At 43.2% G+C, this 137,922-nt stretch overlaps 4 protein-coding genes across 6 annotated transcripts; 2 read left to right on the top strand and 2 right to left on the bottom strand.

Moving 5' to 3' along the window:
• Positions 1-40,911: 40,911 nt before the first annotated feature.
• Positions 40,912-65,988, bottom strand: mkrn1 (makorin, ring finger protein, 1). Of its 2 annotated transcripts, XM_084038529.1 has the most exons (8): positions 65,850-65,988; positions 65,017-65,148; positions 58,050-58,231; positions 53,660-53,883; positions 52,194-52,408; positions 48,949-49,059; positions 48,538-48,682; positions 40,912-41,267 (listed from the first exon to the last, which is right to left on the bottom strand). In XM_084038529.1, the coding sequence occupies exons 1-8, from the start codon at positions 65,921-65,923 to the stop codon at positions 41,055-41,057; spliced, it is 1,296 nt and encodes a 431-aa protein (XP_083894655.1). In that variant the 5' UTR covers positions 65,924-65,988; the 3' UTR covers positions 40,912-41,054. The 2 variants fall into 2 exon arrangements, with proteins under 2 accessions (XP_083894655.1, XP_083894656.1); XM_084038530.1 differs by lacking the exon at positions 65,017-65,148 and having other exon boundaries at positions 65,850-65,949.
• A 4,049-nt stretch (positions 65,989-70,037) lies between these two features.
• On the top strand, positions 70,038-72,799 carry tmem121b (transmembrane protein 121B). Its single transcript, XM_084038585.1, has one exon. It carries the CDS (start codon positions 70,304-70,306, stop codon positions 71,477-71,479), a length of 1,176 nt encoding a protein of 391 aa, XP_083894711.1. The 5' UTR covers positions 70,038-70,303; the 3' UTR covers positions 71,480-72,799.
• A 3,163-nt stretch (positions 72,800-75,962) lies between these two features.
• Positions 75,963-86,960, bottom strand: il17ra1a (interleukin 17 receptor A1a). Of its 2 annotated transcripts, none has more exons than XM_084038672.1 (11): positions 86,737-86,960; positions 85,452-85,476; positions 84,778-84,924; positions 84,517-84,638; positions 84,255-84,381; positions 83,795-83,842; positions 83,553-83,713; positions 82,468-82,542; positions 82,270-82,351; positions 79,480-79,590; positions 75,963-79,333 (listed from the first exon to the last, which is right to left on the bottom strand). In XM_084038672.1, exons 1-11 carry the CDS (start codon positions 86,830-86,832, stop codon positions 77,880-77,882), a joined length of 2,448 nt encoding a protein of 815 aa, XP_083894798.1. In that variant the 5' UTR covers positions 86,833-86,960; the 3' UTR covers positions 75,963-77,879. The 2 variants fall into 2 exon arrangements, with proteins under 2 accessions (XP_083894798.1, XP_083894799.1); XM_084038673.1 differs by having other exon boundaries at positions 82,282-82,351.
• A 17,733-nt stretch (positions 86,961-104,693) lies between these two features.
• Positions 104,694-137,413, top strand: cnot4b (CCR4-NOT transcription complex, subunit 4b). Its single transcript, XM_084038502.1, has 13 exons — positions 104,694-104,907; positions 117,136-117,360; positions 119,020-119,217; positions 122,421-122,507; positions 122,997-123,098; positions 123,190-123,315; positions 124,896-124,969; positions 125,636-125,815; positions 126,742-126,799; positions 130,182-130,422; positions 130,704-131,225; positions 131,848-132,048; positions 137,062-137,413. Exons 2-13 carry the CDS (start codon positions 117,187-117,189, stop codon positions 137,343-137,345), a joined length of 2,247 nt encoding a protein of 748 aa, XP_083894628.1. The 5' UTR covers positions 104,694-104,907; positions 117,136-117,186; the 3' UTR covers positions 137,346-137,413.
• The last annotated feature ends 509 nt before the right edge of the window (positions 137,414-137,922 follow it).

Raw genomic sequence — 137,922 nt, 5'->3', positions numbered from 1 at the left:
TATTGGTACATGGCTAATCTAATAAAAACATGCCAACGCGTTTCAGCCTAAAAGGCCTTCATCAGGGCAAGGGCAAAGTGTTTGTCAGTCAGCTCTGCTCATCATTAAATAGGTGATCAGAAACAGCTGCTCAGTGTGAGCAGGTAGGTGGTCACATGACCAGGATGGCCTGCTAATGACAGAAAAAAAAAGGGTCAAAGATATTGCAGACTGCACAGTCAAAAGGAAATCTGCACCACACAGTTAAACATCATTGATTCACCTAATAATCAAAAAACATACATATTATATACATTCAGGTAATACATATTGAGCATGTTAGAAGACTGAGAAATTACTTATTTATCCCTCCAATTACCTGTCTAAGAGACAACAAGAACTATCAAAAGAAAGAATTACAAAAAGGGAGAAAAATCCAGTTCGCCATTCAAGCCTGGGTAATATATAGCTTTCAATGTATAGATCCAAAATGACTCTCTTTGCAGAAGTTTTTTGAGCCTGTCTCCACCCCTGATTGAGTTTTCAATATGTTCTATACCGGATATCTTTAAAGAATTACAACTGCCATGATTGACTTCTTTATAATGAACAGCCATGGGATATTGGGGATTGCCAGTTCTTATTGCAGACCAAATCAGATGCTATTATCTTTTCCGTGATCCCAGGGTGGTGCCCCGTTTATTCATGATTATATCATGATAATATATTAAATATAATCATTAATATCGATAATCATATTGACATTAATAATTAACTGTTGATAACCAAATCTGCTCCTGCTACAACCCCAACAAGTACCATCAATTTTTTTTTCACCTTCAAAAAAAATACGCACAGTGCGTACAGGATTCCAGCTGGCAGCGCCACTGGGTGTTGTTATATATTCACATTGAAATTCTGGCATTAATTTGAGCCCCACCGCCGTATGAGTTAGCCCCACCGTAGTTGAACCAGAAAAAATACTCTGGCGCCGCCACTGATTGTAGGTTTTGAGTTTGTCCCGGAATATTTCGTGATGAACTGTTAATTTTGACTGCCTCCCTTTTCTTTCAGCGCTCCTGCAATTTCTTTTCAGTTATTTTATTTCAGTCTTTATCCAAGGTGGTGTAGGTTTGGTTGATATTGTTTTTGTGGAAAATGGAGCCACTGAATCTAGGGCTGACCTGAGTTTACTGTTAAAATTGTCAACAATAAAATCGCAGGGTGCAGGTAAAATGTCAGCAGTGCTATTCTATAAAATTTCAATAAAATTTGCAGCCATTTCAGGAGTAAGGTCGCGCTTCCTCACTGTTCTCACTGGGGCCTCCTTTTGGATAAAACTGGAGATATTAAAAAACACACAATAATGGTCCGACACAGCCAGGTCGACAACAGAGGACACACCTGTGGACAGGCCATGTGTTATGACCAGGTCCAGGGTGTGTCCTCTCTTGTGAGTGGGCTGCGTGATGTGCTGCTTAAAATCCAGGTCGTTTAAAAGATTTAAAAATTCAGTCGCAGTGGGATCTGAATTATCCGTGTGTATGTTAAAATCACCAGTTATTAAAACCCTGTTGAGTGTAAAATTGATAAAAGTTCGTAAAACTCACTAATAAAAGAGGGGTGGTGCTTGGGTGGTCTATAAATATAATCAGAGGACTGCTAAAAACAAAGGCATGGTGTTCAAATGATGAATAGTTGTTAAAAGAAATGACCTTTGTTATGATAGAGCTTGAAATGATTGTTGCAGTCCCACCACCTCTCCTACCACTCCTGTTGGAAAATAAAAAAACAAAATTTGGTGGGGAAGCCTCAGTGAGAACAGCTGGTGCATCAGTGCTCAGCCATGTTTCAGTTAAAAATAAACAGTCAAGTTTGTTCTCTAAAATCAGGTCATTAATGATAAAAGACTTATTCGACAGGGAGCAAACATTAAAAAGTGCCATGTGGAGGGCTGCATGTGGGCTGGTTGAACGTGAGACCTTGTTGATCGTGATATGTTTAAGGTTATGACGGGAGGGACAGGGAGGTGCAATGGGACGGTGGATGTGTAGTGGTCTGTTGTTTGTAATGACTGGGATGTGTGTAGGATGTGATGTGGGGATGGAGATTGTGGTGGCGGAGCTTCTTCGGCGCAGAGCTTCCGCGCGGCCTGCACCACCCCCACCTCCACAAGGACGGCAGAATTATCTTCTGTCTCCACAGCCTGATAAAAGTTCAGTACGTTCAGTTAATTGTGTGCAAAATACAGCAAGCTCTAACTGATATGTGCTGGGCTCAGGCTACAGGACGGATCACCCTCATGACTTTTTCCAGGATAAGTCAGGGCCCTATACGCTGGTAGCTTCCTCAGTTCCGGTCTTGATAAGAAATCGAAAAAGGCTAAGCAAGAAGCACCCAACCTATTCTGCAAATGTATCAAATCTAGCATCCATTCCTCATCAACCACAGCCAGTCCCAAAACACTGGGAAGATAATGATTTGAACACACTAAAGCTAGCTTTATTAAATGTCAGGTCTCTGGCAGGAAAAACATTTTTAATGAATGATTTTATTACCAAGCACAATCTTGATTGTTTGTTCTTAACTGAAACCTGGTTAGCTAGATCTAAGGAAGAAAGGAGGGGGAGTGGCTGTTTTGTTTAACGATTCCCTCCAATGCAAGCAGATATCTTATGGAAACTTTGCATCCTTTGAATACGTGGCTCTTCAGTTGAATTCTTCTTCCCGAGTTATGTTCCTAAATGTTTACAGGCCACCTAAATACTGTGCAACCTTTTTTGATGATTTTTCTGAACTACTGTCTATAATCTGTATTGACTTTGACTGTGTGGTTATTGTTGGTGATTTTAACTTTCATGTTGACAAACTCCATGACAGGGGGACTAAAGAACTGTGTTGTGTCATTGATAACTATGGACTGATTCAGCATGTGACAGAGCCCACTCATAACAAAGGTCACACCCTGGACTTGATCATGTCCAAGGGTGTTAGCATTTCTAAGGTTGTTGTGACTGACGTTGCCCTTTCTGATCATTCCTGTGTTCTTTGAGAGTGCTATCTCTGTGCAGACAAATGTTCAAAGAAAAGTAATCAAAAAACGGTATGTCACAGAAAACACATGTGAAACATTTATCCAGGTGTTCTCCTCCACACCCTCCCTCCCTTGGGTCTCAGTTAATGAGCTTGTTGACAATTTCAATGTGAAAATCACAACTATTATAGATGCCATTGCGCCCACTAAGCTGAAACTGGTCCCTGGCAAAAAAAAGGTCTCCATGGAGAAATACCACGTTAGTAAGAACAGAAAAAAGATGAACGTAGGTGGCGTAAAACAAATCTCCAGGATCACTATGATATCTATAAAGAAAGACTTAGAATCTACAACCTGGAACTGAGAAATGCAAGACAATCCCTCTTCTCTGACATCATTGCCAAAAACAACAATAACACACGGACCTTGTTTGCTACTGTCGACAGGCTAACAAACTCCTGTGTCAGTAGCCCCTGAACTGCTTTCCACCAGGGCCTGCAATGACTTTGCCTCCTTCTTCACAGAAAAAATCCAGAAAATTAGACAAGCAGTCAGCGCCTCCACATCAGGTGCAGGACATGTGTTGTCCATGTTTCCACTCAAGGTCAATTGAGAAACCATGGCACAATTTCATGTGATTAACCATAAAACCTTGGAGGACATCATACAACATCTGAAATCCTCCTCCTGCTGCCTTGATATTCTGCCAACAGGCCTTTTCAAAAATGTATCAAACTGCATGACCCCAGATCTTTTACAGATTGTAAACACGTCTCTTCTGTTAGGTGTCTTCCCACAGGCCTTGAAAACTGCTGTTATCAAGCCTCTCTTAAAAAAGAACAATTTAGACACTTCACTAATGAACAATTATAGACCAATATCAAAATCATAGAAAAAGCAGTTTTTAAGCAGCTGAACGACTTCATGGTAATGAACAACTGTTTTGATGTCTTCCAGTCAGGATTAAGACCACACCACAGCACCGAGACAGCTCTTGTTAAGGTCTTCAATGACATCCACTCCATTCTGGGCCCTCTTCTGTTCAATATCTACATGCTTCCACTGGCTCAGATCATGAAAAACAACAAAATATGTTACCATAACTACACAGACGATACACAAGTTTACATAACAATATCACCAGGGGACTATAGTCCAATTCCAGTACTGATTAGATGCATTGAGCAAATCAATAATTGGATGGAGCAGAATTTTCTCAAATTAAACAAAGACAAAACTGAAATCATTGTTTTTGGAGCCAAGGAAGAACGGTCAAAAGTAAGCACCCAGCTTCAAGCGGTAATGCTAAAAACCACAAACAAAGCCAGAAACTTAGGTGTAGTCATGGACTCAGACCTGAACTTCAACAGCCACATTAAATCAGTTACAAAGTCAGCCTACTATCACCTCAGTGTTGCCAGGTGAGAAATGTAGGATTATCGTACCAGAGACATAAAATGATCGTATTTTTAGGGAAATTATCGTACACCCGTCATAACCAAAATAACAAGTCTAGTGATGCGCTGTAGTCACTCTAGTGTTGAATAGCGTCTAACATGTTCACTCATTTTCAGCGCTTCTTCTTCATTTCTTTTTTCTTTTTCTTTTCCTCACTCATGGGGCGGGCGCAGCGGACTATTCAGCCAATCATGGCCGTTGTTCTGAGGCAAACGCATACACGTCACTCGTAGCTCACATTTAGAAAAGCACGATTGGCTGGAAATTCCAGCCAATCGTGAAACAGATGCCTTCAGATTCACAAAAAAACTCCGACAGACAGTTGCGACAGGCTGATTACAATCAATTACAACCACACATTCACGGAATGCTCAAATTATTGTATATTTGGTCTTTTTTGGGATTATTGATCGTACATCGTACAGAGGGCAAAATTGTCGTACAAATACGATAATTATCGTACACCTGGCAACACTGTATCACCTAAAGAATATATCAAGGATTAAAGGACTAATGCCTCAGCAGGATTTGGAAAAACTTGTCCATGCATTTATCTTCAGCAGGCTTGACTACTGTAACAGTGTCTTCACAGGTCTCCCTAAAAAGTCCATCAGACAGCTGCAGTTAATTCAGAACGCTGCTGCTCGAGTCCTCACTAAGACCAAAAAAGTTGATCACATTACTCCGGTTCTCAGATCTTTACAATGGCTTCCTGTCTGTCAAAGAATTTACTTTAAAATACTACTGCTGGTTTACAAAGCACCTCTCAGATCATCTGGGACAGGTCTGCTCTGTGTCCCCAGAGTCAGAACCAAACATGGAGAGGCAGCCTTCAGTTTTTATGCACCACATATCTGGAACAAACTCCCAGAAAGCTGCAGGTCTGCTGCAAATCTCAGCTGTTTTAAATCAAGACTAAAGACTTATCTGTTTGCCGCTGCCTTTCAGTAATCAATACTATCTGTGAACTTCTTATGCTGCACTGTATTTTCTATTCCTTGATATTCTTGTTTTTTAATGATTTATTTTAATTTTATTATTATTACATTTTAAACATTATTTTATTATTGGCTGGTTTTAATTAGGGTTTTTCTATGCATTTTAATTTTGCCTTTATTTTCTTTTAATCCTTCTATTTTTTTTTCACTTTATTGTATGACATTTTTATAATGTGAAGCACTTTGAGACTGCCTTGTGTATGTAATGTGCTATACAACTAAAGTTGCCTTGCCTTGTTTGATACAATCAATTCTATTTTAAATCCATCTTCCACTGTGTCCCTTGTCCCCTCAACAGAACTGTGTGAGAAGTTAACATTTTTTCATTGAACAGATTGATTTGATCAGAGCTAACATCTCTCCTCCAGTATCTGCTCTTCTGGAGATGCACTTTCCTTCATATAGCCACCTCCAATATTCACTCCAGTCTCATTCTCCCTGCTGTTTGAAGTAGCGGCAAAAATGAAGGCAACATGTTTTCCCTCTGATATCATTCCCTCATGCATTTCAAAGATGTCTTTCCTGCAATCAGCAATTAGCCATGGTAAATTGCTCCTTGTCAAATGGCACTGTCCCCTTCTCTTTCAAGCACACCATTGTACAACCCCTTCTTAAGAAGCCCAGCCTTGATCCAATTGCTCATTAAAACAATAGGCCTATCTCCAAATTACCTTTTGTCTCTAAAATCATGGAAAAAATTGTCTCTTTGCAACTATCCACCTACCTGAACATAGCATCTTTGGGCATTTTCAGTCCGGTTTTAGAGCCTTGCATGGCACAGAATCAGCCCTGCTGAAAGTTCTCAATGACATCTTGCTCTGTGTTGACTCTGGCTCTTGTGCTATTTTAGTCCTGCTTGATCTCAGTGCAGCGGTCCACACGATCGACCGCAGCATCCTTTTACAACGCCTCAGGGATATAGTAGGCCTGCAAGGCCCTGTGTTAGACTGGTTCTCATCCTATCTGTCAGATAGAACCTTTTCAGTTCAGCTGGGAAATAGCTCCTCTTCATCTTCTACCATGAACTGTGGTGTCCCACAAGGTTCCATCTTAGGCCCTCTGTTATTTTCATTGTAATGCTTTCCCTGAGTTCAATTTTAGATAAGCACATTCATTACCACTGTTATGCAGATAACTCATAACTGTACCTCCCTATTTCACCCACGAGCAGTTGCACAATGGATAAACTGTTTGGGGGAAATCAAATCTTGAATGTCTAAAAACTTTGCAATTAAACAACAGCAGTATCCTGTTTGGAGCACCAAGTGCCATTTCAGGATGAGGCAAAGCACTTGGCCCTCAGGCTGCCAACCTACTTCTGGTTGTAAAAAAAACCTGGGGGTTTGGCTGGACAGCTCTCTAAATTTTAACAAACAGGTCATCAGTGTTGTGAGTTTTTATCATCTGAGAAATGTTGCCAAGGTAAAATCAGTTTAATCACACAGCGATCTAGAGAAAGTCATCCATTCAATTCAATTCAATTTTATTTATAGTGTCAAATCACAACAGAAGTCATCTCAGGACACTTAACACATTGAGCAGGACTAGAATACGCTCAAAATTTCAAGAGTCAACACAATTTAAAAGTCCCAACAACACCCAGGGGCAAGCGTTACAGTGACAATGGCAAGAAAAAACTGCCTTAATAGGCTTTTAGGCAGAAATCTCGCGCAGCCCAGGCCCTTGGGCCAACTGCATTTGGTGTTGGTAGTATGGTAGTAGTAGCATTAACAGTAGTGGTGGTATTAACAGAAGCAATAGTATCAACAGTAGTAGTCCATGGCAGCAGGCACAGCCACGCCGAGATGGATCCATCCCAACCACGTCGCCGTAGACCAAAAAGCAGGAGTAGTTGAGCAGTCACACAGCGGGCAGGTGGAGCTACAATGAGGTGTTTCCAGCGTCAGGCCAGTTAGCAGTCTGCATCAGTCAGGACCTCAGTGGACTCTGCTGGACCAGAAAGCATAGCCAGACTCCCGGGACTGATCCCGGAACTACAAGTAACCCTTTATTCTGAGAGCATAGTGCTCTAGGAGGACAGTAGGGTTCAATGAGCTCTTTAAGATATGATGGTGCCTGTCCATTAAGAGCCTTGTAAGTGAGAAGAAGGATTTTAAATTCTATTCTGGATTTTACTGGGAGCCAGTGCAGAGAAGCTAATACAGGAGAAATGTGATCCCTTCTTCTGGTTTTAGTCAGAACACGAGCTGCAGCATTCTGGACCAGCTGGAGAGATTTGAGAGATTTATTAGAGCAGCCTGATAATAAAGAATTACAGTAGTCAATAGTCCAGCCTTGAGGTAACAAATGCATGGATGAGTTTTTCTGCATCTTTTTGAGACAGCATTGGCCTAATTTTAGTAATGTTACGCAGGTGAAAGTAGGCTGTCCTCGTAGTTTGTTTAATATGCGAGTCAAAGGACAGGTCCTGATCAAAGATAACTCCAAGGTTTCTTACAGTAGCATTTGAGGCGATGGCAATCCCATCAATAGTCGCTATATCTTTAGACAGCGAGCTTCGGAGGAGTTTAGGCCCAAGTACAATAACTTCCGTTTTATCAGAGTTTAACATCAGGAAATTGCAGGTCATCCAGGATTTGATGTCATCAACACATGCCTGGAGTTTAACTAGCTGATTGGTTTCTTCAGGCTAGATCGATAGATATAACTGAGTATCATCAGCATAACAATGGAAATTTATAGAGTGTCCTCTAATAATGTTGCCTAAAGGAAGCATATGTAAGTTGAAAAGAATTGGTCCGAGCACAGAACCTTGAGGAACACCGTATTTAACTTCAGTGTGCCTGGAGGATTTTTCATTGACATGCACAAACTGAGATCGATTGGATAAATAGGACTTAAACCAGCTTAATCCGGTTTTCCAGTCTACATATTAGAATCTCATGGTTAATGGTGTCAAATGCAGCACTAAGATCTAGCAGAACAAGTACAGAAACCAGTCCTTTGTCAGAAGCAATAAGAAGGTCATTTGTAATTTTCACCAGAGCTGTCTCTGTACTATGATGTACTCTAAATCCTAACTGGTAGACTGTTATTGTTGAGAAAGTCACACAGCTGATTGGCGACTACTTTCTCAAGGATCTTAGAGAGAAAAGGAAGATTTGATATTGGTCTGTAGTTTGATAAAACCCCTGGATCTAGAGTAGGCTTCTTAAGAAGAGGTTTAATTACAGCTACTTTAAATGACTGTGGCACATAGCCTGTTAATAACGACACATTGATCATATCCAATAGCGACGCGCTAACTAAGGGTAAGACTTCTTTCAGTAGCCTGGTTGGTATCGGGTCTAGGAGACAGGTTGAAGGTTTAGAAGAAGAGATCATTGACGTTAGTTGGTTTAGGTTGATTGGAGAAAAGCAGTCTAAATATATATCAGGTCTTAATGCTAGTTCTAAAACTCCTGAGTTTGAGGGTAACGCGGTTCCAATTGAAGGCAAGATGCAAGTAATTTTGTCGTGGATTGCTAGAATTTTATCATTAAAAAAGTTCATAAAGTCGTTACTACTAAGATCTCTAGGAATGCATGGCTCAGTAGAGCTGTGACTCCTTGTCAGCCTGGCTACAGTACTGAAAAGAAATCTAGGGTTGTTTTTATTTTCCTCTATTAAAGATGAGTAGTAGGCTGCTCTGGCATTACAGAGAGCCTTCTTATACGTTTTAAGACAGTCCTGCCAAACTAGGCGAGATTCTTCCAGTTTGATGGAGTGCCAGATGGTTTCAAGTTTACGTAATTTTTGTTTTAATTTACGAGTTTGGGAGTTATACCAGGGAGCTAACTTCCTATGCTTTATAGTTTTCTGTTTTAGCGGAGCAACAGAGTCGAGAGTCGTTCGCAGTAGGCTTCCAGATTCATCTATAAGAGAATCGATCTGGGAGGGACTAAGATTAACATAGAAGTCCTCCGTTTCATTAAGACATGGAGGTGAACTCAAGACTGGCGGAATTACTTCCTTAAACTTAGCTTCTGCTCTATCGGATAGACACCGAGAGTAGTAGCTTTTTCCTAGAGGAGCGAAGTCCAGCAGCAATAAGTCAAAGGTTATCAAGTAATGGTCAGATAAAGAAGAATTTTGAGGAAAGATTATTAAGTTTTCGATTTCAACGCCATAAGATAAGATAAGGTCGAGAGTGTGGCTATGACAGTGAATTGGTTTCTGTACACTGACTGAAGCCAATAGAATCTATTAAGGAAGTAAATGCTACACTAAGGCTGTCATTTACAACGTCCACATGGACATTAAAATCCCCCACAATAATTACTTTATCTGATTTAAGGACTAAACTTGATAGCAACTCAGAGAATTCCGATAGGAATTCAGAGTATGGACCAGGAGCACGATACACAACAAACAGAATTGGCTGCATTGTTTTCCAGTTTGGGTGCGAAAGGCTGAGAATCAGACTCTCAAATTAGTTATAATTTAGTTTTGGTTTCGGATTGATTGACAGGCCTGAATCAAAAATGGCTGCAACTCCTCCTCCAAGTCTGCTGCCTCGAGTATTAATATGGCTGGGAGGACTAGCTTCGTTTAAGCAAACATAGTCTTCATCACGCAGCCAGCAGTCAGGCAGAATAAATCAATATGATTATCTGATATTAAGTCATTGACCAATACTGCTTTAGATGAGAGAGATCTAATGTTTAAGAGTCCACATTTAATTCTCTTATTTTGTTTTACTACAGCGGAAGTGCACATTTTTATTAGGTTTTCATGTGAAATCTCTCTTCTGTTTGACCAAATTAATTTGGTTGGTCGGGGGGACAGACACCGTTCTTATGTGGTTTTGGTTTTGGGTGGGTGACTGCTCTAAAGGAGGCGCAGAGAAGTGTGTAAGACTGCAACTCTGCTTCCTGGTCTCAACACTGGTTTGTCATGTTTTAGGACTACCAATGAGATCAGCGATGTTTCTAGATAGGAGAGCAGCTCCATCCAAAGTGGGGTGGATGCCATCTCTCCTGATCAGACCAAGTTTTCCCCAGAAAGGCTGCCAATTATTAACGAAGCCCACATCGTTATCTGGACACCACCTCGACAGCCAGCTAGTAAAGTTTGGCAGGGGAACAGAGAAAACTACGGAGTCCGACATCGTTTTTGCATATTCGCACACCGAGCCAACAGTAATTTTAGTGACCCTCTGATTGGCGTAATCGGGTGTCATTAACGCCGACGTGAATAACAATCTTACTGTATTTACGTTTCTCCTTAGCCAGCAGTTTCAATTGAGCTTTGATGTCGCCCGCTCTGGCCCCTCGGACACATTTGACTATGGTCGCTGGTGTCGCTATTTTCACGTGTCTCACTATGGAGCTGCCAATGACCAGAGTTGGCTTCTCAGCGGGTGTGTCGCTGAGTGGGGGAAAACGATTAGACACGTGAACATGGTGGTTAACCGTGGGCTTCGGTTTAGAACTATGCCTCCTTCGGACATTCACCCAGCCTCCCGGCTGCTCGGGGTTTGCCGAGCAGCAGGCACAGCCACGTTTGGGGACGGCTAGCTGCTACACTATGTCGGTCCGCACCGTGTACAGCTAGCGTCAGCTGGCTGGTTACAGCGGCAGCCGACGGAGGATTGTTGGTGCGAAGCCGCGCTTCCAAATCATTTATCCTCGCCTCCAAAGCAAAAAGTGAACTACATTTATTACATGTACCGTTATCAGTAAAGGAGGCAGAGTAGTAGCTGAACATCAGACACACCAGGCAGGAGAGAAGAGGAGGACAGGGAAAGAGAGAAGCCATCGTAGCCGCTAGGCTAGCTGTAGCTAGCAGAGATAGCGCGTAAACAACAGCAAATTTAGCGAGGCAACTCAGAGAGTGAGCGATGTGTCTGCTGAAGCAGGGATAGCGTGTGCTTAGTTAAAACTTGGCGGTAGTAAGCCGCTGAACAGGGAAACTACGGTAAATTAACAGAGTTAGGCTAGAGAGAAAAACACAGCCTGTAGCGACTATCACGGAGAAACAGGAAATGACGCAAAGCGCTTACCATCAGAGAAGTGCTTACCGTCAAAGACCCTCCATGCATTTATCACCTCTAGGCTAGACCATTGTCATTCTCCATACTCGGTTTTAACACAATCCAGACAAAAGGTGACAGAGCGTTCTCTGTCATTGCTGCCAGCCTCTGGAATAACCTCCCTTTTGCATTTCTAATTCCCCTTTTTTTCTATTTTTACTATTGATCTTAATTGTGAGGCTTTTGAGTCTTTGTATTTTTGTATTCCGCCAAATTATTTAATACTGGAAAGCACTTCGGGGAAACTGCTGCTGTTGTAGTTGTTGTTGTTGTTGTTAAGTGTGCTATATAAATAAAAGTGACTTGACTTGACATGAGTCAGAAAAAACTTTCAGCACTCTCTTTGATGAGCTTGTGAAGAAGCTGAATTTTGAGGACCTGATCACAGACTTTGCAAAGAAAAAGTCGAGAAAGAACTTATAAAGGTAAGAAACAATTTTATTATGCTGTCTGTGAGTGTGCATTGAGTATTATTGTTATCTCTTGTGATTGACTTAATCTCTGTTTTTTCTGTGGATTACTTTGTCTGATGTTGTTTGCATAAGCATAACATGTGTATTGCATCACTGTGGTGGGATGCCAATATAGTTCTATGTGTTGGACTTGGTTTCTGAAGTTCATTATATTGTGGCTTTTTGCAGTTCTGTGTGGAGTTGCATAGCGCACTAAGTGAGCCTTATTTTGAAACCTTCAAAATATACCCCCTGGGTACTAATCCGGCCTTGGCCACGGAAGAAGAAAGGGTTTTAAAGGGATAGTTCGGAATTTTGGACATAAGACCTATTTTCCAAGTCAGCCGGTGTGTTCGAGACGTCTGGAGACGTTTTCAAGACATTTCATTCAGTTCTTCTAGTTGCCGAGTTCGCTTGTGCTATGGCTAGCTCAAGTAAGCATGGCATTAAAAACAGTCTTGCCCACTCCACAGTGCACCCGAGGCAAATCAATTAAAACACTAGACTGTCGATGTACATATCTCTGTTGATAGAATAATATTTGAAACAAAACTAACCTTGCATCGCATGAATCATCCATTTTTTGAGGGACTAGTTTCTCAGCAGCAGCGGAATTTTAATTTCAAAACTCAAACTATCCCTTTAAGTATTAAGTAGACACTCATCATCATGAATTGATGCTTAACTAATGCCCAGTTCATCCTGAGTGAATGTAGAACTCATGTAAGACTCATGGAGGACTCGGCCATGAAGGAATGGTTACTCCATCAGTAACTAATCAAAAGTCGGTCTTAATTACCAACGGAGTCATTCATGAGAATCTATAACCTAATTCATACTCCATATATTAATTCAGACATGTTGCTTAAAATGTGTTCACACTATGAATTAATTAATGAATTTTCCTAACTAATGTCAGCAACCTCCATTCCACAGTACTATTTGAACTGGTATCTGTTTATTAACGTAGCTAAAGTCCTGTTTTGGGGATAGGAACATTTCTGCAGGATCTTTGCAGCCCAGGATTCACTTTTACCATGAACTTGTAGGTGAGGGACTGAACATGTTGGTTTCTGCTGGCAGTAATGCACCAAGTAAACAAGTGAAAAAGAGTACTGTACTGCTTAGTTGTAACTATTCTGTCCCTCAGTTTTGTGTTATTATTTTATTCCTTTTCTGGAGGTTTATTTTCTAACAGATTCAAGCTATTTTAGTCTACAGCTAATCTGGTTACTGTGCCTTTAAGAGAACCTAGTGATTTGAGTTTGTTGTTGATCTTACACTGCCATCTAGTGGCGCATGTTGGAAGCAGGAAGTGCAGCAGAGCACAAAAACGTTTCGCTCCTGGGTCGAGTCTGGCTACTTCCTCAACTTTTGCGCTTGTCAAAGGCATAATCTGTGAGTTAAATCAAATATGCTTAATTAGGAATGTTCGTGTTATTGAAGGCGGTACGCCATTCACTCAGTATGAGTGACATTATCATTTAGCATTGTGGTTGCTATTGAAAATACAATGTATTTGCTAACGTTAAGACCTCAGGTTGTTTATTCTACACACAGAGATAAGTGTGAATGTATGTCTTTACATGGAAACTGAAAGTTGTGTATTGTGATTATTTTCTTACAGTTTTACAAAGTAAAATGGATCAGTAAACTGAAGAATGCTTCACGAGTGGTTACTGAAGCCATATGTTTAGCTCGCTGCATAGGCTAAAGCTCTTAGCTGAGGGCAGATGAGTAAAAAGATTGTCTACACATCACGTGCATCGTCGGGGGCCTGAGACTCTCCACGCCAGTGAAAGCAGACATGTCTAAGCACGGAGACACCCCACCGCTCTCCCAGCTAGAAGTCAGATCAAAGTGCAGCTCAGCTTCATCACGCCGGTCATCAGCCAGCCTTGCTGCAGCAAAAGCACGAGCCGACACTGAAGCCGCCAGCACCAGAGCAGAGTACGCCAAGCGCCAAATAGACATGGAAGTCGAAACGGCACGCATCGAGATGGAAAAGACTCGGCTGGTAGCTACTATGAACGCCCTGAAGCAAGAGGGAGAGGCTAAAGCAGCGCTCGCAGCAGCAAGGGTCCTCGAGGCTGCAGTTTTGGACCAAACAGAGTTGGAAGAGCCACCAGTTCCTGCTACAATAGCCATGGCTGCCAGCCGCACTCAAGAATATGTAAACACTCACTTTTATAATGATGCTAATATGGAAGATGAGACAAAGCCTAATAAAGAACAAAAGTGGGACATAAACAACACCATCAATGTCGAGCCAAGCGGGCCAACAGCTACGACACATGCATGTGAGTACACCCCCAGCTATCAACCTATCAGACAACACAAGCCACCGCCATTTCATTCCCCCAACTACATTGGAGCATGTAACGTCCCATCTCCATCTTTGCGCCAACAAACTGATGTATCAGACCTCGCTGTGCTCCTCTCACGTCGCGACCTCTTGACCACAGGACTCACAGTGTTTGATAACAGGCCAGAGACCTATGTAGCATGGAAATCTATGTTTCACAACGCCACTGGAGATTTGAACTTGAAATGCTGCGAAGAGCTTGATCTACTTACCAAATGGCTGAGCGGTGAGTCCCTCCAGCATGCTCTGAGGATTAGAGCCGTCCACGTTAGCAACCCCGAAGCAGGTCTTGAACGTTTATGGCAAAGGCTCGACAGAAATTATGGCTCACCAGAAGCCATCGAGGCTTCGCTGTTCGGTCGCTTGGAAAGCTTTCCCAAAGTTGGCTATAAAGACAGTCACCTCCTGCAAGAGCTTGCAGACCTCCTCCAAGAGCTCGAGGCTGCGAAAGATGAAGGGTATCTACCAGGCCTCAGCTTTCTCGACACTTCAAGAGGAATAAACCCACTTGTGGAAAAGCTCCCTGGTGGCCTGCAGGAGGCGTGGGTCAAAGAAGGGTCAAGATATAAAAAAGACCACAAAGCTCACTACCCACCTTTCTCCTATTTCGTCCAGTTTGTCAACTACCACGCTGAAATGAGAACAGACCCCAGCTTCATCCTGCAAAACTGCGGCCATGCACACATGAAAGAAGAAAGGACACTAGTGAGACAAACACGGTTCAAAGTTCCCTTCACAACGAACAAAACACAGGTCGGTGCAGCCAACAACGAACCAAAGGCTCCCCCTCTCGACCCCAATAAACAGTGTCCAATACACAAGAAACCACATTCTCTCGCCAAATGTAGAGGATTCAGAATGAAGACATTGGATGAGAGGAGAGGTCTGCTTAAGGAGCTGTCAATCAGCTACAAGTGTCTCTCATCAACAGAACACAGGGCAAAAAACTGTAAAGCTGTCATTCGCTGTGTGGAGTGCAACAGTGATTCACACACTTCCGCCATGCACGCTGGGCCACCCCCATGGACAGATACAGGCCCTGACACCCTACCATTGGCCCATGGCGGGGAGTCAGATACCCCAAGCCCCACAGTGACCACATCTAGCTGTACTGAGGTATGTGGACAAGGACTACAGGGAAAGTCATGTTCTAAAATTTGCTTGGTGAATGTATACCCTTGCTCAGCCCCAAATGAGAAAAGGAAAATGTACGCGATCTTAGATGATCAGAGTAATGTGTCATTAGCTCGGTCCCCCTTTTTTGACATGTTCAACCTGCATGGGGAAGCCCTCCCATACACAATGAAAACATGCTCAGGAACAGTGAACACACAAGGGCGCAGTGCTCATGGCTTTGCCATCGAGGGCATAAACAGAAAAGTGTCAATAACACTACCCATACTCACTGAATGTAACCAGATCCCAAACAACAGAAGTGAGATACCCACCCTTGAAGCTGCAGCCGCACATCCTCACCTCTCTCATGTAGCCACACAATTACCGCCACTTGATCCATCAGCTGACATTCTTCTCCTGCTGGGCAGAGATGTGATTCAGGCTCACAAGGTCCGTCGACAGATAAACGGCCCAAACGAAGCTCCTTATGCCCAACAACTTGATCTCGGGTGGGTAATTATTGGGGATGTCTGCCTCTCCTACAAGACAAACATACTTGATAACGGCCGCCCCAGTTTCCTCTCTCCCTGTGAAAACAGAATCTACACAAAGGTAAAGTTCACAGAAGACAATCCCCTTTTTGAGAACATGCAACCCAAGGATGAGCTGAGCAAACACATCTTTAAACAAACAGCAGATGACGACAAACTAGCACTCTCTGCAGAAGAAGAGTCATTCCTGAATGTTATGCACCATGGGTTTGTTAAAGATGAGGCAAATAACTGGGTGGCTCCCCTCCCTTTTCGTCATCCCCGACTCCGCTTGCCTAACAATAGAGAGCAGGCGCTCACCCGCCTCATGTCTCTACGCAAGACACTAAAGAGAAAGCCGGAAATGAAAGAGCATTTCGTGGAGTTTATGAAAAAGACATTCAGCAAAGGACACGCAGAAAGGGCCCCTCCTCTTAAACCCCACCAAGAATTTTGGTATCTCCCAAGCTTTGGCATTTACCACCCACAAAAGCCAGGTAAAATCAGAATTGTATTTGATTCAAGCGCTCAGTGTGGAAATGTGTCTCTTAATCAAGTGCTGCTTAAAGGCCCAGATCTTGACAACAGTCTTGTAGGCGTGCTTCTCCGTTTCAGAGGTGAACCATACGCTGTGATGGCTGATGTGGAGCAGATGTTTCACAACTTTATGGTCAGTAAGGACCATCGTGATTACCTGCGCTTTCTCTGGTTCCGAGATCACGACTTGGATGGAGAAGTGGAAGAGTTTCGAATGACAGTCCACGTGTTTGGAAACTGTCCATCTCCCTCAGTCGCCATTTATGGACTCAAGAGAACCGCTGTGGAGGGAGAGAGTGAGTACGGCAGTGATGTGAGGAAATTCATTGAGCGCCATTTTTATGTAGATGACGGGCTAAAGTCATTCGCTTCTGAGGACGAAGCAATCGACATCCTCATCAGAGCACAAAAAATGCTGGCTCAGTCCAACATCCGTCTCCACAAGATATCGTCCAACAGTCCTGTAGTCACCAGTGCCTTCCCGGGTGAGGATCTCGCCACAGGTCTGCAGGGACTTGAGCTCGGACAGCATGCCCCGCCCTTGCAACACAGCCTCGGACTGGGCTGGGACTTGTCCACGGATCAGTTCTCATTTCGAGTGGAGATGAACGACAAGCCCTTCACCAAGCGTGGCGTGTTATCAGTCATCAACAGTTTGTACGACCCGCTTGGGTTCGCCGTGCCAGTCAGCGTGGAAGGACGCTCCATCTTGAGAGAGATCTCCAAAGACGTCAGTGAATGGGATACTCCACTGCCTAAGGAGCAGCAGGACAAGTGGCAGAAATGGAAAGACTCTCTAAAGCACCTGGGACAGCTCAAGAGCTCCCGTATGTATACATCCATCCCACTGTCCAAAGCACAGAGAAAGGAAATGCATGTGTTTTGTGACGCATCCACAAAAGCGGTTGGGGCTGTCGCCTACCTGAAACTCACCGCTGCTGATGGACACAGCGACGGGGGCTTTCTCCTCGGCAAAGCCAGGCTAGCTCCAAAACCAGACATCACCATTCCCAGGTTAGAGCTGTGTGCCGCAGTGCTGGCTGTCGAAGTAGCAGACATGGTCCAGGAAGAGCTTGACTTTACATTTGATGAAGTAAACTTCTACACAGATTCTAAAGTAGTACTGGGCTACATTTTCAATGACAAGAGACGCTTTTATGTGTATGTACACAATCATGTAGAACGCATCAGGCGCTCCACTCAGGCTCACCAATGGTATTATGTGCCCACACATTTAAACCCAGCTGACCACGCCACACGTGGACTAGCTGCTGAGCATCTCTCCCACTCTACATGGCTCAGTGGGCCTCCCTTCCTTACTGATTCAAGTCAAGGTCAAACACAGGAAGTGCCCTTTGACCTCATTAACCCTGAACACGACACTGAACTGCGTCCAGAGGTTGTATCCTGTGCTACCTCTCTGTCAAAAGGCACGCTCGGAGCTGCAAGGTTTGAAAGATTCTCCAGCTGGAGTCGTCTGTTAAAGACCAACGCCAGGCTGCTCCATATCGTCACATGTTTCAAGGCTGCCACTGAGAGCAGATGCCATGGATGGCATAAGTGTGACAAGAACATCACTGAAGAACAGCTCCAGCAGACCAAAGCTATCATCATTCGTGCAGTGCAAAGTGCGGTGTATGCAGATGACATCAGGCACGTGGAACGTGGTGAGTCTGTCCCCAAGCAAAGCCCACTTAGCAAACTGAATCCAGTCATGGACACTAGCAGGGTCCTCCGAGTTGGAGGTCGGCTGACAAAGGGTCCACTCACAGCAGACGAAACACACCCCATACTCCTCCCCAGTAAACACCATGTCACTCAGCTCATAATCAGACACTTTCATTCACAAGTACGCCACCAGGGCAGACACTTCACTGAAGGTGCTATCAGAGCTGCGGGTTTCTGGATAGTGGGCGGGAAAAGAGCCGTCAGCAGTGTCATCTTTAACTGCGTTACATGTCGCAGATTGAGAGGCAAACAACAAGAACAGATCATGTCAGACCTGCCAGAAGACAGAATGTGCACAGACCCTCCTTTTACATGTGTCGGCCTAGATGTTTTTGGCCCTTGGCCCGTCACAGTCAGGAAAACACGTGCAGGTCAGGCAGAAGCTAAGAGATGGGCGGTAATCTTCACCTGCATGAGCACTCGTGCCATCCACATTGAAGTAATAGAGTCAATGGACACTTCGTCATTCATTAATGCACTGCGACGTTTCTTCGCCATCAGAGGCGCTGCCAAGCTGCTCAGATCAGACTGTGGTACAAATTTTGTGAGTGCTTGCAGAGAACTTCACGTTGACAAAAAGGGCTGTCACAATGACAAAATCAATACCTACCTTGGAAACAGTGGCTGTGAGTGGCATTTGAATCCCCCACACGCCTCCCACATGGCTGGATCATGGGAGCGCATGATCGGCGTCAGTCGGCGGATTCTAGATGCAATGCTGCTGCAGCACGGAAAGGCCAAGCTCACACATGAGGTGCTGGTGACGTTCATGTCGGAAGTGACTGCTATTGTTAATGCAAGGCCGCTTACAGCAGTTTCCACTGACCCGGAGCATCCTGAGATTCTCACTCCTGCCATGCTGCTTACACAAAAAGCGGCCACGCCCCCAGTCATCCCAGGCCACTTTGATGACCGCGACCTGTTCAGAGCACAATGGAGACGTGTACAGTATATGGCCAATGTCTTCTGGGGACAATGGAAGAGGGAATTCCTCAGTGGACTACAACCTCGTCGCAAATGGAGAACACCTAAACCCAACCTACAAGTAGGAGATGTCGTCCTGCTAAAAGATGGGCAAGAGCACAGGAACGACTGGCCTCTTGCTGTTGTCGCAAGGACCTTTCCTAGCCAGGATGAAAGGGTAAGGAAGATCCAGGTACAGATAACTCGCAACGGCGAACAGAGACTGTACTTGAGACCCATCAGTGAAGTCATCCTGCTGGTTCCGAGGAACAACACCTGAAAGACTCCTCATATCCTTTGAAAGCAGTGGGTGTGGGTTAGTATGACATCCTGCTGATGTCAGACGGGGAGTATTCTGTCCCTCAGTTTTGTGTTATTATTTTATTCCTTTTCTGGAGGTTTATTTTCTAACAGATTCAAGCTATTTTAGTCTACAGCTAATCTGGTTACTGTGCCTTTAAGAGAACCTAGTGATTTGAGTTTGTTGTTGATCTTACACTGCCATCTAGTGGCGCATGTTGGAAGCAGGAAGTGCAGCAGAGCACAAAAACGTTTCGCTCCTGGGTCGAGTCTGGCTACTTCCTCAACTTTTGCGCTTGTCAAAGGCATAATCTGTGAGTTAAATCAAATATGCTTAATTAGGAATGTTTACCAGCGCTTTCATTTTGCATTTCGTGTTATTGAAGGCGGTACGCCATTCACTCAGTATGAGTGACATTATCATTTAGCATTGTGGTTGCTATTGAAAATACAATGTATTTGCTAACGTTAAGACCTCAGGTTGTTTATTCTACACACAGAGATAAGTGTGAATGTATGTCTTTACATGGAAACTGAAAGTTGTGTATTGTGATTATTTTCTTACAGTTTTACAAAGTAAAATGGATCAGTAAACTGAAGAATGCTTCACGAGTGGTTACTGAAGCCATATGTTTAGCTCGCTGCATAGGCTAAAGCTTTTAGCTGAGGGCAGAAGAGTAACGTCCAAGAGTATCGCTATTTTTCTTTAGCACGACAGTAACATATTAATGTTAAAAGCCAAGACAACCCATACATAAAGCTAGCTAGTTAGCCAACAAGCTAAAGATCTTACCAAGCCGTGTCCGCATCATCCAGAACTCCAACAGGCCTCCTCTTCAAATACTTGTGCGTTACCGACATGCTCCTGTGACACATTTTACACGTGACTTTATTCCTTGGTGGTCCAGAGTGAAACGTACGTAGACGTATTAGCCGCAGCCATGTCGCACTGAGGTTTACCAGCCGTCACTAGGCACATGCGACTCCCAGCAGAGATAGGTAGAAAGACAGATTTTTCACTCCGTATAAAAAGTAACTGACAATTATTGACAATTAAATTCGTCGGTGACTAATTGCGTCATCGTTGTTGTAGTATGGCAGTGCTGGGCTCGGTATGGCAGAGCTCCCACAGGATCTCAGTCAGAGCGAGCCCCGTTTCTGGGTGCTGGTCACATTTTATCTTCTTGGGCTGGGACTGCCCCGTACAGAGGTTGGACAGAAATGCAATATAAGCAGGAAGCAGGGAGCTCGTTCCACCATTGTGGTGCCAAAACAGAGAAGAGTTGTGACTTTGTTGTGTGCTTGCTGTGATAACCGCTCTACCGCCACCTGTCTGCCGCTGGCGGCCTCACTGCTATTACTAGCTGGCTGAGTGACGAAAGTTGTACGAATCTTTTAAACGAGTCCTCGCAGACCAAATATGAGCAACTAGATTGGAAATTTCTCACCTCAACTTTGATCAGAAAACCGATTTTATTGACTGTTGAGGTGAAATAACTGAATATTCACAAGCATTTGGAGCAAGGACTCGGTCGTTGCTAGAGGATCCTGTTGTTGGGACCTCAGGGTTTGTGTCTATGAAACAATTCATGGATGCAGATTGAATTGTTTCTGAACATTCAGATTGGAACGTCCTCTGTGTGGAAACACAGCCACGCACCTCCACAGAGGGTCTTCCCCCCTCCCTCATCTGCCTGCAGGCCTGTGTCACTGAAAGTGTCACGTACCTGTGAACTCCAGATTCCATTCTGAATCAACTGCAGTGGACGTTGGCTTCCTACCAAGCTGACCAAGTTGGAATCTCTCTCTTTCTACTGGGACCTCAACATAAACAGAGGTTAAATCTGCACAGGGGCGGATCTACAGGGGGGAAAGGGGGGGCAGCTGCCCCCCTGCTGTAGAGCCTTGCCCCCCCAGCTGCCCCCCTAAATTTTGGGTTCTTAAAACTGTACTTGTAAAAACAAACCGCCACTATGTCCACAAGCTTTTCAAAGCATTGAAACAAAGAATTAATTGGCCAAAAGTGAATAATTGTAAATATAATCTTAGGCCCCTGCCCCACTTAGCTACGGCCCTGCATCAAACGTGCGGAGCGGCGTTCGCAGTCCGGTGTTGTGCCAGTGTAGGTATCCCCGACAGAAATTGTTTCCCCTGGCTGCGGGAGCGCACATTCATTCAGGCGAAGCAATAGCGTTACGCTTGCTTTCGCCCAAGTAAATCAAAACTAACAGCAATTGCTTTGTTTAATTCAATGTTCTGATGTTGTAATTATCTACGAGGTTTTGTAACATGGCCCACCCATCAAAATAAATGATTCTATTCTTTTGTACGTCGTAAAGTCGTACTAGTACTGAACGGCAAAACGAAGGTAATCATTTCCTCATGTGATTTGACATATAACACGCTGTAATTCAAGTCCTGGTATGGAATTTGTCGAACTAAATAAACGTCAATATCCAAAATCAAGACCACTGTGATTGTTTTCTGGCTTCAATTACGTCTATTTAAGCTACTTCACTCGAAATGTACTATAGTAGAAAGATGAAGTCTGAGCATCAAATGATTTATTTTGTGTGTTCTTTAGATACTACTCTATAACCTCTGTGATTATGAGCAAGTTTCTTCTCTTATACACAAAGTTATGGGGGGGAAACAGATTATTTCAGACGTTTACCTGTCTGCCAGAATTTGTATCCCCCCCTCAAAATAGACAGAGGAAGTCTGACCATCAAATGATTTATTTTGTGTGTTCTTTAGATACTACTCTATAACCTCTGTGATTATGAGCAAGTTTCTTCTCTTATACACAAAGTTATGGGGGGGAAACAGATTATTTCAGACTGTTTACAACCTGTCTGTCAGAACTGATGGATGATGCATAACACAAAGGGTTATTGTACTTTATTTATATAAAAAGATATGAAGATATTATAATTAAATTACAAATATGTACATTATATATAATATAGTTGAAATTAATAAAAACACACACCTTTTTAAATAACAAATAAAATTAAATGAGGATGGATGATGTACACTAACTGAAACTGAACAGGATTGAAAACAAAAATAAATAAATAAATGAAAAAAGTCATGGAAAAATACAAGACTATAATAACTGACACACCACTTATCAGTATACAAACACTACTAATCAATGTCATACAATGGAAGGAGAATGAACAAAACAGGGAGAGAACAAACTCTTTCTGAAGTTGCAGCCAGGTTGGATTCACTCGGGGAGGATTTGGAGAGATGAGAACTGGAGATGGTGGAGGCCATTATGAACATCGCAGATATGGACTAATGTAGATGCTCCACTGTCTTCACTACAGAATGGAGAGATATAGAAGATCTTTTGTACCCACAGGCTTCACGCTTAAAGTTTTCGATTAATGGAAAATGGGCTGTCTGAGAATTGAATTTCCTTTCAGGGATAAATTAAGTTATAAATGTGATATAACACACACACACACACACAAACACACACACACACACACACACACACACACACTACTAAATATGTATACATAGTATATATATGTACACACAAACACACACACACTACTATACTATGTAATACATAGTCTATACATAGAATCACCAGACCTCATCCGTCCATTTTGAGGCAGGGATACAAATTCTGGCAGACAGGTTGTTAACAGTCTGAAACAATATGTTCCTCCCACCATAACTTTGTCTATAACAGAAGAAACGTTCTCATAATCACCGAGGTTATAGAGTATTATCTAAAGAACACACTAAAATAAATCATTTGATGGTCAGACTTCATCTGTCTGCTATAGTACGTTTCGAGTGAAGTAGCTTAAATAGACGTAATTGAAGCCAGAAAACAATCACAGTGGTCTTGATTTTGGATATTGACGTTTATTTAGTTTGACAAATTCCATACCAGGACTTGAATTACAGCGTGTTATATGTCAAATCACATGAGGAAATGATTACCTTCGTTTTTCCGTTCAGTACTAGTACGACGTTACGACGTACAAAAGAATAAAATCATTTATTTTGATGGGTGGGCCATGTTACAAAACCTCGTAGATAATTACAACATCAGAACATTGAATTAAACAAAGCAATTGCTGTTAGTTTTGATTTACTTGGGCGAAAGCAAGCGTAACGCTATTGCTTCGCCTTCAGGCTTCCGCCTGAATGAATGCGCGCTCCCGCAGCCAGGGGAAACAATTTCTGTCGGGGATACCTACACTGGCACAACACCTGTTCACACAGCGAGTCTGCTGCGGTGGAAAGAGTGGAGCGACTGCGCTGCCCCCGAGCATCTGAAGGTGAAGTTAGTTTCCCCTGCTGAAGTTTTAACACGCCAATTTAACCTAAAGTTACATTTGTAATGAATGTCATGTATGCTAAAGGTGATTCAGCAATAGCAATAACTGTGTGCGTTATTTAGCCACAACGTAAAATCGCTCGCTCGTGATTTGTGAGAGTATGTTGCCCTTTGATTAGTTTTGGTTTCAGTAAAGACAAAAACAGCTTCATACAAAATATTAAAACCTGTCATGTTTCAATCCATAACGTTTACAGAGGGTTGCCGTTTCGCGGGCGTTACGTTACAACACACTACATAGTTCTAGCGAGGAGATCGATAATTTTGATTTGATTAGGTAATCAGTAGCCTACTATAAAACCACTTACTGTCACATATCACAGCAATGACGCTGCACAGTAAAACTGGGAAAATAACAAATACAGTAGCAGTAATTAGTCCAAACATAACTGTTGTGTGCGTGTGATAAATCTTTTCTGATTTTATATTTGTTATACTTATTAGCTACATGGCCCTACAGTGTAACATAATATAAGGATAACCAGAGCTTTTCCCATATTGACTATTGCAGGCAAGAGTAGCTGGAGAGAGCAGAACGATGAAAAGGAAAGCAAAAGTGGGGATATTGACAGGTTTTTTAGAAAAATAAAGGAGAAGGTAGAGAACTGGAGAGACCAGGGGTGTCAGAGCAGGAGAAGGCCACAGAAGGAGATGAAGAAATAATTGAAGGAGAAGAGGATGTGAGTGATGAAGAGGAGGCTGCTGTAGCTTCAGAAAGTGGGACGGAGGCAGGGAGTGACCACCAGGCAGATGAAGATGACAGGGAGGGTCCTAGGCCTACAGCAATTCCCCCTGGACCACATGGTATGTTTTTATTCTCCTTCCATATAAATTGCAGTAAAATAACATGTTTTCAGTTATTGGCTATTTTCTGTAGCATATGTTATAGGGTTAGATATTAAAAAGATTTACTATTACTATACTATAAGTATTTTTGTGTTTGTTTTGTTAAATCCATTTACATTTGGGGACTCTTGCATTCCGTCCTCCCATGCCACCTTGCCAAGACCTCTTGCCACCGCTTTGCCATCCCATGTAGAATTTTCTAGATCCACCACTGAATCTGCAGGATAACAATAACAGGAAAGACAGTCAGCAATATGCCACATAGCGCTTTATTAATTTATTTTTTTATCACACAACAGGTAGCAGATTCAGATCCATTTAGAAATGATGAACGACCTGTCAACGAACAGACATTTTAACAGCTGCCTCTATGTCGAACAAAAATGATAACTGTTAACTAAAATGATAACTAAATACTAGGCTATTCAAGTGTCACAGGCCTAAATTCCCTTTACCATCGTCCACTACTTACATTTACTCTTCAAAGTAATGATTGAATCGTAGCAGAAGAAGATTTTCGAATCGTCTGTCCGAAAGTCGATTTCTCCTGGGAGTAAGAACGAGACTCCCGAGGCTGAAAAGCCTCTCCACGGGTGCGCTGGAGGGTGGTGGGGTGTTGAAGCGCAGAAATGCTGTCTTGATCCTAGGGAACTTGTTTAATATATCGATCTCGATGCCTGACTTGTTAAGATACCCAACAATTTCAGTGTCCACCAACTGTGAGACCTGTCTGTCTCCTCCGCTGACAGGTGCAGGTGGCAGTTCCTCAGGCAGTGGATGCCCTACACTCTTAGAAATAAAAGTGCTAAGTAGAACCATATAAGGTTCTTCGGCTTGACCTCATAGGAGAACCCTTTTTGGCTCCAGGTAGAACCTTTTATAAAGGTTCCACCTGGAACCCTTTTGGAAGGTTCTACTGATAACCCCACATAAAGGGTTATACCTAGAACTGTGTGTGTAAGGTTCCACCCAGTACCCCCCATGAGAGGTTCTACAAAGAACCCACGCAGGGAGTTCCACTAAGAACCCTTTCATATTTCAAGGGTTTCATCTAGAACCTGCACAGGGAGTTCCACTAAGAACCCTTTCATTTTTCAAGGGTAACGTCTAGAACCCACACAGGGAGTTCCACTAAGAACCCTTTCATATTTCAAGGGTTTCATCTAGAACCTGCACAGGGAGTTCCACTAAGAACCCTTTCATTTTTCAAGGGTTACGTCTAGAACCCACACAGGGAGTTGCACTAAGAACCCTTTCATATTTCAAGGGTTTCATCTAGAACCTGCACAGGGAGTTCCACTAAGAACCCTTTCATATTTCAAGGGTTTCATCTAGAACCCACACAGGGAGTTCCACTAAGAACCCTTTCGTTTTTCAAGGGTTTCATCTAGAACCTACAAAAGGAGTTCCACCAAGAACCCTTTCATGTTTCAAGGGTTTCATCTAGAACCCACACAGGGAGTTCCACTAAGAACCCTTTCATTTTTCAAGGGTTTCATCTAGAACCCACACAAGGAGTTCCACTAAGAACCCTTTCATTTTTCAAGGGTTTCATCTAGAACCCACACAAGGAGTTCCACTAAGAACCCTTTCATATTTCAAGGGTTTCATCTAGAACCCACACAGGGAGTTCCACTAAGAACCCTTTCGTTTTTCAAGGGTTTCATCTAGAACCTACAAAAGGAGTTCCACCAAGAACCCTTTCATGTTTCAAGTGTTTCATCTAGACCTCACACAGGGGGTTCTAAAAACATCCCTTTTCAAAGGTTTTCACAAATAACCCTCTTGTCTTCTGAGGGTTCTATAAAGAACCATATTGTATTCTACAGATCAGTTTAGTTCATATTATATTGTGGTCATTTATCATGTTGACATTGAACAAACATTCAAAACATTTTAATGACAAAAACATTTATTTAAAGATAGTCCAACAGAACAGGCTGTGTAGGTCTCAGGGGAGAACAGGTCAAAGCATAGGTCCAGTGGAATCAGCAACATGACAGGCCAGACACATCATGCTGTCCTCAGTCGTGGATTTGTGTAATCTCCAGCAACGGTGACATGGCAGAAAGGGGAGACAAAAAAGAGTTTGAGTTCCATCAATCCAAGGTGCACTTACTTCGCCTTATTGTAAGCTATCTACAAACAATAAAATAATGCATGGTCCAATGAAAGGAATCAGAGTACATACTGTACGTACTAATTGTGACAGTGGAACACAATCATGAGAAAGTGAGGGAACCCCACAAAGTTTTCACATTGATTTAAATAATGTTAAAATACTTTTCAGTGTTATGTAACAAGTACTCAAAATGTTACGTATTATAACAATAATGGAAATTCAGCAAAACCCTCTTTTTCAAGCCAATGGCACGCTTTCGTCCAAGCTGTGTAAGTCATTTCTACAAGAAAACAAACAAGCAAGCAAACGGCCAAAACATAACAAGAAACAAATGCTTAGTCCACCTTTCACCATAAAAGTCCTCAGCTAGGGTCAAGCATGCTGAAATAAGATATTATATTTAGCTTACCTTGATTCTCTGAAGTTTCTTCTGTTCTCTCTCTCTTCTGTTCTTCTTTGTTCTTTTCTGTTCACAGTAATCACTATTGTTATGTCACACCTGGTTTGTAGAGGGTGAAGACCAGACTATATGGTGCAATCCATGGGGCAACCGGCTCTTAACTCACACATGACAGCCACCATTGGGCCAGCTCACAGGCCCAACACACCAAACCTCTCCCTTTCCCCTGGGAGATCAAGGTTCAATTCCCGGCATCAACAAACCCTGATTTAGTAGCCCCAAAGTCAGCATTACAATATGAGCATGATGGCTCATGCTGCAGAATTAAAAGATCGCAGGAATGACTGAAGAGTCACCGTTTCTAAGGGCACTTATAATGCAGTTGAATTTACATACAGATCTGACATCCTGCAGCCCCCCTTCTCCATGTGTCCCAGGATGTTGTCTTTGATCAAAGGGTCATTGTCTTATCCTGCATCAAAGGGCTCGTTTGGTGACGCCCCTGGTGGCAAATGGTCCTGCAATACGCATTAAGGAGAAACAGCCATTTGCCCACAGAGATAAATGATTAAATAGGAATTTCCCTCACACCACACATCACCTCAGTAGGCATTAACATGGTCACTCTGCATCAACCAGGCCTTGACTCACAACTTCAAACTGTATCTCTAGATCACCTGACTTGTAACAAACTTTCAAAAGCGTTTGTCCAGTGAATAGTATAGCTGACTTAAATGCCCCAGAAAGAGGGGTTATATCCTTGCTGTAGGGACCCAGGGTTCAATTCCCCTCGCTGCTTCTTTGCTGAGTGTCATTCCCTCCTAAAGAAGGGAGTAGTGTAACTAAACTTTTAAAAAATAAACACAATTATAGCTGCTGCGCATCAATGGGTCGGGTCCAGACTATTTTTGGCAACTTTAGGCAATTCTGAGCAACAAACAGGAGAATAGGAAGACAAGACAGTTGACATTGTAATGTTGCACATTTTGCACCAGTTGAGGCTGAAATCCACAATTTCTGGAACCAAAGACCATTGTCTATTGCACTGAGCTAGTGGCAACTCAACTGTGGCTTCACAAATTGACTAAGCCATTCACAGTCAAAAATCAGTGTTTGAGGTAAAATTCTGATATGTTTTTGTCAAACATCATCTACCATGACTCTAAAATGTTGTACATTTGTTTCACAAAGACTACCAGGTATTTTGATGTATTACCATTATCACCCTTGCTGGGGCTTGAACCCACATTGTCTGGCACCAAGAACCAGCTCCTAGCCAACTGAGCTAATTGTCTGGAAGTGCAATCAGCAAGGCATGATATCTGTCAACATGGGAATTGATACTGTGACCTAAAAGCAGAAGTCACAGTTTGTTCAAACAGAGCTAAACAGACACATGATCAGCTCCCTCTGTCTGACCACTGACATGAAGGAGCTGTCAACCTGGCTGTGTGAGTGAGTGTGGTGAGTCAGAGGAGGCCCTGATCTACACGTTCTGTTGGATAGCTCAGTGGGTAATGGTACAGACTTTAGATTTGGAGGGTGGGGGTTAAAATCCCAGTCACAGCTAATCTTTGCCTGGATCAACAAGATTTGCTGATTTACATTTACATTTACATTTAGGTCATTTAGCAGACGCTTTTGTCCAAAGCGACTTACAATAAGTACATTTGTCAAAAGAAGGAAACAAAGAAACCACGACGTATCATTGCCGATGCAGTAAGAGCTAAAAATAGAACAAGTGTTAGGTCCTCATCTGAGTAAAGTAGTACTTCAAGAGTAACAGTGCTACGATCCGAGTTTTTTTTTTTTTTTTTTTTTTTTTGCGGGGGGGGGGGGGGGGGGGGGGGGGTCGAGGGAGGGTGTTAGTGGGTCATGCTATGTAGAGTCGAGGTGAAGTCTGAACAGGTGAGTCTTGAGCCTTTTTCGGAAGATGGCAAATGACTCTGCTGTCCTGACATTGGTCGGGAGTTCGTTCCACCACTGAGGCGCCAGAACAGAGAAGAGTCTGGACTTTGCTGAGCGACATTTGTTTGAATTCAGCGATGGTGGTACCAGCCGGCCAGCTGAAGTAGAGGAGCGGAGTGCTCGCTTCGGGGCATGAGGTTTGACCAGTGTTTGAAGGTAGGCAGGTGCCGTTCCATTGATGGCCCTGAAGGCCAGTGTCATCGTCTTGAATTGGATGCGTGCTGCAACAGGGAGCCAGTGGAGGTCACGGAGGAGGGGGGTCACGTGGGAGAATTTGGGTAGATTGAAGATAAGGCGTGCTGCAGCGTTCTGGATACGCTGCAATGGTTTAATCGCATAGGCCGGGAGTCCGGCCAGGAGAGAGTTGCAGTAGTCAAGGCGGGAGATGACCAGTGCTTGGACCAAGAGCTGCGTTGCATCCTTTGTGAGGAAGGTCCGAATCCTGCGGATATTGTAGAGGGCAAATCTGCAGGATCGGGCCACAGCAGTGATGTTGGGGGTGCAGGATAGTTGGTCATCGAGGATTACACCCAGGTTCCTCGCCGTTGAGGAAGGAAATACTGTGATGCCCTCAACAGTGACCGACAGGTCCATGCGAGGGCAGTCTTTCCCTGGGATGAAGAGGAGTTCGGTTTTATTCAGGTTAAGCTTGAGGTGATGTGCAGTTGTCCAGACAGAGATGTCAGCCAGACAGTCCGAGATGCGAGTTGCAATGTGAGCGTCAGAGGACGGGGGAAAAGAGAGGAACAGCTGGGTGTCATCAGCGTAGCAATGGTAGGAGAATCCATGCGATGTGATAACAGAACCTAGTGATCTGGTGTATAGTGAGAACAGAAGCGGTCCTAATACTGAGCCTTGAGGGACACCCGTGTCCAGAGAGCAGGGTTTGGACATAGAGCCATTCCATGTGACCTGAAAGGTGCGGTTTGTCAGGTATGATGTAAACCAGGTGAGAGCAGAGTCGGTTATGCCAAGTTCAGCCAGAGTGGAGAGGAGAATTTGGTGGTTGACTGTGTCGAATGCAGCAGATAGGTCAAGGAGAATGAGAACGGAGGAGTTGGATGATGTTTTGGCGTCTCGCAGGGACTCGGTCACAGTGAGGAGGGCCGTCTCAGTGGAGTGGGCAGTCCTGAATCCTGATTGGTTAGGGTCTAGGAGGTTCTTCCGCAAGAGATAGGATGACAGTTGGTTGTAGGCAGCACGTTCCAAGGTTTTAGAGAGGAATGAAAGAAGAGATACAGGTCTGTAGCTTTGGATGCTGATGAAGGTCTTGCTTTCTTATAATTAATGGTTGTGAAAATAAATTGGTAACAGAACATTTCAGTTTCATTATTTGTATGTCTGATCAGAATGTGTAAGGTAATAGACTAGTATGGTGGATCTGATGATACCACCCAGCTAGCAGGTTAGCTCAGTCACTACTGCCAGTGACTTTAGACTGGGTGGCAGGTGTTCAAATCCCAAGATCGGCAATTATGTTGCAGTTTTATCAACAGGATCTGGAGAAGAAGAAAAAAACAAATAAACAAAAAATGGATATGAAAAGTATTTGTATCAGTAGTCACAAGGAATTGTATTTTGCACCATTATTGGTAAGTGTTCTCAGGAAGTATGTCCCTGGTGACACAGGATCTTATACCCATGCTTTCAACAATCCCTGAAGAACTCTTTCTTCCAAAAACGGTTCTCTGGATCAAAATAGTTCTTACTGGAACCCTCAGCGTTACCAAGAACCCTTTTAAAACCCTTTATTCAGGAAAGGGGTTTTAAAGGGTTCTCTCGATCAAAATGGTTCTTACTGGAACCATTAGTGTTACCAAGAACCCTTGAAAAACCCTTTCTTCGGGAAAGGGTTTTTCAGAAGCAAATGGTTCCAGGTAGAACCTCAGCCCTTGTAGAAGAACCCTATTGGAGCCCTTATTTCTAAGAGTGTAGCGCACGGCACTCGGCAGCAAGCAGCACCTTGGCAGCGTCTTTTTTGGTCTCATCCTTTACCCAGCGTAGTTTGAATTTGCAGCCAGCAGGGCCTCCTTGCTGTCCAGCGTGGATGCAAAGTGTGTCTTTATGGCCTGCAAGATACAGGCATATTGAAATTAAATTAAAACCTGCAGTGTAAATCTTATCAATGTTTTTAGTAAAGCTTGTTACGATATGAACCATAAAAGCAGTTCTCCTCCCATCCATCCATTTTCTACCGCTTATCCTGTATTCAGGGTCGCGGGGGGGCTGGAGCCAATCCCAGCTATCATTGGGCAAAGGAAGGGTACACCCTGGACAGGTAACCAGTCTATCACAGGGCCAACATGTAGAGACAAACAACCATTCACGCTCACATTCACACCTACGGGCAATTTAGAGTCATCAATGAACCTATCCCCATCCTGCATGTCTTTGGACGGTGGGAGGAAGCCAGAGAACCCGGAGAGAACCCACGCTTACACGGGGAGAACATGCAAACTCCACACAGAAGGAACCCGGGCCGACCCAGGAATCGAACCCGGGAGCCTCTTGCTGTGAAGCAACAGTGCTACACACTACACCACCGTGCAGACACCAGTTCTCCTCCCCTTGAAGAATATCCAGGGCCATCCACAGGTTTGCATAACATTACACACAATGTCTGCTTCGCCCTTTTTGCAAAACATTACACACAGGGATTTGTAAAACTTTTCACACCTTAGACACAGATAAGGATTGTGAGGTTACTTCCTTGTCATTACAAAGCCCCGGATTGCCAATGACCACACTAATGAACACATTGGATAATCACATCCACCAAGTGTGGAAGCACACATGTGCTTATTTGAAAACGCAGCACTCAGGTGTGCTATAAAAGGCAGCAGGTGAGTTCACCTGTCTTCAACAAAAATGGAAGGAGCTAGAAGAAGAAGAAGAAGAAGAAGAAGAAGAAGAGTGAGAATGAGAGGGGGAGCTCAAAGAGGAGATGAAGGAGGTAGAGGAGAAGGAGGTAGAGGATGAGGCCCAGGTAGAGGAAGAGGAGAAGAAGGAGATAGAGGAAGAGGCCTAGGAAGAGGAGAAGGAGGTAGAGGAAGAGGTAGAGAAGGACGTGAAGAGTTGATAGAACCTGAACAAAGAAGACGAGGACCAAATTTGACTCAAGAAATCCGTGCAACACTTATTGACCATGTTATCAACCATGGACTGACACTGATGGAAGCCTCTACAAAGAGTTCAACCAAATCTCAGCAGAAATACTGTTGCGTCAGTAAAAATGTTGCTTCTAAATTATCCCTTACATAATGTCTGGCCAAAAATCTAGCACATGCTATTTCCTAAAATTAGTTTTTTATTTATCACAGCAGTGTGAAACTGGCTGCAATAGTGTCTGATCATTGAGGACTGTGTTGGTTAAATGAAAACTAATAGCATTTTCAAAAATATGTGTATATGTTTTGACTGAAGTATGTATGTTTTGACTGAAGTGTGTATGTTTTGACTGAAGTGTGTCATTTTGCAAACAATCTAGGAATTATGCAAATTGAGTCTGGTGTTTGGATAATTGTGATTATATTTTGAAAAAAAGAGCCCGGTTTTCAAAATTGCGTGTAAACAATTGAAAAAAACTGTAATAAACTGGTACTCCCTGTCAGTGATGCACCTGATGCCCAGTTGGGTGCATAAGTTATGCAGGTCAGCGATGGGGATGTCTATGACCCTGCACAAAGCCTCATAAAAAGAGTTCCATCTGGTCATCGTGGGAACCAGCAGCTTTCTCCTGCTGAATTTTTCCAGAGTTTCTGATGCTAATATTGATCTGCTCGCTTCGTCCAGAGTGCCGAACATTTAGCGATGGCACTCCTGTATACTGCTCTTGTGTCACTGTTGGAAGACAGCCATTTTTCTATGTTAGTGGTGGATATCCGATTCAGAGTGTGAGACACGCATCTGTGGTGTGGAGGGAGACTGATCATGCCATCACCATCAGAGCTGGACAGTACATTGTTTATATCCTCGAAAGTGACACTTTCACTCAGATCTTCCTCCTCCTCTGTTTCTGAGTCTGAGGCCGTTTTGTGAAACACCTGGAACGCCTTGACAAAATTAGATCCATTGTCAGTGACCGTGGCTCACAGGTAACGTAGGTCAGCACAGCAGCAGGGCACAGACTGCACCTCCGCTGACACATCTGCAGGTGGCACAGTACTGTCTGACAAAAAGCAATTCTTAAAATAACAGATTACTTTTTAAAACAAAATAACGTTACTGATTACTGAAGTTACTGATTGCTTGACGCACGAAATTAACGCGTTACGTTACACGAAAAAAGTAATTAGAGTACTCTAACGCGTTACTTTTGTTACCCATAAAACTGTTAATTATTGGCATTTGAGTACAAACCCCTTTCATTGAGACTGATTACAGGTTCGGTTATCTTTTCCCTGATTTCAGGGTGGTGCCCTGTTTTATTAATTATCTTAATCACCCAGAGAGTGTCTGGGGGTCAAACTTCACACAGTGGTGACACCAGGGGTCCGTTTCACAAAGCAGGTTTAGTGAAAACCTTGAGTTAGTTAACCCTGAGATGAGGGAAACTCTGGTTTTTCGGTTTCACAAAGCCAGATCAGCATAAATCTGAGTCAGTTACCCGGGTAACATACTCCGTGAACCTAACCTGCTCGCTAGCAGGTTAGGTTCAACAAACCGTGAGTTTCTCCCTACATGTCTCCGTCTTTTTCCGGAATCTGAACCAACTCTGAAAAAATTCCAATCACATAAGATATTATCGAAACAATATTCTCCGACATTTTCAACATTTCATATCGCGGACATAATCCGCAACCAGATTCTTTGCGGAGGTCGTGTTTTTGCGAACGGGAGATTTATGAAATGTTTAAGTACATTTCTGTGTTGAAATACCTGCTTATATTTACTGTTTAATATGTGAAATATGATTAAAATCATATGCCTTAGTAAACGTATTTGCGCAATATTCTTATGCTTAATTTTCAACTGACGCCACTTTCTTTCTGTGCCTGGGGGGCTTACGCCCAATGAAAATGATAATTTAATTAATGCGCTACTTTGTGAACCATGGGAGTTGTCGCCTGCACCATAGGCAGCGTTGCTAACCGTTACACCACAGAGTCGCTCTGCAAGGCTGAAAATAAAGACTTATTACCTTTAGATCAATCGACTGTTTCATTCAGTTATACACATTAGATCGGGCAGTAATTGTCTGCCACGCTAACTATCGCTACTTTGCTGCAGTTACGTTGCTCCACTTTCTCAGGATGAGCTCATTTTCTACATAAACACTCAGTAATATCTAATGACGCTCTCCCCGTTGCCATGGTGAATCGCAGTATCGGAGCTCCATTGATGATGACTTTGTAGAGTCGGCAGGCACACGCGTAACTCAGAGTTTACATACTCAGAGTTGATTGAACTAATTCAAAACCGCTGTTCTGAAACTGAAAACTCAGAGTTGCCCATCTCAGAGTTGGTCAACTCAGAGTTCAGGGTTAGGTTCAGAGTTTGTTGAACCTGCTTTCTGAAACGGGCCCCAGATAATCTATTCCATATTAATATCAATATCACAAAATCTTACTATAACCACATTAATATCCATATCACACATTCATACTATATACCATATTGATATCAATATCCCCACTTTATAATCATAAGATATCAGTATTAGATATCAATATTAATAATTATAGTTATTATATAATATAAAGCAGCATGCATAGCACTCTTATCTGTTGGGAGAGAAGTCCATCCATCCATCCATCCATCGTCTACCGCTTATCCTGTATTCAGGGTCGCGGGGGGGCTGGAGCCAATCCCAGCTGTCATTGGGCGAAGGCAGGGTTGAGAGAGAAGTCAATATTAATAATAATTATACAATTATACTGATTAATTTTGATTTAGTTATCTCTAATATACACATACACACACATATACACACCCTTAAATTATAATTGGTTTCTACACATTTCATTGTATCCATTAGACAGATGCTGTTTTAGTTATAATTTAAATCGGGTTTTACTGTTTACCTGTGTGATGTGTCTGGGGAGTGAATTCCACTCATACATAGTTCTGTACATGACTGTTCTTTTGATAGCATTTGTCTTTACTTTCGGTAGAGTAAAATTACCTGAAGTAGAGTGTCTAGTTATGTAGTTATGTTTGTCCGTACTGAAAGGTAAATTCTGATACAGAATTAACAGATTTTTCGTGACAGAGACATTTCTAATAAATACTAACAGTGAATATGGTCATTTTCAGTGGGGGTCTCTTGTAGCTGGTGTTGAGGGGGGGCAGTCTGATTTCTCCATTGTGTTGTGCTGTGGATACTGTCTCCACCTTACATTTAGCCATATCGGTTCCGACACATAAACGTGGGGCCTGTCTGGCTGCTGTTAAGAGCTGGTTTTCAGCAAATGTCCTGCTCCTTAACTCAGACAAGACTGAAATGCTAGTTATTGGACCAGCAAGGCTGGGTTATCTTTAAAATACTTTGACTTTGTCTTTGGATGACTGTGTTATTCATTGTAGAGTCAGAGTTAAGAACCTAGGTGGTGGGTTTTTTTGATGAGACACTTTCTTTTGACCTTCATATTAAAGAGGTCACCAGTTGCCTTTTTTTTTCTCCTGAGAAATATTGTGAAGCTCAGACCTGCCTTGTTATTTAAAGATGCTGAGATCCTAATCCATGCATTTGTGACATCCCAAATAGATTATCGTAATGCCCTCTTATCCGGTTTGCCAAAAAACGAGTACACAACGTATACAATGTCCAAAATGCAGCAGCTTGCGTTTTGACCGGAGCAAGTAAATGTGAACCCATTACTCCAGTGCTGGCCTCTCCTCATTGGCTTCCGCTTCAGGTCAGAGCTGATTTTAAGGTGTTGCTCCTCATCTTTACAGTAGTCAATAGCGTAGCCTTCATATTTATCTGTCTTGGTGAAGCCGTGCGTGCCTGCACGTTCACTGCGCTCCCAGAGGTCTGATCTTCTGTGCGTCTCCACGGTCCGGAAAGAGACTGTTGGTGAGCAGGCTTTTTTTCTTCATGCTCCAACTGTGTGGAACATTCTGCCACTCGACATCAGGCGTGTTCTCTACATTTAAAACCAGACCCAATTGTCTACTGCTACATGAGTCCTGCGTTGTGTTGCTGTGTTTTATTTTATTTATATATCTTATTTTGTTTATCATTATTTTACTGTGAATTGTACAGCACTTTGATGGTAAGCGCTTTCTAAGTAACTGTTTTATTATTATTAAATGTATTTTTACTCAGGATGGACTTCTCTTTGGTTTTACTTATAAACACTTCTCTGAACTGCATTTCTGGGAAACTGATCAACTTTTATCGGACAAGAAGCTGCTGACTGATGACAGATTGTAGGACTGTTGCTATGACAACCATGAAAGGCTGAGATGTTCCTATCAGATTAATGCTGTCAGTGTTGTCTTATTATTTCCGCTCGATGTTTCAACATCAGCAGTCTTTCAGAGGAGACTGGATTACAGCTTATATTAACTGTTGATGGATCTATCGAATGTGTTTCCAAGTAATCAATCATTGAGTCTATAAAACTCCAGTAAACGTTATAAAATGTGCAGTCTGTCAGAATCAGAGGGGAAGTCTTTAAAGGTCCCATATTATGAAAAACAGGTCTTCTCTGGTCTCTACACATATAAACTGGTCCTCCCTGAGCCTGTCAACTCCCAGAATGAGGAAAACAAGCGACCCCTGCATGGTCTCTGCAGCCCCCCCACTGGTACAACGGGGCTACTACAGGCTGTTCAGATTCAGCTCCCGTTGTTACGTAATGAAGGGAGTCATTTGCATAGGCCGAACTCTTCTGATGACAGGAGATATCCGAGAGGGGGTGTTTCGCAACACAGCTCAGAGAGCGCAGCCCAACAGCGGGGAGAGCGCAGCCCGACAGTGCTGACGGAGACCGCTGATGGAGAGCGCAGACCGACAGTGCGGATGGAGAGCGCGGACCGACAGCGCTCCGAAGAGCGCAGCTCAATTTACCAGTTGTGGCGCTGGGTGATCCGACTGGTGCTCCGTGAAGAAATCCCAGTGCAGTTGCAGCTGAAGAAAATCCTCTCTCTGTCTCACGCGCTCTGGTGCGTCTTCACTGCTGCGTCTTCACTGCTGCCTCTGGTCGGATGGAACCCGGGGGCGCGTGTCCGACAGAGCGCTGTGTGCGACGGTCCGGGTCTGGTCTCCTGCGTTTCATTTTTAACACACATGAGGAAGCTCCAAGCTGTCCATTCCTGTTGGATTCCTTCTAACTTCTGAATTCAAACATCGTCCCTCAAACTCGTAGCAGGAAAATGATGATGAGAAACGGTGCAGGATGATATTTTAGTGTTTCAGTGTGACGTCTCCTTGTTGACTGCAGTCTGTGTGTAACTGCTGCTGTAACTGACTGTGTCTCAGTCAGTTCACTGAACATCACCTGGGGCCCGTTTCACAAAGCAGGTTCAACAAACTGAACCTAACCCTGAACTCTGAGTTGACCAACTCTGAGATGGGCAACTCTGAGTTTTCGGTTTCAGAACAGCGGTTTTGAATTAGTTCAGTCAACTCTGAGTATGTAAACTCTGAGTTACGCGCGTGCCTGCCGACTCTACAAAGCCATCATCAATGGAGCTCCGATACTGCGATTCACCATGGCAACAGGGAGAGCTTTATTAGATATTACTGAGTGTTTATGTAGAAAATGAGCTCATCCTGAGAAATCGGATCAACGTAACTGCAGCAAAGTAGCGATAGTTGGCGTGGCGGACATTTACGGCCCAACTTAATGTGTATAACTGAATGAAACAGTCGATTGATCTAAAGGTAATAAGTCTTTATTTTCAGCCTTGCAGAGCGACACTGTGGTGTAATGGTAAAAATGAAGCATAAGAATATTGCGCAAATACGTTGACTAAGGCATATGATTTTAATCATATTTCACATATTAAACAGTAAATATAAGCAGGTATTTCAACACAGAAATATACTCAAACATTTCATAAATCTCCCGTTTGCAAAAACGCTAGCTCCGCAAAGAATCTGGTTGCGGATTATGTCCGCAATATGAAATGTTGAAAATGTCAGAGAATATTGTTTCGATAATATCTTATGTGATTGGAATTTTTTCAGAGTTGGTTCAGATTCCGGAAAAAGGTAGAGACATGTAGGGAGAAACTCACGGTTTGTTGAAGCAAACCTGCTAGCAAGCAGGTTAGGTTCACGGAGTATGTTACCCGGGTAACTGACTCAGATTTATGCTGAACTGGCTTTGTGAAACCGAAAAAACAAAGTTTCCCTCATCTCAGGGTTAACTAACTCAAGGTTTTCACTAAACCTGCTTTGTGAAACGGACCCCAGATATTGATACTAATATGGTATATAGTATGATTGAGTAGTATTGATATCAATATGGAATAGATTATGATAATATAATATATGGTATGATTGTGCGATATTGATATCAATAGGGAATAGATTATGATTGTGTGATATTAATGTGATATATAGTATGATTGTGTGATATTGATGTGATAGTATGATTATGTAATATTGATATTAATATAATATATAGTATGATTGTGTGATATTGACATCAATATGGAATAGATTATGATTGTGATATTGATATGAATATATTGTATGATTGTGTAATATTGATATTACACAATCCATTTATATAATTTACATGACGACAAGAACTACTGTCTGTGCAGTGTGTTTTGATTTACAGTGATGTTTTTTTTGTTTCGTTTTGATTTGTTTTTATGTTTTAATTTAATTTTAATTAATTTTTATTTAATTTTTTGTTATGATGCATTATTATAATTGTATGCATGTGTCGGACCCCAGGAAGAATAGCGGCAGCATTTGCTGCAGCTAATGGGGATCCTAATAAACTAAACTAAACTAAACTAAACTCCTTCCAGAGGAGACTTGGACGAGGAGAGCCAAGGAAAACTCACTCTTTGACTTCTCTGTCTGCTGCAGTGAAAATGACCATATCACCATGTTTACTTGGTCTAGTTGGATTAATTATATAATAACAATCTTAACAACACACACAGAGGGAAAGTCTTCTCTCTCTGCTCAGGTAGACATTACTACACTGTAGCACTGTACATAGACTATAGTTAACCATAGTTAAGTGGTGTATATTGCTACTTTATCCATCAAAATGCATTCAGGTTCAGATTTGATCGGGTTTATTCCCGATCTGTCTGCTGTTTGCTGTTGTAGTTGTTCTTACTCTGTAAATTAAACAGACAAAACAAATGCAAGTAGTTATACTCCACACAGTACATAGATTGATAATAAACTTTAATTTCAAGTTAAGATGGATGGCTGTGGAACATAGAAAACACACATTTCATTATAAACATATGCATTCCGAAGGAGTTGAACTGGTTGAGAGCAGCTAACATGAGTCTGTGGATGAAAGCAACAGAGCAGTGAAGCTACACTTCAGCTGCTGTTGTGGGGATTTAAGTCTCTCACTTCCATGATTCTTTACACTGCTGAAGAGTTGAAGTGTCGACTCTTTGTCCCTTTTGGTACCACAGGTGTTCCTTGATGCTAAGATTCTGGATGATGGAATAACCATTTCAAATAAAGATCTTCATTTTGTCTATTTCACTTATGGCTAGAGCCAATTGGACCAAAGAAAAACAAAAGTATTTGGAAAACATGACATAACATTTAATTTAAATTGTACAATAAATTCATTATTCAAATGCAGACCTTTTCCCCAGACTACTTTGGTGAACATGTGTGTGGGGGGGATGGATCCGGGCTAGACTGCTGTCATACAATGTATCAGGGTTCACAAACGCACAGTCTCTGATCAGAACATAACATAACATGTGTTACCATTGAATGCAGTGCTGCCACTGGTGGCTGGAAGATATGTCATGGGGAGTACCTTTGTTCAGTAGTATAGTTGTAATATAACTTCCGGGCACCAGTGGCAGCACTGAGCAGCACTCTGTGCACTCAAATTAATGTGCCTGTTGAGACATTTCAGTTGTCAACATGACAAGTCAGAGTTGAGATATTTCTAAAAAAAAATATTCTGAAACTAATTTCATGAGCTGCTCCGTCACTGAAATATCTCGGTCACAAAGACGGCGAACCAGGATCATACACAAACCTCACTAGAGCTTCATGGTTTGGGCTTTGATGGACACTTTGTTTCACTATGATCTTAATGCCTCATGAAAGACTTTGCAACCCTGAACAAAGGGGACACAGTAAATACTTTTCAGTACAAGGTGAACATGATTATGGTAAATGTATTCAACATCAGAGATTATGGTAAATGTATTAAACATCAGCACAATATAGTGGCTATCTGCAGCTTTAATGAAGAAAAAAAGTTCAAAACCCATACGTAAAACCTCACAACATGAGCATCACATTTACAGTAAATGGTGCAGAGTAAGTAAGAGTGCATCCTCAGAGTCTCAGAAGTACATATTAACAGCTGGGTAGATGATAAACAAGTCAAACCCACACCCACAAATAAACTTGACAATGTTTATTAGCAATATTTGAAGAAAGTTGTCATTTTTGTTAAATCTTATATAGTTCTTTTTGTCATTTTATTATTTTTCCTTTTCACATGAACTGCACAAGATAGACCCACAAGGAAAGATGTCTAGAAAATGTTTAGCACGAGCGCACTGACTTGTTGGATTGTTTTTTAAATCTTTTATGAGTTCATTTATTTATTGGCCTGCTTAAAAGCACTGCCACAATACAGGGGGTGGGGAAAGCTACTGTCCATCACTCGCACAAGACAGTCCATTCTAGTGTCCAGTATACATGGGAGGGGGGGTTGTGGGCAGGGCTGCTATAGGTAAATCTCATAGAAATCGTCCAGCTCCTCGTGAAACAAGTCCCATTCATCCTCTGAGTCCGTCACCTCGTCGTCGGTTCCTGCAGCGAGGAGCATGAGAAGCATTTCACTCAGCTCAAATGTCACCATCTCCTCGTCCTCGTTGTCGAAAGAGTCAGTGCTTTCCCGCTCGTCAAAGATGTCCCACAGCGGCGTTCGCCTCGAGTTCTGGGAGGAAAAGAGTTTTGTTGTCAGACAAGAACGCATTCTGGGACAATAACTTCATCTGAAGTGACACTTAGAAAGAGTGGTGTACATATGAAAGCCCAGTTCTGCCAGAAATGCTGACAAAGATAAAAAATGATACTTACAGTCAAAATTATGATACAAATGTGAATCTTAAATGCACAATGTGGCATTGGGCCGTTAGGCTGCAGATTGCAACCAACTCAACAGCCCTGCCTCCCTCCTCCCTGACCAAGGCTGTGTTGATATGAGCTGCCCGCTGCAATACCTTTGAAACGCCGTTCACCTCGCTCAGAGGCCTTCTTATTGCAACGCTACTGCGGGAGCAACTCAAGTCAGACAACAACTGGTGGAACCACCGTTTTGCACTTCCTTGCATTTGAACAAACGTGTCATCTACGGCGGTTTCAGGTCACGTAAAGACGTGAAAAGCGTTCTCTTTTGTCCGTTCTGGGCCACTGTAGAAAGATGGTGGTGCAACACAGCAGACTCTGTGAAGAGCACCTGCAACCTATGTAGATAAGAAGGGCTGGATGGTTTCAGTTGATTATACACAGATGAAACATAGTTATGATTATAAGAGGATTCAATAAGTATTCTATTCAATTCCTGCCCACCTAAATCCTACACATTAGCCCTTTAATAATAAACATTTATGACACGAGTCAGCGAGTTGTGTGGGAGTGCAACATGACGAAGCATAAACTGGACAAAGCAGATGGAACTTGGTCTCCATGGCATAGAAAAAGAAAAAGGCATCCAGCTGTATCAGCCTCAACCAGAGAGAACTCCTCAAGATGTTGCACCGACCGGGCAGTTAGCCTACATACTCTCTAAGCTGAGGTCAGTGCAAGCAGCACGGATGTCTTCAACAGCAACACCTTGAGGAGCAGCAGCCCAGAGGCTCACTGGGACTCTTCCCCAAGGCCTCAAGTACCAATGGCACTGCAGGGAGGAAGCACACACCCTCACAAGAGGGAGACGGCTCTCTCTCCAAATCCCTCTTGGCAAAAAGAATGGCTGCTGCATACACATGAACAGTGGCATGAGCCACACCACTATACACCAAACACTGCAAAAAGGAGAGAATAGACCCAACTGCACACGACAGGGGATCTAACCTCTTTTCCTCACACCAGTGCTGGAACCCTGACCACTTGTCTTGTAATAAGCAATGGTGCATCCCGCTCGAGCAGCCTCCCTCAGCCTGACCCTCTCAGGAGCCAAGCCTGGAGAGGGTGGCCCTGAGTGGGCAGCCTGCCTAGTGTCCCCATCTCCTGAGACATTTACATTTACATTTAGGTCATTTAGCAGACGCTTTTGTCCAAAGCGACTTACAATAAGTACATTTGTCAAAAGAAGGAAACAAAGAAACCACAACGTATCATTGCCGATAAAGTAAGAGCTAAAAATAGAACAAGTGTTAGGAATAGAACAAGTAGTACCTTAAGAGCAACAGTGCTATGATATGTTAGTGGGTCATGCTATGTAGAGTCGAGGTGAAGTCTGAACAGGTGAGTCTTGAGCCTTTTTCGGAAGATGGCAAGTGACTCTGCTGTCCTGACATTGGTCGGGAGTTCGTTCCACCACTGAGGCGCCAGAACAGAGAAGAGTCTGGACTTTGCTGAGCGACATTTGGTTGATTTCAGCGATGGTGGTACCAGCCGGCCAGCTGAAGTAGAGGAGCGAAGTGCTCGCTTCGGGGCATGAGGTTTGACCAGTGTTTGAAGGTAGATGGGTGCCGTTCCATTGATGGCCCTGAAGGCCAGTGTCATCGTCTTGAATTGGATGTGTGCTGCAACAGGGAGCCAGTGGAGGTCACGGAGGAGGGGTTCACATGGGAGAATTTGGGTAGATTGAAGATAAGGCGTGCTGCAGCGTTCTGGATACGCTGCAATGGTTTAATCGCAGAGGCCAGGAGAGAGTTATTAATAATAATAATAATAATAATGGATTGGATTTGTATGGCGCTTTTTTCCAGGAGACTCAAAGCGCTCTGACAGGGTACCAGGTTCCATTCATTCACACACAGTCATACCGGTGGTGGTAAACTACCACAGTAGCCACAGCTGCCCTGGGGCAGACTGACAGAAGCGTGGCTGCCATTCAGCGCCTACGGCCCCTCCGACCCCCACCTCAAACATACAGCAGTCATACACATTCACACAAGGCAAGCTGGGTGAAGTGTCTTGCCCAAGGACACAACGACCATGACACAGTGACAGGGCGGGGATCGAACCGCCGACCCTCCGAACATTGGCCAACCCGCTCTACCAACTGAGCCACAGTCGCCCCCGAAGTTGCAGTAGTCAAGGCGGGAGATGACCAGTGCTTGGACCAGGAGTTGCGTTGCATCCTTTGTGAGGAAGGTCCGAATCCTGCGGATATTGTAGAGGGCAAATCTGCAGGATCGGGCCACAGCAGTGATGTTGGGGGTGCAGGATAGTTGGTCATCAAGGATTACACCCAGGTTCCTCGCAGTTGACGACGGCAATACTGTGATGCCCTCGACAGTGACCGACAGGTCCATGCAAGGGCAGTCTTTCCCTGGGATGAAGAGGAGTTCGGTTTTATTCAGGTTAAGCTTGAGGTGATGTGCAGTTGTCCAGACAGAGGCAGACAGAGCACTCAGAACATTCCAGTGCCGGGACACCATCATCTGGGTCCTTTATGCATACCACATCACCAAGTTTTGACATGAGAATTCCATAATGACCAAAACATTGCTCATGACTCACTCGTTATTCTCCCAGGAGTGTCTAGTACGGCTGAGCCAGAACACCTCTGCATCCCAGATCTGAATGTGGAGAATGTTCGGAAACATGTTCCAAGGCCACCCAACCACCGGCTCTTACCCAAACTCAAAAAGGGCAGCGAATGAATTTGGCCCCGTCTGTTGACATAGGCCACTACGATGCAGTTGTTGTTCCTCACCAACATGTGCATTCCCAGTATCAGGGGCCTGAAGTGTTGGAGGGCCGTGAACACTGCCTGTAGCTAAGGGAGGTTAATGTGTCAGTCCTCCATACTCATGCCATGCTGTCAGGGGTGGTAACCAATCATACACAGCCTGCAGCAGGGCCGTCTTTCTGTGGTCGGAAACAGTGGCCCGCAACCTGTATATGTGGAGCTTACTCCACCTGGGCAGTAAGCTGCTCCATCCATTCTGTGAAATCAGCAAATCATTTTACAGTAGCTCACGCTCCACGTCCACACATCTGCTGAAGGTGCGGGGGGCCAGGGTGTGGCCGAACAACAGTGTGTGAACTTGTGGGTTTTCCCCTGGAAGGTGAAACACTAGATAATCCTGTGATTCGAAGTCAACTGGACCTGATAGTATTCAGTTGTTGACAGTTGGAGACCAATTGCCTTGCTAAAGCAGTTCCAGTTACTGCTTGATGGTTAACTTACGGAACACCTAGTAGGCAAAACACCGGTTTATGATGCGAAGATCCAACATGGAAATCTTGTGTCTTCTTGGACACCGGGCACTACGTGGAGTTAAACAATTTCTGTCTGTTGGGAGGACAGACACCTATTTGTAACAGCTTGGATCTCTGCGAACAGCTGATCAGTTAGAGGGTGAGCAAACAGCCGTGGGGTGTCTTAGACCTCAGAGCCAGCAGACCTTCCATAAATGTAAGGCCAGCCCATCAGACAGCGACGCAGCAGGAAACAACGTCCTGGAATGCGGCGGTTAGCGTCCAACCCCCCGTTTCCTGCATGGAGGTCGTCGAGGGAAAACATGGCCGAGATGAGAGGTCCATGAACGAATTACCAGCTGACACCATGTTTCTCTCCAGTCTGCTCATTCTTCCTCTCCCTGTCAGAACTGGCTTTTACATCCACATCACCACAATAGTGTTGAGCAACTATCAAAATATCAAAATTTTTGGCCTAAAAAATAATAGAAGCAATCAACATGAAAGCATTCAAACAGAATTGATTTGATCAGGGGAGATATTCAAAGTTACTACAAGGAGCTTCAACGTTGTGGAGATTTTATTTGTCGACAGTCCCTATTAGCAGAAGCTGCAGTGTCCCTTTCAAACTTCTCATTTTACTGCAGCAGGATTGGAAAGTATTCTGGACGCAGTCCTAATTCTGGTTGTCCTGTACCTTCTCTTCAACGGCCCAGGAAGTGGTCCTGGTCCTCCAGCGGCATGGTTTGGGCTCCCAGTGGGGACCAGTGTGCTCCTGGCTGGAGGAGGAGCTGCTGCTGTCGGATGAGGACCTCTCCACCAGCCAAGGCGGCAGCTAAGCAGGATGTGGGTCTATCCACAATGGGCTGGTTGCTGCCGTAGGCCCTGCTAGAGTCTAGACTGAGGGACCTCCTCAGGAACCTGCACAATTTCATCCAATTTTGCTGGAATTGGATCCAGCGTCACCGATAACAAGAATCAAAGTCAAGAAAAATACCTTTTTTTTCCTCCTTTAGATAACAACATCCCCAGTCTTATTGTACAGCTATTTAACAGTAAATGTTTTTAGATATAAAATCCAATCCAATCCAACCAATAATATCACATCTGTCCATCTATCAATCAAACTTTTAGTGATAAGCAGTGTTGGGCAAGTTACTCTAAAAAAGTAACTAGTTAAAGTACTAGTTACTTCTCCCAGAAAGTAACTAAAGTAGTTACTGAGTTACAACTTAGTAACTAGTTACTTTGGAAAGTAACAGCGTTACTTTCAAATAATTTTTAAATACTGATGTGTCAAATAATTTGGACCCCATCTCCATCCCTCTTTGACGGAACTTAAAATACATGTGTGCGTTCAATTATTTATGATAAATCTGAGTATTATAATGAAATGGATACTCAATACATTACAAACAGAAATCCACAGTGCACTAAACAATTTTAACGTTGCTGTGGGAATGTGAGACTGGCATCCAATAAAATGTGATGGACTATTGTAGATATGATAATATCAATATATCTTTTGGAACTTTTGATATTTATTGCACCTCAACAGGTCAAAACTAAGCAAAATTAAATTATGCTTGTTTAGCAATGTACCAAAAATAAATAATAAATATATTTACTCTTTGTAGTGTAAATAAGGGGGGAAAAAACAGTAGACATACTGTACGTATGTTTTTATTTGGCACACCTAAGACTGTGAGACCACATTGATTTGATTTATTAGATACAAATTCGGCAGGTTATTCAAATATAAACCATTTGAATTGGTATATGTATTTTTGTTGTATTTTCGTTTATATTTATTGAGGCAACAGGTTACAGGATAATCAGAGCAGAGTGTAATGTGTGACAGTGGGGCGGAAAGTTCGTGTCACTCCAGTTGTTGCGGGGACAGTAAAAAATGCGAGGCTTCCCCCCGTCTCGTCAAGAACGTCAACCGTTTGTCAGCTTAATTACAGCCTCCCGAGTGGAGCTGAGCGAGCGGGCATTGAAAGCACACAGCAGCATTTGTAGTCAACACGAGCGGAGCTGAGCGAGGAAGTGGCCACGAGCGGTAGCGGATTATGCAGAGAGTGGCATTGTTATTAAAAAAGTACCGGTCTGGTCACGCTTCGGTCACGCCAACACCACGAGTCTGAACCCCAAGCCCAATCCCGCTGTGTCCTACACAGTCATCAGCAGTATGTTCAGTCATAAAACGGCTCGATTATTACTATTATTATTATTATTATCATCCCATCCATTCTGTGATCGGTGATCGGAGCATCCCTATGCAGCAATGTATCAGTACAGGAGATAAAACAGCTTCAACTTCCATTTCACTGCACCTGTAAGACTGACCACATAGAATCAGGCACTATTCTCTCTGATGGTTTGGTTTTACACCTGAAGGTCGGAGAGACTGTTTCATGAAATGAGTTCCTCGTAGTTCCTAACAAAAGCAGTGATGTGAGACACTTAGATCCTGCATGACACAACTCCTATCATTTCTCAGTTCATCTATGATTTGTGTTGTTGTGATGTTGACATTTTAGGCGAGAAATAAGCTATGCAGTTGCTGAATCTGTCTTTATTTTAGATTGACAATGGTCAGTTTAAAAGATTTTCGAGAGCTTGCGGACGGCGGCGCTGTCTCTCGAAACTCGCCGCTCCACGACGGCATTGCACAGCTTCTTACATAGACAATGAATGGGAACATTCCCTCCGCTATGAACTCAGGCAGGGCGCCGTTTAGTTTCCCGGTGTGTCCGGGACTTCCACAACAAAGCAGCAATAGTGTTTATTACAGCCACGAATGATGAAACATTATCGGTGTAAATGCAGCGGGTGCCGGTCGGATTTCTCTCTCACCCCGACTGCAGAACGTTCCCGATCCCAAACTGCTCGGCGATCGCTCGCCACAATCCCCCCCCCCCCCCCCCCCCCCCCCCGCTGATGCCGCAGCCTCAGCCAGAATCTCACTCTGAACTCACGTGAGAGCCCTGCTCCATACCTGAACTGCTCAGGGCAACAAACGTCTTCTCCGCTTGTAGTTTCAAACGCGGAAGTGAGTCGGGATGAGACGTGGACAGGAGCAGGAGAGTGAGCAAGGATTGGATCGGAAGATTTAGCCAATAGTAGCCATGCGGACCGGATGGCTACTATTGGCTAAAGTTTGGCTCAAGTGCAAAATCGTAGACTAGAGCTTAAAGGTGCTATTGGCAACATTGGTAACATCCAGTCACTAGATGTCACACTCGCACCCCCCTTCCATCGCATTCACGTCACAACACAGCTGTTATATTTTGTGGTAGGATTTCTTTTTGCAACACGTAGCTATACATTTTGGTTACTTGTGCGGTAGTGTTTCAAAATTTCCATTTTTCCGTTTTTTCCACACCAACTGGCAACCCCAAAGACTCTTGACCCCTGTTTACAGAGATACCACGTGATACCAACGTCGTTATTCTATTGGCTCACAAGCCTTGCTAGAAGCCACAGGTCACATCTACACAGAAGTAAACAAAACATTCATTACGGGCCGTCAAAATTGTTTAAAATGATTAATTCACTATAAAAAAAAAATGTTTTCACGAGAAGTGATACTTTGATTCTGCACCTTTCTAAAAGCTCTGGGATGTATTATTTAAAATATTAGTTTAAAAATGTTATCACTCTGTTGGATGTGGAGAGTAGAAAGTGTAAGAACTGCAGAGCTGAGGCTGCTGCAGTTGAGGAGGCCTGTAACTGTTGTTATTAGCACCTTTTGAAATCGTGACAATGTATTGTTAGACATACTTGGTGGTTAAATGAAAGAATTTTAGGCGAGGTTGAACTGTTACCCGATTTCTGCCGTTTGATCCGGTCTGTCTTCGCTGGGGTTGAGCTTCCTCCAGCCGTCCATCAGGAAAGACGTGCTTGTAGAAGCAATTTGACCCGAAAGGACATGTTCCACGACCCTCGTCAAAGTATCGACATGGTTTATTCCTGAAAAAGACAAAAAGAAAACCGGCGAATACAAGCAGCAAGTTAAGATCGTCTCAGTGGTTCAGTGCACAAAAGCACACCAGAGGCATCAAGCAACACTATTGATCTCCGGGTGATAAAACAAAGAACACCACATGCTTTTTAAAAAAGACAAAAGAGTCAGACAGAATTGTGTCCGTTTCTCTGTGCAGTTAGTAGAAATACGGCTTCAGTGCAGCAGATATTGTTTTAGATTTGTCTTTTCTCAATAGGAATGATCCGTTTACCCCATGCCATCCTTGTATTTCTGGATGAGTTTCTGCTTGTCGTCCTTATCCTCCACCCAGTACTCACTTGGAATGACAAAGTTGGATGTGATTCGACATTCTGGGCAAGACCTGTGAAGAAGACAAAAGTGGTGGAAAGAACCCTAGAATACTTTCGTTGGGTGGATGTCGTGTTAAAGATTGTGTGGTCACTGGTATTGGGCCAGTGTGGTGTCTCAACCACAACACATGAGAAAGCATTAACATACGGCCACAAATGTTAATGCTCAGAGCTGGGGCCGGCCTCCTCCGTCAGACGGGCCCCGGCCCCAAGCTTGGGAAAGGAAGGTGAACACTATGAGTTTGCCAATGCTAGATAGATAAGCTAATGTCATTAGCAAACTAACATTCCAACAATCATCCCATCAACCTTGATATCCAAGCTGACAGATCTTGGCCTCTGCAGCGCTATGTGTAGGTGGATATATGGTTTTATGACAGAACGGCCTCAGGTAGTAAAGGTTGGCAGCATGTATTCAAATACATCCGTGCTGAACACAGGTGCTCCACAAGGATGCCGTCTCAGCCCCTTGCTTTACAGTTTGTACACATATGACTGTGTAGCAAAACATCCCACTAATCATATTGTCAAGTTTGCAGATGATACTACAGTGATTGGGCTAATCAAAAACAATAATGAGGCTGCGTATAGGGATGAAGTGGGGAATCTGGCAATATGGTGTGCAAAAAACAACTTGTCCCTTAATGTGGGAAAAACAAAGGAGCTCATCATCGATTTTAGATGTAAGGCAACTCCTAAAGCCCCACTACATATTAATAGCTCCCCTGTGGAAATTGAGCACAGCTTCAAGTTCTTGGGCATCCATATCGCTGACTCTCTCACCTGGTCCTTACATGTTGCAAATATTACAAAGAAAGCACCACAGAGACAGTATTTGTTTGGCATGTCCACAGCAACGCTCCTCAATTTAATTGGTCCACCATAGAGAATATTTTAACTGGCAGTATACTGGTATGGTTTGGCAACATCACTGCACATGACTACAAACTCCTGATGAGAACTGTTAAGACTGCATCCAAAATCATAGGCTCACCACTACCCCAGTTGAAGGACATGTACTCCACCCGTTGCATGAAGAAAGCCTCTCAGTCATGAGAGACTCAAGCCACCCGGCTCACAATCTCTTTGAGCACCTTCCGTCAGGGAGGACGAGGTTACGGTGTATTGGGGCCCGGACCTCTCGTCTGAGGGATAGTTACTATCCCCAGGCGATCAGACTGTTCAATAGTAGCACCTAACTGTTGTTCTATGCTGGTCTCTGTGGAGTCTCTGTCTTGCTCTTAGTCTTACTTTTAGCCCCGTTTTATTGTTATTACTTGTAGTACTTTTTATTCTTTTATTTATTTTAAATTGTCCTGACAGAGGTTTTTAGGATGTATATGCTCATATTTATTTACTTATTATCTTATTATTCAAGCTGGTATGACAAATGTTTACTTTTTAGCTATTTTTTGGGACTGAGAGAGAGCCAAGGGCAAAAAGCATTTCATTGCAATTTTTGGTACACTGTACTCTATTTTGCACATGACTAAATAAACTTGATTCAGTTTTAACTATAAGGATGACATCAGGCTTTGTGCATTTTTAATGTTAGTTTGCTAATAGGTAGCTAACGTTAGCAGAGGTTAGTAGTTATTTGCTTTGATGTACCAAGTAAGTTTTGCAGTTTTTTTTCTAAATTTTTATATACGTAATACAATGTGTCAATACATTTTAGAGAGTTTGAGTTGTTTTTTTCCCCCCAACTACAGCTACAAACGTTCCCAAAATGAATTAGGTTTAAAGGTCACTCATTCAACCACAAGCTTGAACATGATTTCTGGACACCCTTTCACAAATACATTCACCTGTGATCCAAAGTGTGGACTGCTGAGGGTACATGACACAGCACTGTTAAGCATCATAAGCTGTTTATGCAAGAGCCAAGGTGGAAAATGTAGGCGTTATTTGGTGTATTCAACATCACCTTTCAGTGCTCAAGGATATAACATTCAGCACCGCATTCACAATTATTACATAAAAAACAACAACATGCAGGGCACCGGAGAACAGAGAAGATGTCTGAATTGTGGGCAGGTTTGAGGAATAGGGGAGTCTATAATTGTCATAGCCGGGAGATGGGCGATGCAGCTGTGGAAGCCAGCTGTCACATTGCTAACCAAATAGAATCAGCGTCAAAGCAAGTCTCTCAGGGTGTGTTTGTGATGCTGAATGAGGCAGAAATTGTGCATCCTGACAACAAGGGATAAATGGCAAAAAGAATTTCAGATCTCGCAACTTGAAACATGGCGGCTGTGGCTCAGAGATCGGTGGTTGGATTCACGGCTCCTCAAGTCCACATGCTGAAGTGTCATGCAAGATACTGAACCCCAAATTGCCCCCGAAGGATGTGCTTGAATGAGGGCGCACTCACACTAGGGCCAGTCCCCCACGCTTTGCACTCACACTGCTCCGAGACCAACCAGGCCTCGGCTCGGTTGCCTCTTGTACGTCATAACGTCATAATAAGACACACACATGGCTTTACGTTGTTTTCAAGAGTCGCCGTCTCAAAGTCAACAAGAGACAACACAGAGAACATGACTTTACAGACAAGTCGTGTCTGCACATATTTTAGTCAACAATCGGCCTCTGGATCGGTGCATGTGAGCGCCAGCGAGCGGCTCTTGGACACAGCACAGTGCAGCTGTTTTGTTATTTATTATAAAAAGGAACGAGTGTTGCACTATGTCCCGGTCCAGTTCTGCTCTGCTACCACTCACACCATGATTCTGAAGCCCAAGCCCGACTCAGAATGCATACACAGTCATCAACGGATGGGGGGGGCGGGGGGGTCCAGAGTTGAACACTGAGTGATAATGAGTGGGACAGCTTATCGATCATGGAGCTCCATCAAGGATACAGGAAGCTGCCGTGACAACTTTCAGAGAGACAGAACAGACTGCACATGGAGGGAGTATTTCATCGTTTATCATCTTCATCAGATTTATCATCTTTGAGTTCAAGTTACTGGACTGGATCACCTCAGTCAGTTGGACAGAAACATCCCTGTGTCTGACATACCACGCTGAAGAAAGGGGGTTAACCCGAGTAGTGTTGAGTCAAGTGATAGTCAGTAACATTTAGCCATAGTGTGATGGAGCCCTGCTCAACCCTACTTTGCCATGTATTATTAGTGACTCACTTGATGATTTTGCTCTCAAACTGCTTGGCACTCCTCCACTTGCGAATGCACTTCAGACAGTAGCAGTGGCTGCAGTTGGACAGGATGCCAAAACGCCGCTCACTCGGGTTGGCCTTCTCAAACACCACTTCCATACACACACCGCACATCATGTCTTTGCTGCGTTGGATGGCAAACGAAATCTCCATGTCCTTCTCATGGGCCTCGATGCATGCCTAGGAAACCAACACATAATAGCACAGATCATGTATGAGAAGAAATGCAGTCTGCCAGCTAACAGAAAGTGTTCACCACATGACTTCAGGTCTGACAAGAGTCGCATCCACTCCTTAACTTCGCCAAAGGAGACCAGTGTTCTGAAACAGCTCTGCTCCTGTATCAAGTTTTGTTTAAGAGCCACTATGTCTTCCAACAAGGCACTGCGCTGGCTAATCAAATGTATGCTAGCATGTGCACTCTTAGTACATTACTTTGTAATGTTACTCTCCCATTGTTAAGGTATTACAAACTGTTGTGCCATGTTTGGGTGTTGCAAACCTTCAAACTGGACTTCCTGGATCATATCTCACAAGTTCCTGATAAGGCTGACACTTGTAAAGGCATCGTTAAAATGTGAGGAAAGAAAGTAATATTTGATCCGCCTACATCCGATATTCACATCTGCTGTTTGTGTGCATTATGCCTTGTACTACAAGGACACGCTCCTAAAATGCATGGACTTGACATGACCGATCTGATCCACTGCAGTGATCCCCACACAGACTTGGACTTGAAACGAGAGCTTTACTGACTTAACTTACTTACCAGCACTGCTGTTGAAGTGACTGTTGACAGCAAAAGTATCGATACTTTTGCAAGTAATTTTGAGTATCGATTATTTATCGAGTATTGATTTCTTTGACAACCCTCGTTGTAGGGGATGTGAGTGTAATCTAATTGTAACACTCCTCCTAATTTCTTTTTCACATAGTATTTATTAAGTATTTTAAGATTTATAACATGAGGGGAGTTTTACAGCCTTTTATGAAAGTGTTTGTCCAAGCACATTATTGGGGGTGTGGGGGGGGAGACGACGACACTACACATTCATCAATCAATAAACTACGCTCAAGTTGTTTTCTTTGTTGAGAGGAAATGGCAGAAACTACTGAGTCACATAATCACAACACCACATTACCATAGTGAAATATTGTGTGGAAGCTAGAGGTGTCCTGAGGCAATCCCTACTGGAACAAAGACTTGAAGAAGACTTGAGGTGCGTTAGTGCTCTGTAACCCCATCTACACCAATAGTTTTCAGCTCCATGGGAAAAACTCTCTTAAAAAGATAAATGTCATTGTAACCAGGAAAACAACGGGTCACCAGCGTATCAGCAGTTACCAATTTGCTTTTAAATCCATATTCTGGGAAGAGTGGGTTGGTAAACGTACACCCCAGCATGCTCCGGTTGTTTCTGGATCCCCTACCTTAGTGTGCTCGGATCGCTGGGCTTTGTCGGTGGGGTGGAGCACCTGGAGGCCGCACATGTCACACACGTCACCATGGAGATAGGCACAGTTGATTCCGTAGCGACACTCTCCAACAGCTGCGTACGGACAGAGCTGCTTCCTCAGCTCTTTGTTGGCCTGTGGTGTCTCACTGTCAAACTCCTCAATGAGAGGGACGGAGCTCTCTACTGCCGCTGGCTCCGCTGGACACAGAAATATGTTGACATTTACTTTGTGACACGTTCATGACCAAACTCAAACTTGAATGAATTCATGCCTTCCCTTGCCAATGAGGAGAAGCCAATCAGAGAACACTGCCCTTTACAGTTCAGGCAGGTCTCAAAATGCAGCCTAACCAACATTTCAACTTAAAGGGTACATTTATTTGTTTGTTTGTGTAACTGATTAATGGGGGAAAGTATTTTGGAAATAGTATTGAGGAATGACGCTGTAGCAGCGGAACAAGCTACAGTTCTATGCACAAAAAGCACTTGTTGCCAGTGATGGGCTCCAGTTATTACAAATGTGTAACATTATGGAACGGACCCGACAGAGAAATAAAACATGTGTTACCTTTCGCTAGTATCCAAGGAGAGTCTCAGTCTCAGTTAAATGTTCAGCCATGGCAAGACAATATTTTATTTATCACTGAGCTACACTTTCTGGACTCAAACACATCAGACTGCTCGGCCGACACTCCTGGTTCCACCATTGTCTTCAGACTTCTCCTTCCATAGTGTTGTGAGACACTCTAACAATTAGCAAAAACTTTAAAAAGTCAAGTCAAGTCACAATTTATTTATAAAGCACATTTAAAACAACCTCAGTTGACCAAAGTGCTGTACACTTGCAAAAGCACAACAGAGTTAATTACAACACTACAACAAACAATTAAAACAACTAAAACAACACAAGGGATAGTAGTCAATTTAAAACAAGTTTAGATTAAAAAGAGAGTAAAAAAGAGAGAGAGAGAAGGAAAGTAAGAGAGAGAGCCAAGATTGCTTGCTTTAGCTGGGAGTGAATGCCTAGGAGAAAAGATAAGTTTTTAGGAGTGTTTTAAAATGTTCAACAGACTGTGCAGGTCTAACATGGAGAGGTAGGCTGTTCCACAGCTTAGGAGCAGCGACTGAGAAGGCTCTATCTCCACGAGTGGAGAGTCTGGACCTGGGTACTGCCAGGAGCAGCTGGTTGGATGACCTTAGTGCCCTAGCATTGGTGTGTAACTGTAAAAGCTCAGATAAATAAGGTGGTGCTAGACCATTCATACATTTAAAAGCAATTAATAAAATGTTAAACTGAATTCTAAAATGAATAGGCAGCCAGTGCAAAGATGCAAGGACAGGAGTAATGTGCTCGTGTTTTTTCTTTCCAGTCAGCAGGCGGGCAGCCGCATTTTGAACAACCTGCAAGCGGCGCAGTGCTTTCTGGTCAAGGCCAACAAACAACGAATTACAATAATCTAAACGAGATGTAATAAAGGTGTGAATTAATCTCTCAAATATATTTCTTGGGAGATAGAATTTTGCTTTTGCCAACAGCCTTAGTTGGAAAAAGCCTGTCTTGGCTATGGAGGATATCTGTTTGTCAAACCTAAAGTCATTCTCTAAAATGACACCAAGGTTCCTTGCAAAAGGATGACAGTAAAACTTAAGGGAGCCAATGGCGCTATCACATCCATCAAGCAGATTTTGTTGCCCAAATAAAATGATTTCAGTTTTGTTTTTGTTCAAAGACAGAAAATTAACTTCCATCCAAGTTTGGATATCTTTGAGGCAGTCTAGTAGAGCCTGAACAGAGGCTCGCCCATTTATCTTTAGGGGTAGATTAGGGTTGTCAAAAGTATCGAAACTCAAAAAAGTATTGATACAAAAATGTTGTATCCGGATACGATACTCATTTTCAAAAGTATCGAGGCAACATATATATCGAGAAAAGGAGGGGGCCCAAGACAGAACCTTGGGGCACTCCACAACTAAGAGGGGAAGTGGCCGAAGAATGCGGGCCCAGCTGGACAGAGAAGCTCCGGTCTGAGAGGTTGGACTGAAACCACTTCAAAACAGTGCCCCTAATGCCCACACAGGTGTTCAAACATGACAGAAACATTTTATGATCCACTGTATCAAAGGCAGCAGTCAGATCTAAAAGGACCAGGACAGCAGAGTTACCAGAGTCAGCTGTCAAAAGAAGGTTATTAAAAAATGTTAAAAGCGCTGTTTCTGTGCTGTTTCCAGAAAGAAAAGGAAGCTTGGAGATGGGCCTAAAGTTTGATAGAACTGTTTGATCAAGGTTATGCTTTTTGATGAGGGGCTGGACCACAGCATGTTTTAAAGCAGCTGGAACACAGCCGGTCATCAAAGATAAATTCATCAGGTCCCTAACACAGGGGCCAATAATATGGAAAAAAGGCGCTTATAGAGGATTTAAATGGCAGTGCCAAATTGCCCCAAGAGAACATTGCAGCCGCAATGGGTGCTGTCTGCATTCAGTTGAGCTGCTATGCATTTTCAAACCACATGACAATGTATGAACCTTAAATTCCACAGTGAAATCTATATGGCATCATTGGTGTCATTCACCCTGTTCAGTCTGCTACAAACCAAACAAACCAGAGGAGCAAATTATCACACAATTCAAATCCTTTGGGAGGTCTTGGTCTGGTTGGTTTGAGTTGGAATGAAAGCGTTCAGTATAGATTAGAAGCTTTCCAGCCTGACTCTGTACTTCTTCTTGGCCGCTGTGATCAGGCCAGGGGGCGTTAGAGAGGAGGACAGTCCGAGTCTTTAGTGGAGCAAGTTCATCCAGAATACTGTGAAGCTCATTGTTGAAGTGAGAAACCAGGTCATCCAGAGTAGATAGACTGATATGGCTGCTATTTGAGAGAGCAGATTAATCAATGTTCTTGATATTCCAGAAGGTGATGTGAATTCTGGAAATTGGCATTAAAAGCCACCAGTTTATGGTCGGATATGGACAGATCAGATGCAGCACATCGAAGGGGGGTTATACCAGAACAGCAGACGAGATCGCAGTATGGCCTTTGATATGAGTAGGAAGTCAGTGAATTGTTGTCATCCAAAACTATCAAGACATAATGTAAAATCCCTTGTGAGTGCGTTTATAGCGTTTTCCATGCGCATTTTAGGAACCAAACAATATATCACCCAAAATATTAGCCGAGACAGTTCAATTTAGTTCTGCTTCCAAATCTCACTCCAAGTAAGGCCTTGCAACAAACAAAAGAATAAACAATCTCTGAAATGGCAATGATTTGTTTGTGTTTCTTCCAGCCAAGTAATCCACTGTCTGTCCAACAACATCAAAATAAGATCAAGGGATCTCCCAAAAAGAAAGCAGCTCCACTCTGGTCCAATGCAAGCAGACTTTTAACTTGAGTATCGGGCTGGCAGCTCGTCTTCATGCCCGTGCTTTACATAAAAAATTAAAAGCATTGGAGAAAAAACATTAAAACAGGCCAATAAGATGAAATAAAAATGGTAAAAATAAATAAAAACAACAATTTCAAGGAATAGAAATTACAGTGCAGTAAGAAGTTCATAGATGTTTACTGAAAGGCAGCCGCAAACAGAAAAGTCTTCGGTCTTGATTTAAAAGAGCTGAGATTTGCAGCAGACCTTGTTCCAGATATGTGGTGCATAAAAACTGAACGCAATACTTATGGGAGATCGCCAAAAAACGCGCCGCAAATTTTTCGTGCACCGCAATTGTAAAGACACAAATACATGAATGACTCCATTTTTTTAATTTGCATGTGACGCTGTGACACGAAAGTCAATCAGTGATAAGATTCTCGTCATGTCGTTACTGAATCAGAAATGGAGACAAAACATATTGTAGCGGTGTGTGTTCTCCCAGAGCTCTATGATAGAGCACATAAGTCCCGTTTGGTCTCTGTAGTAAACCGGCTCTACGTATGGTACAAAAAAGGTTGCTGCAGTATTATATATGTCTCGATGATTTTATTTGAAGTGTTTATGGATCAGCTTAAGTTATTTTAGCTACATTAGGTAGGTACTTCTGCATAATTTCTATCTGTTTATTGCAATTGAATGTCAACAATGTTGTTGGAGTTTGGCTCATAGTGCTGTAGTAAACCAGCCAATGTGAGTCTTCATCCTCTGGATGATGTTATTCACCCAGACAGGACGCCGTCTTGTTTCCCGGCATATCTCGAACTTCTATTACAATGGAGGCGAGTCTGTTCCACAAGACAGATGAGTGATGGAAACACTTCAAAGAATTATGCCAAAGTGAATTTCCCTTTAGTTACCCAACACTTGCTAAGTTCCCATGGGACAAATTCAAGTTTGTATGGTTAAGTTCAAGTGTGAGTATCAATATCACTCACCCCGTCCACAATACGGCTGTCCTGGAACAAACTCGGCAGCGTTGACCCAGTCTTGTGCCCCTGAACCAGGAGTTGGCCCACTGGGTTCTGGGTCTGGTGAGCTGGCCAGTGAGACAGAGGAGAGTGGCAGCGTCTGGTGGGTTGGTAACTCCTCGTTCTTTGATGGTTTACAGTGCTCAAACCTGAAGAAGCACACAGGAGCAGGAGTGTTACAGACAAACGAGCTGTCCCACAGCACGAACACAGGGAGGAGAATACACAGCTGTTAGTTCGAATACAGAAGAACTAACAATGAAAAACTCAAAGACACCCAGCAGCGCCGCGCACAGGCAGCCCTGTTCACGCATTCTGTTTAGTGTGAACAAACTTCTCCTAGAGTCAATTTTCCTAATCCTATTAGAATTTCATTCCATATTTTTTTCAATATTCAAATTATATTCAAATTTGTCATGCTCAAATTCAGCCTATTATTAACATTAACTACACTATACAGGCTTATACGTTGCCAATACCGTTATTATCGGCAATGCGGGTGTTTTACTTCCTGTCCACTAGAGGGCGTTACAACAACCTCACCAATAATGTTGAGTAATAATTAAGAAAGTAAAACAACCACACTGCCGTTCTCCTGGGTATCTGTTTCCCCGTTGCCATGGCTACGCCCTCCTCCTCTCACCGTCAGCTCTACTTTCTCATTCTCACGTACATCCTGCTGTTGGTGTCGTTCCAGATGAATCAGCCGATGGAGACGCGGGTCGATCTAGCTAGCAGTAAGCATGAATGCATCTTTGTCATGACGTCATTGCTTCTAGAGCTCCTTCCATATCTTTGTTTCATCTCACCGACTGGCCGCATGGTTACCTCCGTGTGTGTGTGAGATCTGTGTGTGTGTGTGTGTGTGTGTGTGTGTGGGTGTGTGATCTCTGTCTGTGTTATCTCCGTGTGTGTTTGTAAGATCTCCGTGTCTTATCTCCGTGTGTGTGTGTGAGAACTCCGAGTGTGTGTGTGTGGGATCTCAGTGTGTGTGTGTGGGATCTCAGTGTGTGTTATCTCCGTGTGTGTGTGTGTGTGTGTGTGTGTGTGTGTGTGTGAGATCTCTGTGTGCGTGTGTGTGATCTCCGTGTGTGTGTTATCTGTGTGTGTGTTATCTGTGTGTGTGTGTTATCTGTGTGTGTGTGTGTTATCTGTGTGTGTGTGTTATCTGTGTGTGTGTTATCTGTGTGTGTGCGTGCAACGCCATCAGTCCTTCGGGCATTTGATTTTGGGCCGAGCCTTTTTTTTTATACTAATGGTACTAGTGTTAGTAATGGTATTAGTCATGTTACCTATTCAGTGTTTCCCACAGATTGAATGGACTTAACTAGCGGCTCTAATGATAGGCCTTAACAGGAGGGCAGCAGCACGTATTATAAGGGGAAATCCTCGCGGCTGGTTTGGCTCATCAACGTTCTGTTTTCCCCGGTCGCCATGGCAAGGCGTCCCCCGCCCCTACCCCCCCTCAGCTGCGCGAGTTTGACAGTGCGTGCGCATATGTCAAAACCAAAATACCAACATAATAAACTAATAGTATAAAGCAGCCATCCCCAATTAGTGGCCGGCCCGTGCGGACCCAGTGACACTATGCAATAACCTGCCATAAGGTGAAATAAAGAGTTTGGTAAAGTTGGAACTATATTCACAGATTCAGGATCAATAAATCTGAAGTGAAACGTTTTCAAACACAAATGATGCCTCTTTCCCACCGTCATATCATAGACTACGAGCTACAAGGACCGAAACCCCGTTTTTTTTTTTTTTTTTTACAAAAATCAGCCGTCCTCCGAGCTGGACAGAGAACATTGATCTCTTTGCGCAGCCGGCAGCCGGGCGAGTGCGCAGGGACCGTCTGCAAATTGCAAGACAAAAGCAAAACGGCAAACAAATATCATTAACTCCACTCTTATACAATATTTGTTTCCTCTTGTGCACCACTTGCTGTAGTGCTGTTGTTTTTGGTTGTTGATCAAGATATTCTCCAGGGGCATTCAAATAAATAAATCGTTGATATTGGGCTTATTTTCTTTCAAGTGTACATTTTGCATGCCCCTGGATCCCCCTAGAAGATTGCAAGCTCCCCCACCATAGTCTCCAAAAATCCTGTGGGAAACACTGCTATTGGTACACAAAACTGGTAGACCAGCCCCTTAGTCATGATTGATCCTGGTCTGGACCAATTACAACCGAGGGCCGATGCCCGACAGTGTACAAGCATGGTCACAAAAAAGTTTGTTTTCATTCATAGGCTTCATTGTCTTTCCATTGATACCTGGTGGGCCGGTCTCGGCTGAAAATGCCCGGGCCGATTTATGGTCCCAGTCCAGTCCTGTGTGTGTGTGTTATCTCCGTGTGTGTGTGTGTGTGAGATCTCTGTGTGTGTGTGTGTGTGTGTGTGTGTGTGTGTGTATTTTATCTCTGTGTTATTTTCCATATTAAAAATAGGGACAGCAAAGCGAGCAGCCCAAAATAAATGGTATAAATCAGGGCTTGACATGCTCAGGACAAGTAAACTCGGCGAGCACAAAAAAGCCACCATGCATGGTGGTGTGTACTAAGATTGTTGGACCAACTGTAACCTGCTTGCAGGAGTAAAAAAAAAATACTTTTGAAAAGCTAAACATCTTTTCATGTCATGGCTTTCATTTTTAAGATAATATAAGATAAGATAATACTTTATTAGTCACACAACGGGGAAATGTGTGGTGTTTACAGCAGAGAGAGAATAATAAATAAGTAAACATGCTAGCAGTATAAACAATGTTACGTGACAACATAAAATAAATATACACTATAAACAAACAAACAATATACAAACAAAAGGATCACAGGAGCGCTGCTGGTGTTCCTCAAACCACTGGTGCTCTTGCTAAGGGTAACTTAATCAAAAAGAAAAAAAATACAGGCACTAAATAGGAACCGGTTCCTAACCTCCGGTTCCAGAACCGGAGAAGCTGTTGGAATTGCAATCCTTTTTTTTCGGTTCTTAAACGTCCGCACTAGTTTGTTTGTTTTACTCCGCTCGCACTTGTTTGTTTGTATTACACTGCCCGGCGTGCAGAGACTCTGCGCCAGTTTGTTTGTTACTCCGCTCGTACTACTTTGTTTGTATTACTCCGCCCGGCGTGCGGAGACTCCGCAATAGAACGAAGAACGTCACTCACTCAACATGGATGGCAGAAGAAGACGCCGCTCGAAAGTCTGGCTTCATTTTAATTTGAACAAAGATGGATTAGCACAGTGCAACAGTGGAAAACTACGCGCTACTTAGTAACACATTACTGTAGTCGGACTACTTTTTTCAGTAACGAGTAGTCTAACGCGCTACTATTGCCAAACCAGTAGTCAGATTAGAGTTACTTATCCAAATACATGGTGCGTTACTATTTTTGTCAGTAAAAAAAAAGATCTGGTTTCTTCTTGGGTCTCAGGGTGGTGATGTATGTTAGCCGACACCTTCACGGACGGTCACGTGTAGTCGGCTATACCGGCAGAAACGTAAACAATGGAGGGGGAGAGATACGCATTTTCCAGCTGGAAATACAAGCATTATTTCGACTTCATCTCAGCAAAAGATGGCAACATAAAGGTTCGTTGTACACTCTGTGTTAACAACAAAGTGTTGTCTACTTTCAAGAATACAACGTCAAACTTGAAAAAACATTTAGAGTCACAGCATGGCACAACCACATTAAAAGAGCAGGTCCCGCCCGGTGACGGTGAAAAGGCGCAGCGTGTGAATAAACAAGACGAGTTCTCGATTTCACGGAGCTCCTGCTAACTCAGTCTGTGCTGAAATGCGAGCGGAGTCTCTCTTGAGTGTTTAGTGGAGAAATGTCTCGCTGCTTGCTGGCCCCGCCCCCTCCCTTCATCATCACGCTGCTCATACTTGAGGACTGTGCTCATTTGTTTCATAAAACCAATCCTTGCTGCTCTAATGCTGGTTCAATATTCATAAAATGTTCATTCATGATGTTACTGCCATTACAATATGCAAACAATTATTTAAGTTAAGTGAAGTCAAGAAAGACTGTCTTTATTTTTTTATATAAAAACATGTATTTTCTATCAGGACATAGTTTTCAAGTGCAACTTAAAATGGATACATTGTTGATGTTACTGTTAAAAAAGCACATCAATAAAGTGAGTATTGGCAAAATCGGTAGTCGGCAGCTGTTGAATGTAACTAATAAAGTAACTTGTAATCTAACTTAGTTACTTTTAAAATCAAGTAGTCAGTAACTTAACTAACTTACTTTTTAAAGGAGTAGTCAGTAGTCAGTAGTCAGATTACTTTTTCAAAGTAACTGTGGCAACACTGGACCTGTTGACCTGCACCTCAAAGAATCAGAATCGAGAATCGTTTAGAACAGGAATCGAAACAGAGGATCGGGATCGGAATCGGTAAAATCCGAACGATGCCCAACCCTACTTTTGAGGCCCCGATCTCCCGACCGAGGAGCAGGAGAGCCAGTTAACGTTGGCAGCACAGTCCTGCTTTTCAACTCACTAAGATAATTATTCGGCAAAATGTCAATTATAACACCATCATTATGTGTTCAACTGTAATCTTTTAAAATGTTGTTTTTGGTTAATAAATCTAGATGTTTTCAGAGCAATATAAAATTAATTTAGAGCAGAAATTAAGAACTGTTAAACTTCTAACACTAGCTCATCTGAAAGTGAAAAGCTAAAATGAATGAAAGCTAAATATAACAATAACAAAAAAATCGTTAATTAATAGGCCTACCCGTTTCATTTGATATTGGGCAAGTAAAACATCTCAGCTACTTGCCCAAAATATTGTTACAGTAAAAACCACATAGACAAGGCTTCATGTGCGTTAACTCACGAGTCCATGTGTTTGAGACACTACGGTTGCCGTTGTGGGTGAGAAGGTTGTCTGATGATGTGTAAAGGGTGCTTAAATGGAACTGATCCCCTGGTAACGAATACAGTAGAGCGTTATAGTCATGTAAGAATGAGGTTTGAATCAAAATCACAATTCTAAGAGATCCTGTCCGTTTAGAGAAGCCAGGAAACAAGTCAAGGCCATAGCAACAATGCAGGCCATGGCAGCATTTCCACACATACAGCCAATCTCCATCAGAACACGCTGTGAACCAGTCGGTTCCCAGAGAGCCAGTGGGAGCACTGGGCGAGCAGGGAGAGGGGAGGGCTGCTGGAGCTATGCATAATTAGATGAGAGGAGAGTGCTGCAGCAACAATCTGGGGGAGGGGGGGTCTCAGGGAAAGGGAGCAGGAGGGAAACAGAGAGCGTTATGCAATTGCCATGCAGGCTGCAGTGCACTTTGTCTGGCCCTGGGGGCTGCAGAAGAGAGAGGGAGAGAGACACAGACACAGAGTGAGAGAGCGAGACAGAGCCCATCACAATAAACAGAGCCCAGGGAATTCAACCATAATAAACCCCCAGTGAGAGCCTTTCTCTGGGTGCACAGCCCCACCGGACAACACACATAATGAACACACCCTCCTCACTGCCGCTCCATCACAAGGATGGGGGAATGTGACCTAACAACAACAACAGCAGCAGCAGCAGGAGGAGTACCACCACCAGCAGCAGCTGATCAGTGCTATAAACACCAAACCAAAAGCTTCCTACAGGCAATAAACAGCCTATCAAAGAAGAAATATCAAGTGTGTGAGTGACTAATGTGCCGCTGCTGTGATCCGTAACTATGGGGATGCTCCCGAAGCCAGACATAGAGCAGACACTGTCTGTACAAGCTGGCTGCTGCTGTCTGGGTACATTCAAGCTTGGCAACAGACTGGGAGTCTAATCTGCTTCTCAAAAGGACCAGACCGCAGCATGTCTGAGTCCAGTTACTACAAATACATACTGCTCAGCATCTCTTTTAGGAAGCACCTGGTTAAAATTAATTTCAGTCACTGGTTACAGGTTCAAATGTGTTTAGAAAGAAAATGTACCACATTTAGCTACATTTAGTTAAGGAAATTTAATATGCTGTCTCTTGGGTATAAAATTGTTCAAATATGTAATGTGCTTATTATTTTTTAATTAAATTTTAATAGTTTAAAGTCCCTGGTTCCAATCTCTCATATGCAATTATTTGCTGGTTCTCTTGGTCTTCTTTGAGTTTTGGACTGTTAGTTGGAAAATAAGACACTGAAATATTTAAACTTGGGATCTAAGAAATTGTGCATTCATAAAAAGGTTCTCACATTTTATAAATAAAACAATTAATGATGACAGTATTTTGCAGATGAATCGATCCTTAGTTACAGGCCAGCAGTATGGTTCCGAAAGATAAAGACACTTCCATTCATCATATTTAGATGCAGACCAGATGTATGTATATCTCATTAGCAGGAGTTTGAAAAAATAAAAATAAAACAGCACATTTTTCCCAAAAGAATATTCCCAAAAATTGTGGGTTGAGTGGCCATTCCCCATGCATTTACTAAAACTTATCATCTTAACAAAGACGTATGGTGAGAGAACCAGAAGAAGGAACATTGACTAGCTCCACCATCACTCAAGACCAAACTTAAAACCACATATTATGGTACACAATTCCATCCTGCAGCACAATGCTAAAAGAAGCCACGGACGAGTGATTCTCGTTTCTCCTTGAATGGACATGGACATGCCACAGACCAACAACATGTTGACATCACGAAGCAGAAGTCTCAGGTGTCCGATCCACTTGAGGAACAGGCGTAAAACACTGACAAGCCTTGCCAGCAAAGTTGCTGTGCTGTCATTTGGCTGAGAGCATGGCCGGTTTTAGAAAGGAAGTTATAATGCAGCTCAACTGGGAAGCCTGTTTCGGCAGTGGCAGCTGACTTTAAACATGCCAGTTGGTTACGAACACAAACCAAGCCTTTTGATTGCATCTGCATTTGAGTCGTTTGTTGCATGTGTAACTTAAGAGTGCAGTTGTCACTTTACCTGCAACGGTCCCCAAACACACAGTTGCCCTTCTGAAAGAATTTGCAAGTCATAGCTGCAGGGTTGCTGGTGGTCAGGTCGTGGGAATACCTACAGTTGCCTCCTTCTTTGCATAAACCATGCATGAAATATCTGAAAATAAGAAGAAAAATAAAAAAAGTTAAATTCTATAAAATATTAAGAGACGATGAGTCTACTGATGTTGGGAATTTAACATTTGTTCATTTTCATTTTCTGAGTTGTAAAGTTGTAAGCGAAGTGTAAAAGGCAGCTCGAGACAACGGTGTGTCCATGTCATCTTTCACTTTCATATTGTAACACAACCAGGCTAACACAGCACAGCCATAACAAACAATGGACGCGTAACGTTAGCTCACGTCTGGCTGTGACAGGTGCTATGGCCTCATAGTCATATGGCCTCGTAGTCATAGCAGGTTGCTTTAAAGTCACCAAGCAGCCAAACTAGCTGATTTCAACGTCGGCTAGACTGAAAGTCAAACGGAACCGAGTGCCTGTAAACAGCTAACAGCTAGTCAACGTTAACGTAACGGGACGTATCGCTGTTGTGTAACAGTCCAACATTATGATCTGGCATTAATGCTAGCCGAGTTAATAGTTGAAAATGGAGCTAGGAGGTTGTCCGCTAAGCTACCACGGCAGTGTGCTGTGAGACCATAACAACACAGGAGAGCTAGCTAGTCGACAGCTGAGCTGAGCCTCGGAAGACGCTGTTGTCAGCCACTCGCCAGCCGCCGCATAACCGCCATTCTGCTGTCAAACGATGGACGATATAATTATCTTCGATAGCTTAACAGTCCTTTGTCTTGTCTCACCTGCAGGTTACGTGTTTGGTCCAACCTCCTGTTATCGACGAAGCCACAGTAGACGCTGCTGCTGCCTCCGCCATTGCTGTTTATGTTGCGAAGCTCCGGATCTTCCGGACAGTTTCGGTCTCGCTCGGGAACTTTCGCCGTCCGGTTCATGTCGGAGTTTACCGAACACCTCGCGCCGAGTACTGTCCGTGCTATCCGACAGGGGGCACCAGTCCCACTCATTCCAACATAAACAGATAGTTTGCCGATACAAGGGTTACTCTGAATTCCGTAATTAGCTAAAGCGAAATCTCAAAGAAGTTCTCAACATTGTTTGGTGTTAACAAGTTGTACATGCATGACAAAAGTGCAGAACATCAATGTTTCAAAACAATTACCTCTACTAACAGTACCTCCCTAAAAGTAGGCTACTAGCCCTTTCTTCTATAAAAAAAAAAAAATAGGCTACCAAGTAAAGAAACTAAAAATATTAAATTAAAACTTAAATAATGATCAGCACAGCAACCAATTACAAGGTAACTATAAAGGAATACAATGCAATGCTGAATTATTTCTTATGAAAAGTATGCAAAAATTTCAGATTTTTTTATTTTTTTAATTAAACATTTTAATTCAGACTTCGGCCTGCTCTTCTTATCTTGCTTCTCAGAAATTACCTCACTTTTGGAGGACTTCATATGTTCATTTTAGTCCCTCCCAGATTGATTCTCTTATAGATGAATCTGGAAGCCTACTGAGAACGACTCTTGACTCTGTTGCTCCTCTAAAACAGACAACTATAAAACATAGGTTCGATCCCCGCCCTTGTCACTGTGTCATGGTCGTTGTGTCCTTGGGCAAGACACTTTACCCAGCTTGCCTTGTGTGAATGTGTATGACTGCTGTATGTTTGAGGTGGTGGTCGGAGGGGCCGTAGGCGCAGAATGGCAGCCACGCTTCCGTCAGTCTGCCCCAGGGCAGCTGTGGCTACTATCGTAGTTTACCACCACCGGTATGACTGTGTGTGAATGAATGGAACCCGGAACCCTGTCAGAGCGCTTTGAGTGTCTTGAAAAGCGCCATATAAATCTAATCCATTATTATTATTATTATAGGAATTTAGCTCCCTTGTATAACTCCCAAACTCGTAAATGAAAACAAAAATAACACTATCTTGTCATCATCTGGCGCTCCACCAAACTGGAAGAATCCTGCCTAGTCTGGCAAGACAGTCTTAAAACGTATAAGGCTCTCCGTAATGCCAGAGCAGCCTGCTACTCATCTTTAATAGAGGGGAAAAAAACAACCCTAGATTTCTTTTCAGTACTGTAGCCAGGCTGACAAAGAGTCACAGCTCTACTGAGCCATGCATTCCTAGAGATCTTAGTAGTAATGACTTTATGCACTTTTTTATTTTTTTTTAGATTATTTGTTCAGCTAGAGCACCGTTCAAGCCTTTTTATTATTTTATTCAGACAGTGTGGAAACAGGGAGAGAGAGAGGGAGAAGACATGCGGAAAACTGATCCGGGCCGAGAGTCGAGCACGGGACCACCGTGTCGAGGACGTTGAGCCTCTGTACATGGGGCCTAACCACTGCGCCACCGGCCGCCCCACTTTATGCACTTTTTTAATGATACAATTGTCATGGCTCGGTCATGGCATCACTCTCCTCCCACTTCTCCTTCCTCCCTGTTTGTGTGTGTGTGTTCCCTGTCGGAGTCCTTCCACCTGCCTTGGCTGCGCCTCGTTACCACCTGTTCCATTCAGACTATACTGATAAATCTGCACATATTTCTACTAAACAAAAATCGTCAAAAATCGGCTCCATGGCAATCTGAGTTGAACACTGTGCGAGAGGGCCAGCCTATCGATTAAAGCTTCCGTTTAAGCGATTTGATGGCAATGATTTAAAGTTATAGTCAAGCCATGTTTTCAAGTTCATGGCCCTTTCCTCACAACCAGGAAAAAGGCCTCAGTCGACAAGAATAACCCACAACAGAAGACTGTGCAGTTCACCACAGTGTATTTTAGAGTCAGTGCCCCAAAAATACAAAACCCACAGTTCAGTTCAAATCCCCCAAATGAGTCTCTCAAAAAACCACTCCTCTTCAAGATCCCAGAAAACTTGCTCAAATGATGAACTTGGCCAACAAAAACTTAACCAAGTGATGCCTCTCGCATCTAATAGACTCTACCCCTATTCTCTCGTATTCTGGTCAGTGCGTCGTTAGTCTAGATAACAGGAAGCGAAGGCTCAGGATCAACACACGGGTTGCAGTCGAACAGTCAAAAAATTAGATCCTAACTCCTATTCCTTCCTTGACCTCTGGGGGAAACGTCACAGGGTTAAGGAAAGGCGATAGGAGAACTCAAAAGGATTTAGGAAAAGTTGACCGCGGTGCTCAGAGAATCCGACCGGACTTTCACTAAGCTACGTCATTATAATGCTGCTGATGATTGACAGCTAATGATCCGGTGATTGACGTGTGTCTGCGCTGGAGAAACTACAACAATGGACTACAAAAAGTGCATCGTCCACTTCTCCCCATGTTGTTGGTTTTATAAACAGCTTGTTCACTGACCAGCTTCAGGTTCAGCAGCTCCTCCTTCCTGTTTCACCGTTTGCTGTATTTACATTTCATTTGTGGTTTTAGTTTTGTTTCTGTCAAACATTTGTAACATGATTTAAATCAATTAAAAATACCATTCAATTATTATCACTGTCCACACACATTTATCAACACAATTCCAATTACTCTATGTCTGCATGAAAGTAACTGTTAAATATGCAAATGCACATATCGTTTGTATATCATGAACGGCCGAGGTGTGCAGCACTTTAAATGTTGCCCCTGCAAAGAATTGTAGGTCGGCATGATCTCCTTTCCTTTCGTATAGGAAGGTCCGTTGTATCCTATGCTAAAGGAGATCTGAAAGGAAGCACTGGAGCTCCTTTCCTTTGCATTTAGAGAATCCGAACGGCTCTTATCATGGCGGCCACTTGTTTAATTCAGGGTCACTTCTTCAGTTAGGAACCTTCCAATAGACTATTCCACCGCAGCCACGGAGGAAGGTAGTCAAACTTGACTCCTCCCCTTCCGCTTTCTGTGTCTTAGTTCTCAAACTCCCTTCCAATTGGGAGACAGCAGCAGCAACCTCAGAGCTAGCAACTCTGGCAGCGGCATGCTCCAGTGACGTTGACGTGACCGACGTACTGATCCGTTCCACTTCATACAAGCTTCGTTGATATCGGTTTAGAGCTACAAACAGCTAGCAAATGATCGGTGTGTTTAATGAGTCCAGTGAGCTCCTCCAGAGCTAAAGTATAGACAGGCTTCACCGCTGAGTCACCGACCATCAAATGAGGTTTTTTGGTCTCGTCACACAGTCCACATACGTTTTTTAAGGTTTTTTGCAGAGTGTTCTTTTGAGCCATGTTAATGACGGGGCTCGACGTTCCTGAAAGAGATAGACATCAGCATCCTACCCATGATGTAGAAGATGGAGCCCAGGGATGTCACTAGGATTTGAAGACGGAGAGGGAGAAGCATCTTTGTAGTACTGTATTAGAACTACAACCAGTGAAGAAGTCCAGCTAGTAACAAGTTAAAATCAACAGACGTTGTCTTCTTCCATTCTTTTGTATTGAACAAGAGTTACTGTCATGTTAACTTTTAGACACATTAAAGCTGCATGCTTAGAACCTGATGATGTAAATGTGTCTTAAAGTGATAGTGTATCTAATTCCTCTCTCCATTAGATAAGCTGCAGGTCTAAAGAATGGACTTTAATTACACCAGTTACTGTCCTGTAGATTAGTGATGAAGAGTGTGATTCTGTCATAAAGTAGAACCATAAACCAAGACTTGTTTTAAAGCTCACAGTGAAATCTGACAACATAAATATCACCTTTACCCACATAACTGTATGTTGTATGGATTTATTCTGTATTTATTCCAGCAAAATGAGGATTCAGTGTCTGTAAAAAATAAATAAATAAAAAAAGACAAATAGTCTTTACAGAAATGCTTCTTTCTAAATATACTTTCAGAAACTTCAGAAACTAGAGAAAACAACTATACCTACTAAAACTATATTTATACCTTTCATCAGAAACAAAAACATAAAATAGAATAAAAAAAATAAACAAAAAGCCCAATTATTGGGGGGGCCTTGGGAACAATTTAGCTACAGCACCCTAAAAGAGGCACTGATGGAGCCAGTCCAAAAACGTCACATTCCATTGGCTTACAGATATACATGATTTTTGATAAACAATGTAATTAATTTTATTAGGCTATCATTATTATTATAAAAAGGCTAAATTGCGTACTGCCAAACGAACTAAGTAGGCCTAACACGTGACTGGAACGTGGTCCGTTCCATCAGACTCCATGTCTGTCTTTGCACACGTCTCTTCCTCTCCCCCCTTGAAAGGCATCGGGAGGTGGCCGGAGGGGAGAAAGGGAGGCGATGATCTGGGACTCCGGCAACGACGACCTGAATGCAGACTACCTCCGAACCGTAGCGCACTGCCCGGACTCCCACGTCTCCTCTCCCCTGGGAGCCGGCCAGCGAAGCGGGAGGCGGGACACCCAGACGACCAGCGGCAGCTTCGTCCCGGAGGAGAGCGGCAGCATCCAGTATCTCGTCTCCTCGTCCGCGGCCGCCTCCTGCATCATGACATCGGGGGAGTTCATGCAGAGCGCTCCCCTCCTGGCGCACCGGTCCAAGAGGAGCCTGCTGTACAAGGCGCTCTGCTTCCTCCTCCTCGTGTTCCAGGGCGGGGTCCTGGACTTCTATCTCATCATCTTCACCGACCTGTACTGGTGCTCGTGGATCGCCACGGATCTGGTGGTGATCTCGGGCTGGGGGATTTTCTTCATGAAGAACGCGCGGAGCAAGAGGGAGCGGGCCTGCGGCTTCCACCAGAAGAGCTCCATCTTCGGCTGCAACCTCGGGGAGTTCACCTACGCCTACCTGGCCTGGCTCATATACGTGATCGCCTGCACCCCGAAGGTGGTGCTCATCCTGGAGACGTCGATCCTGGACCTGATCGAGCTCAAGGTGCCGTGCGGAGTGACCGGCTTCAAGATCGTCGTGCTGCTGTCGGCGCCGCTGCTCTTCTGCCTCATCAACTCCATCGTGGAGGACGTGAACGGGGCGACGCGCCACCACTCCCAGAGCTGCTTCCTGGCCAGCTGCCTGGACCTGCTGGACAGCTTCACGCTGGTGGAGATGCTGCTGCGGAGCGAGATCCCCACCGCGTACCTGAAGTACACCGTGGTGTCGGTGTACTTCGTGGCGCTGGCCGTGCCGGTGATCTGGCTCTACGAGCTGACGGTGTCGGAGCTGCGCTGCCGGTGGCTGTGGGCCCGCTTCTCCACGGGGCTGGCGGTCAACGCGCCTCTGCTCGTCGTGCGCTGCTTCCAGGTCTACGTCTACGGGATGCCCGTGTCGGTGTTCATGTTCAAGAACGTCTTCTTCCTGGCCTGTAAGTCCCTGGAGCTGGTGGAGCAGTGCGTGGCGGTGCGGGGGGTCCGGAGACTGACCGGCGGCAGCAACCCGGCCCAGTTCTCCCACTGCGTGTCCGAGAACGACATGTGTCCCCACGGATACGTCAACACTCTGGCCGTCACCCAGTCCTAGAGCTCGGGCTCCGGGCTCCCCGGCCCGGGGACACGGAGACAGACACGCTGTGGAACTGGGGGAAATTAGATCCGAATCACAAAGCCAGCTCCTGCTTCCATATAGTGGCTCTGGATTAATGAGGACTTGGGAAAGCTCCATGAAAGGTACTTTAAGAAATAAGTTACTCTGCAGCATCATCATGGGAAAACATGAATAATTACATGATTATTCAAATGAGGAATCTGGTGACAGGGATGTTAAATAAATAAATAAACTATCTCTCACAGACTTTGTCTTCCCACAAACAGGGTACTTACTGGGGGGGGGGGGGGGGGGGGGGGGTCCAGAACACACCAGGTCCTATCCCAGTAACAGGACCAGGGTCTCTCCCAGTAATAGGACCAGGGTCTTTCCCAGTAACAGGACCGGGGTCTCTCCCAGTAAAAGGACCGGGGTCTCTCCCAGTAAAAGGACCGGGGTCTCTCCCAGTAACAGGACCGGGGTCTCTCCCAGTAACAGGACCGGGGTCTCTCCCAGTAACAGGCAGCATCTGTGGAAGAGATGCTGTGTGATGTGTATGACATCTCAGAGATGAATGGATGGAAAACATCAATTCAAAGGTGATATATGCAGGGTGGGATTCCACTGGGACTAACAGGGTGTTCAGAGTCTGACACTGGGGTCAGGTCGCCTCATACTGCTGTCTGACATCACTTCAGACTAAAGCCAAACATCAGACTTGACTTTCTGTCTTTAACTAAAGAACACACATGTGATGGTCTTCTGATAGCAATCACTCATATTTGTTTTAACTGTGGTGACCTGAACCTTCACACAACATGTTATCTTTAACTTTATTAATGCATATAAAAAACAACCCTCGAGCTGCGTATACAATGAACCTGTAAAACAAATCAGTTCATGCAGGGCCCAAGGCAGCTTCTTAGCACTTTGCCAGCTGTGATGTGTCAGCGCTGCCCACTCCTTCAGCCGTTAACACCCAGTGCACGTGTTCTTCATACCAGGCCCCTAGACGCTCAGCTAGCGTAGCAGGTTCACTGGCCCAGTGAACCTGCTACGGGGCCTCGGAGGTGAAACCAGCATGGAGTCGCAGTCCGATATGGAACCATTTTATAGGAGGGCTCAAACACGGCAGCCCCCATTTACTAGTGCTTATTACCAAATGACTGTGATGAATCAAAGCAGCCATGATCAGCTGTATAACCAATAACCACATCGTGGTTATGATGCAAAAAAAAGAGTTTCATCATGATAGGCAAAAAAATGTTTTCAAAGCAGTTTGAATTTGTTTACAGGGTATGTTGCTACGTGGGGATTTTTCTGGAATGCATTATCTGTTCCCGAGCCTTACAATGACCAGTCAGACCAGTCTACAGGTGCTACAGTCCCAGCCAATGAGGCCGCAGCTACCAGGACTCTCCGTCCCTGTGTAGCCAGTGTGTTCTGTCCACCACGCAGGGGCGCCCTAATAGCACTTGAGGCCCCTGGGCTATGGAGATTTTGAGCCCCCCCCCCCCCCCCCCCCCCCCCTCTACCCCCTTTTTTCCTGTTCTGAGCATCTTGGATGTGAATGCTTCATCTTTCTCAACACACCTCCGACCGTCTCCTCCACCGACTCGCTTCTCCTCTACCACTGAAATTGAATTTATTTTTGTTACATTTTGTTATACTTTACATGAGTAATGTACTTTACTAAATGTGTGATTTAGTAGAACCTCCAGAGTCCACAAATACGGACCTTTATCATCATTATTAATTATTATTATTATTATTATTATTATGAATAGGCCCCTGATTGGTCGAGGCCACTGGCTGAAGCCCCAGTTAGCATTAAGGTGCCTCTGCCCCCACGGTGTCGTCTCTGCTGCTCCTCAGTGCCGTGTCCAGCACTGACAGGGACGTAGACACCATCATGCCACGTCTAAGGGTCTAACACAGCCCTTTCCAATGGGAGCTTCTGTTGGTGTCACGGGCTCCTGCTACTGTTTTACTACTTCTCTCACTTCCAGAATCACGAGTCCTCAAAGATCACGTTAACTCTGACATCTGAACAGCTCTTAGCTTCTCAAAACAAACACCTATTTATTCAGTCATGGTAGTAGTAATTCTTCCAGAGAAAAGAGCTCAGCAGACTCTAAAAATGTCATTTTCAACCCGCCTGTGAGTCACGTCTGGGACGGTAGATGTTCTGTCGTAGCATATAATAGATGGAATTCCTCGTCTGTCATGGAAATCTGTTAAAAAGGAGAGAGAAATGAGTGATGATGAAAAAAATAATAATGTGCTTACATGTGTGTAGAGATTATCACTGTTGTTTCATGTCCCATACCTCCGAGATACAGACACACCCGTGTGTACATCGTCATGGCCGGTTGCTTATTCATCAGTTAAATGTCAGCATACTTTGTAGTGTCGACACGTTCCACAGTGACAATTTGAGCCGCTGCATTGTGAAACACACTGTAACTAGAAGACAGAGTCCAGGGACTAGCTGGTTAACACAGCTGAGCATTTAGCAGCTAAAGACTTTGGATTTGTCCCTCAGGAGCTGGTGGAGACCAAAGACAGAGCTAAAAGAAAGAGAATGTTGGACCCAAATAACACTCCACATGGATGACTTTGTCTGGTAGACAAAAAAAGGCTGGTTAAAACTAAAAGGCAGATTAAGGTAGTCATTATTAAGTCACACTATGCTCTTTTTTATCATCTCTAACTTTTAATTTATTAGATCAACTGATGGAAATGGGCCTCTGTATTAATTCCCATCACTGTTCTGTGCCAGAACTATTGTCTGGGCTGTACACACAGACACACACTGTTCTGCTTTACATATATTTATTTATATTATATTCCCTTTGTCTGCTTGTATTGTTTGCATTTATTGTAAAAATGTTAAGCTGCTAAAAAATAGATTTTCACATATATATACAGTATATATATATATATATATATATATATATATATATATATATATATATATATATATATATAATATACATTAGGTTTGGGAATCACAAGTAACTCACAATACGATACTATCACGATATTTTTGATGATATCACGATACTTGCAAGAAATCATCTACGATATGCATCAGGATATCTGTGTATCTGAAGGAGAAAAACAAATGATTGATTTTCCAATTCCATCCTCGGACTCTGACACCATATGGTCAATAATATGTATACTGTGCATGTCTGACCTCTCTGTGAAGAACATTTCAAACAAACAGCAGTTTGATGCAAAGTGTTAAAAAAGGTTAAAAAAAAAAGCGTCAATCGTCAATTATCTGGCTGTCACACTTTCATGTGTGACAGCCAGATAATATTATTATTAAAGTATATTATTATTGTTGACAATCCCAGCAGTTTTTATTTATTTATTATGAATTATTTCAAAGGTCGTGGAACACCAAATAACTAAAGAACAATCCTTAGTATTTTTGTATTTCTTGTTCTAAATAATCACATTGAATTTAGAGCAATGCAAAAGATGAATTCAAATGCTGACCTTGAGATTAGTTGGAGCTTTCAAACACACCTGAGAGCCTTCCTCATCTTATGTCACTTTGAACTTTGGTCACATGATTTCTCTGATGTCAGATTCCTGCTCTGTGACCTATGACCTCTTCCCAGTGAACGCTGATGTCTGGCGTACCTTCATCCCCTTGTTTTTCTGTACAAACAAGCTGTTGTGATGTGAATGTGAAAGCTCCATGCTCATGTCACATGACATCATTTTCATTATTTTTTAAAATACTATTCCCAGTTCCCAGACTGAATGAATGACCACTCTGAGAATGTTGTATGATAAATATGTGTTGTCATCATAGAACTGCTGCTATACAGCTGTATGATATGCTGACGGATCAGTGCTGCTTTGGTTCTAATGTTGCACTGAGAGCATCTTCTGCTTCTTCATTGCTTATCATCTGTTGCCAAAGTATTTAAAATGTTGTATTTTTTTAATAATTTCCTTCTGCGAATATGCTAAATGTATATTATATTCCCTTTGTCTGCTTGTATATATATGTATATACATGTGTGTGTGTATATACATATATATGTATGTTTCCTACTTATGCTGTTTATTTGGATGTGCACATGAAGCTTACAGTTGATCCCAACAGAAAGAAGAGTGGGCTTTCCCTGCATGAGCAGCAGTGCAGAAGGACACTGACACTACCAAAGGCTTTCATGGACATGAATGTTCACAAGGAGCCAATGTTGCTCCACAGAGCCAAATGTTTAGCCTTCGTGCAATGAGACAGTGTGTGTCTTTATATAATGTAGCTTTTTTTCAATCTTGTTTACAGGGAAACAACATGGCTGTTGTTTACACATAGAAATCTACCTATAATGTAAAGTCATGTGGTGTATATCTGTACTGACATAATCCAATCTATATGCGGTAGATGTAAAACAGGTTATGATGTGGTTGAGACATGGAATAAATCTGAGTAAAGTACTGTACAAAGTGATTGGGTTTCATATTTATTATGGATGATTGTAGAACAAAAATAATAAAAGCATGAATGCTGTTAGAGGCATTGCTTAAGAAAGACCTTCATTACCAAAGAAAACGTGAGTCTCTACGAACACACCAGTAAAAAAGTGATTTACAATAAAGCTCATTCCCGTGATACTTTCACCTCCCTCATGTGGATGAGGACAAACATCACCTCAAAATACTTCCTTCAATGCAATTTAAGTGCAGAAACAATCTGAAAATTCAGATTTTGTTGTCAGTTGATGAGAGTAACTAAGGTCTGGTTTCTACATTCAATATCATGGAACAATATTCAATAGTCAAACGTGCCATCTTCATTTGTGTAACCGCTCCCCTGGACCAGATGAACCCAGTTGTGGGTTCTTGAGCTAAAAACCTTTGTATTAGAAAGTAATAACATGATTAAGTATAAAATACCATATTAAGACAATATAAACTGAAAAAATTTAACATAAATCTTTTATAAAAATGAGCGAGCATTATCTACAGCATGTGAAGATGTTAAAGCAGGGCCGGCCTCAGGCATTAGCAAACTCAGCGGCTGCTTGGGGACCCCTGACCACCAGGGGGCCCCCAATCATGTGTGGAGATTTTCAGGCTATGAATCTGAACAAACTTAGCTATTGCCATTCTCCAGCTGGCCATCCCCAAATGCACCAGAATACAGGAAATCACATTGACCAAACTCTGAATATTCGGGGGGAGGACCCCAGATCCCCATTTGCACCCATTTTTGCACAAATAGGGTGAGGTCTTTATGCATCTGTGCCCAGGGGACAGTTGTTCATAATCTGTCACTGTATTAATATTATTTATAATGTAACATTATAGTGTGATATTTGTGTCAATAATTGTCAAGCACAGGTGATTCTGTGGTGGGAGGGGGACCCCAAATCAAATTCTGCTTAGGGCCCCCAAACGGCTTGGGCCGGCCCTACGTTCAAGTGTGGAAGTTATATCAAATACATGTTTGTGTTGCAGACGTATCTACTGACATGAGCATGAGCTAACCAGCTAGCCACGCCCATAATGTCCTGTAATACGACTGTAGAGTCCAGTCTGTCCTTACTGCAATGCAACAGGATGAAGAAGTAGATCTGTGTGAGGATGAAGAAGTAGATCTGTTTGAGATCGTGTCATCACGTTGAAGGTACAGACTCCATATATCTTATCATAGTTTGTTTGTTTGTCTATTTAATCCATAGACTGTCCATAAGAAGTGGTCGTAGTCATGTTGATATCCTCGTTGCTCTGTGGACTATGGTTGGCATCTTGGATTTCTGTTACAGGAAGTGACCTGTGGAGGAGCGACGGGTGGATCTGATGAACACAAGCAGCAGAGTGGCACCCCAAGCAGCACCCTTACTGGATCTGGATCCATCTGGATTCTAGTGTTGAAGCTCACAGTGAGCTTCATAAGTCAAGGGCAACTTTACAGCTAAGTGTTAAAGTCATCTTAACAGCTAACTGCATTGGTAGCGACCTGTCAATCAGCAGGTAAGCCCCGCCCCCTAAAGCATCCCCTGCTTTCTGGTCTGTTGGAATCTAAATGGACCATAATGAACTAAATGAACATCATGCTGGATTGAAGACTTGAAACTAGAGATTGAGACCATAAACTCATGTTTACAAAATTTACTGAGATAATACATCTAATTTTCTCATAGACTTCTATACAAGCAGAGAGGAGTCGCCCCCTGATGGCCAGCAGAGAGAATGACAGTTTAAGACACATGTTGTCTTAACTCATAACTTATCATTTGAAAGTGTATTTTAGTTATTGCCAAATTTTGAGCCTCAAGTTTTTATGACTACCCAAATACTAAAATTGAAAAGGAACATACTATGGTTGGCATCTTAGATTTCTGAACCAGTGAAGGTGTGATTCTCAGTTCTCTTCAGCACCTATGTCTGAGTATCTGAGATTCTTCTGAAACAGCTCCTCCTGCAGTAGACTCAGAGCCACCAGTGGATCCTCTTTGAGAGGGGGTTCATGCTGGGAGGACATTTTGGAGATGTAGCCTTGATCAGATCCACTATTTGGACCCTTTCCACCAGGCTCCAGAACCTCTTCCTCCTCCGTCTCCACAGGCTGAGAGTGGCCCATTTCAGATGGAGGGAAATATTCATTCTGTATGCTGGCACACCAAGATTCTTCAAGTTTTGAGTCCAGGGAGTCCTGTAGGGGTGAGCTTCTCCAGTTGGAACCAGAGAGTTGGCCCATAGGTAGGCGGGAGTCCTCTTCCTCATTCTCAGTGGGAAGTTGACCCTGGTGTTCTGCCTGGGGGGAGAGCCAGTTCTGTCTTAGTGCTCGCAGGTCGTTCAAAACAGGCTCAACTCTGTAGACGGACTGTGGCCTGGGACTGTGAGGATACATGGTATCCCTCAACACTTCATCCAGGTTGGACAGACACTCAGGGTTCACTACAGGTAGAAGTTCTGCCACTGATGACAGTTGACACTCTGGGTTGAGTTCAGGTGTAAGCACATGAACACTGTCACCATTTTCTTTGATGTCTACCTGATGGATGCAGACAGGACGCCCCTCTCTGATTAGAGGAACTAGCTCGAGCACTGGAGGAATCTGTAGCTGGTCGATGAGCAGGCTAGCCTCCATCAGGACCTCCTGCTCACTGTCTACACATTCCTTCTCAAACCAATCAGGATGATCCAGCTGGTAGGCCTGGAAGGTTTCAATAGCATTCCTCAGGGCTCGACCTGAGGGACAGTCGAAATATTCGTTCCCACTAATGCCCTTGATGTGCTTCACCCGGTCTGGCTGATATTTCTCCATGTCAAGGATGCGGAAGTACAGCTCTTCGAAATGCTTCATCAGCTTGTATTTGATGGCAATGTCAAAAACGGATGGCACATCTTGTTCCCCGCTGATGTCATCAAAGTAAGCCACCATGTACTTACTCAGCATGCCTGCCTGGTGCATGTCTGGTAGGAAGAGGTTGAGAAAGGGAGTGAGCATATCGTCGGTAGGGGAGAGAACATCTTCCCTTAGTGTGACCCGACCTTGACCGCACATGGCCCTCCACTTGGCCTGGACTCCTTGCGAGCACAGCACCAGGATTTTGTCACAAGGGTTTTTGAGCTGTTGTCTTTGCCACTCAAGCCAACGGAGGCGCCCCACCATGCCGACCGAGGCCGAGTCTAACAGGTCCACCAGGACCTTGGTGCCACACTTGGCCTGGAGGAAAGCACAGAGCTTCAGCACTACGTCTCTGTAAAGGTGGTGGTCCTGGGAGTAGATGACCAGTACTTTGGGAGGTTGTTTAAGCTGCTGCTGCCACGGTATCTCAGCTCCCACAGGTGCTGCGACAACACCAGGTTTACCTGGAAGTGCATGAGAGCACAGACAAACGCCATCAGCAAAAGAACAGACATTTTAAAGGTGCACAAATCAACAAATTCATGTTTCTTAATGATATCAGATTAATTTTGAAGTTAAAAGACAGAAAGGAAAATGTACCATGACTTACCTGGCTTTCGGCAGAGGACATACATAATGACTCCTATCACAATACACATTGACACCACCAATCCCAGTATGACAAACGTATACATAGGCACGTCAGGGACATCTATGGGCCCTACAGTGGAAATCAGAACACAGTTTATTGATTAGCATTTCCCTTAACATGTTAGTTTAGTCAGGCTCTGGGTCAGTATGGCTACTGAACTGATTGCCATAACTATTTGTACATTTGAGTCTGAATGCCATTGTTGATTCCCTGACTTTTCCTCACATTATTCACAGCTGAGCTGGTGAATGTTATTATATAGCTCAATATCACAACACATTTGCCTGAAGTGGCTTTACAATCTGTAAAACATACACTATATTGCCAAAAGTATTGGCTCACCTGCCTTGACTTGACTTGAATTTAAGTAACATCCCATTCTTAATCCATAGGGTTTAATATGACGTCGGTCCACTCTTTTGAAGCTATAACAGCTTCAACTCTTCTGGAAGGCTTTCCACAAGGTTTAGGAGTGTGTTTATGGGACTTTTTGACCATTGTTCCAGAAGCGTATTTGTGAGGTCAAACACTGATGTTAGAGGGAAGGCCTCACTTTCAGTCTCCACTCTAATTCATCCCAAAGGTCTTCTATCGGGTTGAGGTCAGGACTCTGTGCAGGCCAGTCAAGTTCATCCACACCAAACTCTCTCCGCCATGTCTTTATGGACCTTGCTTTGTGCACTGGTGCACAGTCATGTTGGAACAGGAAGGGGCCGTCCCCAAACTGTTCCACAAAGTTGGGAGCATGAATTGTCCAACATCTCTTGAAGCATTCAGAGTTCCTTTCACTGGAACTAAGGGGCCAAGCCCAGCTCCTGAAAAACAACCCCAAGTATCGTTGTCCTGGCAACCGCCAAACCCAGACTCATCCATCAGATTGCCAGATGGAGAAGTGTTATTGGTCACTCCAGAGAACGCGTCTCCACTGCTCCAGAGTCCAGTGGTAGCGTGCTTTACACCACTGCATGCAACGGTTTGCATTGCACTTGCTGATGTATGGCTTGGATGCAGCTGATCGTCATGGAAACCCATTCCATGAAGCTCTCTACACTGTTCTTGAGCTAATCTGAAGGCCACATGAAGTTTGGAGGTCTGTAGTGATTGGGTGCAGTCGAATAGTCTATTTTGCTTAGGAAGGTTCCTAACTGAAGAAGTGACCCTGAAGTAAACACGTGGCCGCCATGATAAGAGCTGTTTGATTCTCTAAATACAAAGGAAAGGAGCTCCAATGCTTCCTTTCAGAGCTCCTTTAGCATTGGATGCAACGGACCTTACTATGCGAAAGTAAAGGAGATCACGCCGACCTACAATTCTTTGTGAGAGCAACATTTAAAGTGCCGCACACCTCAGCCGTTCATAAAAACAAACGATATGTGCATTTACATATTTAACAATTACTGTCAAGGATATAGTAATTGGAATTGTGTTGATAAATGTGTGTGGACAGTGATCATAATTTTATGGTATTTTTATTTATTTCAATCATCACTAAAACCACAAATGAAATGTAAATACAGCAAACGGTTAAAAAGGAAGGAGGAGCTGCTGAACTGAAGCCGGTCAGTGAACGAGCTGTTTATAAAACCAACAACATGGGGAGAAGTGGACGATGCCCTTTTTGTAGTTCATTATTTTAATTTATCAAGCGCAGACCATCAGCTGTCAATCATCAGCGGCCGCGTTATAATGACGTAGCTTAGTGAAAGTCCGGTCGGATTCTCTGAGCACCGCGGCCGTTACTTCCTTTTGAGTTCTCCTATCGCCTTTCCTTAACCCCATGATGTTTTCCCCAGAGGTCAAGGAATAGGAGTTAGGACCTTATTTTTTGACTATTCGACTGCAACCATTGACTGCAGAAAGTTGGTGACCTCTGTGCACTATGTGCCTCAGCATCTGCTGACCCCGCTCCGTCATTTTACGTGGTCTACCTATCTACTTCTTGGCTGAGTTGCTGTTTTTCCCAATCACTTCCACTTTGTTATAATCCCACTGACAGTTGACTGTGGAATATTTAGGAGGGAGGACATTTCATGACTGGACTTGTTGCACAGGTGGCATCCTATCACAGTACCATGCTGGAATTCACTGAGCTCCTGAGAGCGAACCCATTCTTTCACAGATGTTTGTAGAAACAGTCTGCATGCCTAGGTGCTGCTTTTATACACCTGTGGCCATGAAGTGATTGGAACACCTGATTTATATTATTTGGATGGGTGAGTGAATACGTTTGGCAATAAAGTGTATGACACAGTCTGTTCTTAAGGAAACGCCCTTTAACTCGGGAAAAAATAGAAGAAACCTATACTTTGGTTTATGATCAAATACCGGCAAAATGAATGCCTTTCCCATCAGCCTCAGCGGAACTTTGTTTTTGTTTGGTGGATTCACCTAAATTACGTTTCCCCTAATTGTTTCCTCATTTCTCCCACTTTGCATCTTAGTCTCTTCACATTCAAGGTAACAAGGAAGTAGGAATTAAGGAAACACATATTTGACCTGCAGCTCTACAAGCTGTATCTAAAAACATTGTGTCTTGATGTGAGGAGGGTGTGTCTATTTGCTGGAAAGCAGGTGAGGCTGCCACTTCCTGTTTAGGTCTGTGTACGGACCTGTACTTCTGATCTGTTTCCTTATGCAGCTGAGAAAACTCTTAAAGGCTTTTCTTATATTATGTCATGGTGTTTCTTGAGGCTGAACAACATTGTATCATAATCTTTCACACTTTGCCATGATATTGATCTTCCGTACCTGCCAACTTACCAGGACAGATGTCCAGAGTTTTCTTCCAACGGGCACAGTCCTGGCCACATTGTGGGAAAAGAGGTTTGATCTGCAGCCAACAATGAAGTCATGTTAACAAACGTGATCACAGAGAATGCAGAGTTACTGCCATCTGGCTATTAAAATGCTTTAGGCACTCAGTAAAATACATTTGAAAACATTTACCTCAGCATCAAACTGGCAGCAGGACCTCGGCCATTTATCCAGGCTGAATGTTACATTCAGGGTCGTTTGATTAGACTGGAGAAGAGAGTTTTCATTGTTAATATACACTGTATTAGAAATACATCTCATAAAAACACAACACAATTCAACAGCAGCTCGGTCTGTGTTTTGAAGAGGTGTGTAGCAAGTCTACCCAGTTAACCCTCCTTCTGTCTAATATCATAATATAATTAGTGGTAAAGACACTTTAATCTACTCTATACAGTCTCACAGCAGCACCTGAAACAGTCACAAATTGCCTTCTATTCTATCGGTTCTATGTTGAGGGCCTTCGTGTGTCTCAGCACTAAAACAATGTCAATGTCAAGTTAATTAGGATCCTTTTTTAATGGTGGACACATGGGATTATGTTGTCTTTACCTAAGATGTTTTGTTGTTGTAACCTAACTAACTAAGGGATTTTGTTGTCTTAACCTAATTAAGGGGTTTTGTTATCTGAACCTAACAAAGTGGTTTTGTTGTCTGAACCTAATTAAGATGTTCTGTTGTCTAAACCTAACTAAGGGGTTTTGTTGTCTTAACCTAACTAAGTAGTTTTTTTTGTCTAAACCTAACTAAGGGGATTTGTTGTCTTAACCAACTAAGTAGTTTTCTTGTCTAAACCCAACATTGGTTTTGTAGCTTAATGTTGGCCTGACTGACAGAAAAAAAAAACTGGCACAGACATGAACGATAATTCCAGTGAAATAGAACATAAAGTAACATTAGTTTGAAAGTTGTGCTGAGCGACACAATACGTGTGTTGTGCAGAAATAATAATAATAATAATAATAAATAATAATAATAATGAGCAGACGTCTCCAAACGGTAGACTTATAGTTCACAGAGAGGCAGGACACAGTTTCCTGCACTGACATAAAGACAAAGAAGTGGGCGAAAAACTAGGCTAAGGCACAAAACACAGGATGTTGTAATGAGCACATGCAGTAATGTTCTGGGTCAAATCACTCGGAAGGAAAATGCACGTATCTTCTATGAGAGACAGCCTACTGCTTCTCAAACAGTGAGGCATGACATGAGCTCACCTTGTATGTGTGCTGTAGCAGTGAGTCTGTGCTAGTGGAGCAGCGAACAATAACGATGTACTCTTCACAGCGCGTGTCGGTGGTGAAGCTGACAGCCAGTACAGATTCTCCACTGACTGCCGGGATCCGAGTCAGACTGATGTCAGGCTGCCACAGACTTCCTGTAGTACAAAACAGCATGTTTGAAGTGCTCTACATGGGTAACTCACTCTGTTTTGATCATGGGTTAGGGGCTGGCTCACCTCTCTCAATACAAAACTGGGTCATCTGCATTTTGGAATCTGGACAATCTGAGTAAACAAGAGAATTTCATCAAAGTAAAATCAAGAGGACTCAGAGTTCTGCAAAGTGAAGACGACTTGGATGGACACATAAAAAAAACATTGTTTGGAGTTCAGGAACTTGCATAAGAGTCAAGCAACACTGTGCTCTTTCCTTTGCACATGTCCGTATGCTGATATGATTTCTGCAGCTGCTATGGTGACACTGTACATAATAGGGACATAATCCTGTATATTACAGTTTTATTAAGGCTCCACAACACACACATTAATTACATGAGTTAAAATGAACAAATAAGAAAACTGGAACAAGACAGACTTAACTACTGGTAAACACAAATGTGAAATTACATTTAATAGAATTAAAGTTAAAGGGCATGTAAAGGTCAGAAAACATATGCTGTTCTGTACTTCAACTCACCAGGAACTGTGACATTAGCACTGACATCGTAGCTGCTGTGGTTAATCTCTGGTTTGGGGATGTTGAAGACAGAGACCCGATACGTCTGACCAGGGGTCAGCACCAGCATGTTAGCTGAGAATGACCACTGGAAATACAAAACAAACACTCAGATCAGGTCTAGTTCTGACCTCAAACTTTGATAAAAGCAGCAGGACACGTGAAGAAGAAACCCTGGAAGTTAATTTGTCACTAAATATCTCCATGTTTGTGAGCCACCCACCTTGTCCCCTGATGGACTTCTCATTGGGAGTTTGTCTTGGAAAGAATATCGGACACACAGGTTCTGGTTGGTGGACGCCACCAACACATGAAGCTCGGTGGCTGTCAGGTAACGTATACTGCCTGAGGACAAGCACAGCAGCTCACTTCCTGTCTTCACTGCGTCACATCAAATGAAGCTGTACTAAAGTTGATGATTAAATGCACATTGTCCTTGTTTACTACTCCTTCTGGCAACTTTTCTATGCAATACATGACTCACCTTCATCATTTAACTTCCAGTGAGAGACCAGTACAGGGTGCAGGTGTCCTGTCTCATCCTCCCTGATGCCCACTGACACCGTCAGCCCCTCTGGACGGCTGGGAGTGTACTCATTCACATCCAGCGCCGATCTGTCCATACAGTTAGCTGGACACACACACACACACACACACACACACACACACACACACACACAGATTGAGGACCCGTCCACACAGAAATGTTTTTTGTGTGTAAACGCAGAAGTCTTGCTCATTTTTTGAAACCAGCTCTCAGGGTGAAAAAGAAAAAAACGAAGCCTCTCCGTCAGGGTGCCGAAGTGTCCATGAGCAACACACTGAACCCCAGATTGCTCCTGAAGGCTGTACCAAGTCTTTATTTCTTCATTTAAGTGAATGTATTCCGCAGATGACTCACTGCTTCTAAGAAAATTATTCTAATCATTTAGGTTATAGATGACTGAAGAGCAGTCTGCTTGAGCCTTGTGTAGTGGTGGGAGAACCAGTCTTTTTTGTGGTAAAACTTGAACCCCCTTTTACAAACTTTCCCATCTCACCAACTAACCACTCCTCAGGTCCAGTAGGATTTATAAGGAAGACAGCCGACATCCTCAACAAATGAGAGCAACAAGAAAATAACAATAATAGGACTAAGGAAGAGAATGTTTCACTCACTTGTGGTGACAGTACACGTCAAACCCTGTGGCAGGAAACAAAGAGATATGAATGACAAATGTAGTGTTGGCAATCATACAAATACGAAACATAATCTTTTTTGCCAACATTTCACCAATTACACCTTGAAAACTCATAATTTAAGAGAATCCAGCGTTCATCAGGCCGTGAGGAGGCCGCTCCTGCTTCACTGAGTGTATTCAAGCTTCCTGTGACACACGACACAGCTCTGTTTCTGGTTATGATGTCATACAGACATCGTTTCAACGAGAAGCTTTCATATCTTGTTTGGATGGAAAAAAGAAATGACGTGAAAATATAGCCGCTGTAGAAACTGTATGAATCAATTCATAACAAACTGTTTTTAAATGTGTTGGATGAAAAGTACTTCGAGCAACACTGTATGCATTAAAAAGGTGACATACAAATGTTAATGCTATTAATATAGTTGTAAGTGACCATCTGCTGTCACTATAGGCATTGGGTCTCCTTCACCAAGCGTTCTTAGGAAGAAATGTGCTACTCACCACTTATGCACTTTTCACCAGATTCTTACATTCACCAATGTTTCCTTGTTTCCTTTCTTCTTCCTTAGGGAAGAACAAATCCTACACACATTTGAGTGCCGAAGTGTTTGTGCAAAATAATTGGTTTGTATAATACTGTTGGATTTAAATTACAAATACATTTTTTATCTTGTTCAATTATTATTTTCATTATATTCCAAAGCATGATGGCCTTTAAGTTTAAAAATGATGTAAAAAAAAAATAGTATTGTAATTTCAATAAAATAAAACGGAGTAACCATTTATTTCGCACACACATGTCGGCACCTAAATGTGCGTAAGTGTGCTTTTAAAAGTTCGTAACATAAGAAAACATTGGTGAATGCCAGAATCTTGGTGAGTGCGTAAGTGGGGTTTATGAACAATGTTCTTCCTAAGATCACTTGGTGAATGAGACCAAATGTCCTTTTCTAAACTTAGCTACACAGTTACCATCTCAACAGACTGCTGTTATTATCATCACTCTTCGTCGCACATTTTGTCCAATGACAAACTTTATAAGTAATATCGCTGTCCTGTTTCACAAAGTAGTTCAAACACACGGGACAATAACGGTGTTGTATGTAACAACAAGGTAAAGTATGAATATTAAAACAGGCATAATTCACAAATATTGAGCAGAAATGTAACACGACCATGACATAATACGGCCGACGGTGAGGCGGTCTAAAGGAACGTTAGCCTGGTGTGTCCGGGCCCGGCTCTCGGTGCTAGCTTACCTGTGCGGAGCAGTCCGGAGGCGGCCCGGGGAACACCGTCACCGCGCACGACAGCGACGCACACATGAGCACCAGAACGAGTGGAAACCGAGACATTATGGAGGAATAGTACTGCTATTCGACAGGAAACATGTCGTAATGAGCTTCAACCCGCTGAACTAAAGCGAAGACACGGCGGGACCGACGCTGCTTTAGTAAATGAAAAACTTCCGGCTGTCTATGTAAAGTACCTGCTCGGTTTACTGTAAATTAGCCCACGCTGCCTTCACGTCACCTGGGAATGTAGACAACTATTCCGTTGAGTTGAGCGCGTCTCGACATTAGTTTTATTGTATAACGCAAAATTCGGTTTGTCAAAGAGTCCCTAACGAGAGGGAAGGGTTGGGTTGAGGTTAGAGCAAGCAGAAGGGTTCGGATTAGGATTATCAGACCCGGGTCGGTTCAAGTGAAGGGAAAGAGGGTCAGTGCGGCGCGGTGGATCAAACTCTCTCCACCCACCTCCAGAGCAGACGACAAACCCGGTTAGGAATTTAAAATCATGTTTTAAAACCTCGTCAATGTTAATAACTTGTAGAATCAACAACAATACAATCAGATATCATGAAAACGAACGAACGATGCATACTAGTGTGGAATCTTAAAAAAAAAAAAAAAAAACAACAACAACAACAAAACAAAACAAAAACACATTTTATAATATTCATATTGTTTTCTTATTGTCTAATTTAAAAGTGCATTTCTCTGTTTTTTATTTATAACTTTATTTACTTTGATTTTACAAAAATATTTTCAAAGTAGTAGAGGTAAATTCTACGTTTCAGTTGTGTGAAATGTTAGTGACTTGGGAGCAGTAAGATACATAATTTTAAATTAGTTTTTTCTTAAGACTGTAAATTTTGCACACATGTTTACAAAGTGCATGCCTTTGTTTAAATTACTCAAATACACAGTGGCAAAGCCACAGATGTTTCGGTAATGAGCAGTTAAATAAAAATGTCATTTATTTTAAGTCATACATCTTTTAATTTAATTCTAATAAATAGGCCCAGCCTATGGGAAAGAACATTTTACACTAAATGAGTAAATGTATCTAATATTGTGTTGGTCATATTTAAATCAGTCATTATGTTTTGTTGGGAAAAAAAGAGGATAAAACAAAAAAGAAATTAAAAATCGCATATTAAATCGCAATTGCAATATTGGGGGGGGGAAAATCGCAATTAGTTTATTTCCCCAAATCATTTAGCCCTAATTAAATTGGTTAAAATACTTCTGAATAACCCCTAAAGGATCGATAGTTTTTCATTTAAAAATCCATTGTCTCTCCCTCCCCCTTCGGAGCAACATGGACCAGTCATTATTATTCTCCAAGCTCATAAAAACATGATCATCAGGGCTGTCTTAAAGTGATTGTATAACAGATCATTTATTTCCTTTGCATAAGTGTGTTGAAACACATACTTTATTTGTTTCACCAATATATATATATATATATATATATATATATATATATATATATATATATATATATATATATATATAATCTTTGTTTACAGATATTTTGGAGTGATACATTACCGGATTTGGATGAAACCTGATGAATTTGGATTTGATGAGGCCTTTATAAGGATGAAGGGGATGATGTTGTGTTTAGTATTGAATGCCTATCCTTATCCTTAAAAAAACACTTGCATTGCCAAACCTTTTGAAGTATTCACATAACTGAAAAAAGACATGTGTCCAGAAATTCAACTTGTGTGTGTGTTTGAATGTATGTATTAGGGACATTCTCAGATGGTGACCATTCAGAATTCCCATGAATTCGTCGAAATCTGCCAGCAAGTGTGGCCTTTAGGCCAAGGATATCAAATAAGACATCCACACAGCCATGGCGCAACCTGAGGTTTCTAAGAAATATTCTTTCCTTTCACGTTATTTCCAGGAAGTCCATGATGAAGGCATCGGGTTGGGAGGCATCTGCATTAGCCCTGAAATCTCCACCACTGCTGTCAAGTCCAAATCAGTATTGATATAAGAGTGAATCCAAATCTATAGACAAATATCACTGCTTTTAGGCATTCTTATGGTTTTTGGACAAAATTGTATCTTCTCCAGTGTATATGGGAACCCGGGATTAAATAATAAGCAATGAATTGCCTGATGTTATAAGTTTCAGAACTGTAGTCGCCCACTATAGGGCGGCTGTAATGATGCCGGCTTGGAGTTGTGTCAGCGGCCTTTTAAGGAAAACACCACCGCATTTCCATACTGAACTATGTTCTGCTCTGATCTTAGACGAGGTGATACATACCTCCCTCTCCTCTGTGCGTGCACTCAATGGCTCTTGCGCGCACTCCGCGCAGCGCTAATTTGCTAGCATGTAGCTTGTCCCAGTATATTCCTTAGGATCCAAAGGGGGATGAAGTTAGAAGCGACCAAGCACTTCCACGTTGTCCCTATTTAAATACGGTTACGTGAGTAGTTACACGACCCAAGTTTGGTTACACAAAATGAAACATGCCAATTTTTCTAAGCGGATAACAAGGATAACTATATAGTATGGCGGAATAACAACTGGAAGCACTTCGACGTCAGCGCAGTAATATCATCACTTAAAACATGACGGGACTATATACCTTCTGCTTGTTTTCACAACCCTGTACGATGCACGTTATAACCATGATGTTTGATTGTTCACAAGCTATCTTACTACAACCTGATGCTTCCTCAACTGTGCACAAACTACTACAGGTAGTGCAGGCGACGGCGTGCAGGTCACGTAGGTTCTATTGACGGAAGTAAGAGGGGGAGCGGAGTGATGATATTACTGCGCCGATGTCGAAGTGCTTCCAGTTGTTATTCCGCCATACTATATAGTTATCCTTGTTATCCGCTTAGAAAAATTGCCATGTTTCATTTTGTGTAACCAAACTTGGGTCGTGTAACTACTCACGTAACCGTATTTAAATAGGGACAACGTGGAAGTGCTTGGTCGCTTCTAACTTCACCCCCCTTTGGATCCTAAGGACAAGCTACATGCTAGCAAATTAGCGCTGCGCGGAGTGCGCGCAAGAGCCATTGAGTGCACGCACAGAGGAGAGGGAGGTATGTATCACCTCGTCTAACATCAGAGCAGAACATAGTTCAGTATGGAAATGCGGTGGTGTTTTCCTTTAATATGGCGGTGTCATCAGTGTCATGATGTTGTCTATGGGCTTCCTGTGGATAATGTTGACCTGGATACAAATGTGGCCCTCCTCATCCATGCTCCGCAGAATATCCGGGTCCCTGACTAGGTTTTGGAGTGCTATTTCTTCCTCCCGGCTGATTTTCTATTTATTATTGGGTTTGATTTTGTATTGATTAAACAATTGTCTTCTGTGGTGGAAATGATTCACTTGTGATGTTTATTATCTATGTCTATAGAGTGATGCTGGGTGAGAATTTAAAATGCAGATATACTGTCTTGGCAGGGCGGTTCTCGTGTAGGGAATCAAACCTCTTCCTGCAGTAAATTTGCTACTCCGACACCTCAAAGGTAGATTTGTTCCCCACTATCCTCAAATGTAAATCATTTAGATAAGAACTGTTTGGTCCATTTGCAGAAGTCATACTGACATGTAGAACAGTTTCAACAGTTAGAAGGTTACATACGGCAGAAGTTACAATGTTCCATTACACTTCCCTGATTCATTTCTGAATGAGGATAAACACCTCCTCTAACTTGGGTTCCCCAATCTGAGGATGCAACCAAACTAATCCAGTCATTTCAGCCTGCAGGGATTCATGTTGAACTCCCTGGTGACGGCTACGGGACCAGATGAAGAGGGAGCCGACTACGAGACCAGATAAAGAGGGAGCCGACTACGGGACCAGATGAAGACTATGGGACTAGATGAAGAGGGAGCCAACTACAGGACCAGATGAAGACTACGGGACTAGATGAAGAGGGAGCCGACTACGGGACCAGATGAAGTGGGAGCCGACTACAGGACCAGATGAAGACTATGGGACCAGATGAAGAGGGTCGAGGACTAAAGGTCCCAGATGTGGAGGGTGGACCAGGATCTAATCAGATAAGAAGGGTCAATGTTCGCCTTTCTTTCTGTCCACTCAGAAGTCCTCCTCACTAAGACTAAAGAAGTCTAGACATAAAATGGGGATAAATTAACTTTACATATGTGGATAATATTTATTATACAGAAACTTTCTTGGATAAATCCGTGTGTCGTGGCTTCCTCTGCGTGTCCAAAGAGCCACTTCAGACGCTTCGTCCAGACATTTGGCGTTATCCTTGAGTGCTTCCGTTTACTCACGTTTGTTGGCCTGCTCGCTTGTCAGGCTGGATTGATGTTGGAATAAACATTGTTCTACTAATACACATTCAACAAAGAAAACAGGCCTTTACAACAATCAAAATAAAAAAAAATTATATGCAAACTAAGGTTTCTGGCTTACGATAAGCAATCATGTTTAACGGTTGAGAACTGTTTTTCTTCAGCGTCTTCCACAAACGTTGTCCGCACCTGATCCCATTATATTAGTTTAGCACAGTGTTGCAGTCCTGCGCCGTTGTGGCCTACAGGACACCACTAGGTGGCAGTATTTACACACAAACAAACAGAAAACACTGGCTCTCATGCCACAAGTGCTGACTGAGAGGAATTGTGTTTACAGTCTCACAGTCTACGTGAGTTAATATGGTTTGACAGGGTTAGCTTGAACAGAAAAAAACAGCTGCTCGCTGGAACAGAATGATATTCTGACAGTTAAGAACATAATGAAAAAGAAATATTCAGATTTCAGTGGTGTCAAATGTTTTAATACTTTGCCCCAGCAGCGGAACATGTGACGTTTGCTTTGTGGCCTCGTGTTGACACTCTACATCACACACCAGTCTGAAGGACTGAATGAGAACGAGGCCGTCTTTGACACCAAGGCATATACCACAGCAGACTGATCTCATGAAGTGGCGTATGTATGACACGCCAACTCGTATGCCATTATGGCGTGTTACCACTACGCACTTCGCCTTTTCACGTGTTTATCAACGCCGAACCCTAACCCTAACCCTAAAGGGCGTTTACATACACGCGGATGTGATGGGTCGTTTCGCTTGAGGGCGCTGACAAACACGTTTCGCTCAGAACGTACACATACACGCGGATAGCTCGAATTGCGTACAGGGGCCCGTTCCAGAAAGTAGGTTTTCCTGAAACTCTGAGTTTGTTAACCCTGAGAAGAGGGATACTCTGAGTTTTCCGTTCCAGAATGAGAGGTAACTCAACCTTTAGGTCAGTTACCATAGTAACTGGCTCTGTGAACCTAACCTGCTCGCTGGCAGGTTTGCTTCAACATAGGCCTACCCTGAGTTTCTCCCTACATGTCTCCACCTTTTTCCGGAATCTGAACCAACTCTGAAAAAATTGCCGTCCTTTCCTCGTCAACCTAATCGATACGGAAATAAAAGTGATTCTAACAGCTTACGAGAGGATTTTGGTTACTTAGAAGGAAATTACTGTTTTTCCAACCAATCACATATCCAAACAATATTATCCGACATTTTCGACATTTCATATCGCGGACATAATGTTTTCTGAAAAATATCTTTTTTTATTGAAATAGCTGCTTATATTTACTGTTTAATATGTGAAATATGATTAAAATCATATGCCTTAGTCTACGTATTTGTGCAATATTTTAATGCTTAATTTTCAGCTGAAGCCAGTTTCTTTTTGTGCCTGGGAGATTACACCTACATAAAACGTATTATTTGTTCATTGCACTACTTTGAGATTTACGGGAATCAAAGCCCTGTCGCCTACACCGTAGGCAGCGTTGATATTGGTGCGTTCCATTTACCTCGGAAGTCGGAAGCCGGAGCTGGGAATGACGTCACGCCCGAGTTATCAGCGGAAGTCGGAAAAGTAGCCAACGGCCAAAAACGGAAGAGGAAACAAGATGGCTACATCTACAAAAGTTATTCTCGCGCTTGCATTGTCCGAATATAAACACCTTCTGGACAAATATGCGGTCCTTCTGCAACCTGCAAACACGGTGGATTAAGAGAAAACACAAAGTCTTTCTATGTATTTCATTGTTTACAAAAAGTATCGATCGCCCTTTGATCGGTCATCAGTAATGTCACGAAAAGAAGCAGATAGAAGTTTCCAGTAACTCCGTTTATTTACGAGCACAACACACGCATAGTTAACAGTAAGCTCGCTGCTTAAACTTCCGCTTCCTGTCACGTTCAACGTCATTACGTCCAGTCAATCGCTGGCTACGGTAGCCTCATATGAACAAAGTTATCTCACAACATCTCCCCTTTTATAAGGAACAAATGAAATTTACTTCTTGTACCTGAACTGTAAATAAACATTAACATGCATAACCAGTATCAGTTTCAATTTGACAGCATAAAACAACTTTTTTTTTTCATAACAATCTTCCCCCATTCCCTCCCCTTAATTGAACACTGGACATCATCGGGGTAGACTACCATCAGTCCTGGGAAGGGATTATTCTGCCCTTATGAGATAGAGAGAGAGAGATGAACCCCTCAATGTGGTCCTCTTCTCGTCTGTGGTTCCTCTAAGAACAAACACTAACACAGATACAATAAGGAGAACTTTAAAGTCAATATCTCTATCAGTCTCTAAATCTGAGAGGCGGTTTGACCTCGCGGCCCCTAGAGGTCAGTCTCCGGGGAGTGGTGGACTGGAGAGGAGACTGCGGGGTGGGACATGATGATGGCTGGCCCTGTGATGGCTCCTGTGGAGTCGCCACCGATGTAGCTGGGGAGCTGTCGTCCTGCTGTGACGGGACAGGAGCAGCACAGTGCTGTTGCTCCACTGGATTGGCTGTCTCAGGGACAGCCTGAAGATGTCGCCTGTTGCGACGAGTCACCGTGCCGTTGTCCATTTCCACCACATAGGATCTCGGCTCCTTAGACTTGCTGATGACCGTGGCAGGTGTCTTCCAACCTTTGTCCCCGTCGAGCTTCACCCTGACATTTTGACCTGGGCGCAGCTCAGGGAGAGGACGAGCTGAATATCTGCGGTTGTAGAAGAACCTGTAAGCTTCCTTAGCCGTGGCGTCTTTCTGGTAGACGAGGTCCCAGTTGGCTGGCTGTGGCTGTAACGACTTCTCTAGGGCTGGTACAGTGGTGCGGATGGTAAATCATTTATATAGCGTTTTCTCCAAAGCGCTTTACAGGAATGACTGTCATTCACCCATTCACTCACACATTCACACACTGACGGCGGAGTCAACCACACAGGGCGACAGCCAGCTCGTCAGGAGCAATTAGGGTGAGGTGTCTTGCTCAGGGACACCAGGCACTCAGCTAGGAGGAGCCGGGGATCGAACCGGCAATCTTGCTGTTGCCAGCCGAAGGCTCTACCTCCTGAGCTAAACCCCCACCCCCCATATTTTTTGGGGATTTGTCGTCCTGTCATCAGCTGAGCGGGGCGCGACACATTATAATGTGGCAGGCAGGGATCAGGCTGTTTGAGGATGTGTTTAGCTGTTTGAACAGCTCTCTCAGCGGCCCTGTTACTTTGTGGGTAATGGGGACTGGATGTTATGTGGTTGAAACCATACTGCTGTTTAAAGTCCTGGAACTCAGTCGATGTGAACTTCGTGTTATCACTGACCAGTTCTAATGGAATTCCCCATCTCACAAACATGTGCTTGAGCTTGCCAATAATCTGTTTGCTTGTAGTAGTTGTGAGAGGAGCGATTTCAATGTCTCTTGAAAAACAATCCACTACGATGGGGTAGCTCTTACCCTCCAGCTCGCACAGATCAGCTGCGATCCTTTGTCAGGGGCCACTGGGTAGGGGAGTCACTACTAGTGGTTCACGTCTCTGTGTGGGTTTTTGCTCTGCACAGAAGTCGCATGATCTCACTTTCTTGGTGATCTGGGCCCCAATGCTGGGCCACCAGACTGTTAACCTGGCTCGCTCTCGACACTTGGTTAGTCCCTGGTGTCCTTCGTGCAGCTGGTTTAGAACATCGGATCTGAGTGCTGTGGGGATTACGATGCGATCATGGTACAGTACTAGACCATCTGATTCAGAAAGGTGAGCTCTGGCTGTGTGAAATACTCGCAGGGGTGAGAACTCTGCCATTCTCTGTGGCCACCCTTTTCTGATAGAGATCACTTTTTGAAGTTCAGCATCACTCTGTGTGGCTCTGCGGATTTCCTCCAGCTTGGGCGACTTGATTGGCTTGCTAGCCACCATAGTGTTCACATATGCTCTGACCTGACTATCAGTGTCTGACTTGTGGTCTCCATCCAGGGGTTGCCTTGAGAGTGCATCGGCCACTGCCAGCTGTTTACCTGGGACGTGCTCCGCGATGACATCAAACCGCATTAGGCGCATGAGCAGCCTCTGACACCTCAATGGGGTCTTGTCCAGGTCGTATGTGTTAATTAATGGCACCAGAGGCTTATGGTCTGTCTGAAGACGGACCCTGCCCATCCCCTGGATGTAGCGGGCGAAGCGCTCACAGGCCCACACAGATGCCACGCACTCTTTCTCAATCTGGGAATATCTTTTTTCCGCATCCGTGAGGGTGTGAGAACAGAAGGCGACGGCTCGTAGCTGTCCCTCGTGGTCCTGTAGCAGGGCAGCGCCCAGGCCATAGCTGCTGGCATCTGCGCTGACCACGGTTGGCCGGCCTGCGTCGTAGTAACATAATGCTGGTGCTGCCACTAGCGTAGCTTTTGCTTTGTTAAATGCCTGCTCTTAAGGCTCACCCCAGACCCATGCAGTCTCTTTTCTGAGTAGGTTCGTGAGCGGGTGCAGCATGGTTGACAGGCCAGGAAGGAATTTGCCCACATAGTTTATCAGACCTAGCACCTGACGAAGTTGCTCCACATTTATAGGGCTGGGCAGTTTGGTGATGGCCTCCACTTTGCTGTTATCCGGTTTCACCCCATCAGCGCTGATTATGTGTCCAAAGAACTGTAGTTCAGTCTGTCTGAAGTGGCACTTTGCCCTGTTGAGTTTGAGGTCTGAAGCCTTAATTGTGCGTAGCACCGCATCCAGGCGGTGGTCGTGTTCTTCCTCATTAGACCCGTAGACCAGGATGTCGTCCATTGCGACGACAGTCCCTTCCAGGCCCTTGAGCAGCGTGCTCATCAGCCGCTGGAAGATCTTGGGTGCTGATGTAATCCCAAATGGCAAGCGTTTGAAGCAAAACCTGCCCATGGGAGTAATGAAGGTGGTTAATTTCTGGCAGCTGGGGTCCAATGGGATCTGCCAGAACCCACTTGAGGCATCTAGGGTGGAGAAAACCTTGGCTCCGCCTAGCTTGGGCGTTATATCATCCAGTGTGGGCAGAATGTAGCGCTCCCGCTTTACTCCCTTGTTCAGCCTTTTTAAATCCACACACACTCTGACCTCATCCTTGTTGCGCTTTGGAGCAGGCACCATCGGTGCACACCATTCTGTGGGTTCGGTGACCTCCTCTATGATCCCCAGGTTGAGCATGCGCTTTAACTCTTTTTCAACTCTTGGGAGAAGTGGAAAGGGAACTCTGCGTGGAGTGTTTACACTGTGTGGCACTGCATCATCCTTCAGTTCTATTTTGACAGCCTCACAGTCCAGTAGTCCTATTTCTCCAAACACATCTCCTATTAGGCTGCTGTTGATTTCATTGACTCTTGCAACCAGTCCAATCTGCTTTGCCACAGACTTGCCCAGTAATTTACTTGTATATTGCCCTTTAATGACTGTGATCCAGTGCTGATATTTTTGCCCCTTGTACATTGTAGTGGATAGGAATTTTCCCACACACATAACATTTCCTCCTGGGCTGTACACCGTCGGCCTGGAGGTAATTAGTCTGGGCCTCCGTCGTAACCCATCAAATGTCTCTTTTGTCATGACAGTTGTGTCAGCACCAGTATCAATTTTAAAATCGACTGGGTTGCCATTCACAATCAGCTGGACATCCCAATCTGTGTCTGAGTCTGGTTCCTCTATGACCTAAGTCCTCCAATGAAAAATGAATCATCCTCCGAATCCACCACAGATTCTGTCCTGACTTCTTTTAGCATCCTGGTTTTGCATACCACTTCAAAATGGCCCATCTTATTGCACTTCCTGCATCTTTTATTGCGGGCAGGACAGCTCTCTTTTCCATCATGCATTCTATTGCATCGTTGGCAGTTCTGTACAGTGTCACTGTGTTCTTGTCCCTGTGGCTGTCATGGTTTATCATAGCTCCACCTCATGTTGCCGTACTGTTTATGTCTCACCTCGTTCACTCCCGTTTCCGTACGCTCTGCACTTTGTTGTTTGACCTGCTCACTCTGCCGCGTGAGCTGGATCGCCCTCTCCAGCGTTAGATCCGCCTCGAGCTGCAGCCTCTGTGAAACATCTTTGTCCAATATTCCTATCACGATGCGGTCCCGAATCTGTTCGTCCTTACTGTTGCCGAACTTGCAGTACTGCGTGAGCTCCTACACGCTCCGGACGAACGCCTCCACGGTCTCACTAGCCCGTTGGGTCCGCTTGTGAAAGCAGGCGCAGTCATGGATGACTTTCCGTTTAGGTAAGAAGTGTTCGTCAAACTTTTCCACCACAATTTTGAAGACAAACTCGGGTTGTGGAATGACCTCCGTGGCAGCAGGAAACACGAATGAACTGTAGATAGGCTCCGCATCCCTCCCCATAGAATAGAGGAGCAAATTGACTTGAACCTCACCAGTCCCTTTATCCAGCTTTGATGCCACGCGAAAGCGGGAAAACCTCTTCCTCCACGCCGGCCACTCCGCCGGGTGGGTAAAGTCGAACGGCTCCGGGGGACCAAACTTTGCCATCTCGTCTCCGGTGTTAGCGTGGATTCTTCACTTCTGACACCATGTCACGAAAAGAAGCAGACAGTAGTTTCCAGTAACTCCGTTTATTTACGAGCACAACACACGCATAGCTAACAGTAAGCTCGCTGCTTAAACTTCCGCTTCCCATCACGTTCAACGTCATTACGACCAGTCAATCGCTGGCTACGGTAGCCTCATATGAACAAAGTTATCTCACAACAAGTAACGTTACTGTTTACAACCAGGGCAGCCATCTTTAAATGTCAAGTCGGGCTTGTGTGGATCGTCCGACTTTCCCAGTCAAGAACTTCCTGAAGATGGCGGACAGGGCACACGCAAAGTTTTGAGCTCCGTTCGTTTGGTCCCAAATTCAACTCAAATACTGCCATTGACTGAAACATAAGTTGACTATATTATCGATGGTGTTATAACGAAAAGTAGGACAAAGATATCAAGAAAGGCAATGTCGGTCATAAATAGTAAGGACTTCCCTCCACTCAAGAGTGCTAGCCAGAATGCTAACACGGGAAACAAGTTAGCTTTCCACACCTATGCCGCGAGTGCTGCTACACCGATGGATACTTCAAAACCAAGCACAGCTGGCTCCGGCGGCACAAGACGTCCACTGAATACCACTCCAACTAAACAACCACCGACTAAGAAATTGGCGACAGAGACTGAACCCTCACTCTGTGATGTTTTATCCGCCATAAGGAACCTGGACAACAAGGTAGAAGCTTTCGGGATGCAACTTAAAGAAAGCTCCGACATGGTTGCCAGTATTATACAGCGAGTGGAGCTGAACTCAGTCGGTATCACTGAATGCACGTCCAAATTAGAGGCGCTGGAAAAAGAGCACTCCGACCTGAAGAACGAAAACTCAGAGCTAAAAGAGAAAATACTTGAGGTGGAAAGATATAAACGTCGTTGGAACTTGAGACTTTCTGGTCTCAAAGAAAAAGAAGGAGAAAACCTCAGAGAGATGATCCGCGAGCTGCTACTCAAAATCTTTCCACAATGGGAAGATGAAATTGAAGACGTTGTCGACTCAGTTCATCGCGTCGGGAGAAGAGGAGAAGACGGTCGGAGCCGCCAGATCATCATGCAGTTCCTGAGGAGACGTCACTGTGACGAAGTGTGGAAAGCAACGAAGGATTCTCACGTGTGTAAAGATCGAGGGCTCCGCTTTGTGCAGGATTTCACCAAGGAGGATAGACAAGCAGGAGATCAACTGTGGCCAAAAATCAAGCAAGCCAGAGCGCTGGGTAAGGTGACATTTTACAGAGGCCACGTTGCTGTAATTGATGGACGCACTGTAACGACCTAACTAGTCCGTCACTATCGAAGATGGTTAAAATGCCACCCAAATGCTCGACTGATAACACACGCTGTTGTTTTTGTACCTACTGTTAAGCTAGTTCTGAACATTCTCGACTGCTCATGTGTGTTCTCCTCACTATGTAGTCACTTTATGGTACTAAAATTGCACATGGGGGATAAGTTAGAGGAACTCTATATGTACGTTCAGATACATTTGTTTACCTCCTCGTTCAATCCAATGGCAGTCTTAATGACATATTTCAGGGACCTTCCTGAAGTTCTATCAACTTAAGAGCTTCTAAAAAAGCTCATTGTTATTGTTAAAAGCTTCTTCTCTCATTAGCACTTTATTTTTTACTTTTTATTTCACCTTACTCTTCTTGGATGTCCTTAAAAAACAATCGTAACCTTCTAACTATTAATGCTAGGGGCCTTAGAGACAACTTGAAAAGAAAAGCTATGTTTCTCTACTGTAAAAAGAGAAACCCACAATATATACTCATCCAAGAAACTCACTCAACTATCTCTGACGAAAATTTCTGGTCAACTCAATGGGGAGATAAAGTAATTTTTTCACATGGCACATCGAGGTCCGCAGGAGTTGCGATTCTACTCAATAACTGTCCGGGAAAAGTAGCAATGACGAAATCCAGTAATGATGGGCACTGGATAATTTGTGTGTCACTTTTAGATGACTCTGCCCTTCTTCTAGGTAATATCTATGGCTACAACAACACAGTGCAAAATAGAAACCTTCTTAATGATATTACAGAAACAGTTGTACAACTCAAAGAAAGATTTTCTACAGAAAACGTAATAATAGGTGGGGACTGGAATATGGTGTTGGATGAGTGGATAGACAGATCCCCCAGCAAATATACAGACCATCATCCGAACACACTATTGGTAAATTTATGATCCTTGGAGAGACAAAAACCTGAATCTTAGACAGTTCACCTGGTTTAAATCAGATTCCTCCATCAAATCTAGACTAGATTACTGGTTAGTAGCAAACAGAATATTTAATCAAATCTCAAACTGTGAAATATCCCCTGCACCACTTACTGACCACTGCTGTATTGACTTATCTGTAACACCTACAATACAGTTTGTCAGGGGAAAAGGGTACTGGAAGTTTAATGCAAATCTCCTTAAAAATGATGAGTACTGTAGCGGCATTAAAGATATTATTCAAGAAATTTTACAGGATGAATCCATACCGTCATACACTCAAAAATGGGAATTTTTAAAATATAAAATCTGCCAATATTCAATCTCCTTTAGTAAACACGTTAAGAAAATCAATAGCTTCGAAGAGGAAAATATCATAAAAGAGATACATTTGAATTGCATAAAACCAGTATTAACAGAGGACGACAAAATCAAACTATCTGCCTTGCAATCGAGACTTGATAAAATTTATGAAAGGAAAGCTCGGGGGGCATTTATCAGATCAAGATCTAAATGGATTGAAGAAGGAGAGAAAAATTCTGCGTATTTCTGCAGATTAGAAAAACGACAACAACAAAGGAATTCCATCAAAATGCTTACAATTAACGGTACAGATTGCACTGACCCTAAACTAATTGCAAAAGAAATAAGTAAATTCTATCAAAACATATAGCTCATCCTATTCTGTTACAGATTCAGACTTTTTCTTTAATAAAATTAAAGATTTTATTCCTGTTATTGACGGTGGATTCAAGGAGGAATGTGACGAGGACTTTACTATGGAAGAATTAGACAAAGCAGTCATGCACCTTAAATTGGATAAATCTTCTGGGATTTGCTAAAAAATGTTCTCTTCCAAGTCTTCAGAGAGGCTACAACAACTTTCTCACTACCCACTAGCATGAAACAAGGCATCATTACACTCATTCCAAAACCAGGTAAAGATAGTAAGATATTAGACAATTATCGACCAATTTCCCTATTAAACAATGATTACAAAATATTAACCTACATTTACACTAACAGATTAAAAAGAGGACTGGATCAAATAATTAGCGAAACACAAACAGGGTTTGTAAGTGGCAGATCCATACATAATAATATAAGAATAGTACAAGATCTGTTGGAATATAACTATCTCATAGAAGATAAAGGATTTATTTTATTCCTTGACTTCTACAAGGCATTCGACATGTTAGAACATCAATTTCTGTTTAAAGTCTTACGTATGTTTGGATTTGGCCCAAAGTTCTGTAACATAATAGAATCTTTTTATAAGGAAACAACTAGCTCAGTAGCACTCCCTCAGGGCACGTCTCCTCGTTTTACCATCAATAGGGGCGTTAAACAAGGATGTAACATTTCCCCATTTTTATTCATTCTAGGGGCAGAAATGTTAGAAATTAATATAAAAAATACTGATGTTGCCAAATTAAATATCTTCAACGAGCAGATAGTGATAAGTCAGCTTGCTGATGACACTACCATCTTTCTAAAAAATTTAGAACAAATCCCAAAAGTTTTTCACTTAATTGATGAGTTCTCTAGCTTCAGGTTTAACACTTAATCGCAATAAATGCAAATTAATGGCTATTCATGATTGCGATCTCATAAATGCTTACAATATTTCCATCCAAAATTCTGTAAAATATCTTGGAATTCATATAACCAAGGACGTTAAATCCAGCGAATCCTTAATATTCAGAACAAAATTCAGGAGTGCAAATCTAAGCTGGATATGTGGTTACAAAGAGACCTTGCAGTCTTTGGAAGAACATACTTAACTAAGATGGAATCCTTATCAAGATGCATTTATCCCGCATACACAATGGCCATACCTAATAAATTCATTAAAACCATTAATCAATTGAACTTTAATTTCATATGGAAGAATTGGGTACATTACATTAAAAAATCGGAAACAGTACAAGATTACGAGGATGGCGGTCTAAAGGCTATTGATTTTGAATGCTTAAATGCTATGTTAAAATTAAAATGGTTAAAGTCATTCCTGCTAAACAAGAATTGTATGTGGTACTATCTCCCCAAAGGTTTGTTCAAAAAAATGGGTGGTGTGGAGTTTTTCCTTAAATGTGATTTTCAGGTTGAAAAATTGCCAATCAAACTATCGTCATTTCATAAACAGGTACTATTATGCTGGAAACTTATGTACACGCACAACCTTACCCCACATCAAACTCCCATCTGGAACAACAGATACGTTCTATGTAATCACAGATCTTTCTACTTACAGCACTGGATGGATAAAAATATCTGGTCAGTTGCCCATTTGATTGATGACCAGGGACGCTGGCTAACATATGACAGCTTCTGCTCACATTATGACATAGTTGGCACACATGCTCAATTTGACAAAGTGATCGAAGCCATCCCTCTGTCATTAAAAGGGTTAGTCCATAACATAGATAGTCAATTGGTTATGGTAAATCTACTCACACTCCATTTTAATGGTAATCATTTTTTGGACAAGGGAAATTCAAACAAATTAATGCGCATTCGGGAAGAGTAATGATATACTCTTCCCGATAAAATCAAACAGAAACTCCATACTGCAACTTTTCCTGGAATCTGACGTTAAGAAATTTAGAACCAAATATATCAAGTATCCTGTAAGCCCCAAGACAAAAGAAGTCCATTTTAAAATTATGAGTAATATTTATCCATCCAACGAGCTGCTAAGAAAAAGATTTGGTGTGGAATAAAATAAAACATTTTGTGATACTGAATCTGAAACTACCGATCACCTGTTTATACTTTGTATGTACTGCGAAGCCTTTTGGGAGGATTTACAGGACTGGCTCTCAACCAAAATCAAACTTCTCACTCCTCTCACAAGAGAAAATATTGTGTTTGGTGTTATAATGAAGGACAGTAAGAATGACTTGATTCTGAACAATATGATACAGATGGCAAAGTTTTTCATCCATACCTCCAAATGGAGGGGAACAAAACCCCTTTTTTCTGTCTTAAAGCGGGACCTTGTAGCCAACCATCTTTGTGCCTTAAAACTAATGAAAGGGAAACACGCAAGAGCTCTCCTCCAGGCTTACAAGGAGATGAAGGTTTTTGAGGACCCCTAGCAATGAAAAAAGAAGACAGATTCACCACTATTATTATTTATTTTTCTTCTCTCTCCTTATTTTATTATTTATTTTATGTGTATTTAATTTATTTATGTTCCTTTCTGAAGTATTATATATAATTTTATACATTTTAAGCTATCCTTTCTATCCAATGTGCCTGTTATGTATACTGAGAGGTGTTAATGACATGTTTTCTATGTTTATATTGTAAATTAACTTTCTCAATAAAGTAAAAAGACTTTCCGAGTCGGAAATCCAGCCTCGGGGCTCGTTCCAGTTGAAATTTCCGACTCGGAGCTCGGATATCCCGATTTCCGAGTACAACTGGAACGCACCATAACCATTACACCACAGTGTCGCTCGGCATGGTTGAAAATAAAGACATCACCTTTAGACCAATAGACTTTTTCATTCAGTTATACACATTAAGTCAGGCCGTAAATGTCCGCCACGACAACTGTCTCTACTTAGCTGCAGCTACGTTGCTCCACTTTCTAAGGATGAACTTGTTTCCTACATAAACACTCAGTAATATCTAATAACGCTCTCCCGGTTGCCATGGTGAATCGTAGTATCGGAGCTCCATTGATGATGGCTTTGTAGAGTCGGCAGGCACACGCGTAACTCACAATTGTCATACTCAGAGTTGATTGAACTAACCCAGAACTGCTGTTCTGGAACCGAAAACTCAGAGTTGCCCGTCTTATAGTTGGTCAACTCAGAGTTCAGGGTTAGGTTCGTTGTTTGTTGAACCTGCTTTCTGGAACGGGCCCCAGATTTTATTCACGAAAAGTCATAATGCCACGTTGACCACAGATGACTTGAAAGGATTTCATTTTCCCTGGATAAGCAAATATAAATTGGGGTTCATTATTTAATTTGAGTAGGCCTACATGGTTTAATGTTTGTATCTGCTTTACACAAACGGATCATATCTCCAAATATGAGACTTGATGTCATGCGGTTGTTAATGTTGTTTGTATGGAGAGGTTTGTCTCTATGTATTGTCTATAAATCTATGTAAATGTGGTAAATATAATTGCTGTCAGTTGTATGTCAGCCAGTATATCAATAATGATATGGTGATATGGTTCCTCCCACAGTCCAAAGGATGTGCAGGATGGGGATAGGTTACTTCATTGATGATTTCAAATTGCCCGTAGGTGTGAATGTGAGGTGGTTACCTGTCTGTCTCTTCATTCATGTCAGCCCTGTGATAGACTGGTTACCTGTCTGTCTCTTCATGTCAGCCCTGTGATAGACTGGTTACCTGTCTGTCTCTACATGTCAGCCCTGTGATAGACTGGTTACCTGTCTGTCTCTACATGTCGGCCCTGTGATAGACTGGTTACCTGTCTGTCTCTACATGTCGGCCCTGTGATAGACTGGTTACCTGCCCAGGGTGTTCCCTGCCTTTGCCCAATGACAGCTGGCTCCAGTCAAAGCACAGTCGGTCATTTATCCTGGAGATCTGGATTCTGCTTTGGTCCAGTAGCCCTAGATTTATTTCACAACCATGAAACACCATGAAACACTTTCTACATGTTCATACTATGTAGCCTTTGATAATTAATCAATAAACTACAGCCTATACGTGGGTGCTTTAGGAAACAAATGTTTAATCATCAATTCAAAGTTTTGATCAAATTTGATTTTGGCAAAACTGTCTGGACATGCTCTTCTCGTGGAGACTACAATCCCCATGATTCATCATCACCAAGACGATTTGCGCCGACTCACTGAGCTGTCTCGCGTCCCGTTTTCCCCTCTGTCCAGAATGAGTGTGGTGGTGGTTTGTGGTCTAAACGGGTAGCCAGCCCCTCTACATGCGGAGAGGAGAGGCGGGTTGTCTACCCGGGACAGACGGCAGCTTGCTCTAAAGGACTTACCGGCTCATACCGACACACTTGTCCCTGTACGACATCCTGGAGAAGAATCTCCAATAACACACAACGCAGGGTGAGTATCCAGACTGACAGTATTTTCATTGGGAGACATAAGTGAGTTAGTTGAGCCACAGCCTTCCAAACTACGGTCCGTCTGTCAGGCGTACAGCCGGTGTTCGAGATTAACTGGTGGCTGAATTAACTGGTGATATTCTTTATACTAGGCAGATGTTTGGGAGGCGTGTCCTTCTGAGGACCCCTTGTTGACTATCCAGGAAATAAACATTTGATCGCTTCTTGTCTTTATCACGTTCATGTGTCGGTGTGTTTGGAAACATTACGGTCCGCTGTAACATTATAACCGTTCGCCAGCCCGTCGGTGAGCTGCCGCTGTCAGGACTCTCCTAGCAGGACTAGCGAATGAGACAGTAGGTGACTGTCCCGATGCCTGTTCAATACACTGCTAACGTTAATAAATCTGTTGAAATGTGTTCTTGTCGTCAGTCTCATATGTTTAATCACACATGGTTAGTAAACTGCTGTCCAGACGGCCCGATAGCTGGTTCTGCTTTAACCCACCCTGCAGGAGAAGCAGTTTCCAGCCCGCTCAGAGCGGTGAGGAGACTGTGGTCAACTGTGGTCTGCTCAGATTAACCTGTGATACAACATCTGCTACCTACCTGAGCGCTCTGCTCAGCTTTCTGCTCAGCTTTCTGCTCGGTCTAGACAGAACCGCTTGGTACCATCAGACATCTGGGCTGTGGAAATATGTTGTGTGGCGACAGAAAAGAAACAAAGACATGTTTGGCGGAGTTCAACGCGGCACATGTGAACACGACTTGGCTGTCAAGTAGCGTCAAGACCCGCAGATACCAGCGCACTGACCTGTGTGGACCTGCTCTGTCATATAAACACTTCCAAATAAAACATGATGCAGCTAAATGTGAGTTTACACACTGTAGTCATGCAGCACACTGCCAGAACTACAATCAGTCATTACTGTAGCAGAAGGAGACACAATGGATCAGTAACAATTCAGAATCACTTTTATTGTCCAAGTATATGTAGACATACACTAAAAATACAAGGCAGTAGCATGTCCTTAATGTACAGAAATGTGACAGACATATCTCATCTGCCAGTTGAGGTGTGTTCCTGTCCTGTTTGAATCCAAACCAGACTGAATTAGTCTGTATGTGGAGTCTGTTCTAATGTTCTTCCAGACTGGACTATTGCAGTGTGGAATGGGATCAGCAGCTCCGGAGGCAGGTTGGACCTCCAGAAGTAGCCAACACGGGTCTGTAGCTTCCTTATAATTTTCAATCAAAGTACACACGCAGGACAAAAATAGTTAAGGTCTGCTGGGGGACTTCCAACGCAACTTGTGTGGTACCACAGACTGCATGTGGTACACTCAATCTGAAAGGGAAAGAGATAGATGTTTAAATCTCGACAAACATTTATCCTGATACTAGGGTTAATTCTTAGCTGTGGGCCTGTATGTGGAGTCTGTTCTTATGTTCTTCCAGCAGTTCCAGTGCCTCCAAAAAGTGCAGACATGCAAGTTAGGTGAATTAAAGTAGACATTTTCAATATCTGTTCAATTGTGACTGTTCACCCGGTGATGTTGAGGTGACCCATCCAAAGTGCATCCCAGTCTTCCAGCCAAACTCTGGGCAGGATATGAATTAAACTTCTTACCCAGTCGTCAATGTCAGCTCCCGAGCTGAGCTCCCCACAAGCTCGGCACAGCTGGGATAGGTCATCTGTTAAGGGGGGAAAAGCCATTAATGTAGTGCAGTGCCAGTATGGACACATTTCAGTGTAGCTGGTACAATCCTGAATACCTGAATTTTCCACCAGAGCCTGTGCCATGTTAAGCCGTAGTGTCGCCACCCCCTCCTGGTCCACACGATACTGCACAGTTTCATTTAGAAGTATCTGCTCTGCAAGCTAAAGTGATAACAGGGAGTACAATTCTGAAGGGGTTCCAATTATGTCAGAACATGCATGATCAAATTGTTACCTTGCACACAAAGACTCCACATGAGGACCCATCAGTCTGTCTTGGATGCTCTATGGTCGAGCATGTCCACCTTCCTACAGCGGGTCGTTTTTTGCGAACCAGTGCCCTGCACACAGAACGATTACAGTTTGGCAAGTGTATCATGAGCCCCAAAGAGATCATTTCCAATTAAAGATCAGCTGAATGGTGAAAAGGCTTCGTGTTGCTACCTAAAGACCAGCCAGTTGGCATTTAATTCACCTTGTTACATCTTTGCAGTGATTTATGTGTTCTGCAGAGGCCCCAAATGGGTCCAGGTACAAGGACCTCATCTCCTTCAGATACATGATCTATGGAGAGGCAAACAAGATGACAGCCAAGCCTTCATACATCAGATGGTCTCATAGTTTCATCTACATCTGTTAACTTTAAGATTACTTACAATGAGTGTCCAGTGTCCACCGTGACAAACCGCTCCAGCTGCCACAGCATACTTTAAGAGGTCCAGCTTACCAAAAAAGTACATAAAAACAAACATTATGCATGTACTGTGGAGGGAAACTGACAGACAAAGAGACTCACCGATCTTAAACTGCCTGTATTTCTTCCTTGCCAGAGTGAGGTCATGAGATACGAATCGATGATGAGTGCCCCAGCTCTCTGGCCCACCATCATCAAATACGCATTTATGATCTATGAGAATAATAATTAGTCGTGACAATGTGAAAGACAAATATCAGGCCAATATAAATGTACCTCTCCCTCCAGCAGCTTTCCTGGGGCCAAGACCAGCAGATCTTCAGAGAACAATTTGTATGGGCCGATCTTGGACCACAGCGTCTTCCTCTTCCTCCCACTCCATATGTCTCTGATCACTGTAAACATAGCAATACCAGTCATTTGTGAAATTCATATTTTATATGTACTTTGTCAGGTTACTGACAAGTTTCTGCAGGATTACAGTCATCCTGTGCCTTGCTGGATGAAGGTGGTCTTGCTGGCAGGGCACTGGATGTGGTTGGCATCTCACGGTCTTGTGGACCAGCCAGAGGAGAAGGATCCAACACCTTTTTTAATTTGGCAGGGATCCTCTCCTCTGGCTGGAAGTAATGTGTCAGGAGGTCTATATTCGACATAAGTTTGGCCTTCCCCTTTTCAGAGGCCAGGACCACATTTTTCCCCTCGAGTTCCATGATCCGGTATGGACCCATCATGTCACTCTCCATCTTGCCCCCTTTCCGTTGCTCCCGTCTGATGTTCTTTTTAAGAACTACATCTCCAATTTTGAACTGGTCATCTTGGCCCCTTTCGCGCTTTCTCCTTCTCACCATTTCCTGGCTTTTTGCGATGTTGGTCCTGACCTCTCTGTACGTGTCCTGCTGCATTTTTAGTCCTTCTGGAAGCTCCTCTTTTGTGACCAGCCTTTCTACTTTCTCTTCGGTTACCTGGCACAAATCACAGTTAGTATGTAGAGGACATAGATGAGCCCCTTTTTTAAGGATGAGAACATTAGAGCAACTTACTTCATACTCCTTTGGTACCTCTGAAGGATACCTGGCCTCCCTCCCAAACATCAAAAAATATGGGCTATACTTTGTCGTCAACTGTTTCTTTGTCCGCAGACCAAACATAGTTGACTGCAGAAACTGGTCCCAGGATTGTGGTTTCTCACCCACCAGTTTGTTCAGGGACCTCAAAAAGGAGACAGGAAAGAATTTAGATACTCATGCACAGTATGACAAAACACATATTAGTTTAGCTCAATATTTCATGAAGAGCTTAAGTTATTGAACACAAATATACCTCTGTATGGTGCCATTAAGCTTCTCCACTAGGCCGTTGGTCTGGGGATGGTAGGGGCAACAGAGGCTCCTTTTTATGCCCAGCTTCTTGCACAGGCCGTAGTTGACCTTGAAATGATCAGTTGGACTAACATTAAATAGGTGAGCACAGCAGCAGTTACATATCGGGCAGTCATAATGCTTCATCATGGTACCTTGTTGCGGAATTCTGAGCCCTGGTCTGTTAGCAGTCGTTTAGGTGCACCAAATTTGTAAAAGAAATCAAGAATACAACTGGTCACCTCATCTGCTGTTTTGCTCTTTAGTGGGTAAGCCTCTGCCCATTTAGTGAAATAATCAACCATGACACATATGTACTGGTTGCCACCATTGGTTACTGTGAGTTTACCCACTAGATCCATCCCTACGAGCTCCAGAGGCTCAGTTACCTGGGAGGAAAAAAAAAAACACATTATAGTATTTCTATTTCAGTGTTGTGATTGAAAGCTGACAAAATGTGCCATTGATTCCCTTACCTCTATCGGGTTGTATTCCCTCTTCTCTTTCACGTTCGCTCTCTTGGCCTGGCACTGTGGACACTGAGCAATCTAAACATAACATGAGTTCCAACAGCATGATGAATGTGTTCACACAAATGATTTCATGATACATTATATTGAAAACTAATAAAACATACTAGCAGTATATGAACAAACACATCACACTCTACTGTACAAGCTGAATGAGTGTTCCACCTCATTTTAAAGATACAAACTTACCCACTTGCGAATGTCCTCCTCCATGCCAGGCCAGTAATACCGGCTGATGATGGCACTGTGGGTTTTTTCCACGCCACAGTGTCCTCCAAAATGGCTGCAGTGGAATTCTTCAAATATATCATTTGCTTCCTCTGCACTTAATACAACCTTAGCAAGGTGCTCAGCTTTATTTTTTCTGCGCCTGCAGATGTAGTGCAGATCTCCATCTGGTGTTTAAATAACATAATGCTACATTTGTTAGTTTTACCATGGCAGATGATCACTGTGTTCTGAACTTCAGATGGCAAGCATTCTTACCTTTAATCCGGGAGGTGTCCGCTCTCCTTTTGATAACATATTTTTGTTTGGCCGTTAACCCCTCAGGATACTGGTTGTGGAGCTTGAAATTGAGCACCTCCTGCACAATTTTGGGATCCATCACCCCTATCTGTCCCTAGCTCCTACCTCCACCTGTCTCACCTGCTCCAACCTACCTACTCACCCCTTCACACACAAACAGATACACAACAAGATACAAACAGGACAACCACAATAAAGACAAATAAACCTCTCAAACACACACAGCCACACTCTACTACTCACAGCAACCACTCAACTATCGACTACTCACTCACTCAGCTACTAACCAATCACCTAACTATGTCTGACTTATATGTTTTATCTCTCTCTATCTCTCACTATCTCCGTCTCCTCACAAACCCACAAAGTTGGGGCATGTCAGTTGGGTTTATATAGTCTGTACCATGTACCAATGAAACCTGCTCCCAACCACCCACAGGTTAATTTAATAACACTGATTAACTGTAACTCCTGATTAACTCCTGCCCAGAGTTTGATTGGAAGACTGGGATGCACTTTGGATGGGTCACCTCAACATCACCGGGTGAACAGTCACAATTGAACAGATATTGAAAATGTCTAGTTTAATTCACTTAACTTGCATGTCTCTGCACTTTTGGAGGGCACTGGAACCGCTGGAAGAACATTAGAACAGACTCCACATACAGACTAATTCAGTCTGGTTTGGATTCAAACAGGACAGGAACACACCTCAACTGGCAGATGAGATATGTCTGTCACATTTCTGTACATTAAGGACATGCTACTGCCTTGTATTTTTAGTGTATGTCTACATATACTTGGACAATAAAAGTGATTCTGAATTGTTACTGATCCATTGTGTCTCCTTCTGCTACAGTAATGACTGATTGTAGTTCTGGCAGTGTGCTGCATGACTACAGTGTGTAAACTCACATTTAGCTGCATCATGTTTTATTTGGAAGTGTTTATATGACAGAGCAGGTCCACACAGGTCAGTGCGCTGGTATCTGCGGGTCTTGACGCTACTTGACAGCCAAGTCGTGTTCACATGTGCCGCGTTGAACTCCGCCAAACATGTCTTTGTTTCTTTTCTGTCGCCACACAACATATTTCCACAGCCCAGATGTCTGATGGTACCAAGCGGTTCTGTCTAGACCGAGCAGAAAGCTGAGCAGAAAGCTGAGCAGAGCGCTCAGGTAGGTAGCAGATGTTGTATCACAGGTTAATCTGAGCAGACCACAGTTGACCACAGTCTCCTCACCGCTCTGAGCGGGCTGGAAACTGCTTCTCCTGCAGGGTGGGTTAAAGCAGAACCAGCTATCGGGCCGTCTGGACAGCAGTTTACTAACCATGTGTGATTAAACATATGAGACTGACGACAAGAACACATTTCAACAGATTTATTAACGTTAGCAGTGTATTGAACAGGCATCGGGACAGTCACCTACTGTCTCATTCGCTAGTCCTGCTAGGAGAGTCCTGACAGCGGCAGCTCACCGACGGGCTGGCGAACGGTTATAATGTTACAGCGGACCGTAATGTTTCCAAACACACCGACACATGAACGTGATAAAGACAAGAAGCGATCAAATGTTTATTTCCTGGATAGTCAACAAGGGGTCCTCAGAAGGACACGCCTCCCAAACATCTGCCTAGTATAAAGAATATCACCAGTTAATTCAGCCACCAGTTAATCTCGAACACCGGCGTAGCGTCACTCCCGTCTGGCTGCCGAGGGCAGGCCGCGGAAACTCCTTCCGGAGAGTTGGGAAAGACAACAAAAGGACACAGTCGCGTGAGAGGAGGTCCCCGTGTGTTTGGCGGGGGTTTATCAGACGGCGAGTCTTGTATACCATGATGCAGCAGAGCACAAACGCCTAAGCTAGCAGCATTCCAGCCTGACATCAAGTTAGCATAGCTGCTTAACTTACTAGCTGGTTAGCATAGCTCAGCTCCCCGGTTAAGTTCATCATGTGACTCGAACCAATACTTCATTATTACTTCTGCGCATGATTGACTAATCACATATTACTTAACACGACTGACAAACTGCCTTGAACGTCTAACTTGGATGACTGGTGAGCGTCGGTGCTGCTGGTTCCATGCCGGTGTTGGCCCTGCAGGGCTGCTGGAGACAGTCTGCCACAGTCTGACTGTCACCTGTTCAAACTAACTATTGTGATGACTTTAAGGTGTTGCTCAGTGGTGCCCCTCCATCCTTTCTTACTTGCACCACTACAGTGCCCCTTCTAAAACCTTATTTGCAAAGGACCCCATTACCAGGGGGAAAAATAAATACAAATAAATACATTTTACACATAAATAAATGGGTAAACACAGTGCTTTCACTTTCATGTTGTGCTACATTACTGCTCATTAATAATATTTGCATCCAATCGAGGCGTAGACAAGATAAAAAAGCTTCTTCACCTGAATTCAGTATTCCTTTTACCTGTTAAAACAAGTAATACAGTGTAATACTCCTCTGCTCCAGACTGTAGAAGCAACAATCAGGGAGGTTTATATGCGATGCTGCTGCGAAAGCTCCGCAAAAGGGAAGCCAAGCCGAGGCGCAGCAGGACACTTGACACATTGAACACAAGGAGAGGATGACTTATAATGTTATTTGGCATTTATTGCATAAAAATAAGGGAAACCTTGCAGAGGCTCCTGCAAATGATTATTGATTTCTGAATGGATATTTGGCTGGGATGCACCGATTTTTTTAAGATCAAGTGCAAGCACAAATATTTCAGTTTTTTCAGATTCCAAATAGTGATATGAGTACTTAATAATACCATTACAGTTCTAACAATAACTTTGCAAAAAAATTAATTTCTTCAGATAATTCTCACTTTCTGACTGTAACAAAAATATAGATACAACATGATGCTGTTGCTGATATTTTAACATTCAACTTTCCTGATACAGGATGGTTGGCCCAAACGCACAAGACTTCTGCGTTGACACACAAAAAACGTTTCCGTGTGGATGGCCCCTTAGGTTAAAATGTTTTCTGAATTCTGAGTGAGTGAGTGACTACAGGGCTAGCGTTGCACGTGTTCAGTGATAACATTGGCATGCCGATTAGAACTGGTAAGGAAACAGAGCTACAGAGATGAGTCTCCATCCTCACCCAGATAGGACAATTTTTACCTCAATAATGATGTGTCCATAACACACTGTGCAGATTGGCTGCCCAGTAAAATAATCAGAAATTTGGGAGGGGAATCCGTTCCAAATGTATGATGAAATCATTGAGTAGCTTTTTGAAATGCGTGCCAGGGACTGGAACAGGTATAGGTACATTTTGGGAGCACAGTCATCTTAATTGAGTATAAGAGAAATGAGAAGGGGAGACCAACAAGCCAAATCCTTTTTGGTTTGTAGTATCAGTTTCCCAAAGTTTTGCTCTAGAAGATCTGTAAAACTCCAAAGTAAGTGAAGCTTTCCATAGTTATTTTAAAAGTTAACCCAATATCTTCTATTTTTGAAACGTCCACACTTAGCAGCAACGTCTAGCTTTCATGCAGGTTCAGTTCGTAACCCGAGATTTCCCCAAGCTGTTGCAGCAGATAAAGGATTAAAGAAAAGTTTGTGTTCCATGCCTCCTCTAGTTACGCCTGATATATAGTGATTAGACCTTATAGCTAGAGCCAAGGGGGGCCGCGGATTTGAAAAAGTGGGTGGTATATTGTGAGTTCTCCATAAATGATTGCACATACACTTACATATTTATGCACCATGTGTATGGTCTCTGAATGACAAGGAATTAGAATTAGAACTACTAGAATGTGTCTTCAGTAAATTTCTTAATTTTGATTCATCAACCACATGATTAGACACCATTTGATGGAAAAAAATGCTCTAAAAACACAGAATTGAGAAAAAATCAAACGGAAAACACAGAATTTAGAAAAATTTAAACTGAAAACAGAATCTGGAAAAAAAAGGATTGCATAGGGCCTTATACAAGATATTAAACAGGCATCAGATAAAAAAGTAATGTCTTTGTTTGATCAAATCGGTCTGGTCAGGGGAAATAATTCTGGGCGGAACATCCTCCAGTCAATGAGCCAGTGTTTCGGCCAATAGATCAGCATTCAATAGTGAGATGGGTCTGTACAGGATCCACAGTTTAGGGCAGGGCTGGGGAACATTTAGATTTTTATATCATCCCTCAGGGGCCATATACTAAATTAGTGCTGGGCGGTATGACCAAAAATGTATATCACGGTATTTTTCAAAATGATATCGGTTTCACGGTATTTGACGGTATTTTTTTTTTCAAGCACGACTGGGTGTTAACCTAATTTTCTAATAATTTAGAGAATAATTACTGCAGTAAATTGGCTTGGACTGACATATTTTAATAAGGAGTGAATATTGTAGAAAAACATTAATGTCCACACTAGCATTAATGATGTGAAGGAATCAGAATGCATGACTGTTGCAGTCAAAATACAGAACCCTTTATTGTTTTGCAACTTGAAAAAACATCTTTTGTAAACCAACTGGCTACACAATGTAAACAATACGTCTCCTGTAACTGCAATATGAAGACTTCTTTATCCACTGGACATCAATTAAGGCAACATCCATAAATAATATTGAAACAAATAAATTAAAAAAATAAATAGTTCCACAGTTTGCTTTTCTTGTCGTAGGCAGTCCCCCTAGCAAACGCGTCTTTGAGTGACATTTGACTCGTCTCTTCTCCCGCAGTGCGAACAGCGGCTACAACTTTAGCCCGACGGCATTTGCAGAATATTGTTGTTTGTTCGACGTCGATTTTTTAAAGCCGAAGAATTTCCAAACAACAGACACGGCTCCTCTTTTCGGCACAAGTTCTTCTGTTTCATTGCTTGCTCGTTCGGAACTTTCGGCGAAAGTTTCGGCGAAAAAAAGAAATGGATAAACACGGCGAAAGTTTCGGCAAAAAGAAACTTTCGCCGTGTTTATCTATTTTTTCACCGCATCTTACGCTCAACACAGGCTGTGCTCTCGCATGCTGCTTGTTTGGTGCAGCTGCTAAACAGCCCCCTCTCAAACAATGTCCGGCGGCGCGACGTTCCGCCGCTCTGCGTTCCCGACGTTCATACGCTACACACTCACCGGTATTGGGGTATATGAAAAATGCATATCATAAACAAAAAAACCACCGGTATTCGGTATGAACCGGTATACCGCCCAGCACTATACTAAATTATTGAACACATAGGGCCCTAATTTCGTAGACCAGGCGCAGTGCGCGCCTGCACCTGCGCCACGCCGACGGGGTGTGTCCGCCTGGACTTTGCAAGTTTCGTGCACCGCGCAGTTTCGCGCAGGCACACCTCCCGTCACTCCCACCCGCGCAAGTGGGAAAGAGGGAGGAGAAGAAGGCGTGAGTGGGAGACGAGGAGGAGACGAGGCGTGGACTGGGATTAATACAGCCGATCCAGATCTTCACCAATCAAATGAGCTCCTCTCCTCTCCTTTAATGCGTTAGGGGAGGTTCAGTGCAAGTTCCGTCACTTGACAACCCGATGACAGAAGCAGCGCCGCCGCTCCCACCACGCGCATCACGCGCTGTGCGCGCGAATCATAATAATAACAATGACGGTTTTTTCCGTTACGCGTGCCATCCGCCTTTGATCTGTCGTCAGATGTGACGGGACAATCTATATAGATATAAATTCACGTGTTGATTCAATTAGTTGCATTAAATAGTGTTTGTTGTGATTATTTATTGCATTTAAATGTGCATGGAACTGTGGAAACCTGCCTGTGGGGTCTCGGTGACGTGTGCGCACTGCGCGCCGTCAGCCAAACTTCCACTCCGCCAGCTGTTATTCGCCTTGAATGAATGGACTTTATTTGCGCCTTGCGCCGAGAGTAGACCAGGTTGGAGCTGGCGGGCTTTCAGCGCAGTCTCGGCGAGGCTTTTTGCCATGAAACTTCCACTACGCCAAGCTGAATCATTGACGCCTCCCCCTGCTGCGCCGCCACACCCATCTTGGCGCAGGCGATCCACCAAACTGCCAAACTGACCGTGCGCAAGGCTGCGCGGGTCGAAACTTGCATTACGTCGGCTCCGCCACCCTGCGCCGCCCTGCGCTGCGCCACGAAACTAGGGCCCATAACCTCTGTTGAAATCTTTAAGACGCACAGTTCACAATGTATTTTTATGGCCTTTTTAACTTAATTGAAATAACATCAGGATCATGACAACTCATTTCATATGTTTAGCTAATAATCCATTTTATTGTTTTGAGTAGCATTTTATTATTATTATTACTATGAAAGGTGATTGTAGCAGATTGGTGGCACAGAGGAGACTCAGGTGATAGCTGTTGGGTTGCCACCCGTGTATGTCCAAAATATAATATGTCCTAAATAATAATGATAATAATCACAGATAAATTGGGTACTGCCTGAGGTTCCCCACTCCTGGTCTAGGGTTCTTTTGTGCTAATGGTGTTCTACATGCTTGTTTGGTTGGGGGAACCTGGCTGCTAAAATGGGGTTAGCTGTATAGATAATGTCACATAGAATTCACTTGGCAGACCATGAAGATCAGATGATCTGATGCCTGATTTATTTTTCCCACCAACATTCCACGAAGAAGAATACCGTGGTCAGAGCCAATCAGAGGCAAAGGCCCGCCCCTACTTTGCCTCTGATTGGCTCAGACCGTGGTATTTCTTCTTCTCTGTATGCTGGTGGGGGGGAAATATCACTACACACATAAACAGACTGGGCTGGACAATATATCAATATGATATTGATATCATGGTGTTAGACTACATAGCATCATTTTGGACATCATGAAGGGGCATTTTAAAGGCTGCATTACAGTAAAGTGATGTCATACTCTAAACGTACACTGTTGTAGTGAGAGGGGATCGAGCTGTTGAAGTTGGAGTGGAGACAGATTTTTTTCCATCTCTGAAATGAAAGATGATGAACAAGCTGACGTTTGTGTGGTTTAAGAGACCCACAACCCAAGACTTCAGTACAGGTGGCTGGACCTATGGTGGTAATCGGCTCTAAGCTCCAGAAAAACTGGAGGGAGAGAACGGATGAACAAGAAACCAGTGACTTGCATGATTAATTTTTGAGGGCTCTATGAAGAACCACTACGGTCTTGTATACCAGGAACTGAGGGAGGACACGGTAACTGATAATACTTGAGATTCAAATGCAGTGAAGTAGCAGATATTTTCTTTGTCGCATTTTCATTATTAAGCTGACGTATAATTGATTTGACATCTTTATTAAAGACTGGTGAGAATGAACTGTTGTATGTCGTTTGTTTCATTCAGCACTCTCATGGTCAATGTCTAGCAGCTGCTAGTAGCAGGACTTCATCTGGTTGATTTGTCCTCAGGACGGAACTCAACCCCGGTTTATCTCTGTTCCCGTTCCCACAGTTCCTCCTGTCCCTGTGAAAGCATTCCAGTCCACTAGTGTGTCCTCGTAGGATGTCCCAGAAGCCTGAGGTGAAGGACAACCCCATGGAGTGCCCACTGTGTATGGAACTGCTGGAGATCGATGATGTCAACTTCTTCCCCTGCACCTGTGGATATCAGATCTGCCGCTTCTGTTGGCATCGAATCCGGACGGACGAGACCGGTCTCTGTCCCGCCTGCAGAAAGGTAGACCCCCATCTTCTTTAAAGCCTGTGTAGCCTGGCAAAGTGCATGCACCAAAGCAGTGGAGGAGTTCCTGACATTAAGTGAAACTAAACCATTCATGCCAGTCTTATAGTCTAATAGTCACCCAGCAAGCAAAAGAATACAGATGGTAAGAAAATAGTCAACTCTTTTATTATTCAATTGTGTACCGTAAATTCTCTAATATAGGCCTGTAATCTATTATTGGCCAGGTCTCTAACATTGGCCGGTCTTGCTGTCGGCGGAGGTAAATAAGGGCCGGTCTCTAATGGAGGCCGGGGCAAGTGTCCACGGGCAGCGTTATTTACATGCTTCCCATTGTCTATATTAGAGGATTTACGGTATGTAAGCCTTGTCGCAGCGAGTGTCGATAGACGGTGCTGAAGCTGCACTCCGAAGCATAGAGAATAGTTGCAGAGCGAGAGCCTGCGCTGGTGCTGCCCTCTGGTGGTGTAGTTGCGACACTGTCCAACTGTCCAACAGGTGTCAGAAACGATCCTCTCTTCCTCTGAATCGGCAGTTCTCTTCGCCGCTTTCTCCGGTCACACGTGGCCACAGCGATCCCGTTGCTCTCTCCCTCTCTCTTAACGGCACTCGCTGCTCCTCCGTATGGCCTTACGTTTTCACTGTAGCCGCCGATCCGACGAAATAAAGGCCACGATTCATACAGCTGTCTTTTTAGGTTTATTTTTCTCTCTGCTCCTTAGCAGACACCGTGAAAACTATAAAATAAAACAAAGACTAACATTTAAACAAGTCCAGCCGTTTCAAAATCTCTTAATAAGGCGTCAATTATCAGACAGGCCTATACACGTGCGTACGGCAATCTTAAATCTTTTAAACATACAGTACAAGTGCACTAAAATATCTCACACAAATATGGAATCAAATTAAATTAAAATGCACATAAAATTACCGTGTGCGCCTCTCGAACCGTGCAGAATAATTACAGTTGTGACTGTGCGTTTCTTCTCTTTCGCCATGATGGGTCTCTCCCGCCTACCTAGCTTACATCCCAAGATGCCAGTACCCAACCAAACTGGTCATGTGACCCCTCAAACTCTTGACACAGTTTACACAAAACTATCTGGATTTCAAAATAAAGTTATCTTTTACATACTTACAAAACATTAATAAAATATAAACAGAAGCTGTCTCTCAGACAGTTACAGTGATCATCCAATCAGATGCAGCCATGAAGTGTGCGCGTGATTGTATGAAGGTGAGCGCCTGTCAATCATCCTCCTAGTGGCAGCCCACCAAGCGTGCAATACTGGCAAGTGGTAAACGTTGTTTACCGTAATATGGCAGCTGTGGAGCACCTAGTATTTTATAGGTTCAAATAGACACAAAATCTTGTTTTTATTCATTCTACAGGTAGTCCATTTTGCTAAAATAGAAATAGGGGCCTGTCTCTAATTCTGGCCTCCTTCCAATAAAGGCCTAGGCCGCTAAACGCTTGAGTAAATAAAGGCCCGGGCCCATATTAGAGGATTTACAGTATTTACAGATAAGTGTCACTCCTCTGTCTGTAAATGCACATGCAGTCTGAACATAGCCTCTGATCGGCTCAACAGTAGTTCCTGGGAGAATTGTACTGCACAGATTATATATCAGTGGTACACTGTGTGTGTTGTGCAGCCCTACCCAGAAGACCCAGCAGTGTACAAGCCGCTGTCACAGGAGGAGCTGCAGAGGATCAAGAATGAGAAGAAGCAGAAGCAGACGGAGAAGAAGCAGAAGATCACAGAGAACAGAAAGCATCTGGCCAGCGTCCGAGTAGTCCAGAGAAACCTGGTTTTCGTCGTGGGGCTGTCTCAGAGGCTGGCTGATCCTGAGGTGAGACCACACACACGCACTAGGGCTGTCAACAAATATTCTAAATTCGAATATATATTCGAATAGTTGTTAAAAATAGAATTTCAAATGTGAAAATTAATATTCGAATCATATGTAAAAGAAACAACAGCGGCAGCAGCGGCGCGACTGTCTGCTTGGCGGGTGGGCGCACGCCTGAGGTCAGGGAATATCGGTTCTATACTGTAAAACTTCAATTAATGTTAATAATATTTGTTTCAATCACTAAATGAAGCCTGCCATATTTGGGACAAGAATCACAACCTCAAATTGCTTGCGCAAAATTCTTGATCAGCACTCAGCATTTGTTTATTGTTGTCGTTCATTTAAACCGCTATGCGCAGTGAGCGTGAGGATGCGGGGGGGGGGGGGGGGGGGGGGGGAGGGCGAGGGGGGAGAGAGAACGGCCAAGGTCTGCAGTCTTGGCCATTAGTTCGTTTACTTATTTTTGTGAAGGTAATATGTTGTTAAATATGTTTAAACTTAAAATAAATTACCTATACAGTTAGTCATGTCTCGTATTAGTTTGTCCTGTTATTGACGTGCCTAATGCGCAACTAGAAATTTGAATATGTTCGAATATGTGTTTTTTTAAAGGGAATATTCGAACGTCATTTTTGAGTAATTTTGACAGCCCACAACACACACTGACTTCCGGTTGTCCATAGGTGGCGCTATGACCATAGCTCACAATGAGTGTGTAGATGCCTTTTAGGCCTAGGTTCTCCAGCATGTGAAGTTGGGACAGATTGCTTACCACAGGCAGTGTCAGGGCGACATTAGGCAAGGCAAGGCAACTTTATTTGTATAGCACATTTCATACACAAGGCAGACTCAAAGTGCTTCACATCATAACATGTCGTACAATAAAGTGAAAAAATAGAAGAATTAAGAGAAAATAAAGGCACAATGAAAATGCATTACAGAAAGACAAGGAGAATAAAAACATAATTAAAGAAACAGTGCAGACATTAAAAGATTTAGCAGAAAGCTATGGTGAACATAAAAGTTTCCAGTCTAGTTTTAAAAGTGGTCAGAGTTGGAAGTTCAGGAAGTTCACTCCAGCTATTTGTTGCATAGTGACTAAATGATGCTCTCCTGTGATTTGAGTTCACTCTGGGAATCACAAACAGATTGGTCTCAGCAGATATTAGTGGTCTAGAAGGCTTATGTAGTGGGAGCATATCAGTGATATACTGATATACATTAAGACCCAACATCTTCACAGTTGTCATTGAGCAGGTCTTCAGATTTTGCTGATGAATATGTTGAACCCTCTGAGAAGACATTCGAAAAATTCCATACCAGTTAAGTACCTAAAATGGCATTCCCGGCTATGTGGAACAAGAGAGGCTGTGGCGCCATTGCAGCGGTGACGGTGGTGTGACGTATGCACCGGAAAAACAATTAGCTGTAGCGCAGCAAAATAACTATGGAAGGTGAACTTTTGCTAGTCTCGCATATGAACACAACTCTTCAACTGTAAGCAAAGTTGCTGTGCATCATAAATATGGCGACTATACCATTGCAGCGTATTCCAGAACGCTGCAGCACGCCTTGTCTTCAATCTACCAAATTCTCCCATGTGACCCCCCTCCTCGGTGACCTCCACTGGCTCCCTGTTGCAGCACGCATCCAATTCAAGACGATGGCACTGGCCTTCAAGGCCATCAATGGAACGGCACCCATCTACCTTCAAACACTGGTCAAACCACACGCCCCAAAGCGAGCACTTCACTCCTCTACTTCAGCTGGCCGGCTGGTACCACCATCGCTGAAATCAAACAAATGTCGCTCAGCAAAGTCCAGACTCTTCTCTGTTCTGGCGCCTCAGTGGTGGAACGAACTCCCGACCGATGTCAGGACACCAGAGTCAGGCACTGTTGTTCTAACACTTGTTTCTACTTTTTAGATCTTACTTTATCTGCAACGATATGTTGTGGTTTCTTTCTTTTGACAAATGTACTTATTGTAAGTAGCTTTGGACAAAGGCATCTGGTAAATGACATAAATGTAAATGTAAATGTTGGTGAAACAACGGCAGCAACTGCCGGCTTTCTATCTTCTGCAGATCCACATTATCAGCTCGTTAAATCCTCCGGTGGTTCGTCTCGCATGTTGCATGTCTTCAAAATGTCACCGACTGGCCGGCTCACTTCGTTGCTCCTCTGTGATGACCTCCGCTTGCGTCTCAGAGGAGGAACATTCTGACACCCCTCTCCGTCTCTTTTACACTGACTGGTGCGAAAAAAACAGTGATAGGCAGGGTAGAAGAAGCTATAGAGACCGAAAACATTGATGCAGCACACATTCACACTACACATGACGTTTACCGTCTATAGCCCCTTCCACGCTGCCTTTTCGTTGTGGGAGTATCACTCCTACATGACAAGCAAAAGTTCCCCAACCCCAAGTCTGCCTCCTGTCCCTCCTGGGGAAGCATAAAAACGCCGCCACGGCGTCTGTATTATGTCGAGGTTAAAGGGAAGAACTTCGTGTTTGTTGTTTGTGACGTTGCCTCGCCTCGAGAAGCAGACACGTAATAACTTAGATTAAATGTCAACCTTTGGGGTGTGAATCTTTGGCTTCACTTTGATTCGATTAAAGATACAGTAGTTGGCGATTCGATTCAAGGACATTTTTTATTTTTGTCACGATTCCATTCGATTTGATTCTGTAAACCACGATTCAATTCAGTAACTTGTAACCAAAATTCTATATCCATGAAATAAACATGCAATAATGCGAGTGAGACTAAAAAATAAACAGACCACAGAATTACTTATTAAACATATTTATTCTATAAAAAAAGTAGTCCTGCATAATATTTTATGCTGAATACAAAAATGTAATGCTCAGTTATTTTTTTACATTTTCAGTAGACTACATGCTCTGTGTCTTAAACGTATTAAAACATTAATCATAAGTCAGAATCACGATTCATCCGATTAAACGCATTTATATCGGTTATTGGTGAAGCCAAAACGATTCATTCTATTTATTTATTTTAGCAGATAGATTTAGTTGAATAGGTAGGACTGACAATCGATTCATCGATTAATCCAATGAATCGTTACACCTCTAGTGAACCTATTCATAAAATGACATGAATTAATCTCCTGAGGGAATCAGGTATAGAGGAAATTCCCTCACAACATTAAATGGTTTGTCTCTCTGTTTAACAGGTTTTAAAGAGGCCAGAATATTTTGGGAAGTTTGGGAAGATTCACAAAGTGGTGATCAACAACAGCACATCATACGCTGGCTCCCAGGTGAGACCTCCACATTAGAGCTGTCAATGTTCCTTTATAATTCTATTCAAATTTAATTCCATTTTTTTTTTCAATATTCAAATTATATTCAAAATTGGAATGCTCAAATTCAGCCTATTATTAACATTAACTACACTACGCTTATACGTTGTCAATGCCATTATCGGCAATGTGCTTGTTTTACTCCCTGTCCACTAGAGGGCGCTCCAAAATAACTTACCAATAACTATGTTGAGTTACCAACAGGTGACAGCTTTCTCGATAAGTAATAATTAAGAAAGTAAAACAACCACAAAAAAAGAATTAAAAAATAGAATAGTAATTTCAGCATTTGATTAGTTTAGATTTTTCTACTATTCAAATTATATTTGATTCCCTTATTTCATTCCAACAGCCCTAGCCAACAGCAGATCAGAGTTGAGTGTAAAGTCTTGATGCAACTCCTTCTTACCGTGAGCCTGGTCCCTGTGTTGTTGTTGTTTCTCCCAGGGGCCCAGTGCAAGCGCCTATGTCACATATATGCGTTGTGAAGATGCTCTCAGAGCAATCCAGTGTGTCAACAATGCAGTGGTCGATGGCCGAACACTGAAGGTGAGCTCGAGAGAGATATCTAGGACCTTTCTGTCAATGACGAGCTGAAGGTTGAGTTATTAAAGAATAGAATGTATTCTGTGTTTTGCAGGCTTCTTTAGGAACAACCAAATACTGCAGTTCCTTTTTAAAGAGCATGCAGTGCCCCAAAGCAGACTGTATGTATCTCCACGAGCTGGGAGATGAAGCTGCCAGTTTTATAAAAGAGGAGATGCAGGTACACTTTACACACCACTGAACTTTACTCTCGAAACTCAATTGATGCAGTTTGTGTGAACAATTGCAGACCTTTTTCCCAGCGTCCTAACACAGTTGTCATTCACATTTTGCTGGAATCGGCACAACCAACCTTTTCCAGTGTGTTTATGAGTAAATGTTCATCAACGAATATAATACTAATCATAAGCTCCCTAACTTCAGTCATCCAGGTGATATGTGTACATCTTTGGAGCAAACGGGAACTGCAAGTAGCTAATGGAACTCCATCCATGGTGTAGAGCTGGACTATGGTTAAATCACCTTCTCCATTGCAGTACAATACTTCCCCGAATGAAAGAGGCATGATCCAAAAATCAAAGAAAACATGCTCTTTATCTCTGTTTTACATTGCAAGGTTTGAAAGAACCGAGGCTCAGAATATCCCTGGAACACGAACTCCATTTATGTGCTAATGTGTACTGGTTATTGATCTGTAATAATAATAATACATTGAATTTGTATAGCGCTTTTCTGAATACAAAGACACTTTACAGAAGGAAAAACTAACTAAAAAACAAACAAACCGAAAACAGAAAATAAGACAAAGCCTAAACAGAGCAACATTCAGTGTTAATGAGGGAGGGGGCAGGGGGCTCGTGGTAGGCAGAGGAGAAGAGATGGGTCATGAGGCAGGACTGGAATATGGTGAGGGACTCAAGGATGGGTTGGGGTAGGGAGTTCCAGAGCCTGGGAGCTGCCCTGGAGAAGGCTCTTTCCCCAAAGCCGCGGAGGTTGGATTTATGGATGCAGAGGAGACCGACTGATGTGGATCTGAGGGGCCGAGAGGGTATGTTGGGGGGCGGGGGTCAGTGAGATGGTGGGGGCCAGATGGTGGAGTGCTTTGTAGGTGAGGACCAGGATTTTGTAGGTGATGCGGTGGGAGATGGGAAGTCAGTGGAGGTTCATTAGGACTGGGGTGACGTGCTGCCAGGTTTTGGTGCGGGTGGACCAGTTGGAGTCGGTTGATGGAGCTGGAGCTGATGCCATGGAGGAGGGAATTACAATAATCCAGTCAGGAGGAAATGAAGGCGTGAATGAGTCTTTCAGCAGCGAGGGGTGTGAGAGAGGGTCTGAGTTTGGCAATATTGCAGAGATGAAAGAAGGAGGTTTTTAACTATATGGAGAAGGGGGAGTCTAAAATCACGCCACGGTTGCGGGCCTGGGGACAGGGGGAGATAGTGTTGCCTACTACTACTACTGTTAATACTACTACTACTATATAACTACTACTGTTAATACTACTACTACTATACAACTACTACTGTTAATACTACTACTACTATACAACTACTACTGTTAATACTAATACTACTATAAAACTACTACTGTTAATACTACTACTACCACTTCTATACTACTACTACATTAATATACAACATTTCTAGCTAAGGCATGTAGTGTGTATAGTATACACCATGAAAATACATACTGTATATTTCCTCTTCCAGCCCTCATACTATACCAATGCAGTAGCATCATCACGAATGGATCGGTGTGTATTTGGAGACAGCTCTGGCTAATCTGTTCTTTTGCTTCCAGGCAGGAAAGCATCAGGAGTACGAGCAGAAACTACTAGAAGGCCTGTACAAGATGAACCCAGCCTTCCTACAGAGGTGTTCTATCAGCAGTGTCTCTGTGTCTCACCAATCCTTTCACACACTTGTCCTCATTTCCTCTCTACACAGCACCATATCTCATAGCTTTCTAAATCACAGATCCATTCCCTGGTTGTTTTCAACGTCAAAACCAGTGCACAACATCATGACATGAGTTTCTGTATAAGCCCATTTGTACCGGTTGCTGCATGGCGCAGCATTGTTGATTCGTAGTCATTTTCATGGCACATGCAGCATGTGGTGCACTGTCATTGGTTCAGGTGCACATGTGGTGGGTCTTGTTGATATTTTGGAACCACCTGACCGACGGGGTGTCGTGTGGTTCGTCGAAAATGATGTCAATCAATCAGGCATATATTTTAAACAAGCGCACGTGTATGCCTGATTGATTGGCGTTGTTGTCGACGAATCGAACGTTTTGTTGGTCGCGTGGTTTTGGAGTATCAACGGGAACCACCACATGTGCACTTGAACCAATGACAGTGCACCACATGCTGCATGCGTCATGGGGATGGCGATGAGTCGGCAGTGCTGCAATGAGTTGGCAACCGGCGGGAGGGGCAATGTTGCGCTGCGCAGCATCCGGTATAAATGGGTTAGTGGGACTTTATGCTTTGTTATGAAGATATCATGTAAATGCAAAGTTTCATATTGATCTCTCAGGTCAAACAGCTGCAGTAAAGATGGGAGGGCGACCAACAGTCTGTCATCAGACCACAGGAAGAGTCCACCATTGGATGCCTCAGACTCTGAACACATGGCCCCTGAGGGGCCTGAACCTGAACTCAGCCTTGACCCTGTACCGGCCCTCCCCCCCTTCTCCTCACACCACAACATCGCTAGGTAAACTAGAACTACACAACTGTACACAAGGTGGATCCGTCATTTCACTGCTTCCTGCGTAAATGGTAAATGGCCCGCGTCACATAAAGGCTGTATTAACCAACTATGTTATTGATCCATTTTCAAAGTCAATTACTTTAAATTACTTATGGGTCATTTAAAGTCACTCACTACTCACAAATTATCATTTCATTTTATTCCAAATAAATATTTAGATTAGCCCTTTATTCCTAATTTCACCTCCTTCCCAGCTAATGCCAACTCAACCCTCGATCTGGATAAATTCACTAGAATGTATAAAAGTACAAGTGGACACCTTCTAAACTCCGGTTTCCCTTTGACACCCCACTAAGCCAGGCTGACCTGCCTGGACCTGCATTTCTATAGCTAGTCTTTCTGTCCACTCAAGGCGCTTCACACTGCATTCAGTCTACATTCACACACATGTAGTTGGAACCCAAGGTTGGGCTGCACCAGATTTCTGCCTAAAAGCCTATTAAGGCAGTTTTTTCTCGCCACTGTCGGCTGTAACGCTTCCCCCTTGGTGGTGTTGGGACTTTGAAATTGTATTAACTCTGGAAATCATGAGCGTATTCTAGTCCTGCTCAATGTGTTAAGTGTCCTGAGATTACTTCTGTTGTGATATGACACTATAAATAAAATTGAATTGAATTGAATGCCTTCAGTGCCCAAGAGCACTTTGGCATGCAGACTGGAGGCGTCGGGAATCGAACCCCTTGCTTTACCTCTGAGACACCCCTGATGGAATCAGTGATGTGTTGTTGAGACTCTGCTGTTTTTCATTACCTGCTGTTGTGTGACAATTACAGTGCCAGTGTTCTGCCGCTGAAACACCCAGATCTGGTTGGAACCCTCCTCAGTCTTCTGGTGGGTAGAATGACTGTTGTTCTCCATTTCTTTTACAGCTCCAGTAGCAAACTGACAGACATCCTCAGTGTAGGCAATGGTGGAACCTCACAGCTGGTAAGACCAAGAATTACTAAAGCAGGAGCTTCCAATTGAAAGTGTCCAAAGTCACGGTTGTTATACGTACTGATCTTGATGATCTTACTGATTCTTGATCGTATGCATGAAACCAACTGTGTTAGGATTTCTCGTCCCTGTCAGAATGATCAGTCTGCACATGTTTTGCTCATACCCTACTCACAAAAAGTTAGGGATATTTGGCTTGCTTAAACCCGCTGTCAAATTTTCAGGTGCTTGGATTGGATTAAGTTCCTCTAAAAACTGGGTTATTCAATTATTATGTATTGTTATATAAAAAGCAAGTACATGTTGATATTGTGCAGTCTGTTAATAAAAGTGCCTGTGTTACATTTGGCACATGTTAGTTCTAATTTTGTTTTTGTTATTTCTTTATGGGAAATCGGGAGTATCGCCATTCAGTTAAAAAATATCAAGATGAGGTTTTTGGTCCATATCGCCCAGCCCTAGATGCGTATAACGGCGGCCTCGTACGAGCAACTAGCAGTGTTTTATCTTCTTCGGATCTACGCTTTGAGCTTGTTAAATCCGCCAGCCAGACCCCCCTATAACGATTTAGTTTGTCACCTTTTTCAACCCTCATGAGTTTGCAGGTATGATCATGAAAGTAGGGCATTTAAGTAGAAGCATGCAATGGTGATGTCCTCATCTCAAACTATTTATTGAAACAAAAGCCAGCAAGAGTGGTGGGTATACCACAACAAAACATGTCAATGTCTCAATAACTTGTCATGTGACCAAAGGACGTCTACATCTCTGCTTTCTGTGACTCTTCCAGTGTCTGTGTCTCCGTAGCAACCTGCTGATGACACTCTGTGACTCTAAGCTCATTGGCCACTTCCCTCTGACAACATCCTGTTTGAAGCCTCGCACGGCGAGGTGCTGTTGATCACTTGTTAGGTGTCGTCTTGGTCTCATGATGTCAACATGTGAACAGCATGATGAAGACGGCTGTTTAAATATTGATTCTAATTGAACCAGGACATTGATTGGTCGATTCAAGGATCAAACAACTGTTCTGAATTTTGCTGTTCAGCTCTGTGTTACAGAACAGCAAGTTGTGCAAAAAGTACTGAAACATTGAACAGTTGGACATGTGCATTCAAACTTTTAGACAAGGTCAAATTAAGTTCACCTGTAAAGGTTAAAGTGCATTTTACTGTGGCTCAGTTGGTAGAGCGGGTTGGCCAGTGTTCGGAGGGTTGGCGGTTCGATCCCTGCCCTTGTCACTGTGTCATGGTCGTTGTGTCCTTGGGCAAGACACTTCACCCAGTTTGCCTCTAGGAATGCACGATATTGGATTTTTTGCCGATATCCGATATGCCGATATCTTACAACTCATTTGGCTGATAACCGATATCGATACCGATATATATATATATATATATATATATATATATATATATATATATTCATATATATAAACTTTTTGTAACGTTCTGGATGACGGTTCTTCAAATGGACAATTAAGTTTGTGGTGTTAAAAGAATGTGTCTTGGCTCCTCCTCGCATCACCGACCAGGGTTGGAATTTCGTTATTTTAGGGGCAAGGCCATTTGGCCTTCACTTTCCTTTTTTTAGGGGCACTAAGGCCACATTACAGGGCATAAAGGCCATTGAGTAAAAAGAGATAGTTTTACCTTTCAGATTAATACCATAACATCCTAATTCATAACAAAACATGAATTATGTATTAAAATATTTTTAATACCAATATCAAGTTAATATTACATTGGATCTTTATATATATATATATATATATATATATATATATATATATACACTCAACAAAAATATAAACGCAACACTTTTGTTTTTGCTCCCATTTTTCATGAGATGGACTTAAAGATCTAAAATTCATTCCAGATACACAATATTACCATTTCTCTCAAACATTGTTCACAAATCTGTCTAAATGTGTGATAGTGAGCACTTCTGCTTTGCTGAGATAATCCATCCCACCTCACAGGTGCGCCACATCAAGATGCTGATCTGACATCATGATTAGTGCACAGGTGTACCTTATACTGCCCACAATAAAAGGCCAGTGGACAGTCTAAGGCACACCTGTGCACTAATCATGTTTGAGAGAAATGGTAATATTGTGTATCTGGAATGAATTTTAGATCTTTAAGTCCATCTCATGAAAAATGGGAGCAAAAACAAAAGTGTTGCGTTTATATTTTTGTTGAGTGTATATATATATATATATATATATATATATATAAAGATGCACGTGCACATACACGGGTAGGCAATGTGGACATGATGTAGACTAATCGATAGGTAGTCCCTCTCATTATCGTTCAGTGTTCAACCCAGCTATCAAGCCATTTTGTGACTGAAAGTACTGTTGATGACTGTGTAGGACACAGCGGGATTCTGGGTCGGGCTTGGGCTTCAGACTCGTGGGTGTGAGCGAGACCAGAGCGGAACTGGACCGGTACTTTTATCATAAAAATGCCGCTCGTGTTGACTCGAAATATGTGCAGACGCCGGAGCGGAATAATACAAATACCGCTGTGTGCTTTCACTGCCTGCTCGCTCAGCTCCACTTGGGTGGTGGTAATTAAGCCCACAGCACAGGTGCTTTTTACATAGAACTTGGACAGGGACACAAAGGCCACCTTGGCGTGCGGGCCGTCGTGAAATTCCCACTCCGTCACCGACGCTGAACAATCATTGCAAATACAAACTTTTCTATCTGTTTCCGACACCTTAAAAAACGTACACACCGCCGACATTTCGAACTTCTCCCTTGCTCTGCTGCAAGTTGAAGTAGGTGACGTGTCACGTAGCGCTGCACACGCAATCCTCGCGCCCTCGGGCGTTTAATCTGATTAAATCAAAGAAGCAGCTGTCTTTATTTATCGGTTTAATATATCGGCATGCTATCCGATATCCAATAATACATTTTAACGTTGATATCGGCCGATACCGATACCTTGCCGATAATATCGTGCATCCCTACCTGCCTCGTTTGAATGTGTATGACTGCTGTATGTTTGAGGTGGTGGTCAGAGGGTCCGTAGGCGCAGAATGGCAGCCACGCTTCCACCAGTCTGCCCCAGGGCAGCGGTGGCTACTATCGTAGTTTAACACTACCGGTATGACTGTGTGTGAATGAATGGAACCTGGAACCCTGTCAGAGCGCTTTGAGTCTCCTGAAAAAAGTGCCATACAAATCCAATCCTTTATTATTATTATTATTATTATTTTAGGTTCATCATGAAATTTCACCCAAAAGCTGAATATCCCTAGCTTTTTGTGAGTAGTGTAATGTAATGTATGTGTTAGGATGAAACTATGACGGCACCAGACCTGATAAAGGATAATGGAAGTCCTATTTCCTGTCCTTCAGCTCCCAGGCAGTGACTCTCCATCGCCCCCTCTTGGCCTGGTGGTTCCCATCAGTGTCACAGGTCACACAGCTCACTCCCCATTCGAGGCAGCTGCTGCAGAGTCCCAGTCTCTGTTCTCTGACAACAGTAACTTCAGGCATCCAAATCCAGTCCACAGGGGACTGAGCAGCTTCCCCAGCTCCCCACACAGCAACGCTGACTGGCCCCCTGCCCCAGAGCCCCAAAGCCTCTTCACCTCAGGTGGGCCTGACAGGAGGACTTCTTTACTAAAGGCCGAGGACTTTCAGAGGACGGACGTCTCTACTTGATAGATAACTCTAAAATTTGAGACACTAAATCAGCCTGATTCTTAATGTTGGATTTTTATAGATTCTCAAAATGTGTAAAAATGGTGTCAACAACTCATGAGACATAGATGAGCATGAGATAACATCATAAACTTCATCATAACATTGTCTTCTAAATCTTTAACTGTGTGTGTGTGTGTGTGTGTGTGTGTGTGTGTGTGTGTGTGTGTGTAGATACCATGCCCGTGGCCTCTTCCACAGACTGGCAGGCAGCGTTTGGCTTCGGCTCGTCCCAGCAGCAGCAGCATCAGCAGGAGGACGATTTGGGCTTCGACCCATTTGACATCACTCGCCGGGCGCTGGCTGACCTCATAGAGAAGGAACGCCGTGTTGAAAACAGCTTCGGCTCCTCCCTGTCACCTGGAACCTTCTCCCACCAAACCCAAGGACCCCTGCAAAACAAAGGCCTTGGGCTATCAGGAGGGCTCCTTCTCCCGAACCACCTCTCAACCTCCCACCCCTTGCATCAGCACCCCCACAAGGGAGACTATAGCTGCTGCAGCTTCCCCACTCACCCTTCATCCTCCTCCTCAGCTTCTTGTGGATCCTGGATGGGTTCCACCTCCTCATGCAGTGATTTGGTGCGTTTGAACCACACAATCAGTCTAACAGCGTCCACTTCACACAGCAGCTTCTTGGACTTGACAGTGCTGCCAGGACATCACAGTACTGGGTTTGGAGGAATCCCCATCACAGGTAAGACTGGTTCAGTAGATCAGACTGGGTCCTGTACCACCAAGCAGGATTTGAGCTTAGCAAGGTAACTTGAGGTTTAACTCAAGCGGTGTTTTCAGTCCTATGATAGTGGTCCTTACCGGGTAGATCACCATGGCAACTGATGCTGCACACCTGTCCCCGATATAACCTCCACCCACTGACCAACTAAAGCTGGCTGCAGGGCTTGTTCCATAAGGAGTCCAGGAGTCACATGACTCATTATTAACGACCCTACAAGAATTGAAACGCCTGGAGAATCTTCACAAACCTAAACCAGGTTCTGCTGCCTACGATGAAAATTTCCAAAGCCCCTTTGCTGAGCTGACTAGAATTTGGTAGTCAAGGATTTGGCCATATATTAAGAAAACATATGCTTACTGACAATTTCACCCAAATGTCTAGGATAAAATTATGAAGATGATGATTTATGGATGTAAGCTACTACTTGACTGGTTGGCAGTGGTGTACAATTCTAGTTTCAATGTATTTCAGGTTAATATCCTCTAGCAGTGGAGGAAGTAATGTTGGTCTGACACAGTGTTTGGTAGCAGCTGTGGACTGGGGCTGTTTTTAAAGGTAGTATTTGAATGTCTCCATGCAGAAAACAGCAGCTGTGGAGAAAGTGTTGATGTCAAAGAATGGCAAGAAGGCCTCAGAGCACTGTTACTCAACATCAACTTTGGAGGACTGCCCAACTCCTCGTCTTCCTCATCGCCACCCAGCTTCAACCACGCAGGGGCACCGGGGCTTCTTGGGAGTGTTCCTCACACAGCCAGATGGATGGACCCAGCCATCATCACAGGTAGGGGCCAGATCCTGCTCTGCTCATGGGCACCAAACTGAACTAATGGCGGGATCCAGAGATTCTATCAGTGGAGGGGGAGCTAGTCGGGGACTCAAAAGTGCTAGACAAAAATGTGCAACTCTTTCTAAGTTTGAAAATTGACCACAGACCATGCATGGCACAGTTACCGCCGTCTATAGATCAATGCATAAAGAAAGAAGCACCAAAGAACAGAAGAAAGAAGACGGGGCCGAGAGTCCAGCAGAGTGAATGTGAATATTTATTGGCTAATCTATTCATATTGCAAATATAAGACAGATAGATAGATAGATAGATAGATAGATAGATAGATAGATAGATAGATAGATAGATAGATAGATAGATAGATAGATAGATAGATAGATAGATAGATAGATAGATAGGTCATCGTAGCAGCAGTGGTACCATCAGACTACAAAAAATAAAACTGTACAATACACAATTTAAAAACACATATAATACACAATATACATAAGATGCTGGCAGATCCGGGACAATGTTAAATAATATTAAATACTGAGCAAAATGGGAAGGTGCATTTTTTTTTACAGTGGTTATATTTAAATAATAAGTCACTTAATTTAACTTAACTAAATCCTCCCTCCCACCTTCTACGCGCCCCACATGACCACCAAAACATAGTAACATAGCAGACATCATCTTTAATGTGTTGTCATGTTTGGTTCAGGAGGCCCGCTGCCAGCCTCCATCACAAGGACCCCTGGGGGCTCGCAAGGGTCTTTGATGGTTCCATTCCTCTGAATGTTCAGGGCACTAACTTTCATGCTGTTATTTTCACGTTTCCCCTGAACTCCAAGTGATCATAAATGAGGGTTCAGACACAAACGGCACAGTTAAATCTACTAATACATGTTATTGTTCATGTCATGTAGTTTCTATGAAGTTGGTTATTGGGGTATTTGTAGAAGCATTCAGAATTTGCCCTATTGCAACAATAGAGGTCAAAGGTCAATTCGTCAGTTAATGAAAATGTGATTTGTAGATGCTGTAGATTATATTCCAAGTTTTCCAATCACATATGAGTTAATGATGTTCTGTGCCGGTGCCCTTCTGTTACACTGGCTTTATAGTGAGATCATCTATATAGATATAATAAACAGTGGCAAGAAAAAGTATATGAACCTTATGGAATTTCATTGTTTTCTGAATAAATGTGTCATAAAAGGTGATCTGATCTTCATCTAAGTCAAGGGTAGTGACAAACATAATGTGTCTAAAATAATAACACAAAATAAATCTGATCTTTCATGTCTTTATTGAACACACACATTCAACATTCAAAATGGCAGTGGGAAAAGTGAACCCTTAGAATGAATAACTGGTTGACCCCCCCTTGGCAGCAATAACCTCAACCAGGCGCTTCCTGTAGCTGTGGATCAGACCTGCACATCGTTGGAGGAATTTTAGCCCATTCTTCCTGGCAGAACTGCTTTAGCTCTGTCACATTGGACGTCTCATGCGTTAAGCCCTCTTCAAGTCAATCCTAGCATCTCTATTGGGTTGAGGTCTGGAATCTGACTTTGCCACTCCAAAAGGCAGATTATGTTTTTCTGAAGCCATTCTCTTATGGACTTGCTCCGGTGTTTTTGGTCATTGTCCTGTTGCATCACCCACCTTCTACACAGTTTCAACTGATGTACAGACATTCTCACAATTTTCTGAAGAATTGTCTGATATACTTGGGAATTCATTTTCCCCTCAATGATTCCAAGCTGGCCAGGCCCTGATGCAGCAAAGCAGGCCCAAATCATGATGTTTCCTCCACCGTACTTTACAGTTGGGATGATGTTTTCATGATGATATGCTGTGCCCTTTCTACGACAGATGTAGTGCTGTGTGTTTTTTCCAAATATTTCAATCTGAGTTTCATCAGTCCACAAAACATTTTTCTAATAACGCTGTGGAGTGTCAATGTGCTCTTTTGCAAACTTCTTGTGTGCAGCAATGTTCTTTTTAGTAAGCAGTGGCTTCCTTCGTGGTGTCCTGCCGTAGATACCCTGCTTGTTCAATGTTTTACGTATTGTAGACTCATGAACAGAGATGTTAGCCAGTTCCAGTGATGGGCAAATGATACCGAGGCTTTGGAGCTTGTATCGCTCTTCCTGAAGCGGAGTGGTTCGAACCTCTGTGTCGGAGCTTGTATCAAAAACACCAGCGTCACGTGACAGAAGCGCTTCATTGCTTTGAAATGTTTCGAGGCGTTTCATTGGCTCATAGTGTGTGTCAGTGCATTTCATTGGCTCGTAGTGTTCATGCGATGTGAGCCTATGACAGCTTGACAGGTTTGACAGATTTGAGTGGTTTGACCAAAAACCTGTCTGTTCTGTGCATAAACATTCCTCCTCGACCATACAACTTCTCCTATGACAAACTATTATCTGGACTCTGGTGTAAAACACTTAATACAAAAACGATCTTTCTGAGTTCAAATGATCAAATAAATAAACCCTTAACCAACATTTAACCCTTCATATCATTTAGATTTATCCGTTGGCTTAATCTGGGATGTTTTACAGTATGGGCGAGTATCAATGAACAAAACACGTAAATGACCACACAGTCTTTTCTAAACTTTTATTGCTGACATGGGATTGAAACAGTGTCAGAGCTTCAGTCGTGCTCTTGAGAGGTTGCTATGGCTTCAGTTGTCCACCAGATGTCACCGTCACTGAAGCGTTGAAGCTTTGAATCTTTTTCAACACAATTGCTAGGAAAGCCTCAGTGCTTCATAAGGCTTCACTTAATAATTCTTGCGCAGAACAAACTCCAAAAGTTTGAGGGGTTTTATCAGTCAAAGTAGCTGTAGTCCACACCTCCAAGTGTATCATTTTAACAAGACTCCAGGTGTGCTAAAACCTGCTCCAATTAGCTTTTTTGAGGTCATTAACTCAAGGGTTCACATACTTTTTCCACAAACACTATAGTTTTTTTTGTTATGCTCAAAACAGACATGAAAGTTCAAAAAATGTCATGTTATTATTTCAGACACACATTTGTCAATACCCTTGACTTAGATGAAGATCAGATCACATTTTATGAAAAAATGTATTCATAAAACCATTAAATTAAAAAAGGTTCACTTACCTGTACTGTACAGTGGCAAGAACAAGGATGTGAACCCTTTGAAATTAATTGGTCATAAAATGTGACCTGATCACAAGTATAGACAAACACAATGTGCTTTACCTAATACCACACACACACACACTTGTAATGTTTCATGTCTTTATTGAACACAGCCATTAAACATTCACAGTGCTGCTGGAAAAAGGAAGTGAACCCTTGGGCTTATGACTCACAAACAAACTAATTGGAGTCAGGATTTCGGAAACCTGAAGTCCAATCAATGAAAGGGTATTTGATCCAGATGTAGAGTTACTTTGACTTTTAAAAACAACACTCAAACTTTTTGAGTTCGCTATTTACAAGAAGCGATGACTCTAAATTGCCCGTAGGTGTGAATGTGAGAGTGAATGGTCGTCTGTCTCTACATGTCGGCCCTGTGATAGACTGGCGACCTGTCCAGGGTGTACCCTGCCTTCGCCCAATGACAGCCGGGATCGGCTCCACCCTGCTGATGTAGACCATGCCTTGCCAGAAAGAGATCTCCAACGACCTTTGATCAAGAATTGTTGACCTCAAGAGAGCCGCTCATACCAGACATCCTAAGAATGTGGCTGAGCTTAAGCACTTCTGGAAGGAAGAACGGTCCCAAACTCCTCCTGAACATTGTGCAGGTGTGATGAGCAGCTACCGGAAAGGCTTGGTTGAGATTATTGCTGCCAAAGGATGTTCGACCAGTTCTTAAATCCAGGGTTCACTTACTTTTTCCAGCAGCACTGTGATTGTTCAATGTATTTGAACATAGGTTCAATAAAGACAAATGCAATAATAGAAATAGTCTTAGCTGGTGTAGTTGGGCATACCTTCCTGACATTTCCCCAGAGTAGGAATATGTACACTAGACTGGTCTTGTCACATTTACTCGGCATCTTTCTCAGCTCCGCTGTTTGTTCCACCAGTACAAGACTGACCTCTGGTGGTGTCTGCTGGTCACTACAACACATCACATCAATGCAGCCATAGAAAGTGGAATATCCATACTTATGATGGTATTAAAAAATCACAGAGTTGAGGATTTGTAAACAGCCTGGTATATTGTAGCCTACTTCTGTAAGGTAGTGTAGTGTGTTCAAATTGAAGCGATAGGAGCGGCTATTTGGTTTTAAATCAGCTTTATTTAAGAAACGGCAAAATCGCACAAGTTACAGAGGTCTGGGTCTGACTATGTTTGTGCAGCCCATTCCAATATCACCTCCAGTCGACTATCACCTCCAGTCAACTATCATATCGCCTCCAGTCCACTATTGCCTCCAGTCAACCAGCTGATTCCTTCCCACCCAGGTCCAGACACCCAAACATCCCCCTTCAGGGTGACATTCTCATCCCACTATTGCGCTATTGTACATGATTTTGTAATCCAATCAAATAAACCAAAACGTAATACAAAACTTTGATTTGAGGGTAAAACTCATGTGAGTGACTCATCCATGAAAGAATATTGAGATTAATCGGATGTCCGTGTCAGTTGGCCAGCTCGTCTTCTCGTTGTCTCCAGTGTTCCGTTGTGATGCGTGGCGTGCCCACACCGGCCCACAGTGTCTGAGGAAGACTACATGTTTGAAAATGAAGAACAATCTGCAGGTGTTCCCCTTATCTCAGGCCAAACACACCTCTGACTGTATTGTCAGCATCTGAGTTCCATTGTGGGTGATGTGGTTGCCAGCTTTGACAAGAAGGAAGGTGGTGTAGAGTAAAAAAGACTATATCTGGTTCTGCTGCATGGATTTTGAGTCTGAAGATGCTAAATCTTACTTCATGTAATGTCAAATAGTGAACCACAAACATTGGGTGAAGAGCATTTAGGCATCATTAATATAAAAATGTGTCCTGTTGCCTTATCCTCTGCAGGGATCCCAACCTCCGGTGGAGATCTGGACTCCCTTCAAGACGACAATCCTCCACACTGGCTCAAGTCTTTGCAGCTGCTCACAGAGATGGAGTCCCCGCCCAGACCTGCCTCACAAAACGTCTCCTTTGGGAGCCAGCAGCCCCCCCACAGAACTGGTTGGGCTCACTACCCGACCCCCACCAGCCAGTTCCACTCCCCTCCACCAGGCTTCCAGACAGCCTCCAGACCCCCAACACAGACCCAGACAGACCTAGTCCAGAGCGCTGGTATCAACCTCCACTAGGGACTGTCAACACAAACACTGTTCCTAGCTAATAAGATCATATTATATTAAAACTTCTTTGTTTCTTGTCTCAGTTTCTGATTGGTTGTTGGAGTTGGTCGAGGCAGGACATCCCAGCCACGCCCCCCGCCACGCCTCCCAACACTGTCTGAATGCAACATGTTCATAAAGTAGCACTGAGATAAACAGAAGACATCCTGAATCTGATCACATCAGTCGTAGTCAGCAGTCAGCTGTTTCAGTCTGAGGGATTGGGTTGGCTCAGGTGCGGCAGGGTGTCTGGAGCTGCAGGATGCTGATCGGAACAGATGATTTTCAAATGGGGCAGAAGAACATCAGTCCTACTGTCAAAATCAATAAGCAGCATTTGGTGTACTTTATCTCAAGTCTAAATGTGAGTCACATTTATTTCATCATACATTTAACCCCTCCTTGTATTGGAAGCGGTTTGGGGCGGTCAGTGCCTTGCTCAATGGCAACCCCAGTGCCCAAGACGTGAGCTGGCCCACAATGGTTCCTAGCTGTGTATCACAGCGGGAGCATAATGCACCTGAAGGAAGGAGACTGTGATCCGGTT

This window comes from Eutrigla gurnardus (genome assembly GCF_963514095.1).
Source record: "Eutrigla gurnardus genome assembly, chromosome: 21".
Taxonomy (NCBI): domain Eukaryota; kingdom Metazoa; phylum Chordata; class Actinopteri; order Perciformes; family Triglidae; genus Eutrigla; species Eutrigla gurnardus.
This window is presented reverse-complemented; position numbering and strand designations above follow the sequence as displayed.

What these genes read in the sequence shown, in the direction of transcription:
- mkrn1 (XM_084038529.1), bottom strand. Translation starts at nt 65,923, where the DNA reads ATGGCGGAGGCAGCAGCAGCGTCTACTGTGGCTTCGTCGATAACAGGA. An exon ending in AGCGATCCGAGCACACTAAG is followed by an intron (nt 52,409 to 53,659) that starts GTAGGGGATCCA and finishes TTGGTTTCCTAG; the next exon opens with GCATGCATCGAGGCCCATGA. An exon ending in AAATACAAGGATGGCATGGG is followed by an intron (nt 48,683 to 48,948) that starts GTAAACGGATCA and finishes TGTCTTTTTCAG; the next exon opens with GAATAAACCATGTCGATACT.
- tmem121b (XM_084038585.1), top strand. Translation starts at nt 70,304, where the DNA reads ATGATCTGGGACTCCGGCAACGACGACCTGAATGCAGACTACCTCCGA.
- il17ra1a (XM_084038672.1), bottom strand. Translation starts at nt 86,832, where the DNA reads ATGTCTCGGTTTCCACTCGTTCTGGTGCTCATGTGTGCGTCGCTGTCG. An exon ending in TGCTACAGCACACATACAAG is followed by an intron (nt 82,543 to 83,552) that starts GTGAGCTCATGT and finishes TCTCTTCTCCAG; the next exon opens with TCTAATCAAACGACCCTGAA. An exon ending in TGTCCTCTGCCGAAAGCCAG is followed by an intron (nt 79,334 to 79,479) that starts GTAAGTCATGGT and finishes ATGCACTTCCAG; the next exon opens with GTAAACCTGGTGTTGTCGCA.
- cnot4b (XM_084038502.1), top strand. Translation starts at nt 117,187, where the DNA reads ATGTCCCAGAAGCCTGAGGTGAAGGACAACCCCATGGAGTGCCCACTG. An exon ending in TCTGTCCCGCCTGCAGAAAG is followed by an intron (nt 117,361 to 119,019) that starts GTAGACCCCCAT and finishes TGTGTTGTGCAG; the next exon opens with CCCTACCCAGAAGACCCAGC. An exon ending in GGACCCAGCCATCATCACAG is followed by an intron (nt 132,049 to 137,061) that starts GTAGGGGCCAGA and finishes TATCCTCTGCAG; the next exon opens with GGATCCCAACCTCCGGTGGA.